Source organism: Thunnus albacares, chromosome 16, assembly GCF_914725855.1.
Source record: "Thunnus albacares chromosome 16, fThuAlb1.1, whole genome shotgun sequence".
Lineage (NCBI taxonomy): Eukaryota > Metazoa > Chordata > Actinopteri > Scombriformes > Scombridae > Thunnus > Thunnus albacares.
Window position 1 is genome coordinate 15,150,426 of NC_058121.1, and position 107,010 is coordinate 15,257,435.

Below are 107,010 nucleotides of genomic sequence, written 5' to 3' on the forward strand. Positions count from 1 at the left end.
AGGGGTGAAGCGGGCATGATCCAATCAATCACACATTGGATATGACCCTGCATGGCAGCTCTGTGGGCACAGTCTAATCACAGTGTTGTTGAGCCTGCAGCGGACTCACCAGCTCTTTGCTCGCACATGCTACCAGAGGGGGGGAAAGTGTCTCTTTCCAGCAAATGCTTAACCCCTTGACTGGTGCTGGAAAAAATGCGGCAGAAAAGGGAGAAAATTCAACATGTTCCTTAGCAACCATGCTAGAGACCTATAGATTCACCTAGATCAATTCTGCCTTTTCCCGGAGGATATGGTGTGTGGAAGTTGCCTATAGCCTCCTCTTATGTCATTTGTATTGCTGAGGTAAAATTACTTGCATGCAGCATCTTCCTTATTTGTTGATAGAAATGACTATTATCTTACGAAAAACATATTAAATTCAGAAATACACTAAACATACCGGATGCTGATAACATGTAAGAGCATTATACACTCATACCAGAGGAGAAACAGACACAAAAAGGACAGCAAGGTCACTATAAACTCTTTATAGAGCAATAAAACACGTTGCAGGATGTTCTTTTCGTCAGTAGGAGCGCTTTAGTTTTGTTCCGCCTCCCTCCTACAAAAAATTACCACACACTGTGTCACTGTGACTGATTCAAGTGTTCAAACAACGGGAATGACTTCCTTTGGTGTCGTGAATAGGCATGTTGCATTACATCATGCAGTCCTCTCCTGCATATTTGGGGGCTTCAAACGAGACACTAGATGGCAACCACGTTGAGAGGGAGAGACAGTGAGTGTTTATGTGTGTGCGTGAGAGAGGGGGAGAGAGAGAGAGACAGACAGACGGAGGGAGGGAGGGAGGGAGAGAGAGAGAAAGAGAGAGAGAGAGAGAGAGAGAGAGAGAGAGAGGAGGGGAGAGGTGGGGGATGAATTACGTCGGTATGGGACAGTGAAGAGACGGTCTGCTCATGGCACTCAGCTTGCAGCTGGAGGAGAGCTGCAGAGAGGGGAAACAACTGAACAGCGGGGAATGAGATTAATGCACAGGTAAAAATTGGTCGACCACAGTTGGATGCACGAGGTTCAAATTAAATTGTTTGAACCTGTAGATTAGATTACTGTTGTGGCCAAGTGAGAATACATCTGCAGTGGGGGGAAACCAAGAAAAGATGTGCTGCGTCTGTGGTGCCAGTGGCGCGCTATCTGGGCACAGAGTGAGCGACGGCGACGCGCTGACACCCCGCTTTTAGATGGCTCCAACATCTGGGGTGCAAAACAGGTGTCAGGGAAGTGTCGTCACGAACCCCGGAAGCCGGAGGAGGTGGGAACATCAGAGGGAAAGATGGCAGCGAAATCCGATGGTCGCGGGGTCGTCACCGGTTTCGCCCAGCTGCACAACCTGGACGAGGTGGTGGGGACGGGAGAGGACGACACTCAGAACGGCAGCTCATTCCACATCTGCCACTGCTGCAACACCTCGTCGTGCTACTGGGGCTGCCGGAGCGCCTGCCTGCATTACCTCCGGGGGAAGGGGAAGGGGAAGGGGAGAGATGCGGCGCGGCCACCGCAGGAGGAGCGCCTCTGGCTGGACTGCCTGTGGATCATCCTGGCACTGCTGGTCTTCTTCTGGGACGTGGGGACCGATCTGTGGCTGGCCATCGACTATTACCACAAGCAGGACTTCCTGTGGTCAGGCCTGACCCTGTTCTTCGTGCTGGTGCCCTCGGTTCTGGTCCAGATCCTGAGCTTCAGGTGGTTTGTGCAGGATTACACTGGGGGCGGACTGGGCACCGTGGAGGGGTTGAGTAGCAGAGCTACAGCCAGTCTGCAAAGAGACAAGTGCTGCCGCTTCTCTGTCTGGCTCTGGCAGACCATCATACACATCTTTCAGATGGGACAAGTGTGGAGGTAAGACAAACTTTGAGTTTAGCCTTTAAAAGAATCCGTTAGACCCCCAAAGCACAGTGTTTCCAGCTCCCCTCACTCTATCCATTCACTCAGCCTTCTAACCTCCTCCTGACTGTCACCTGGTATAACCCGTTGTTGTGTAGGCTACATGACTGGGGTGAAAATCAGCACCGTGGTGATGCCATCACGCTTGCTTCACAGTCTCCACTATTTTGGTATCACAGCCGTTATTTGCATTTTCCATTTATATACATGTAATTGCATTTTAGCCGTTTTGCAAGGAATTTGATGCTCTCAGTCAAATGCGTTGACTGCCACAGATGCACAGAAATTGCCCCGCTGTGATTATTTCATCACAGTGCGCCATTGCGCTTGTGTGGGGAGGGAAGAGGGCTATTTGTTCAAAGAGGGACAGGTAGTAGCCGGAAGCTTGTGTGTGTGTGTGTGTGTGTGTGTGTGTGTGTGTGTGTGTGTGTGTGTGTGTGTGTGTGTGTGTGTGTGTGTGTGTGTCAGGCGCGCCGTTCACATCACAGTGCACACGGTCGCCTCGATTCACCCGCTCTCTCCCTCCCCGCATCAAATACTCCAACTCTGCAACTAGAGGCCAGAGGAGCATCTGTTTTCACAGCTCAAAAACTACATCTTCCCCCCACAGACATGATGTCATCGATTCCTCTGCGACGCTCGACATCTTTGGTCCCCAAATCCGCTTCTTGGCCGTACAAATTGATGCGTCGGGGGACCGCGGGGACACTCAAGGTGTAGGCTACGTCTCTGCGCGTAATCTGTGACATGTAGCGGCTACAGCAGTTGTAAAATGTGACACTGGTGCGCGCAGCTTATCTACTCCAGTCGGAGCTTCTCAGCAGCGAATTGTTTTTGGTGCAGACAGACGCAATGGCTGGCATTTAATGGGGAAAAAAAGTAACGCATGACGGCTGCGCTCTGAGAGGACTGCCAGCGGCTGTACAGATGTAAAACAGCACAGTGTGAGACTCAGTGGACAGGGTCAAAAAAAAATCATCCTGACTTTCAAGGCTTTCATTCGACGCTTGTTGTGTTGTTGTGCATCTGTGCGTTTGGGAGACTGAGATTGACCACTGACTGTGATTGTGTTATAGTGTTTGTGTTAGACAGCTGCCTTTTCTCCCCATGAGTCAAATAGATTTTTAAGCCATGTGTTGTAGACTAATGCGTGAGAACATTTGTGCTACGGGCTAAATTACTCACACGCTGGGACTAAGAGTAAAATCTGAACTGAAACTATCTGACCACAAGCTTTAAATGAGATACCAACAACCTAATCCAGTTTCACCTATTCCCTTTCTCAGTCTACTCTAAAAATAAACCTAATTTCCTTTTCACGTGGCTGGAAAGAACATCTCCACTCTTAGATTCAAGTTAAATTTAGTTCATGCCGGCGCATCCCCTGTCAAGATGGGTTTTCCCAGCATGAGACAGACAATCCACTCTGCGTTCCTCATCAGACTCATTTTGAGCCACACCTGAAGGCTATTTTATATTGATTAGCTGCTGTTGCATTGGCTCAACTGTATTTACTCTAGTGTGGTTCCATTGATCATGTGTTCATATCTGTAGTGAAGAAAAGGACATAGAAAGTGCTGGTGTGCAGTAAAAGACATTGGTGGTTATGGTGGTTGATGCACTCTGGACTGTAATTCCACTCATCGTTCCCCTCGTCATGCATCGCCCACTTCCTCATTCTTCATCCATGTTTCAGATGACAACTCAGGGATTGTGAGTAGTAACCAATGCACATGCTATTTTATTAAGTAGCTTTCACTAGCAAGTGAAACAGCCTCTTTTTTTAGGTCACTAGGCTCCCATACAACGACTCAGGCCTGTATCATTTTGTTTTTGGTTTAAAGGACACTGTTTTACTTTGGTTGCAGAGTGAGTATGTGTGTGTGAGTGTGGGCCCTTAAGTTAGGAGCTTTTGAAGTGGTAAATAAGATCAGAACTGAAATTAAAGGAGCAGATCAACAAAAAATGACTGTAAAACTTTGGAGAAAGGTTTGAATTCAAAAGTGAAAGTTTGTTTTGGTACACTATTTTCATACCTATTTACCATTATTTGCATTGAGAGTTCTCTGTGTGTGTCATATTTACATTTCATCAAGGTGGAGTTGAATTTAAAAAGGGAATAATAGTTTAAAACATAATTCGTAGTTGGATTTAAAATTAGTGACTCATATATTCCTGCTAAGTGGAGGCACTTTCATATATATGTAATTCGTAAAAGCTTTAAAAGCTAGTAATTTCATTTCTGTTACACAGGTTAGCACATTCAGCCACAGGTAAAAGTACCCAGGGCCCCGCCCATAGCACTACAACACCCTTTAGACAGTTTATAACTATATAGCTACATGGGTTGGGTGCTACTTGTGGTCATAAGGAACACAAGGGAACATAATCGGTTGGTGTGTATGTTGTGACAGCCCAAAGCCTGGGGCGAGGGATCGTTGTCAAGCCACTGTCTCCCCTCGGACATGATCCGCCTGGCTGCTGGTTCGGGGTTGAAGGTCAAAAGCTGCTCCTGTCAGCTTAGTGAGAGTTCACAACCCAAGACTTGCAGGGCTAACAGTTGATATGGAGATTAGTAGCCACTGCAAGAGGCCACCCTGCCAATAGGTAGCATAAGTTAGCATATTACAATGTATAATGGGGTGAGAATATATTAAACTATTCAGTAGGTGCTTTCTCGTTTGAACTTTTCAAATCATGTGTTTTGTTATCATATTGGCAGTAAATGATCATTTTCCATGATAGGATTTCAAAGCAACTATCACAGCCATTCTTAGGCATCCATAACAAGACGCTGCAGTATCAGTTTGTGAAATGTTTTGCATTCATTAATATGAGAAAACAAGATGAAGTGCTGACAGGACTCACAAACACTGCCTCATCATGTCTCATTACTCAATTCTATCTTCAATTCTCGATTCAATTAGCTGTTCTCCCTCGTTGCACCTGAGGACCGAGCTGATGACAGAATCGCCAAGCTTGTTTTGCAGTTATCTCCTTGTTAATTGTTGACAGAACGGGGAGGATTCCTCTCCCATCTGTAATCCCACTATGTCATTGGCTCTCCGCGGCTCTTTCATGTCGTCCTCCCTGTGAATCACTAGCGCTGCTGGCGGTGCCTCCTTAAGCTTAGAGATTCCGCTCACATATGCCCAGGCACACAGTGGCTCTCACACATACACAGAGGTCTCCTTGCAGTGCGATGGACAGCTTAATCAGTGTAAACCCAAATTAGCGTCTGACTGAAAAAGAAGTGCATCCATCTTTGCTCCCCCAAGGAAAGCTGAGTATAAGTTTTGGAAGCTCTTTGTTGTTGGGAAATCCCAGCAGAGTTGGGTGGGGTGTTATCCTTTTCTTCCCCTTTAATGTCTTATAGTTGGCTGAAAACACTGTATAATTGGCAATTATAAGAAGTTTCACATAAACTGAACCACATTTCAGGACTTGAATCCAACTGAGCAGTGAGCATCCAGCATCACATCTCTGCTGTAGAAAGGAACATGTGCTGAAGTTTCAAAACAACCTGTAAATATGTGCAGTAATTTCATATTTAAACACTTCAAAATTCCCAAAATATGCATCAGAAAACAATCCTCAAAACATGTAGCCAGTCAAGGATGGCAATACTTTTAAACTCAGCTTCCCCATTTCAGCCTGGACACTTAGAACCATTTAGATATCTTTTAAAAAGTTAATCAGTTCAGAGTAATTTAGTTCAGATACTTAACAGAATATGGTGAATTTTTGTCCAGGTATAGTGTATACAAGAAGATTGAGGAGCTGTCCAGTCCTGAAATCACTGCTCTACTCGTGTCCTCTTTGTGGGAGCTGTCCAGTGCTGAAATTGAAAGAAATAACTTTTAATGCATTTTTAATTTCATGCAATCTATAATTAAACACAATTATTTTTTGTAGGGTGTGTATACATGAGTTTGTATTGATTTGTATATCTCATTTGGTGTCACACAGTGTCCCAGACAAACACAACAGTGCGTTGTGGAGCACCCTAACCACAATAAAGATGATACCCAGGAGACAGATTTCACGTTTTAATATGCTAAGTGATATTAGGTTTAATATTTTATTCAGTGCATATTTGGATTCCTGCTGACTTTATTCTTGACGGTGAATTTGTCAACTGCAGTAAAAGGTGCTGAAATGTTTGTGTGATTTGAGTGATGTTTACCTACAGTAAAACAAATCGATAAGGTAGTAGGGTTTCATTGTGGTTGAAGTGATAAAGTTATACATTATATGTGATTCTTGTTGTTTTTCATGATGATACATTGTGTGCATGATAATCAGAGTGTGTGGGCAGTATAGCTTGCTTGACAATATATGAAAATGTAAAATATTCCAGATCAGTGCCAAAATGCAATGCACTTCAGACTACTAAAATGGAAATATTCCATATGTGTAGGGGTCAAATGGGACCACAGAAACTGCTTAATATGCTGGTAAACATGCAGTGTGTACTCTCAAGTTTTTTATATCTTAGGTCTTGTGTTGTTTGAGTTCATGTTGGCTATCAAGGAATTCTCCAGTTCTGCAGAAGCCAAAGTGGTGGGGGCTCCCCCCCTCCCCCCCCTTTGCAATTGTACAAAATGTTGTAACACCACAGATCTGATGCTTGGATTACACTGTAATCCAGTACAAGAGTGGGCTCACCACTGAGCAACACGAAGAAACCGCCTCATGGTTGACATCTGCTTCTGTTTCCTAGCCTGGTAAATATTAATACAGACTGGGAAGGAGTCGACAAAAGCCTCTCTTGGCTGGCTGGGCTGCTTGTAGTTGCCAAAAAAGGTTTGTACATGCGGCAAAGCGAGACATTGAGATGATACAATACAACCAGCTGCCCTATCAAAGAAAAAAAAAGCTGAGGGGGATGAAAGAGGGAAAAGATGGAGGCTTGGATAAACTGGTGACAAGCCATATGATTATGTATTGAGAGTTTAAAATGGCAAAAGATGGGGACATCTTGTTCCCCCTACAGTGGAAGAATTGGAGTATTTTTTCTTTTTAGTGAAAGAAACAACTGATAGACGGCTGGGTCTTACTGGGCTGCTTATTCTGTTCGCTGGCAGAATAAATAAGTCTGGGAATCTCCTTAAAAATTCAGTTGTTTTCCATTGTTGTAAAGGCAAAAAATATGAATGTCTTGATGTTCATTTTATAAGAATCACATTAAAATACATACTGTTAACCCAAATAGATTTTATTCAATGAAAGATGAAAATGAAAAGAATACAAAGACAGACAGGAAACGCTTATCTGTACAAAGGAACACATCTAATTCTGTTGTGTGTTATTTACAGACAGCACATTAAACTTCCATTGCCACTCTAGTACATGTCAGTGGAGCACTGCTCGTTTTCTCATTAGCACTGATAACGGGGGACAAACCTGTTAAAACCCCCAATTATGTGACAGAGGGGCCTATCAAAACGCAAGAAAAGACAGCTTTCTTGGGAACATATCGCAGCTGGGGGTAAAGAGACAGAAAAACATAAATGGCATAAAAATATGTGGCTCAGTTATTCAAGTGGCGGAGGAAGAGAGAAAGATCTGAAGAGAAAGAAAAGGGGGATTCAGTTGCTGTTTTGGTTCGGTGTCATCAGGAATTGAGTTCAAGCTGGGTTATTGAATTAGAGAATATTGCTGGAAAATGTTTGATTTAAACAGACAGATGCACGATTAAGCAGTGTATCATAGAGATCAAGAAGGTTTTACAGAGCAGGCAAATGTGTTGGCAGCGACCTTACCTCGGTACATCATGGTAAGACCCTAAATAAATGAGTAGCTAACATGTTAGCTGATTTCAAACCCATTTCTTGAGGCGATTACACCTGCTCTTACTGCAGAGAGCTCTTAAGTTCAGTGCAGGGTGAACCTATGATGATGCTTGATTTAACTGCCTCAGGCCTGCCTCCTGAGCAAAACAATATTTTGTAGTAGAAGCCAGAAGGCCCTGATGTTACAGCTTTGCTGCCTCTCAACACTGGTCAACAGACAGAAGCGGGCTGGCGCACATGAGGCATTATTAAGCAAAGGGGCATATGGGTTACCAGACAGACATTTGTATGCAGATCACAAATGTATGTGTGCGGGCCGGGCACATACATACACACATGTACACAAACTACACCACAGGGGAGTAGAGAGTAGCTCTTTTTTGATATACCTCCTTATATGCAGTCTCACATCACAGCCTCTTTCTCGCTAACAGACACGCAGAAACACACACCTTGGCAGAATTATACATTTCCATGTCCTGTTTCTTCAGGCACTTAGATCAGAGAGAGGTGGTGCAGAAAATGGACAATAAACTCCTCCCACCCTCTCCTGGCTCTGTCCTTTTGCAAAAAAAAAATCATCTGCACTCTTCCCCTTGGAGAAAATAGAAATAAGTGAACATAGAAATAAGTATGCCTCTTCTTTTACAAGAAGAAGAACGCGCACTTAGTTACACAAGTGTCCCTTTCATTTACTAACATTAGAAAACAAAGCTGAGTAAGAGAAGGATTCTCTATATATTTTTTTACTGTCAACAAATCCCATGAAAAGACCAAAATCAACAGCGAACTGATCCTACTAACAATTTTAATAATATTTTATGTTTATCCAAAGCTTGATGTAGCTTATTCCTCTGTGCCATAGACCTCCACTGTTACACAGAAATGATAAAAATTCATCAATGCTCCATTATTACAATGAAGCCAGGCACTACAGCTGCAACAATTAGTTGATTAATTGATTAGTCAGTCAACAGAAAATTAATCGCCAACTACTTGACTGATAATCAATTAAACATTTTGAGTCTGTGTTTAATTAAAAATGACCAAATTCTCTGATTCCAGCTTCTCAAATGTGTTTTTTGTTTAATTAGTCTTGTATGATAGTAAACTAAGTGTCTTTGGGTTATGGAAATGGTTGGGTCTTGGTCAAGACAAAGCAAGACATTTGAGGACATCACCTTGGGTTTTGAGAAACAGTGACTGACATTTTTCACCATTTATAGATCAAACGATTTATCAGGAAAAATAATTGACAAATTAATTTATAATGAAAATAATCATTTGGCACAGTTCTAATGGGCGCTGCAGTTTATTTTGTGTCAATCTTGCATATACCATCCTGCTACTGTAAATACTCACAAGAGAGAAACGTGTATTAATCCACTTCTGAAAGTAGTCCCCAAAAATGCACTACTCACTCCTGTTTGAGTAACGTTTGGTAAAAACTACAGTGCCCAGCTGTTTAAGGAAATTGTTTTGCCTTTTAAAAAAAATGAAACTACATATTTGTGACCCATATCAAACTGTTTTATGTCTCAAGTAGGGACCAATAGGCTGTGTAACACAGACAGAGACAGGTTAATGCATTGCTGGTCTTTTCATGGGACTTGTGGATGACACAAAAAATATAAAATAATGCAAACCTTATCCTTTTAATTTGATTAGACCCACACTTGCCGCCATATTTTATATTTGCTTCCGTATATGTTAACATGTTTAGATTTTTCTTTTCTGCTCGCTACATTTGTAACTTGTGTGCTTGTGGAACTTAGCTCATGATGATGTAGGATTTATTGACTTTGAAGTCTGTTGTTTGTTCAGTGTGGTGTGTGTCTAGTACTGTCTGGCAATTATATTGGCTGCATCACTTCAATTCTCAATCCTCCCTAAAGCTATCTATTATTCTCATACTTCTACTACACAAAAATCTAAATCTGCCCTGTGGACACTTTTCCTTTGAGCCCTCACAACAAAGTGATGTGCAGGTTGTATGATGTATATTTTTCCACATTAGTCTGCTGCATATTCTACTCAGAGAAAATCATTACCTGGGCCATGAAATGCTTACACACAAAGGCTATTTTTCATCTGGACTCCCTAGCCTAATAGTTACATTCCTAATATATATTTATGCCTCACTTTCTCCTGAATTAGGTGAGGCTCATACTCCCAGATGTACTATTTGAGACCATTGTGTGTTCTCCTTGTACGCTCGCTCTATCCATTAATGCTCCTCATAAGCTCTATCCACCACATTACCATCTGTCCTCCCTATGAAGTTAACATATGTTTTTATTTTTATCCCGTCCCCACACCTTCCCTATCACTTACACCTATTAATGTTCTTAGGCTCCTCATAAAGCCTTTTATCTCCCTCCATCCATCCTGGAAGGAGACGCCGCACTGTGTGTTCCTCTATCTTGTCTTATCCTCTCCTTATTGTGTACAGTTAAAAACACTGGGCTCTCTACACTGTGAGCTCAAATGCTGTGTCCCTTACCACTAGTTAAAGTCATCATGGTACCTCCCTCCCCTCCATCTTTCTCTTTATATCTATGCCTCTCTCCCTGCCTTCACATAAAGCTGCACTTGACCTCCATTTCTGTCAAGGAAACTGGAGCATCTGGCTCCTGCCCCAGTACAACTCAACACCTCCTCCCTCCCTGGCTCCCTCATCCTGCCATACCACCCGTCTTTTAGTCCCCACAGACCCCATTTTCAGATCTCCTGCACTTGCCCGTCCCTGTAGTTCTTCACTTCTGCTCCCCTTTTCTGACAAAACGTCTTGTTTCTGCAGGAAACCATTACACCTCTGTTCACGAGTCAACCTGTGGCTTAATGGCTCTACTCTCACACACTACATGCCATTCCTTTGGATACACGTCTTTTCACAGACACTTTTTTTTTTTTTTTGCTGCGTTGAAAAGAATGCTCACAATAGAGTCAATCAATACAAAATGCTGCAAAAAGGGAGAAGTTGCAAGTAACATTTGAGGGGTCTTTAAAGGCTGCATTAAATAAAATTTTTATGTTTCCACTATGCAGTGCTGTTCAGCTTTCAGCCACTTTTCAGCTCAAGTCAAAACAGTGTTAGTTCACATACAGCTATACATTGCCACTCTCAATCCAGGAGCTCGTACAGGCTGATTGTACACCACCTGCTCAGTGTGAAGTGGAAGGAAACAAGTGACAGGTGAAGAAAGGCAAACAATTAGGAAACCAAATAGACCCAGATATTTTTCACAAGAGCTGAAAGACTGAATTAGAGTTATCAAATGAAAAAAGAAGGTGACTTTTGTATACTATATACATTTACAAGGTAGAATCAGCAAGCTCAAAGGTGGGCAGTTGTTTTCCTAACACATTAGCACAGAACTTACTATAATAGTTTGGTACAGGATGCAGTTTTTCTGGCCCCTAAAAATCCAAAGTTGCTTTAATTAAGCATCAAAGGAAACATCTTTTTTTGTGTGTTCAGGGGTTTGTGTGCAGTTACCAAAATGCCACGTACACCAGAAGAGACTGTGCAGCCTGGGTGGTGCAGGAGGTAAAAAAAGATAAAAGCACTCATCTACCAAACTATGTTAAACCCCCCGCAGCAGCCTAGTGCTGCTTTGAAAAAGAAGAAAAAGGTGTTTGTGGGTGGGAAGCCAGTGAGGGATCTCATACTTGTGGGGTCTTGGGAGGAAGTTTGGAATGATGCATAATGAAGCTCGTTCCTCCCTGCTGTCAAGAGAAAAGAAGCGACTGGCCTCTCCATTTGTACTGGAGGAAGCAAACGACCTCCACAGACCAGCAATACTGTAGGAGTTAGAAGTGACAAGGGCTGCAGTGTGAGGGTAATTGGATGGCGTAATTGGCTGGCGAGAAAAAGAGAAAAACACAGTATAATCCACATTGTTTTTACTGAGGATGTATATTTGAAGTCCCACCGGGAGAATATAGAGTACATTAGTCCATGGGACCATTATGCCCTCATTAACTTACCAATAAAAATACTGTCAGTCTAAAGCTCAATTCATTGTAGTTAAATAAGATAAATCATGTATTAGCAATATATCATATATCATATATAAAACTTTATTTTAACACTTTATTTCCACTCCTCTATTTCACATCTTCTATGCAGTATATTAGCACTTAATATGTGGTTTATAACACGCTATTTAGTTGTACAATATGGCAGGTGCATAAACGATTAATTATTGAAAATTATATACACTTCTCACAAAATCCTGACCTGATGAGTGTCAATATACGCACACACAAGCACACACACTCTTCCTGGCTCTTTTTGATGCTATCTGTGCTTTATTCATATGTCTGCTGTATCTTGGAAGCTGCATCAGCAGCGCTCAGAGAAGACCACCATTGTTTGAGTCTAATCACGGTGGACGCTCCAGGCGTCAGTTTGATAAACAGACAATCTCTGCTTATAAATAATTGAACAGCCCCGTTAGTTCTCTCGCTCTCACAGTGTCACACTTGCAGGGATTCGCAGTCATCTCTTCTCATTCTCATATTTGCATGGCGATACCCTGCTTAGTGAGCTGTTACACTAACTGAGAAATGAGGAGTGTGAGGATGCGCCGCATGCAAAGTCAGAAGAGCACACTCCTTTCAAAAATTTAAGAGGTGTTGTGCAGAGTGTGCAACAATGTCTCAGTTCACTGAGCGGGGCGTCTTGAATGAGATGAAATTACTGCAAAACCATGCAAACACTGTGACAATGACAGAATTAGGCAAACACAAGGCGTAGGTTTTTCAGAAAGTTCTCAAGATTCAAACATAAATACTGACACTGACTCCAGCAGTAAATATCAAACCCTCAGAACAAAGAACAAAGTCTCTTTATTTAAGCATGTGAAGTTATTTCTTGATCTTTGGTAGCAAAATAATCTACAGGTCCACTTTCTAGCTTTCTGAGCTAGCTGAACTATTTACATTACAGAGAGACTACAGTTGTAAACTTCATTTAAAAAAAACAAATAGTTCAGCATTCGAGAAATACACTTGACCTGAGAGTTAAATGAGAAAATTGATACCACTCTCAAAGCTGTCAAGAGATGGTTAGCTTAGCGTAGCATAAAGACTGGCAATGAAATAGTCTGGCGCATAACCCCCTTAAAAAATGTGATTTGTTGTTTAGACTTTGGTTTTTGTATGGATTAAACAATCTAGATGTAATGTGTTAATTAGTGAGTTTGGGTTTTTTTTAGTTTAAACAGAGCCAGGTTAGCTGTTTCCCAATTTTCAGTCTTTATGCTAAGCTAAGCTATCTGTCTCAGACAGACAGATAGATGCGAAAATGGTATAGATCTTTTCTGCAAGAAAGCAAATTAGTGTATTTCCCTAAATTATTTCTTTAAAAAGGTTACTTTTATTTCCATCTTAGTATATGTAAACTGGCTTGCATCGTCATGCTTTGAATTAATTCCTTTTGGGTTTTCACATTTTGTTTTGTGAGGGGATTTTTATCTGGCCCACATAATGTGAAAGGCCTCCTCATATTTAGGACAGCCCATATTCAGGCCTCGCTCTCAGCAGTCCATCACTGTCCTTCCTGTGTCCTTCCTCTCTTCCTTATGATTGTAGCTGGATGGCTTTTTCCTTTCTTCCGGTGACCGTGGCGAGCCAGGAGAGCTAAATTGGGTTCTTGAGGGGGACCTGAGAGCGTCGTTGCAGAGAGGTCATCAGCTCACAAGTCCGACAGTGATCAGTTAAATGTCACACATCACCACCTCTTCGGGCCTGACAGGGAATGCGATCACACCAAGTGTGCTTCAGATGTTGAAACTCAGACCCATTTCCTTTCCTTCCTAGTTATTTTTTCTTTCTTGTTTCTGACTCTTGTCCCTCCACACGTCCTTCTGCCTGTCTTTCTGTTTCTATTTGTATTTGCTCTTGCACTTTTATTTCCCACTTCTCCTCCCTCCTCGCCTCCATCACTCTTTTTTTTCATTTATTTGTTGTTTTGTTTCCGCTGCATACTCGCTCCCAATATGTTTTCCCTCAGAGTGAATTACATATAATAATAACAACAACAGCAACCTGTGTGCTTCAGGCCCTGCAGGGTATTAAAATACACTGATAGTGTGGTCAGTTTGCTTGTGTGCAGGCAAAAGCAATGAAAGCTCACTGATAACACTCTTCTGCCATCCTCCAACTTATATAGATACATACACATACAAAAAACCCTGTTTTGCTTATAATGTCAGCCACCTGCCTCTTACTCATTCTGTCCATATGTAATGTGTATGTATCTTTGCATATGAATTTGTGACTATGTGTGTGTATGCATAGGAGGTGTCGGTTTTCTTTGCCTTATGCTATGAGTGTTGAGAAGCACTTGACTCATCTCATATGGTACAGTGTGAAACATCTGGTGCGTTGCTGTGAGGTTCAGCTCTGCAGGAAGACACGATGCAACACTTTAACTCTAAATCAAGTCGTTACAGATTCAAATTTTCATTAGCAGAATCCATTTTGAAAAACTTGTATTCCAAGAGCAGGTGAAAGATGTTGAGCTAAACTCCTGAGAGACTTAACCCCCCCACATTTCTCCGTTCTCTGTGTCTCTGTTTAGCATCGTCAGGCAAGGCTAACCCGTTGTTGCCAACTTTGGAGCTAACCCCCTTCACCAACAGATGTGACTTTTCTTTGTCTTGAGAAGCTACAGCATTTGTTAACTGACACACCGTAGTCTGTACAATACATTTACTGCTACTCACACTTGCTCAACTCGCACCAATCACTCGCTACGCACACAATACGCACTGTCGTATTCCTTAAAAGGAGCTACGCTGCCAAGAGTTTCCCAGGCAACGACACAGAGATCAACTCACATTTCGGAACAGCACTGCACAGAAACGTCTCCAAACGCTGAATGGATATTTGGTTATTTTGGCATTAAAAGTTGTTTTTTTGGCCTGGCGGGAGTTCTCACCATACAATTATAGGGGAAACACTGATGTTTAAATGTACACCAGGTAATTAACCGTAGAAATGAGGAATTTAGCAAAATTAACTGGGTTGAAACGCTACGCTACCAATCAGACACACAAACACCGGCAACCGGAAATGAGACAATACGCTTACAGAAGCACATCAGGTTGTTTATGATTGGTTTGTGGAATTTATGGCGTAATTTTCATAATAAATGTCCAAGCATAACCATACACAATTGAAACCCAATATCAGGAGAAAAGTTTCCAAAAAAATCATTAAAATTTGAATACACAACAAGAAAGGTCTAAATATTATGCTCGTATACATACACCCTTGTTTGCTGGCATTTAGTGCAAGTGCCATACATTTCTAAGCACATGCACATATCACATTTATATTGACTGGAATTTCCTCAATGACACTTGATGATACGTAATGTACAGAACTGTTTATATAAACATAGTAACCAAATGGATATCTATATGTAAGGCATATTTACAGTAAGTACAATATGACTAGACAGCATGGGCCCAAGATGTGGATGAACATTGTTCTACTTTATACTTCCTCTGCAGTAGTTTCAGGATGAAATGGAGTCAGTGAGATATTTTCAGCCACCGTGTCTGAGTGGATTAGTGTAGTATTCCTTTAAGGGACATAACAGTTTAAAAATTGCTACTGTGACTCCCTTGCCTCAATATGGATTACAGGTTTTGAACGGAACAACAAAAAGTAGACCATAAATATCTGTCAAACCTAGAGTTGTTGATGCTGGATTTTATTTACTTTATGTAAATTACTTTAACACATTTAGCTATTAGAAATTATGTAAATTACACAAATGGAGTGAGACTATTTGCGATAATGTATTTACTGTATTGTGTAGTCCCTTTTTTCATAGACGCCTCATGGACAAGGACACACAAACAAACAAAGTCAATTACATGAAGTCATTTTTCCACTCGCTCTGTGTCTTTCTCTCACCCACACATGCAGCATTCCTGATTAGCCATATGGGTAATTTACACATTTTTAATCTCAATGAGTAGTGATGGGCAAACATATTTCCTCACGCTTCATGTCTTTATATAGTTGCAATTTTCGACCTGAAAAACCGACGGCATCCCCACTTTCTGTGCTTTCCTCCACTCACATTTTGCAATAAATGGATTTATGCTCTGCAGAGTTTTATGTAAGAAGAGATTAGCGGGATGTTTAATCATGGAGCCTTTTGAAATAAGCTTAACATTTATCCGAGTGCTAGGCCAAAAAAAGAAAAACACAGCGCAGGAATTTTTCTTTTTCGTCTGCACTGAGGAGAAAGGTCCTTGGGAAAACAAAATCAAGCAGCGCCGTCAAAGGTTTGAGTGTCTGTTTATTGATTTATTTGGGAGTTTTTTTGATTTGTGTTTTCTGCGCAGGACTTTGAGGCTTTTCCCAAAGCATTTATGTCCAAGAGAGAGAAGGTTGTTTATTTTTTTTTCTCCTCTCTGGCATTTTTCCTTCACTGCCACAAGAGATCCCAGACTGGTCTTTGTCTTTTTTGGCATGGCCGAGCTCTCCTCTCTCTCACCTCCCCACGGGGCACAAATCTCTGCTCTTTGAAGACAAGTGAATGTAACAAAACGTGGAGCAATATGCAGCACTGTCATGCACCACAGGCTGACAGCAGACATAATATCTGCTGTATAATCAGTATTTGCTTGCATGTGCAGCGGTAAGTGTTTGTACCAGGAGTATTTACGGTCCCAGTACTGAGACTTCTAGGCAGCTTCCTATCAAGGCTTCAGTTCAGGGCATCTTTTAGCACCTACTGAAACAGACACAGGTGTAGTGGGGTTGGTTTAGAGTGTCCATCATCATCCTTACAGGCTGCTCTTACTTGAATCTTTCTACACTCCCTGACTGATGCTTGATCTCTCATATTTGTGTGTTTCCATTATGAATGCATTTAAAGTCACTTGCATCCCTACAGCGTGGACATACTGTAGAAGTCAGTGTAGCTATTGAAGGTGACCTTAAACAATTACAGTCTATTTCTACCACCTTTTGGGTGATTTTAGAAGTATTTGAGGCCATTGAAGTTTTTAGAGACATTAGAGATTTTAAGCTTATTCGCTTATTGCAGATGTATCAAGGCTGTCCTCTTGGCAGACTTCTGCTGGCTCCGAAGGATACGTATACAAACAAAAGTGGTCAGTTTCTCTTCTTTTTCTTGTGGTAAGTGGACAGCCCATGGGACATCCATACAACAACAACCATAGCAACAAAAACTACTTAACGGATGGCCGTAGGCATGCACAAACAATCTGACGTTAGCTCAATGTACAAGTAGAGATAACTTTGCAAACAGAACGTTCAGAGCAGGCTGAAGCCCTGGCTTTTGACTTTCAGGGAGCATTTTTACTTACGTTCACCTCAAGTTTTGGAAATTTGTACATGTTTAACATAGATATCTGACATTTTAACATTATAACAGTATATATGTAAATGACAGAAAATCACAAAAAGCATATGTCCCCTTTAAAGAGTGACAAAGTCTGTACAGGGAGGAGGGAGGGATGGATGGATGGGTCAGCAAAACATTGAACTTTAATCATACCATTTAATGGCAAGCAATGAGGTTTTTTTTTTTCAGTTTTGCCCATTTTAGCCCCCACCATCTGCATAATTGCTCATACCTGTTACATTGATATACCAAGCCCAATGTTTTTAATGCTGTTCAGTCATTTTTAAACTTGAGCTGACTGTGTGTGTAGCTCTGTATCTGTGTTCACACGCTGGCTTGTGTGTTTGTACGTTCCCCTCCTGGATTTGGACAGTTGACAATGATTTGATGTGTCAGGTTTCATTTCCACCTGCCAGAGACACTGTGAAATTAATTGAGCCAAAACATTAATTTGCTTAAGGTTTCTCCAAATGTCCAACTGGTCATTAACATGCCTCGCATCAAAGCACTGTATGCGATAGAGAGGAATTACCAAAGCAAAATATATATGTGTGTGTGTGTGTGTGTGTGTGTGTGTGTGTGTGTGTGTGTGTGTGTGTGATTGAAGGAGAGGGAAAGATAAAGATGGGAGAGAGCATGAAGAGATCATAGGAAAGCGCTGCTGTGTAAGTTGATTATGAGATTGTGAAAATGTGAACGGCTCCGTCTTCTGCTTTTTGAGAGACTTTCCGAACTAATTTGTTCTATAGTGAGAATTATTAAACAGATCATCTGGCAGTACAGTAATAATGCAATTAATTATTCACTGCTGAACTCCCTGTGCAGTTTTAATTAGCTCTTTGCACAACATCTGCCTATCAGAATTACAACAGAAAAGTATCAGATGTGTCAGAATTATTGCGGAATTCATCATAGCGGTATTGGAAAAGCATTTTATCTGTAAATAAACATGTCATGTTTCTGGAATTTTGAGGAATTTCTGGAAAACTTCCATTTGGGATATGTGGTGACTTTTGTATTTTACAAACTTGATACACTCTTCAAATTGTTGTTTCTATACTCAAACATCACTATAATGTGACAAGTCAAAAACAGCTAGAGACTATCTGCAGCTACATGTTTACCCTCTATAGTCAAATCAGTCATGTTAAAATGTCTTCTGTGTAAGAACTCCTTAGTAGGACTTACTTACCCTTTTTGCTTTTGTATACACAATATAATATTTTACCATCTTTCTTCCTTGTGGTGTGGGGCCGAAATGTAGATGTGTGTATTGAGAACTGTTAACGAGGTATTGCCCTGCTGCAAAATGTGACCTAGATTTATACTGGAGTCCTGCCCTGACCAGTTAGACCAATTCTGCTATTCAGTGGCAGTGCTTTGCTTTTATCTGAAACACAGTCCACACTCAGCTCCAGCCATGCACAGAGAAAAATGAAGAACCAAAAGCAATGCCCTTCTCTCCCACTCTCAGTCTCTCCTACTCTCTCTGCCTAATTACACAAGTATGTGTCATCAAAATATACTGTATCATATACTTCATATCATATCATATATAACAAATCTTTTTTTAAACCAAATGCTCCACTTTAACCAGATTAACTAAGCTTTTCTATAGCTGAAAATATTTGATACAGATATTTTAAAACTATCTGTATGGCTGGTTACCTCCATAGATAAGTGATATTTTTTAGATTTTTATTATTTGGGTGAACAGACCCTTTAAAGCAGCATTTACTGATATTTTCTGCCACTTGGGGGCAGTGCAACAAGCTGTAAACACAACACTGATATATTATCTCCTCAACTAATATTTACAGTCATATAGACCCAGACCCAAAGCGACATTAGCATTAATTTGAAGTCATGTTTCTGGTGACCTGATGAATGTAATTCTCTCTTCTTTTAGCTCTGTTTTACTCTCCACCAACTCCAGAAGAAAATTGCTGACTTTGTCTGTTTGCTGTTTGTTGCTGGGCCATCCCTGTCTCCTAGAAATTACGTTTTGTATACCACTAATTTGTAACAGCGATTACATTTTCTGGTAACATAATGGGGAAATGTTGTCAATTTAATTACCTGGCGAGTTGCAAAAATGTTGATACTGCATGTATCAGTAAAATGTGTGTGTGTATATATTTTATCAGTTTTCTGCCAAAATATTCGATCTTGCATTACAATGTCCAATTGTAGCGACTACATCATTATTAAACTTTGTTATAGTTGTAGGCACTCACAATACTTGGTTAGGTTCAGGGAAAGACTGTGGTCTTGGTTTAATACAGAAAAAGATCACAGTGTCTTGAAGCATGAGACACGACATCTTCATTAACATTTAACAATCTTTCACTAACCTTAAACACAGTGCTTTTGTTGGCTAAACCTAACCACATACGGGAGTCAGGACGTGAACCCCTGTCTCTGTTATCAGAGTGCTGCACTTTGTACACCCACCATCCACCCTGACCACCTCACTGCGACTCTTGCATGGTACATAAATATAGTGCCTCAGCCAAATCCTTCTCTGTTTCTCAATATTTTCCATTTACTAACTCCCTACTTTACTGAAAACAGCTGCCTGCACTCAGCCGGAAATGAGGATGATGAGAGCAGTGAGAGTGAACCAAAACAGTGAAGAAAAAAAACAAAAAAACCAAAACCAAAAAAATGAGCTGAAAGACGCTGAAATGCGCTGTAGTGCTGAGGGGAACTGCAGAGTCAGGAGATAATTATCTGTGCGTTCATCCCTTCGGGTGACCCCTCTCACATACATGTTGTCTTTTTAATCCACTGATAACACAAAAATATTGATTAGTGCAGCTTTAAGAAGAGTTAGGAATAAATAGGTTATAGAAAAAATAGCAGCACCTTAAACCTGAAAGAGAAACTGTAAAAAAAAAAAGAAGACATCACAGTACAAAATTTGACTAATGACAAGATCAAATGATACAGTTATGAGGTGAATACTGTATGTACATATTTTTCTACAGCGCACTGTGGCAAGTGCACCCATGTGTACAATGTTGTGTCCAGTGAGGTAGAAAACATTGTCTGCTCACAGCCATCCACCTGACTGACCTGCTGACCGTGATGCAACAGAGTACAGCCTTGTCACAGGATGACCTCGGTGACTCACGGCAGTCTGAGCAGTCTGCCTCTGCAACCCACTCTGCTCTTGCTCACCCACTGACATACGTTCTGTCTCACTATGCTTGTCTGCCATCCTTCTGTTTGCTCTTCACTCTCAGTCCTATGCTTCACATTTTTTTCACTGCTTTCTCTCCTCTAGGGCCTCAATTTATTTTTTTATTTTTTTTAAACCACTTTACCATCTTCTCTCACATTTCTGCTCATACAGTCCTCTTTTCTTCTCTCTCCCTCTCTCGTCTCATCTCTCATTCCTCTGCTTTCTCTCACAGGCCTACCCTGGTGGGCCTTGGTGGGCAGCAGGCGATGACAGTTGTATTAGCAGTCGATTGCGAGGTCACTTTCGCTCAGCCCCACTGAGACTTAACAGGACTGTCTGAGCCACAGTAACAAAGGGAAAGGAAGATGAAGGGGTAGTACAAGAGATAGGAGAGAGGAATATATATGGAGAGAGACGGATAAAAAAAAGTGTAATGAAAAAGAGATATGTGGATGAAAATCTGAAAAAAGAACCTGAGGAAGAATGAGGTGAATACCTAATTTTTAAAAAAAGTTGGAAAAAAAAAATCAAATCCTTTTGGGTTTGAATGATTTTCATGATAAGTGAACTCCACCTACATATGTTTATGTTTATTTGCTGTAGCCCTTTCAGCTTGGATAAGGCAAGTGTGAGACTAAGTGCCTGTGCATGTGGGTGTAAAATCTAATGTAGAGAACCCCGCCATCTCTTGATTGACATTTAATCGCCATGGCAATGAGTGGGCTGAGAGTGATTGCTCCCCTGAGAGCTTTTAGTCACCAGGTTGCAAGAAAGAAAGAGACTGAGGACTTTCTAACTGAGCCTCACCACTGTCGTTTTTCAAAGCTTTTTTCCAAGGAGTCTGTGCCAAAATCGAACCCCCTCTACCCTCAAAACCCACCCCTATGCAGATGTTCAACCCCCTCCCCATCCTCCTCACAACCTCCAACCAGCTGTTGACCCACTATTCCAATGTAGCAGCGAGTCATGATTAAATGTTAGACGACAATCAGCACATGCTTGTTGGAGTCTGGCAGCATGGTTGCTGCAGCGTTTTTGGGTGCTAAACGCCATTGCTAATTGTTTCCTTTCTCAGTTGGACATCGGCTTCCAATGGCATTGTGTTGATTACAAGGTTCTGTGGTAGATTTCAGGTGCAGAGAAACAACATGATGACGGCGACACTCTCTGGCTTCCAGATGGCGTTGTGATCCGGCTCTATACAGTGTTGACTCATCCCACTGTTTCCCAGTGCCTGTACCTCTGCATTCCCCCCATGTCAATGTCTCTCTATTTCTTTCTTCTCTCTGATACACTTGTCTTCTTGCAGGCTTTGCATAAAGTGTGGAATCAGTGTGAACTGTTGAGCAAACAGTGATATGAGCAGTCACTCTAATGTTTGTGCATAGAATCCTGAAGGAGAGGGAGGCAGGAGGGTGGGAGGAGGGGAATCCCTAGCAATCTGAAGTGTAATGCAGTGTTTATTTTATGTATCCACAGTGCTGTGTGCAGACCAGCATCTCTCTCTTTGACAGAGTTTGCCACACACATACTGCCTCTCTCCAGTTCCATTTCATCTCCAGTTATCATTGCATAGAGACGTGCAAAAACTCACAGAAAAGTCAAATGTAGTTACCATAGCATCCCTGTGTAAGCACAAACCCCCCTGCTGAGGTCCAAGAGCGGGGGTGTCTGGAGCCCTCTGCAGATCGTGTCATGCCAACATGCCACCCAGCAGGTGTCCACTCAACTTACTAAAGAGTCATGGTGGGCGGACTCTTGGGTTGGTGTTTTGCACAAGATGTTTTGTCTTAGTCTGCTTATTTTGCAGAGAGATAAGAGGCAGGAGCATCCCACAGCGCTATTTTGTCATCTGCTTGAGGCTACATATCTTCTCTGGGCATGATGTCATAAAGGTTTTTTTGAGCTGAATGCTAACATTAGCATGCTAATGCTTACAATGACAATGTGGACATACTGATGTTAAGATGTTTACCATATTCATCATCTTAGTTTAGCATGTTTGCATGCTAACATTTGATTAGCACAAAACACAAAGTATAGCTGAGGCTGAAGATCGTTAGTTTTGCAGGTATTTGGCCAAAAACTAAAGTTGCCCAATTTAAATTACGACCAATGATGGTGCCAGAAGAAAGGTCAGGGGATCACCAGAGTCAGAGGGATTCTATCTTCACGGACACCATGAATATCAGTACCAAATAGTTGTCAAGGTATTTAATTAAAAGCCAAAAATGTCAACCTTCTGATGATGCTAGGGGAAAAGTCAGGGGATCACCAAAATCAATGGAATTTATCCTCTGGGAACCATGAATCCTTGTGCAGAATTTCATGGCAACCCATCCAATAGTTGTTGAGCTATCGCAGTCGGGACAAAAGTGGTGGACCAACAGAGCACATTGCCAGCTAAAGACATTGCCAAAACCTTGAGCCATGTCGCTAGTATGGCTAGTCATTAAAATAAAACAATCTGAGATGGAAAGATTGTTCACAGATACAATATGTGCAACCTGACAAGGGTTTGCAAATGGACATTGCTTCTTTTTTAAGGGACAATGAACTAAAAGAGTTTGGAACTACTACTTTAAGAGATGACTGCAACTGCAGCCGCATCCCAAATTTTTCATCAGAGAACTGATGTGCATTCATAGGTTTGAAAATGGCAGCACTAACAAGACTAAAAGGATTGTGTCAGTGTTACGGTGAAGGAAAGAATAATTAGCATTAAAATGCCTCTAGAATTAAATATAACATCAAAGATAACCACTTAGTTTTTTGGTCTCCATAGCATTAGGAAAGACTTTAGCATTCAGGTTATCAAATGCTCAAGACTATATGTCAATTCTTGAAACTGAAAGTTATTCCCCCCTTCAGCTTTCACTGAACTGTGGAAGTGTGGGAAGGATAATTTACAGAAAGTCATGCTAGTGCAGTTTGGTTTGGTGTAATTTTGACATTTTAAGTGGAGAAGATGGCCTCTTAATGATGTTCCTCCTCTGGATCAATGCACTAAGGATGACGGGTTGTATTAATGACCTATATAACACATTCCAGTTCAGCCTTAGTTTAGTTTTATTTCCTAGAGTACATTGCAATCAGAGTTAAAGGACGGAGGGTACATGTGAATATCTTGTGACTGGAACACTTACAGTGTTTTTGGCTCCTACCACTGTTACATGCCCTCTCTTTTTCTTTTTGGCTGTCAGGTATCGTTCTGGTTACAGGCAGCTCCTCTGAGAATTGGGTAAAGGAGCTGTGTGTAAGGCCTGAGGCTGTGCCGCTACTGAGCCAGTTCTCTGCTTCTCCCTGGAAATCACAGTTTCTCTCACGCTCACTCACACACAGCCTGGTAGAGATGGAGGAAAATGATGAGGGGCAGAGGGATCTGAGGTTAGAGAGATGATGGTGGACTTAAGACACAAGCTCTGGAACCAGTACATGCATTATTTGAGAGTAAACCCAGCTAAAACATTATGCAGATGTAGTACATTATAGAAGGAATATGTAGTGTAAAATAAACAAGGGAACACATACTACCAGTATAATTCAACTAAATACTTGTATATAATTCTGGTATACATTTTTATATTCATTTCATATCCTCCTATCCACAGGAGCTCATTTTTAGTTTCATTATCTATTAATCTGCTGATTATTTTCTCGATTAATCACATAATGATTTAGTCCATTAACTGTCAGAAAAATGTGAAAAGTGCAGATCACAATATCCCAAAGCCCAAGTTAGTGTCTTCAAATTAGTTGTTTTAGAGGAAGGATATTCAGTTTACTATCACATTAGACAAATAGAAGCTGCAAATTCCTTACTGAATCCTCACATTGAAGTGGCTGAAACCAGAAATTTATTTATTGATTGTAAAATTACCTAAGCGATTGAGTTTTCTGTCAATTGATTAATCATCTAAAGTTAACATCCATAAGCACACATAAAACAAATGCAAAAAATGGGAAACTGTACTTTTATCCTTCCTGCCTCAACTTGACAGTGCCTAGTGACTCACTACTTGCTAATGATGCACCCCTGTTGTCACTATCACTGATTAAGCAGACAATCTGCCATACCATCACAAAACTCCCAAAAAAGAAACATCACAACCCTCCAACAAGCCCTCCAACAAAACATTGTGAAACACAAAACACTCAACTTACACCTGTATTCTTCTACCAGGGCAACTTGACTGATAAATTAACAGAAACATTGGACTGAAATTAGTGATTTAACACAAAAACACTAGCAATGTTGGTAGCCAGGGCCCAGTGAATAGGGAGAGGAGCAACCTTTTCACAGAAACCAACACTTTTACTGAAATTACGGCACTGAGGAGGTAGACATTAGGGGAAATCTGAAATGCTGCTGTGCTGCTGACTGCGTTTAAACTTCTATTAAAAGGTTACACATACAAATGAAGAATTAATAAACAAATCAAGCATCAGCTCCTTGGCTTAACTACAATTAAGTTGAGTAAGACTACAAACACATTGGCTGCAAGCACAATAATATCTATTCTGGCTGCCAAAATTGAGGAGGGATTCAAGCCAATGAAGCCTATTACAGTGGAAAAAAAGGCCTCCGATGTGTGCTATCCAATATGCTCCATCCAATATGATTTTACTAAAGACAAGATCATCCTTATCAGATCCTCTTATGTTCAAAGAGCTATAGAGACACAACTGTGGGGGAGAGTCCTATTGTGCATATAAACTGTAAAATATATGAAAGATGTGAATTCTGTGTTATTCCATGTAACATATGGATTAACTACAGGACACAGAAATGTCCATATATTACGAAACACTACAGAATAGGTCACAAAACTTATCCGTCTTACAGCATGTGATGTTAAATACAAGACAAGAGTGTGCTTACACAGTACATACATTCATAATTCATTTTTTTTTCATAAAAGATTTGAGTAATGGTTAAAGGTTTCAATTGTTATTTAAAATTAATGTTCATAATGAAATGTGCTGTTTATGTTTATTCCTTTATAGAGAAAAAATGATTTGCATGCTCTTACATCACTTTTCCAGCATTAAGAAAACATCAAGGAAAGAAGAGCGGCAAAGCAGTTTGTCATCGCACTGGCAGGGTTTGTGTGGTTCAGCGTCTTTCATAAAAAGAGCCTTGACAATATTGAGTAAAAGGACTAAGAGAGGAAAAAGGAAGAGGAGGGAAAAACATAGATGGTAAAAAAAACAAAGAAAATTGGCTAAGAGGACTGAGAGAGGAAAGCGAAAAAATAAGTAATTGAAGGTAAAAACACAGACGGCCTCAGAAGGGGGTCACAACAAGAGCAGCCATGAAAGAGACTTTCTGAAGCCTCTTTACCCATGCGTTGTGCATAGAGGTTTTGATCTCAGTCTCCAGGCTTCATAAATGCCTACTGATCTCACTGTGAGTTTTCAGTTTTAGATCTTGCTGTCGTATCTTTTTTACAATGTCTACACAGCTTGACTTGACCCGGTTAAAGCTCTTCCTGCCTCGGTTGTAGTATGTAGTATTTTCTTTACGTTTTTATTCAATTTCTGGCCTTAAATTGCACTTGTAAGATAGGAAGGACTTCGCAGGGACAAATCTAGTTTTGCAAGGAAGAAAATATAGCTATGTTAGTTATGAATATGTCAATGCTTTTCACTTGAATGCACATGTTGGCACTATGTTGAGTTTTAAATAACTTAACCTATGGGACATCCATCTGCTTCTCAAAGGTTTAGTTAATTATTTTGGGAAAAACATATATTCACTTTTTTGAAGAAGATTGATACCACTCTCATATTAGTTAAGTACGATCGTACAGCCAGCTAGCTTCACTTTGAAAAAACACACTAATGCTCACCATTTAACATGATATATTTTGTTTGTTTGATCCGTACAAAAAAGTGTAAAAACAATTATTTTACAGGAAGGTTTTGTGAGCAACTATTTCTTGGCGGTGACTTCCTGGTGTTTATGCTAACTGGTTGCTGGCTACAGCATTTTCAACAAACTAATAAAAGTGTGACATCAATTTTCTCACTTAACTCTCAGCAAGGTAGCAAATGAGTGTATTTCCCAAAACAAACTACTAAAAACTATTCAGACTCAGTTGAATTTCAATTTTATTATCTGCTCCGCTCTTTTAAGGAAATTGAATTTACTCCTTGTCATCCAGTTGCAGGCAAAGTTGCACAATTTAGTGTCATTCTTAGAATTTTATTAAATCCCTGTGCTATTTGTAATCAAAGGTTTTTTCCTTGTACAGCCATGTGGAATTTAAGTTTAACCTTCTTTAGTAATTCTATATTGCATTGAAAGTGACTAACCATCACTACAAAATATATACTTAATGAAACAGTTTTTTTGTATAGTCCTTACTTGTTGTCACCACTGATGCTGCATTGCTAAAAGCAGAGTTTAGCCTACAATAAACTGATCCCAAACCTTTTATTTTCATCATTTCAGTAATCCAGTTTAGAATCCAATTCTTCAACTTATCTTCCAAGACATTTCTCAATCTTGTTTGTCCTTTGGATCTGTGAGATGAAGCTATGAACAGGGTAGTAAGCCGGCGGTCCCTGGTCCTACTCTGGGTCAGTGCACGGCCTCACAAGATGAGCGACTGCCATTGAAGCCTCCACTAATGACTTATTGACCGGCTGCCACTGAGCATGCTCCATCCAGGATGCTTCAAAGGTAGAGCTGGCTGGCTGTGGTGTGTTGTTCAATGGGATAAGACTGTTTGAAGTCAACTCTGCATTGTCTTGCACTTTGACACAGACAGACACTCCGCTGAATTCAGTAAAAATAGGAAAAGACAAGAAAATGCAAACCTCTGAAGTTCTACAGAAATCTCTGAGCTGAATGTTCTGTCGCAAGGATTCTCCTTTATAAAAACCCTTATTTTGAGCTACATAAAGATTTGGCCTTAGACTTTGAATGTAGACTTGTTTCTTTTCTTTCAGACTTAGTTCTTTTTTAGAAAAATGTATTTGTGTATATGCCTGTGTTTTTCTATGCTTTATAGTGCTGCATATATCCCGACCTGCTTTAGGAATACAACCCGACCGTAACATATTGAGCCTTTCTGAAGAGATTTCTCTCTTTTGTGTGCTGCCTTTGATGAAAGTGTGTCACAGACATGAGACGCAGCCGTTTGATGTGGTCTGATGTGAATTGGGGAGGTGACCTGGGTGCAAACACACATAAGCACACACACACATACACACTAGTTAATTATCCTCTCCCAGATGTTTAGTTTTGGGATGCTTTGCAACCCCGGCACAGAGGGAATCCATATAAAGGGACATCAGCAACAAAATAAAATCGAAAGCATCAGCTAGTTTATTAACTAAGAGAAAGAGAAACACATACCAGAGATGAGAGGAGGCTGCTGACAGAGAGAAAGAGTAATAACAACTGAAGAGGTGCACAGGGGGAGCACATCGACAATCAGTTAAACTTATTGAGCAGCCTGAATTCTACTTAACAGGATGAGCAACACCTCTAAGTATTGGTCTTTGACTTTCTCAACTGGGGTGCCGTGGCTCCCTGGGGTGCCGTCTGGCTTCGTCAGGGGTGCCGTCAAAAAAGATATTCTGACATTGCTGACATAATAAAATGCATTAATAAAACTGTAGCTACAACTTATCATGAAAACGCAGATTATTAGCCACCCCATATATCATCAAAATTTGTCTCACATGTCCCTTTCCTCATGTCACAATGCCAACATCAGAATCAGTGAATGGCTATGTAAATAGCAAATAGCAAACTGTTTATTTTTTCTTTATCACGTGATGCATGCTGAGTTGGGGTTGAGTGAAGCGGTGCACAAAAAACTAGCATGAAACAGAATCAGATTCTGCATATGCGGAGTTGATTACACATGCGTGATGGTGTGCAAAATCTGTGTCCTTGGCCGACTTTTTTAGGCATCTCAATGAACTAAACGTTAAAATGCAAGGCAAAGAAGAAAATCCTCTCACCTTATCTTGAATTTTGTGGCTTCAGATCTAAGTTCACACTCTGGCACTCCTTTGTGGAACAGGGTAGGCTTGAGATGTTTCCCTTGTGCAGTGAAACAAACAGCAGAATACTTTCTGACCTTATCTCTCAGCATCTGAAAATTCTTGAGGACAGATTTAGCCATTATTTTCCATCAGAGTCTTTTGTGCAGTTTGACTGGGTCTGTGACCCTTGGAGCTCATGTGCACTGGAAAACTTAAAAGACTCGCCAGTGTTGGCACAGGAACAACTGACAGAGATAAGAGAAGATTGCACATTAAAAATTAAATTTCAAGACATGAATTTGGACATGTTTTGGATATCATCGGAGAAGGAATATCCAGTAGATTCAAGTAGCACCATTGCAATTCTGCTACCTTTCTCCATGAAGTATTTGTGTGAGCTTTTCAAGCCTAACTTACATCAAGAACAAGTACAGGGAGCAACTGAAGGCTGTCGACCAGGAGCTCTGTGTCTGCCTCTCATCCATCCCTGCCAGAACAGGGTAGTTGTGTGTATATGTCCCAGGTTCAGGTTTCCCACTGATAGTAACTGACATATACCTCTCTCTGTCTCTCTCTGTCTCTCTTGCTTTCTCTCATAAAACCACTTGTGTGCGTGTGCTGGCCATCAAAGGGATGTAGAGTATTCATTTTTTAATACATTTTAGATGTAGACATGATAGACATGTTATTAAAGGGTGCCATGACTGAAAAAAGGTTGAGAAAAGCTGTCCTAAATTATCTGCTGGGCCGCTCATTACCCCTCATTCCCTCCTGTGTTCGTGCAATGTGTGTATCTTAGTTAGAATACTACCTGCCCCCAGGTTTCCTGTAATATGATTAAAGGATTTTTTTCAAGTCTACCGTAATACTGACATGCCTATATATAAATTAAACGGGTTATAGGTCGCTGAAATTTTGTCTCCTGTCCATGCAGGCCACAAAGTAACCCCTTCTTTTAGAAATTTCAATGTAAGTCATGGGGGACAAAATCCACAGTCCTTGTCATGTGCAAAAACAAATTTTACTGAGTTACTGACTTTTAGTACCGAATTCCCCAGTAGAGTATTGTTTTAAGATTGAACCTATACTTACACTTATTCTACTTACACTAAATTTAGGGGTACAAAACTGAGGGAATGAAGGTCTTAAAACAAACTAGGACAAACCAGTTAACATACAGTAAGCCTGGAGCAGTACCGGTTGGTAATCCAGCTTTACTCCCACCACAACTCCATCCCTTAAAGAGTTGCCCACAGGGGCACCTTCAAATCATCATATAAAACGAAGAAAGTCAGTACAAAATAAGTTTTACAATCTAATATCATAACAATCCACTCTTCACATCATATTCCAAGTTCAACATGTTTGTTAAACCTCTAAGATGCATATTGGTGAGTGACACTGAATGTAAACATAACTTTACCTCCATACAGCACCTTTAACTCTACAAGAAAGACACATTTATGAGCAAATACACTGACTGTTGCAATTGTTTTTGGGTCAAAATTTTGCTGTTACAAACACGGTTCAGTCAGAGATTCATACCTTCTCTGCTGGGAGAACTTGTCCTAACACCCCTTATCAACACATACATGAAAATTAAATCTTAAATTAACAATACAAAACATTTGGCACATACTGTAAGGAGGAGGTGAACAAATGGTGTCGGCATGAGTGTATCAGCAGAGTAAGACAGAGTAAGACAACAGAGTCACGATTGGTCATTTGACCTCATAAAAGTAAAAGACATTTGAAATGTTGCTGCTTCAAAATCTGTGTCTTACTGTATTAGCCCACCACCCGCTCTTGGGGTGTAGAATGTCACCTTACTATGTGTTTGCATTTGGTAATCACTGAATTTTCTCGTGATCATTTTTGCAAAACAAAAACCTTATGAATAAATTAGAGCACATACATAACTCCTTCGGAACACCTGACACATACAAACAGTTGTCTGGGACACAACAGATGGCAAATGATGACACACAAGTGTGTAGATCACACTTGGGCATATCAAACCACTGTTTATATCATGTGGATGGAATGGATCCTCAAAATTCTGCATTATAGTCAAATTGAAAACCTAATGGCTTGAAAACTTTTTGGTCTACCATATTTTAAGCATATTGTGCCAGAAGAGCAAAGAGAGAAGATTTTTTGGAGGATTTCGCTCCCATGGCCTTGACCAACACAAGTATCACCACAGGGTAGCTCTGTTGGTTCAGCTGTCCACTTCAGATATAGATCGACATTCCCTTGTCAGAGACGAGCACGTTATCCCACAGTATGGGAGACAAAGATGTCAATGTGTCCTCCATCCATCTCTCTCTTTCTCTTCTCTGTTTCTCCATCTCTGTCACCGTCTTGTCTGTCTCTCTGTCTCTTTCAGGTTTCATGTGCTTCCAGGGTGCTGATATTGACAGCTTGTTTTTACCGCAAAGTGCTGAGTTTTCGAGAGACTGTCGCTTTCCATTTGCTTTCTGGATGTTGTTGCTACAGGGTCTGCTAGGGATTGGGGCTTCAGTAGCTTGCATGAGAAACAATTCAAAAAGTTTGAATGAAAAAGTACGATGATAATAGCTGGTTCACATATCACTGACTTTTTTTCAAAAAAAATGTCTCTATTTAAAGTAGTGTGAAAATGCAATTCATTTAGCAGCTCTGGGTTTGACAACAAATTGAGTTCCTGTTTCTACGCCTGTCAAACTCTCTTCTTTTATGGCATTTATGCGGTTTATGGTCATAACGGGGGCAGATTTACCACTAGAAATTCTTGTAATTTTTGAAACAACTGGTGCAGTGCCTGTTCAAAAAGTGCTGTACTGTTTGGAATGGGCTGATTGCTTGGTCTCTGGCCGCTGTTTCAACACACAGAAAAAATAATACTGTTGATGTGAATATACACACCAATAACATGAAAGAAACTAACATTCTATTACACACAGATGTCAAGTACTGTAATAGTGATTTGTTTCTAATTTCAAGTATAATGAGGGTTTTGATAAAATAATAAGTGGATCGATCATATTGGGCTTTCTCATATTGGGTTTATTTTCTGTGGCTTTAGTTTGCATCATCTGAATGGGTATATTTGCTCCGAAGATTTGTGCTTATATGAGACATACTGGTTTTGAACTGCCCATGGGAAGTAGCCTAAGAGCCTGTCCATTCTTGATTAAAAGCTGTGTTTTCGGTGTCTACTCTTCTCTACATCAAGTGAAAAAACTTTTCTGTGACTCACTGTACTGCTCTGATTTCTGGCTGTGCTCATGCTTATGGTTTTATTATTATGAAGTACAAAAAATCAGAAACATAAATATTTTTGGTGAAAACAACTCATGCAGGAATTTGAGGGTTTAATGAACGTTCACGCTCAACATTTTCAGTAGTTTTTATTGTCATTTGACTATTACGCACATCATTTAGTCATTTCCAGTTAGGCCCTATATAATTTCCAAATCATCGAATGTTACCCTGAGTAAGAATATCCACTCGCACTAATCCAAATTCATTTCCAGATTCAGAGAAATACTCCACTCCAGCAGTGGAGGACAGTCACCACTTCAACACCGTACTCTTTCCTTACTCCTGGACAGTATATTCTGTGCTCAGACACAGAGCGGAGCAGCTCACTGTTCGCTTTCAAAGTTTATTAATATTAAAACTGTTATATGTCCAAGCACACCATGTGAAAATACTTTTCTCTGACTTGCTGTACCGCTCTGATCTCTGGCTGTGCTCATGACAGGCAGTCGCAGAGCCCTGAAGCCCTGCGCTGCTGCTGCACAGAGCACTGTTCTCTTGTTTATTACAGTTTATTAATATTGAATATGTCATGTGTCCAAATTGCACCAAATGTGACACTGCACTTCCTTAAGTACCCAGCTATACAGCCGCTAAGTGTTATATGTGAAGGACACACATACATACAGACAGACAGAAAGTCCTTGCTTTATAGTTAAATGGGTAATTGATTTCAGAGAGAAGTAGTCAGTTTTAGCCAGTTCCCATTCATGTTGCTGGCTGAAATTACCACTAACACTGGTAGCTAGCTAGTCAAAGCTAACATCAACTCTATGAGTTGGTTGAAAACACTGTCTCTGGCTTACTTTTTCATGTTTCCACCTGACTCATTTTAAAATTACCTGTAGTGTGTAACCCCGCAAAAAAATGTAGTGATGTGCTTCTTTGCCTTGGAACTCACACTTACGTTACTACTGCAGGTGGTAAGCTAGTTTGCCGGACATGCTACTGCTTGCAGTTCACGACAGAGCAGTCAAACACTGTTTAATCCATTTCTTGCACGTTTGCTCTTTTGTTTTTGGTTTTGGAAAGGCTTAAAAAAGACAACACTCTCCAAGTATCACAATGGTTAATTATCACTTTTGGAATAGACAGTGTCCAAATGAGTGAAGTGCGTAGACTTTCAAATCAGTTTCACTTTGATCATTTTCACCTGCAGATCAACTCTCAAAATATCTTTAAGTAAAATGCCAGGAGAAAAAACTGTTTCAACTTCAGATTTTTCCAAAGCTATATGCTGCCTCTAACAGCAGCCAGTGTGATTTAGATTTCCTTACTTGATGTTGAGCATGAGTAGGGTTTTGCCTGCCCTCCCTGAGAGAGCACTGGAGTAATAGCAGCTGTTCAGTCCTGATTAGAGCCACTGTCCTTCTAGAGCCAGGCCCACACATCTCTGTCCTACTTTCTCTTCCTCTTCCTCCCTCCTCCTCTTCCTGCTCTTCTCTCCTGATCACCACCAGCCTTTAAAGTCATGCTCCAAGCTGCTGTATGCTTGTATGTATCACAAAATCACGCTGTTGTTTTTCTAGCCCTGCGCCTTTTTTTTTTTTTTTTGGTTTTACTCCTCTTGGTTGTCCACCCACCCATAACTTGTAATCCTGTGAGAAGATCTGCAGTATTTTTAGCTTGCGAATAAAAAATCCACTCACACATACATGTGCATCCAAGCACGCATATACACATGGCACCATCAGGTTAATCTTAAACCTAGAAACAACAAAAATGTATCAGGATTTGTTTCTAAAACCATAAACCTACGCACACACCCACAGACATGTACATAAACACACAACAGTTATGAGTCATAGCAAATACAGAAACCCAGGCTCTGAATTGGAGGATCCCTACCCTGCAAAAAAACAACCACCTACAGTATATTAAATTTCAGCTGTGTGTTAATACTTTTCATGCTATAGAGTTTGCTGTGACTGTGTCCAGACCTTCAACGCCTTACTGTGGCAGCTGCAAGCTGTAACGTACATTTTTACTGTGTGTATGTATACTGTATGTGACCTACGCTGTGGTTCGGATGCATCTGTGAATGTGTAGGTGTGTGATGAGAATTTCTACTGAGTTCTTGACATTAAGAGCAACGCAAGCTACAAACAATAAATTAATCTCAGAGAAGCGTTCACACTTTCACATGGCTTCAGCATTTTATTCCCTCCATCGTCGTCTTTTCCTCTACTATTTTGCTGGCTCAGTTACAGTATGTCTGAGGCTCTGTGTGTGCTTTGTAAGGTGGAGAGAGGGCTGCACCGAGTTTGGAAGTAGAAGAAAGGTCATCAATGTCTCAACCAAAGTGATGTAAGTTACAGTCTCAGATCATCTTTTACAGACACATCGTTTTGTGTACGCTGTTTTTTTGGAGGGGTTTTCTTGTCAAAATGATGACCAGACAGGCCGAAGCAGCTCCTCTGACTCAAATTACCCCAGGATCAGGGTGAGTTGATCAGCTTCATGTGGGATAGGATGCTTATGAAAAATTTAGAAACACATTTTTCCATTGTGTAGATTCTACTGTAATTTCAGTAGGACACAAAATTGGCACAAATGCCTCAGTAATTTGGTTCAGTTAATTACAGCAATTACACAGCCCAGATAGCAGCACCAACAAGTAAACATGTGCAGCTGATGGTCATTCACAGGGTATAATTTTAATTAATTTTAATTCATTTAATTAAAAACCTAAAAAAAAAAAAAATCCTGCTAAATGTCATATTTCCATGGGTGGATATTTTCTCTTGCTGGGGCTATAGGTGGTTAGTTATTTACTAGTGAGAGTGCTATAGAGTTTGTAGTAAATACATGAATAATCAGGCTAAGTGTGGATGTGTGGCATTTGAAAGTCAATTTCAAATATCGTATACCTACTACAAGCACTTCTGACAATACAAAAGTACTACGCAGTGAAAATAAAAATTGCATTTTTTTTTCTTTAAGTTAAATAATAAGAATCAGCACTTTGATGGGACAGAGGCAGTCAATAAGCATGTCTGTAGGGGTCAGGAAAGGGACACAGCCTCCATGTGCTTAATGTGACAAACAGTACAGTCAGTGAAGTTGAATTTGCCAAAATGAAAGCTATATGACACTGGAATATTTCATGGGAAATTAAATAAAAGTTCTGTATGTAAGAATTGTGAGGCAATTTACATGTATTAATATTTTTATTTCCAATGAGTGAACGGGTTGTAACGCAAGATGAAAACCATAAAATGAGACCTTCCCCGACTTTCCCGGTTGTCTGTAATAGCCCATGGACTGATTTCTATATGAGGGACTCAAGCCAGATTTTTCCGCAAAAATCCAAAGAAAGTGATGTTTTTGAGCACTCCTGAGTACCTTGCCTCTCTCCCGTTAATGTCAAAAAACAACCGGCATAACGACACAACACAACAAAAATGGTGCTATCCAAGTAGAAACACCCTGCAGATAGTAGCTCTCCAGCTAATGAGGGCAGTTTGACTGACTGGGAGTGAGAGATGCTTTGCTGAAACACAGTGCAAAACACAACATTAGAGAACTTTTATGTTTTATAGTCTTATAATAATAATAGTTTTGCGCTGCTGACCGAGCATGCGAGTGAGCATGCAAGATGTTGACTGCAGTTCACTTAACGCCCACAGGTGTCATTAATGAGAAGGAATTTCTGATTCTTTCAAATAGAACCTTTAACTATTGTCTGATCAAAGGAGTATGAGCTATTTTAAAGATCCCCCTCAGACATGTTAATAATTAACAATCATCTGCTTTGAATTTATGGATTGGAGGCTGTGAAGAGTTTCAAAACTCCTCAAGCAAATATAACCCAATCCACATGTGTCAGGTGATTGGTGAACACACATTCAAGAATCTGTAAATAAATGCAAAAAAACTTCTACACAGGAAGATCTCAAAAGCAAATATTATAAGGTTAATGAACTTAAAGTTGAAAATATATGTGTAGAATACTGAAATTTATTCAAGTTGTGTAATATTTATTTGTGGAATAAATACATTACACTTGTTCAAATTGATTGGTATTTGTTGATTGGGAAATGCAATTAGAACACCATAAATTACTCACAAATTGCCATGCGCATTTGTAAATATTGTTTTTATTTATGGATCATGATCACTTGTCACCAGTATTGAGACTATTTTCTCTCCATTCATGAGAGCTGCTTTCTTCCCTTTCTCCCCTGGGCTGAGTAGGAGCAGATTGTTCAGCCTGGGGTTGGACCTCGGGGGTTTTGTGAATGAAATGGGCGCCTTGGCACCGTGCCCGTACATTACACATCTAGGTTTTCTCCTGTCTTCATTCCCATCCCTCCTCTGCTGCCCTCTCTCCTTCCAATTCATCAGGAGATTTCCCAGACTGCAACATGTTGGAGTCCAGTTACCATCACTTAGCAACTCCCAGGAGTCATCTGCTCTCTCTCGCTGTAGCTTTTAAAATATTGTAGTGGTGTTGTCAAAACAGTATACTGTAAAGTATATACTGTAAAACTATAGCTTTATTATCAAATTACAAAAGACCTAAAAGGGTTACGCAAAGGCAAGGTGTCATCAGTTAATTTTTTCCATTTTTGCATATTGGTCCTTTGAGAACCTTCGTATTTGTAAATATTGTAAATTGCTGAAAATAAATTGTATCTTCATCTACTCCTATTTGATTCTTTCAATTTTGGTTGTTGTGTAACTGTCTCTGTTTCCTCTAGTCCTTCCATGCTGACGTAACAATAACATTATGTAGTTTATACAAAACTGTGATGTTGTCTACATACCATGTTACATTTCTCTGAGTATCACTGCAGTGTTTCAGAATCAAAAAATAAAGATACAGTATATTTCAAAGAATATTTTTTTTTATTTCTGTATATGCAGGACAATAAAAAAAAATCAATTCCATTTTAGATGTATCTATTTCACTCTCGCCATTACTTACTGCTTCTTCTCACTCACTTACTCAGCCTCCATTTACAGGCAAACACAGGCGCACACACATACACACACAACTTCATTTAAACTCCTTCAAACAACCACAGAGCCTCTCTTCTTTCTCCCTATCTCTCTCCATCCACCCACTGGACTTAAAGTGCTCTGTAGCGGTAATGGCCAACCTGTGTTTCACCATGTCACATGACATGTGGAACAAGCTTTAATGGAGATAAACATTGCTGCATTTAGGTTTACCAGTGTACTAGTTTTTACTTTCAGGTGTGGGGTATGCATGACTGGAGTAAGTGAAAGTATGATGACTTTAAAAGCATCCGCTGGTAACAACAAAGCGTTGTAGAAATCAAAGTGTTGCAATGAAATAGCTCAACCGAATATTTGGGTCCTTTAAGCTTAGTTGCCACAGTAAAATGAGGTGACTGTGTCCAAGGGGTGGCCAGAGGGGTTCTTTACCATCGTTTAAAAGTGATTTAAAATCCAAGGTGCCACCTTGAAATCCTGGGATTATGATTGGCTTAAACATTAGTCCAGGACATTATCTCAAACAATGATTAGTTGATTAATTGGCAGTTGATCAACAGTAATTAATTGTCAAGAATTTTGATAATCAGTTAAATTTTTTGAGTCATTATTGAATGAAAAACTGTCTGAGTTCTCTGATTCCACCTTTTATAATGTGAATATTTTCTGGTTTCTTTAGTCCTTTGTGATAGTAAACTAAATATCTTTGGGTTATGGACTGTTAGTCGGGACAAAAGAAGACATTTGAGGACGCTACCTTGGTGACCAACATTTTTCACCATTTTTGGACATTTTATAGATCAAACAATCAATTAATCAATAAAAAATAATTGTTATTTTTAATTATTCGTAGCCCTAATCTCAAAGCTAGGTGTCTTAGAGACCAGCCCATCCTCAAAAGAAATTCAGCTGGCAAAAACGACCTATAGTTACGTTTGACTGACGGACACCATCTAACGGCACTAGTATGACCTGGAGAAACGAGGCAGTTCAATGACGTCAATATAAGGTGACAAAATCGGAGGTGCAGGTTGGGTGGGTGGCTAGATAGATGGCAAGAAGTGGAATAAGTGTCCACGTGAGTGTCATGTTTCCAACCGCGAGTTGGGACATTTTCCTAAAAACCGTAACTACGACTGTCATGGTGTTTACTGTTACCACAACGACGAAGGTTGCCTAACTTTAAGGAAGTAGTAACTTTAACCCATACCACCTTTCAAGTGATCATTTTAACCCAAACCATGATCTTTCTCTAACCCTAACCAAGTGGTTTTTGTGCCTAAACCTGACCAGATCTCAACCACAGCGTGTCACACCATAAAACATCAGTATTTTTTAACAGTGATTTGTAACCGTTTTGGAAAGCACCGATAGAGGCGACATACTAGAAAACGCTAGTATGCAGTAGTGGTATGTATGATGGGGTTTTTTCAACACACAGTATATATCTTATCACACATCACAGCCCTTTCCTTTTCACCCTGAGGCACAGACATGGAGATATAGCTGCTATCATACACACACCACTTTTATTGATACAACAGGTACAAGGGATGCACGAGGGATGTTTGCTTCTGCTCAAACAGCCAATCATTTACTCTGTGCAATGATGAAGTCCCCTCAGAAGGTGTCTGGAGAGAGGGGGGGCGGGGGCTTTGCCCTGTCAGCATCCGATCTTTCCTGCATAGATTCATGGAAGAAAAGAAAGGTTCCCAGGATACCTTTATCGATCCGGCCCCATCCCCCCCAATCTCTTTTTCCTTGTATCCTCCGTCTAACCATCCCCCAGTCCAGAAAGGTCTGTGCATGAGTCTGTGCATGTGTATGTATGTGCAGTTTTGTCTGCTACCCAGTGCGTGCTTGTATGTTTGTGTGTGTGCATTTTTAAGAGCTGAAAAAGCTGACACCATGAATCCAGGCTACTGTCTGAGAGGATTTATATCATATTGTGTTACCCAGTGTTTGGGTGATGGGGAGTAGCTGTTTTTGAAGCTGAAAATGCTGGAATGGGCAGGAGAGATATTTTTTTCCACCACAACTGTGTGTGTGTGTGTGTGTGTGTGTTCCTCAAGGAAACTATGATGACTCTTAATTTTTTCCATCATTGTCAGTATCTCTTTCAGTCTGCTGTGCATGTCTACTGCAGTAGTGACTGTCAGGTTGGTGACCTTAAAGTACCCTGCATAGCTAAAATATCTCTGGATTAGTTGCTATGATGGCCACTTAATGTGCCTTCTCTCTCATTCTCTCTCTCTATTTCTGTCTCTCTCTCTCCCTCCCTGCGCCTGCCAGGCTGATATTTTGATCTGTCACAACAGCTTTCATTCAGCGGGTCCTGTCAGTGACTAGCAGTTGGGGGCTCACACATGTGCTTTGTGTCATTGGATCCCCTTAGGTTAGCATGGGGCTCGGGGCTTTCCCATAGTGACACTTTCTAAAGGTCTGATGTAAAAAAAAAAAAAAAAAAAAAAGAGATGGCGTGTGCATACATGTGTGTGTTACAGCTTTTTTTTGTTACTTGAAGGGAAGAGAGGTATGTTTTATGTGTAATGCATCAGTTCTATTCATGATGTGCTTTAAAAGCAGACATGTTGATCAATGCTAAATGTGATGCACCTGTTTAATGTATATGTGTGTGTGTGTGTGTGTGTGTGGGTGGGTGGTTGAGAGAGAGAGAGAGAGAGAGATTGTGCACACTGATACTGTTGTATAAGAGTGAAAAATTGATAAGCTTGATGAAATTGACCCTGCAGTCCGTGTGTCCTTTTGCAGTTGTGTAAGTGTGTGTGTTGTGTGTGTCCCAATAAGACTCAGTAGTGACAGCAGTGACACTTATGATGGATACTGCATGTCAATAATGAGCTAGCTCACTTCCCTCTCATACATTCACACCTTCCTCTTAGAGAAGGGCTCCTATCTTTCAAATTACCATGTTATGTGACTAATCTTCCTCTACAGTCAGTGCGCCTGTGAAAATAGGGCAGTTTTGAGACTGCTGTGTCTGAGACTGCTGTGTGTGGGAGCCTTCTGCATTTTCCCGCGGGTATGTTCCATAAAGAGGAAGATTAATATATCAATGGACTTGATCATAGTCAAACATATACATGTGCTGGTGGATTGTGTGTGTGTGTGTGTGTGTGTGCCTGTGCATATGTTTGTGAGTGAGAGCATGTCTGCAGTTCTAGGGAGCTGCCTCCTTTATTTGCATGTCTGGAGCGAACATCTATCATCATCATTAAGGCGCTGCAAAACAGTGAAGCAGGCAGGCAGGTGCCGCCGACACTCTTGGGAGAGAGACTGAACACACTTTCAAACCTTTGCCGCAGCGATATCAAATGGTTCCTAAATGCCTTCACCTCGGGGGGAAACATACACTGCGCACTCGCATCCACACACACACACACAGATGTAAACAGACAGATGCTGTTTTATTACATTTTTCATTCTTCCTACTGAATGTTGTATTTTCCCATCATTCACCTTGTCGCACACAAACTGCATCGCAAAGGTGTCATACGAGAACACCTGATGAAAACACCACCAAATGATAAAACAATGATTTAAAAAATATACAGGAAACATCTCAATTAAAACTCATTCTTCCTTCATCTACAGCATTTTTAATGCTGATGACCATAGTGGCTCAATCCATTTTTGGGAGCCAGAGGGGATTACTGGACAGTACTAAAGAGGAGAGGGGAGCGCTGAAATGGTATGGCCTGATAGATAGAGGAGCGAGAGACAGTGTGTGTGAGTGGAATAGTAAAAAGAGCCCCCGAGACGTGGAGGGGGGTGCATGGTGGGAGGAAGGGAGCGAGAGCGAAGGAGGGAGGAGTATGGTGGAGTGGAGGCACAGAGCCAGAAAATTGCATTGCGTGCTCGGTGATTAGTTTACCTCCTGGGTCTCATTCTCTCTCACTCCCCTCCTTTCACTCTCCTCTCACTCCCCAGGTCTTTTCTACCTCTTGTAGCTTTTCCTTGTGTCTTTGTCTTGCCACTTTCGCTCCCTCTCGCCTCCTTCCGCTTTCTCTGTCACTACATCACACTGTCACTTCTCTCTATTCTCTCCTCCTCTTGCCTGTTCTCCTCCACTTTCTTGGCGGTTATCTCCTCTGCCTCTCCTCTCTATCTCTGTCTCGCCTCACTCCCCTCCTCCTCCTCCTCCTCCTCCTCCTCCTCCTCTTTTCCTCCTTGTGTGCTGACTTGGCTCTGGCCTCCATTCTTGTGTTATCTTCAGGGCTTGAAAAATGCATAAAGACACCTAACCTGCAACAAGTCCATCAAACCTTGGAAAAAAAAAAAGACGCTGTGACAGAGATGTTGGAAGTAGGAGTACGGGGGGAACGACAACCCCCCTCTATGGATAACTTCCCTCTACTGCACCAAATGTTTTTTTGTTTTTTGATTTTTTTAAAATAAAAAAATGGTGCTTAAATTTGTCTGACTTTCATTTCTGTATTTCATATTTCCTTACAACATGAAGAATATATGCTTTCATAGCCTAGTGATGTAATTGTCAGAAATGATAAGCCTGTCTGCTGCTCAAAGGACTTCATGCGTCTTAAAACAAATAGTCAGGCCAGTGCGGTTTGCATCATCTAGAGCCAAGAAGGGCTCCTTAGCAACCTAGAAAAAGAAACTGTTGACCCATGTTAATAAAGTTTGATACAACATATGCTGTAGCCTATATGTGTACTCATAAAATACTAAATAATGAATGAAAAAGTCTGCAGTCAGTAAATGGCACATACTAATATGCACATATATGCAATGTGGCGTAGTCATGTAGACACAATGAGCAATTTTTGCATGTTAGAACTTTTGATGCGTGTGCATGTTGACCTGGTTAGCTAGCAAGTGGGGTAAAATTAGGCTAGTGGTTCAAGGCAATGTCACAAAAGCGGATATTCGATTTCTTTTCAAAACCTCCCTCTGAGCCAGCTGAGCGCCTAAGAGAGAGAGAGAGAGAGAGAGAGAGAGAGAGAGAGAGAGAGAGAGAGAGAAACGACAGCTGACAGTAAAAGTACAATTCTGAAGTGTAAAGTGTCCAAATGTGCAAGGTTTCATGCACCAGCTGAGCTAACTGCAGGTACCTATTTTTCTATTTTCACCTATTGTCATTTGGCCTCATGTTCTGTTTCACCCAATTTATTTTTGAGATATATGACTATGTGGGATAGCAAGCCTTCATTCAGAAATGGTCTCTCGTTCAAGTAGCCTACACATATTTGTACCTATGATTTGCCTAATTACTTTTGATTTTGCTCTTTTTATTAAACAATTTTATTAAGGTTTCATGACTGATATGAGCATGCATGACATAAGCTATGCCTCTTTGATATGACCCATTAGTTCATAATAAGTCATAATAATAAAGATGATTGGTGAACATCTAGTTTTCTTAATAGCTGTATACTATGAGGGAATTTCTTCAAATTTGGTACAAACGTCCACTTGGACTCAAGGATGAACTGATTCAAGTTTGTAGGTCAAAGGTCACTGTGACCTCACAAAACACATTTTTGGCCATAACTCAAGAATTCATACGCTAATTATGACACAGTTTCACACAAATGTCTAATAAGATAAAATGATGAAGTGATGACATTTTATATCCAAAAGGTCAAAGGTCAACTTCACTGTGACATCATGATGTTCTGCAAAAACACTTTTTCTGGCCATTATTCAACACCATAACTCAGGAACAGAAGAATTATGACCGTATTTCACATTTGGTCGGATACTGAATAGGTGACACTAATCTTGGGTGCCCACCTTGAGACTGTGGTGATTGTATAGATCTTCTGTGCTGCTGGGTTGAAGATGTGTGTGAAGCATCCATGTTTTAGAATTTGTAGCTTCTTTGCATTTTGCCATCTTCTTCACTTCCTCTCCCTGGATGATAACCAGGACAGGGGGCCTCCTGTTACAGTGGTGGTCCAACATAAGCTCATTGGTTTTGCTGATATTGAGCTTCAGGTGATTATCGTTACACCATGTGACAAAGCTCTCTATTGATCCTCTGTACTCCTCTGTAAAAATAGTCTCTAAGTGAAGAGCATGTTTCTCACTGGAAATTATTCACTGGAATCATACATGTCAGTATATTGATAACTTCCATTTCACAATAAAATACACCTTTCAAAGTCTTCACTACAAACCTTATATGAGTCTTGACAGACATGGATGTAAACTTGACTGGTTGGCAGAAGCATACACCCGAGAAGCGGTATTTCTAGGCACAAAAGAGATTTACACAGAGAACTTTCAATCAGTTGGTTAGTCAGGGAAGCGTTTTAACACCATAAGCCAGCCCTGCTAATTATAGTCTTAAGAGCAATAAACATGAGCTTCAAGTGTCTTGCACAGTACAACAGAAGTGCTGACACTGAATGGAAGCCAGCATCCGCACAGCCCTTTTTTGGTGGTGCACTCTTTGAAAAGCAAGTGGGTCAAGCCTTTTCTTCTTAATCCGTACATAATCTGGCCCTTCCCCTTGTTGAGGAGCAGTCACAAAACAGTACAGGAGAGGTGGGGATCCAGAGAGGGAGAGAGAAGGATTTCACCTCAGGCCGTCAGACTATTTCTCTCCAATAGTTTTATTTTAAGATAGCAAAAGGCCACGTAGTAACAAATTTCTGTTACTGTAATAATACTGTAATACTAATATCTAAACTCATATGATCGATTTTTTTTTTCGTGTGTGTGTGACTCAAGTAAAGTTTGATATAAGGAGCTGAGAAACCAGCTGTAATGCGCTGCATGTTTGAAAAGGTAATTCAGAAATATCACTGCGGCAGACACTTTAACCTTTCAAAAACAAACAACAAATCAAAAAGCTATTGCAAGCCATGCCCTTAGAAAACTAAAATCCAAACCAACAAATATGAAGAAGTGAAGCCTATCTCAGTGTGCACTGAGAAATTCTTAAATTGTTTATTTTACATTAAGTTAAATTACCATTTTTGACAAGTGTTCACTTTTACAGTTAATCTGCGTTATCCATTTGATAATACTGTTTGGAGCTGCATTGTGTAGTTTTTATTTTAACTGTTGAATCAAATCAATCATTTCATTAAGTCTGCCCTTCATTTGATTACCCATCTGGATATTGGATAGTGCTGCCCCATATTGCTGCTGATAGCTGTTAATGCCCAGCTGAAGTGATCAATAGCCTTCTGTGTCTGAAACGCAAGGGATCGTCCCTTCTTTTTAGCGCTGATACAGAATCTGCACCTCCTTATCCGTTTCATGCTCTTAGTCCATTATTGGAAAATGACCCCGAATTATCTTAGATCAGCTAGAATCTCTGGCTGTCGTCCATCTGAGGGCAGAGAGGCCTTGGTCATGTGACTTGTGTACCTACTCCTTTCGCTCTTGTAATGTCTGCTCCTCTTCCTTTTAACTTTCTCTTATCCCCTTCTTTCTTTTCCTCTTATTTCCTTTCTCTACCATCTCACCTCTCCCTCCTTTTCCTTGTCTTAGTGATGCCTCTATGTCACGTGATCACAGCTCAATGAGTTGGGGTACCTGAGAACCGTTGCTAATGGTAACAAAGGAGTGGCTGCGCAGGGAGGGAAAGAGAGAAAGTGCAGCAGGGGAGAGGAGAGCTACTATACATGCTGGGGTTCAGTGTCTATGCACACATTGAGATGGGGAAGAAAGCTTTGTAAAAATAAAAAAAATGTATCTCCATAATTTCCGGTGAAGCACTGTAGATTTGTATTTAATTGGTAAGATTCTCACTGATGTTGGTGACATTTGGGGAAAAACAATGTCCATCATAAATCACTTCTTCTAGCAGACCACATGATATGAAATATATGTATGAAGTGTTCTAATTACAGTGATAATATTTAGTCAAGACATCAGAGGTGGTTAACCAGCACACACTCAAAGAATTGACAGGGCGGAGCAGAGTTGACGCAACATCCCTCATCTCAGCTTACGGCTCCCCATCGCCTTCAGCTTGCATCATGTCAGCCCAGTCTCTGTTCAACGTTCCAGCACCTCTCAGTGTAGGAATCGCCCAAAGGCCCTGGTCACATATCGTTGTGTGTTTGTATGTGAGTGTATCTGACTCGCCTGTGGGACACAGATCTCAACTCGGCCAGCCTTTCATTCCAGGGCTATTTGCCGCCATAAGGAGGATAAAGACATATCTGATGTAGGATCAGTGGTACACAGGTAAAGGTGAAACCTGTTGAGCCACATTGAGCCACAAAGTGTTGCTGGAAAGTATAATAATCTCTCCTCTTGATGTACACAAATGCAAGGTTTTTTTTAAAAAAAAAAAAAAAACAGCTACCATGCCATATTTCTGTTTCTATTCTATTTCTCTCAAAGAAGCTGTGAAGTTCAAGAGATGTTTGCAAGAACAGATTTCTTTGGCACTTCACAAATTGGCGAATGATGAATAACATGACATCACTGTTGGGCTCCCGCTGGAGCTGTGATACTTTCATTCACTGTAAAGGGCAGAAGGAGACACATTGGTGACACGACCTGCAGTCCTGCTGAAGTGTCCTTGAGCAAGACGCTGACTCCCTGCCAGTTTTTCATTCGCTGACCCATGCTGCTGACCTCCACATGGTTGAATGAAAGGATGACTTTCTCCTTCCAAGATCAACAGTATTACTAGAAATGGTTTCAGCCGCTCATACATAAACAGCTATGTGTGTGAGTGTGTTCCCACTGCTGCTGTCCCAGTGAGGCGGTAGTTCTTTTTGATAGAAAGCCACAACAGGATTTCTTGCTTTTTGCATGAAAAGGGAATATATTGTGTGTGTTTGACTAGCGAGTATGATTGCTACTTATATTTCTGGCAATTTGGACTAAAAAAGGGAGACTTTAAACTTAGAAAGGCTTATTTAAGGGCACAATATTTGAAACTAAGGAAGGCAATTTGACTGAGTTAAGTATGCTTGAAAAGAACTAGTTTGTACAATGTGTCATCTGAGCATGTCTGAAATCTTTTGAAGAATTTTATATTGCTGTTTCGAATGACCACACTCAAAGGCAGGGCAAAAAGCCTGGGAGATGCAAGATGTGATAATGTGAAATTCCTCACAGACATAGGGTAGTAGTTGTGTGATTTCTGCGTACTTTCTCACCTCCACACACCTGGCACCTGCCTAAAGTGAGGATGCTTGATGGATTGGCGTTCACGGATAGTTACAAAAAACGCAATTTCGGGACACAATACCCCCTCCCACTCCAACACTGGAAAGCTGTTGGTGTATGGGGTTTCATATAGAGTTTATTGATCCAAAAAGCACTTTGTTTAAAGCATACTGACCCCTTCAGGCAAACAGAGGGTATGTGCAGAAGAATAAATAAATAAATACTGTAGCTCTTAGGTTGATTATGTCGTTTTTCCACACTTTACAGTATAACTAACATACTAGCAGCATAAAAAAGGGAATATGAGCACAGTCTAAAAGCAGTGGACAGAAAAACAGTCATTTAAAAACAATCAAATGATGAAATTTCATCTAAAACGGATAAATTCAGGCAGAACTTATATCCAGATATGTCCGGTTTGAAGATATATGTCTTTAAAATACTTACTTTTTGAGGTTTTAAACCCTCTAGTAATTGTAGTAAGTACAACTTATACTTTTGTACAGTGAGTGTTTACTGGCAACTGGTAAGGGATTAATTCTTTTTGTTCAAATGGCGTGAGTGTCATTTTAAAACAAAATTCAGAGACAGACAACAAAAAGAAGGTGTTTTCTAAAATTGCATTCATGATGGATAGAATTGCCATAGCTTAACCGGGCAATGTGGGATAAGAGGTGAAGGGGTGGATACAGGGGAAAGCAGCACAGGAAGAGGGGAAACAGATTTGCTATGATTAGGCAGTACCTGCTGTAACTGCTACCCCCCTCCCACACACATACACCCACACACATCCTCTACCGCTTCCCCCAGAAAAAAAAAAAAAAAAAAAAAAAAAACAGCACTGTAAATGGAGCTAAGTATCCAGACACAGAAATTGAATTCTGTCTTGGAAGGAAGGTGGGGTGTCCGGGAGAGCTATGAAAAGAGAGAAAGACACAGAGAAGTAAAGATGCCGAGGAAATGAGGGAGAGAAATGTAAATCTCTCTGAGAAAATAGGTTTAAACCTCATTGAGAGTCGATGTGCGGCCCCTCAGAGTGACTCAGGGTGTGACTCATTGCGGTCGGCATTGCCTCCACCTTACACACACACACACACACACACACACACACACACACACACACGCACTATTTTATAAACCCTCAGGCCTTGCGTATGTTGTGTGTTCCCCATGCTTAGTGTTCTGCCAGATTCCACCTGTTACAGCTGATGCATAAGCTCTGCTTCATGCTGCTGTAATAGTACTTGTGATCTTCTTATGAATCAGCTTATGACAAGATATGAATTCAGTCTGAGCTCCTGAGCCTTCCCACGAGCATGACTTAGAAGACAGATGCTGTTAAACTTGGCTAGGTGTGTGTGTGTGTGTGTGTGTGATCCTTCTAACCACCCACTCAGGGGATTAGTGTAAGGGTGGTTGGATGACTCATCGGTCAATGACTTTGGAGGAGAGGGAGGAAAAACATGGCCAAGCAGCCGGTCAGCCGAATGGTGTGTGTATCATTGTGTGTGTGTGTGCATGTGTGTGTATCTCTTTGTCATTCCACCTGTCCGTCACTGTAGCTCATGCTCAGACGTCAAGATGTCTAATCATGCAAACCTTGTAATTACAGTTTCATATGTGTATCTGAGGTTTAGAGCAGATATCTACCTTTGGTTAGTCATTTTGGGATGCTATCAAATCTTGTATTTTCTGAAGATGCTTGTGTGTTTGATTGTGCACATGCGTGCAGTGTATGTGTGTGTATGTGGGTGGGTGGGTTAATGGTTGCCTGTGTCTCGACAGCAATGGCAGACGGCTGGGCTTGGAACACGACCCTGGCACAGCATCGAGCTGTTAGGCCATGCGTACGCTGCTTAACGAGCCATGAACGATCGCTATGATCTTGCCACAAATAATTCATGAGGAGCCCTGTAGAGGAGCTATGGAGCTAAAAGGAAAGGAAGGGAGGATGTGGGGGGGGGCGGCGGGGGGGCATCAAGGAGTGGACCACAGCCTAAGTGGAGTGAAGGCGGGAGGCGAGGGGAGGAAGACAGAGAGATCTGACAAATGTGTCTGGAATAGAAAGGAAATCCCCTATTACCTTCAGAGCTGACAAGTATGCTTGTGCGTGCACATGTGTGTTTGTGTGTGTCTGCTTATTTTTAGGGAGCCGTTTGTGTTACTACATCTGAAAAGGCACTGTGGGAGTGTTAACAGTGTGCATCACAATCCTGGGATGTGTGTGAGATTCTTGTGAAGGCATACGCTGAGTGTATTGGAGACGTGATGGAGTGAGTTCAGATTTTTCTGACAGCCGTGAAACCGAAAGTGTTTAACTGTACAGGTTTTTTTTTTTTGCTGAAACCAAAGGAATATGAACTAAACGGAAAGGGTCGGATGTGAATCTGTGCAGTGAGAACTCTCATTTACCTGCTTGAATAGAGAATAAGTTCAGTTTAAAATGAATGATGGGTTATGTATAGTATGACTTTTCCTCTAGTGCTACCATGAGATTGACGTTTTAGGCAGAGTTTTAGTGAAATGTCTCAACAACTATTGGATGGATTCCTATGAAATTTGGTGATCTCTGCAGGTAAAAGTTTTCACTTATCCAGTGAAATATTTCAACATCTACTAGATAGATTTACATGTACTGACATTCATAGTTCCCAGACAATGGGAAAGTGAAATGCTGGTGGTTTGATCGTTGCTCTTCAAAATCCCTGTTAGCGACATGCTATCTGTCCATGACTTGTACTTACAGTATTTTGTTGACTTTGTCTTAAATGAGACATTAAATTTTGCAATTAATCCGCAGTTCATATGCCTGTCGTACCGTGGGGGGTGATCCCTACGGATCATGGATCAACTACAATCAGTTACACCACTAGTTAACACTTGTTATTCGAGTTACATTAAGCTTATTACTCAATATACGGCTCAGCTTAAAACGAACTAAAGAAACTGTCAGAAGCAAGCAGCCAGACCTCCTGCACTCATTCACTAATGATACATCAACAGGTGACTGAACAACCACTCAATTAAAAACGAATGACTGAGTGAGTCCAGACAGCTCACTGTAACTTCAACAAGCAAACTAACGTTACCCACAACACATTATATGATCTCTGCTGCATTCTTGTTAAGGAGATAAAAAACACAAAAAAGCCACACAGAGACATTTAACCATCAGAGATGAAATTAGCGACCAAAGAGACACAGAGAGAGAAGCTGTATCTGACTCACGTTATCTGACGTCTTCTTCTTTCTTTCATGGAGATGAAGTATTCATGTCATAACATCCATTTGTAGCTGTTGGTCATCTTGTTTGTCAGTTAACAGAACTTTATGGCTAATGCTTAACCAGTCTGATATCATTAGCAACAATGACAAACAAGCTAACTCTCCTGGTTGTTTCTCCAGTTGCTTCTCTCTCCAGCCTCCCCAGCAGCGTGCTGCTACTGCTGCACAGCACAATCCAGATAATTTCTCCCATTAGCTTAACAACAGTCCTTAACAGTCCTTCCATGGATGTATAAAGAGTCCTCCAGGCTGTTACAACAAGCCAGCTGTTGCATTGGCTAACGCAAGGAGCTATCTACTGCTGCTACTCTGCCTTACAGTGGAGAGAATTGAAGATGAAATCTGGAAACTATCATTGGACCAACTCGATGTCAATATTGCATTCTGGTTGTTGATTGGTAAGGGAGGAAAAACAATGAAATACATTGTCAATGTAAGAGATCCCGCCCTGCGGAGGTCAGCAGGCACCCGTCCTCCTCTGTCCCCCACTCCACCTCCACCAACTTTTGCCTCTCAAAGGAGGATCAACCTCCTCTGCCTCTATGGACCAGCCTCCACTGATATATATATATATATATATATATATATATATATATATATATATAATGAGCATGCTAGTATGCTGATGTTGGCATTTAGCTCAAAGCACAGCTGTGCCTTTACGTACAGCCTCACAGAGCTGCTAGCCTGGCTGTGATTTTCAAAGCAAGACAGCTACAGAGGCCATGAAGATTACTGTTTCTGACGGAGGCACTACAGACCAGTGAGACGTAGCAGTGGAACACACAGACTAATGGAAATGGTGGGATGGAGACAAAGGGCCTGTGTAGGTCTCTGTGGCATGTCATTAGTGAGGAAGAGGGGTTGACTTGTTCCATCTGACATTTACCAGTCCAACTGAAAATGTCACGGAATGCCAGCCTTTACCTCTGGATATAATGGTGCCTCTCACAGCCCAGAGCTATTGATCCCAAAAAAACTTTTGTCCGCCCCCCACCCCCCTCTTGTTCCCCCTGTCCACTATCCCACGAAAGACCACCATCACTGCGCTCCTACGTTTCCTTGCCCAGCCATACCTTTCTCTATCTTTGATTACTCCATGCATCATAGCAGCCTTGTCTTAGTGGGAATGGGATGCTATGACAGCGCTAACAATAGATTAGCTCCAATTGTGTATTTTTCGTTACCGTCAACCTGAATCCTCCACCTGAATCTTGGTTATTTCACTGTGTATTTGTCAGCAACACCGTCATATGAGATTTTTTCTTTCTGTTTTTGAACTACGGGAACACAACCACTAAAATGTACTTACTGAAATCCCATACCTGGTTTCTCAAATCTCCACACTGATCTTGTAGCTACAGTTGAAGTCTTTGTTCCACTCTTCCACTCTTTATTCAGTTCCCTTTTCTCTTTCTGGGAAAGTGGCTGTCTTTTTAGGTAGCTAATTGACTGACAGACCGGACCATGTAGTGGTTTGCCAGCTTTGTCAGAAAAAGATCCACTTTATTGTTTTAGATGTTTCTTGGTTGTATATTAATTCTTTATAAATGTCACAAATGTAATTTACATGGCCTGGGCTTTTCTTTTTTTTTTTTTGGTGGTGGTAAAATGTGGTTTAATGCCTCATGTAAAGCAAATAAGATCAGAGATCTGGTGATCATAGTTTATACCTGGTAAAGACAGGGGTTTTAGTTAGATTTCCTGAGATTTATTTTATGATGAGTTGCTTGTTTTCTTGACCATGAAACACATGAAAAAAAAACTGTTTTGTGACCTCAACCTACAGTGAATAATACCATAATTATACAAATAATACAGTGCACAAAAAATGAGACACAGTGATCTCTCTGGCCTTCCATATCTATCAGATGTAAAGTATGTTCCCATGTTTTATTACATTCAACTGTGCTGAAGTAAAGGGATTTGTATTGTATGTATGGAGAAAGGGGACTGGCAAATGCTCAAATCAACCAAAACAATAACCAAAGGCAATCAGACCCTAGTAGACCATACATTCTTTACAGTGCATTGCACTCAACCTCATTTCAAATTAAACAGTAATCTCTTCCCCAATAGCTATTGCAGAGGCTAATTATGTTGAAAACCACTCATAAGCATTTTCTTGTTTTGTTTGTTATGTTGCAGTATATTTGTGTCTCACTTTTAGGGGCTGAATGTAGATCCATAGCCTCTCAATTTGTTTTGGGGAGTGCTACTGTCTAGTCTATTTCTGTCCTTGCTACACTATTGTCCGCGGTTGACTGCCTTCACATCAAGTACTGGATTTATTTGGCCACTCTGCCAGCTCAGGCAGACAGACCCTGCAGCTACTATCCAATATGCAATGACTGAAATCACTGTTAAGATAACTATAAACCACTATAACTGTGATAGTGGTCTTGGTGATTGTTTTCTCTACAGCCAGACTTGGGTTAACATGTTTGTGGAGCTTGGGTTTGTTTACAGATTGGGGAGGATAGAAGCCCTCCAGAATGCTGTTTTCTTTCTTTTTGTCATCTTGATTTTCTTTTGTTGGATGGATTGATGTTTTTACCGAGAGTGCGGTGCAATGTTCCTGTCCAAAGCTTCGATCCACTAAATGTTTTCCTCCTCATTGTTTACTCGTCTTCTTCTGCGCACGTTAATTGGCGGCAGCAGCTGCAGCATTACATTTCAAAACAAACCCAAACCCAAAGAAGATTATGATCTTAATTAGCTATATCACAGCCCGGAGCATATTACATTTTGCTCAGCAGCACAGAATGAGCCTCTGTGTCTTGTCCTTTTAAAAAAAAAAAAAGAGGTGGTGTGGCTTTGATTGCAACAGGAGCGTGATTCAATTAGCTGCCACTTCTCTGCTGCATTACCTACCATCTCCCTGGCTTTACCAGAGTCACTTCACCTTTATGAAACCCCATCAGTCATGAAAATAGCCGCTGCAGCAGCGGACAATATGGGTCATGTGGTGCACTTAAGACAATGATTATTGCCTTTCGTACTACAGTATGCTTTCTATAACAAGTTCAATAACCACACCTACAGAGTTCATAGACACCATTGGAGAATGTTTTTAATCAAGTCATGCTAGTGATGTTTTTTCTCATTGCTGCTTTACACAAGGCAGTCATAAAGTAAACTTGCTAAGAGATGCAAGTAGTTACTTTGTACGCAAGGGAAACCCCTCTTGAGATTATTTTTCTCTTTTATTACTGTTTTATCAACTTTATTCATTGCCAGACATCAGCAAATTCCTTTTAACTAATTCAGAAGCCAACGATAAATTCCTCATAAATGCAGATGAATATATTCAACTGTGTATTAAAAAGTGTAGCTAAGTATGCCCTCTAGTGTTGTCAAAAGTCAACCATGTGTAGGTGTGCTTTACAGTGAATTTATGCATTTCTGTAGGTGGCAAAGATGTAATATTGATGTTAATGAGCGCTCTTGTGACTTCTCTATCAATACAGTGAAATATTAATTAAGGGAGTTAGAAGACACCATAAAGTTAGAATTTTTTTTTTCAAAAAACCTGTTCATTCTTCCTCTCTCTGCAGGTATATCCGCACCATGTACCTCGGCATACAAAGTCACCGGCAGAAGGAGAACCAGCGGCGTTTTTACTGGGCTATGATGTATGAGTATGCCGATGTCAACATGCTGCGACTGCTGGAGACCTTCTTAGAAAGTGCCCCTCAGCTGGTGCTGCAGCTCTGCATCATGATCCAGAGCAACAAGGCTGAGTGGCTGCAGTGTAAGGGGTTCCCTAACACTTCTGATGTCTGATGTTGTTTGTGTGTAGTTCAGAAAATTTCTTTTTTTGCATGATATGTCACAGTGCATGTTTATCACATGATGTTGAGATGCATCCATATTTTATACTCATGTTTTATCAATTTTCTTTGAAGTTCACATATCACTTTATTTACTGTGTATGACATTCTACACCATTATATCCAATTTCCAACATTCATCACTCTGGTTATTGAAACCTCTTACAATTCCAGTTTGTCTGTGCAATACAGTTCCCCAAGGAAGGCAATTCAATCATATCAAGTCATACCCTTCTCTGCTGGGGTGTCTATAGAAATGCCATCAATGCATTTGCTGAGATGCACCATGCTGCTGCTCTGCAGATAATCCTCTGTCATTTTTCATGCACCAGGTTACTGCACTGACATATCTGCTGTCTCTACTGTTATACATGTCAGGAAACTGAAATGGTGCACTAAATGGAGACTATGTTGACTGAATGACCCATGATGATCTTGGTAATAATATTCCTTTGAAAACCGTGATGGATTGCTTTGGCTGAAATACAACATACTGTATACAGTAAGTGGAATGGCAGCCAAGTCCAGATAAAACCATAAATCTTTGGGTTATACTTTATGCTTAAAATGAGACTGGATCCTTTTTTTTATATATTTCTAAGGTTTTTAGAAAGACCATCTATCACTATCTGTCGCTATCTTTCATTCTTGCCATTTTTAGTCTCTCTTTCTCTGCTTTTATTCTTTCTCTCTGTGTCTGTCTGTATTTCCAGGTGTTTCTGCTATGTCCTCCCTCCTGTCCCTGGCCTGGGTGCTAGCATCTTACCACAAACTCCTGCGGGATTCACGTGACGACAAGAAGAGCATGAGTTACCGAGGTGCCCTAGTGCATCTGTTCTGGCGCCTTTTTACCATCTCCTCACGGGTGCTCTCCTTTGCCCTATTTGCCTCTGTTTTCCACATCTACTTTGGCATTTTTGTGGTGCTCCATTGGTGTGCCATGGCTTTCTGGGTCATCCATGGCGGCACCGACTTCTGCATGTCCAAATGGGAGGAGGTACTGTTCAACATGGTGGTGGGCGTGGTCTATGTCTTCTGCTGGTTCAATGTACGTGAGGGCCGGACACGGTACAGAATGGTGGCCTATTACACGGTAGTACTGTTAGAGAATGCCATCCTCAGCTCCCTTTGGTATGCGTACCGCGACCCAGCCACCACTGACGCCTATGCCTCTTTTGCCCTCTGTGGCGTCTTCCTGTGCTTTGCCTCAGGTGTGGCCTGTATGGTTCTCTATTATGGGGTTCTACACCCCATGGGCCCCCGGCTGAGGGTGCTGGCCAGCTCCTGCTGTGCCGAGCTGCTGTGGGGCCTTCCCTTACCCCCTGAGGCTGAGCCCATGGCTCCCACACCAGGCCCCCGTGGCTCCCAGGCCACCCCCACACGGGGTGTGGCAGGGGAACATGTGGAGTCAGATGAAACAGCCACGGACACCTGCCTTCCGGTTTTCCAGGTGAGGTCCACAGAGCCTGTGGATGCAGCCGGTAGGCCCATCCAGGCTGAGGGTCCTCTCATCAAGATAGACATGCCCAGAAAACGCTACCCAGCCTGGGATGCACACTTTGTGGATCGGCGCCTGCGCAGGACCATAAATGTGCTGCAGTACATTAGCCCTAATGCGGTGGGCATCAGGTATAGGGACGGTCCGCTTCTTTATGAACTCCTGCAGTACGAATCCTCCTTCTGAAGGCATCCTCTCCCTCAGCTCTTTTACCCCCTCTTACACACAACCATGCACACGCATTCCCTTCCTTCATTCTGCTCTTCTTCCTCTACAGATATTATCTCTTTCTATTTGACACTCAACCCTCTCCGTCTCTATGATCATTCAGTTTTCCTGCAGGAGATGTGTGTTTGGTCAACTGAAAATCTGTCAAGACAGTCTAAACACACAGTCATGGTTTATTTTTGGAAAAAACATAAAGTACAGAGAGAAAATTATAAACCTACAGTATCTTATGTGATAATATATACAGAAGTCTCATATAAATCCCTCTACATTGATAGAGGAGGGTTCTGTATGAGTGTAGATAACATATGAATGTTTCATTATGAAATGTGTTTAATGCATTATACTGTATTGGTGATTCAACCTGTGAATACTTGTGAAGGGCATATTGTATGTCCCTGTGACATGGGACTGGCGCAAAGCCTGATGGGAATGATGGAGGAGAGTCTCAGTGGGCGCAGGTCTTTGCACATCCCAACATTTACTGCCATTCTTTCTGTAAATCATTGAAATGTATGATAATGTTTTCCAAGTCCTTAGACCATAAATTAAAAATCACTCAATTTTCTATCATGATACTGTAGAGTGGACACAATAATAGATGTGTCTAAGAGAAGCAGTTCAAAATGGATTTTCCCTCTGTGAGCTTACGTGGCTCAATTGTATCCTGGCTGTACTATTTTTGTCCAAAATCCTAAATCGTAATCGCATCATGTATGGAAGAAAAAAGAAGCACACTGACCTTCAATCAGTTCCACCCATATATTCAATTTTTACAGTGCAGACTGCCCTCCAGTGGAGGCAAGCTATGATAGCATGCCTTACTTGGTCATTTTTTCCCATAGTTGTGACAGCACAATAAGATAACCACTTGAAGTGAGAAAACACAATGAGAGAAATGTGGAATGTAGTTGAAAAGAGCACAAAGTTTTCTAAATTTGTGGGTAGAAAATCATCGTAAAAACATTCCAAAGATTTTTTTTAAGATTGTAGGTGTAGAAGGGTACAAATGTGTTAACGTGCACATCTTTTTGTAGTGCAAAGACAGCCTTCAATGAATCCTCCACCATTCCCTTCTGAACCCTAGAAAGTACTCCCTTTTTCAACCTCCTTATTTTGTTTTATTATCAACAAATGTTTTAGGTTGATTAATATATGCTTATCGGGTGCAAAGACTTGTAATAACTTCTTGAAAAAAAACATGAAAATTCTGAGAAGATATTTCTATGCTATTATACTTCAGTGCGTATTTGTGTCCACATTTATAGTCATTGACATAATTATATTTTGCCAGAACACACACTTTTTTACATAACAAAACACGTGTTTAAAGGTATACTCTTCAACGTCAGTTTGCCCTCAAAGGGGCTATACTCTTATATGGGTGCACAAGGCGACTGTTCTGGCACCTGCTAGCACAGTTGAAACGAAGCCAAATCGCATCTTACAGTACTGTCTTTCCAATTTATCTACCCCCTTGAACCAGTAGAATGAGTCTGTGCAAAATGTGTGCCATCTATAGGCCTGCTGTGCAGCAATTACACACCAATATACATCTTCCAGCTGAACCTGCGGGAGCTCTCCACTACAAATACCCACGAGAAGACCACTGTATTCACTCATGAAGAAAAAAAAACATGCCTTCTAAGTCAAAGGAGCTTGACGAAAAATTCCAGAGAGGGTTACTGAATAACTCATTGAAAATGAATGCATTTCATACTCCAATTTTATCTATTTACTCAATGATTCATCTGAATATATAATGTGTGTTTTTTACATTGTAGTGTTTGGCATGACTTTAGTATGAGGCATTAGTACAAATGCACCCAACAAGGGATGCCCAAGAGCCCTACACAAAACAGAGATCCCTTTTTCCCGGCTCACTGGCTCTCTGCTTAGCTGTGGCCACTTGTGCCTGCTGACATCGTACTGTAAAAGGCAGATGCCTAGTAAGTCTGGGCTGAAGGCGAGAGGGGGGTTTTGCCAGGGGTGGAAAAGAACATAGAGAACAGATTGTGCGAAAGGGCCTGACTGGAGTGATTTGTTGTGTGTTTGTGTGAGAAGAGTGTTTACCTGTCAGCACATACTGTATGATCTACAGTATGTATTGTTAGGGGAAGTATGCTTGCACGTTGGTAGGTGTGTACACATGTGCTCTGTTTTGTGTATTGTGTGTGTGTGTGTGTGTGTGTGTGTGTGTGTGTGTGTGTGTGTGTCTCCTGAGCCCTTTCCCACGGTTCCGTTCTCTCGCCGATTGTTTGGCTCCATCCTCGGTTGCTGCTCCACCCTCTTACCCATCTCTGAGGTGCTGGGCCTTGGTGCACTCCTGTGAAACACTCTCACACTCTCTGGTAACTGAACAACGGGGTTGAGGCTGAACAACTGGAGATCCTGACATGAGAACATGCAATGAGGTACACTGCCATAACCAAGAGCTTCAACATCCAGGGTCTGCCACCCTTCAGCTTATAAGCGATGTTCAGCCCTGAGTAATTGAGAACTGTTGGGTCAGCTAAGGTGGAGCAAACATCCAACACACCATATGTATAGATATACTGTACATGTGTATGCAAACAACCAACTTGTTCATTGTTTACCATGGTAGCCAGAATAGATCCTCTCCGTTGTAGTGAATGAACAGCCATGTTAATAGTTAGTCAATGAATGAACTAATAAATAATAAATATTGTTAAACTAAAAAAAAAACTAAGCAAAACAGCCAATACAGGGGTTCCTCAGGACCAACAAACAAGACCACTGAACCAGCTGACTCAGGGGTGTCTCAATGCAGTTCTCATCCCCAGGCATGTCCTCAAGGGTCTCCATTTTTTCCTTAACATATTGCATCCTGGACCGCTTCTCGGCTGGGATTGTACCACTTAATTATGGTTTTCACATTTTGTTTATTGGGAATAATTACTCATTTTTACATGAATATAAATTATATTATTGGGGAAGGGATCGTTTTTTGTTTTGTTTTGTTTTGTTTTGTTTGTTTTTTTTTGTTTTTGTGGTAGTTGGCTGCCTGGCATACGGTGCATCCTTACTTAACACTGCTGACCTTTTGCAGACGTGGACACATGTACAAATCAGGTGCAAATACACTGTGATTCATTCAGTTCCAGTTTTTTTGGGTATTGTATAGCATCAAAAACAAGGTTATGTACAACTGGGCTGCATTTCATCTAGTGGTGCTTAATGTCGTATAACGCAGAGTATTTATGCTTGCGTAACTGTGTCATTAGAATAGTAGTAATGACAGTTAATTGAACTCTGAAGTTAAAGTCTATAAAGAGTCTATGTACAAGTCTGGATTTTTATGAAACATGCAGTATATTTTACGTATATTTCTACAGTACAATCATCATTTTGCCACATTATGTATCTAGTAAAAGGATTAGCTAGAAGTCGGATAATAAGTGGGTTTTCATTTTTATATATTTTTCTTGGTTTCTTTAAATTATATGCGGATTTCAAGAGCTAAGCTACACAAGTGTGCAAGCCTTTTCTATACCATACAGTGTAGTATTCAGGCTGCCACGCTTTATACCATAAACAAGGTCACAAAAAGCCCTACAGAGAATTGTTCCTGTCAGGTTACCTGCCCAATTCAACATCCCTTGACAGCCACAACACACAGCAAGAGCGTTTGAACAGCAAGCTTGTTCTTCTCAGTCCTTGTTGTGCCTTGTTTCATTGGGTGCTTCAATCCAGCCATGGCAGCCAGGTCCGCAAACCACAATGCCAATCTCTTTCTTTACTTGTTTCATGTGCCAGCACACTCACCAAGATGACAACACCAAACAATATTTTCCCTGTCTGTCTCCCCAAACTAGATGAAGCCAAGTTCTCAATTCTGTCAGCTTACACCTCAGTCGACAATGTTTTTCAGTCTTACAGTTTCATTCAAGTAGTCATCTGCAGGACTACACAGTTTCCTAGTTACAGTGCTACAACTAAACTTCACAGTGTGACAGAACCAAGTGATGGGTGCTGTGTGAAACCCAATTATTGGTTCTTTCAAAGACATAGGAGAAAAGTAAGGCAATACTGAACATCTTCTCTACTTGAACGTAGGGTTCCTCATCTTATGTTTGAGCGAGCTGAATCACTACAGACCCATTTGATTCAACAAGTTACAGTTAGCAGTTTAGACCAAGCTCAAAAGCATTCGTTTTGGATTGTTTGATGGACAGTCATAACAGATGCCAGCCACGAATTATTTGGTCAATGATTGTTTTGTACTTTTGTCTATGCCTTTACATCTTCTTCTGTCTTGCAACGATGAATGATTTGTAGTGCCAAGTCGTGAACTTTCTGTGTCATTTGTCTCGTGTTGAACAATACATCCTCTAGCCAAAACAATAATGCCTGCGGTTGGAATAACACATGGAAGAAGAGGTCAATGGTGACAAAATGAGCAAAAATCAGTTATGTTGCATTTTCTTACAATGGAACGATGTATCTGAAACAGGCCCGATCACTGATTCACTTTTCGAATAACCTCATTTCCTGGTTTTCCTACCACCTCCCAGCATGCCTTTAGGACTCATTGTGAGGTGACCCTCAGCATTTAGCATGTAAGTGCTCTCGACTGCACAATGACCCTCTGATTTCTGCATTAATGTGTAGCAGCAGGTCATCGTAGTGTTTGACTTGGTTTAAGTCTGTACCTTTGTGTCATGACCATCTGTTTGACCATTGGAGCAGTATGTTCAGATGATAAAACGGTGCATTTTCTTCTTTTACTTTTGTTCCTTCTTTGGTTTTTGTTAATAACCTGGTGCTGAATAAATACATTTAAACGGTGCTACCATTGTGGACAGCAGAGTCCACTTTTTCGGCTTTCTAAAAGCATAGCCTTCCGGTTGACTGAGAGAGCCTGCACCCCGCAAACCTGCAGTCTCAAAATGCTCGAGAGCTAGCACCTCAGATCCACACAGTTTACAGCAGAACTCAACTCTCAATGGTGCCATTTTGATTTTCCAGTCTGCACAAAAAAACAACAGTTACCCTACTGTTCATACAGTGTTTATGATATTGGTTTCAGCATACAGTATGGTTTTTTCTTTTGTTTTATTATGATTCAATCTGCACTAGGATTTTTTTCTTTCTTTCTGAGATGAGAAAATGGCAGGTGACAAAAATGCATCTTTTTGACACACGAGCACAGGAGCACAAATGTGCTTCTGCTGATGGAATTTGGGTAAAAAAAAATATATAGAACGTGATTGCTGTGTTGTAAATTCCTGTCATCTATATGTCCTTTATCTGTGTGTATCTATTTTTGTTGTTCTTGTAGAATTGGCTGTAATATTTTGTTTAAAAATGGATTTGATATTCCAATGAAGCGACTATGGTTGTCATATTAATTGCTGCTGATTTTTGAAATTGTTATCAAAGGTGTTGGGAAATATTGCTTTGTTTATATTCAATCAATTTCTAGATTGTGTTAGCTTGTTGGTGTATTTCACAGATCTGGATACTCCCTAGGCTATATGATTTATCCGGGGTATTCCAAAAGTTGGCACAATGTCAGTAAGCAAATTCGCTACAATCTGTAGCATCTCTATGAAAGTGTACTCATACAACCTACTGTATGTTGTGACTGAGAACATATAAGGAATGATTTCTTTGTTGTTGTTAAATATAAAATGTAAGTAAATTGTTTCATGGAATCCCCGTTCTTTAAAAAAGCAAAACTGATGTCCAGTATTGTACCTACGCCCTATTTTTGGGAACAATATGAATATTATTAATAACATATGGTGCTAAAGTTCTTTTTGTATGTTTTGGTTTTTAGATGAAAAGAGAAATATTATGCTGAAAATGTAATGTTAAGCCTTACTGTAGATTCATATATCAGACTGTTCATCCCAGAAGAGAAAAATAAATATAGTATTTGAAAGTGCAATATTTTAGTACTGTATTTACATGCATGTTTCACATTTCAAATGATGAAAATGGTTGCAGTACAAACAGTGTAGGATGTGATGTATGATGTAACACACTTTAGACTATTTCACTGCTAGAGTAAGAAAGGGGGGGAGGTTCATTGACTGTGTTCTAATATAATGCCTTAGAGTGCATGTCTTAGCTCGAGATTAGCATTAGAATTGAGCGTGTTAAAGTCTCTGCACTCCGACACAGGTGTTTTCACTTATTCTGGCTGATTAGGTTGAAGTTGTGTGGAGTTATGCTGGGCATGAGTGTGCGTGATCTCACCAAACTTATGCTCTAAGGATAACACTGGTGAAAGTGTTCCAACCTAACAGGGGAAATTAATAAACAGGAAAATAATTATCAACCAGAGAAAAGGCTAATCAGGCAAAATAAGTGGAAACACGTGTGTGTTTTTTGTAGGATGTTCCTTTGCACATTAGGAAAATACTTATAATATAGATGGTGACACAAGTGCATAGCACAGGGACAGTGGATATCTGGAGAATGAGTCTGGAGTCAATGAGGAATGTGGAATCATTTTATACTGTATATAAATAAAAGCCAAATAAGACCAAAACACAACATTACAGAAGATCCTACTCATATTACATCATTACCTGCATTGATGGCCCGTTGTAAGTGTATTTTCATGTTTGAGCACAGAGCAAGCACATTGAGAAGCCACCAAAGTGATATTTACTGACCGTCCTAAACACTTGAAACAACTAGCAGCCACAATACCCGTTACCTCTTTACACACAGAAAAATATATAAAAGAGAAGAAAGAAAGAAAAAATACAGACAGATCAATAGGACAGATTTAGAAAGTAAAAAATGCTGATGCATTTACTGTACATGTGTTCAGTGCTGCATTATTCCCCTCACACCATTCTCAGTCATATAGTATCTTTTGTCTACTTAACATGAAACTAATTAAAATACAGCCTTAGGTGTAACAATGAATTATGTACACAATTATCCTTCATCATCTGTGTTTAATGATCACTCAGTGATACAATGTCACTGACTTGTTCAGTGAAAATTAAGAAATTCTGTCCACATAAATTAAAAATCTTTAGGGGTGGCCATGTTGGTCTGATGGTCCAGAACAAAATTGCATATTGCAATAACGATTAATTTGAAATTTGGTGCAGATCCCCAGAGGATAAATCACTGACTTTGGCAATGTGTTTCCTTGAGACTTTCATGCCAACATGCTGATTCCCAATCATGTCATGCTAATGTGCTGCAGGTTACATGCTGAATAGCATGCAAGCATTTTAACATGTTATTGTCAGTAAGTGAGCATATGACCACAAGCTAACGTTCAAAACTGTTAGCCAAATGGTTAAGGTACATAAAACTGCAACATCCCCACTTTGACTCCAGCCAGGGACCTTTTTAGCATGTCACACACTTCTCTCTCTCCCCTCATTTCCTGTCTGCTTGTACACTGCTTTAACTGTCCAATAAAGGGGGAAATGCCTAACAAAAAAACCCTTTACATTGTTAACATTATAGTTTTAGTTTTGATAAACATCTGTATCATTTTTTTAACATATTATTCTTATTTTATGCCTTAACAGTGGCAAGATGACAGGAAGATGGAGAGACAGATGCATAAATGCCCCATTTGAACCAGAACCCGGCCATGATATTTTAACACATCATAGAAGAAAAAGCACAGATGTAATTAAGAACATTAATAACAGCTGAATTACATTTAGGATCAACAGGTGGGTTGATTACTGGGACACTTAAAGGGAAGGAGGCCACCTGTGCTGTTCCTGCTCTGACAAGTAAAAAAGCCTGCAAGTTTTATGCATAATTTAGTGATTTAGAGAATTTGAACAGAAGTATAAACATTTCAAACTATTATAAAAATGTATACATTCTTAAAGCTGTTAAAAGTGGTGGGGGCTGCCAGTTGTCTATTCAAACCATACAGTCTATGATTCAAACAAACAAGCAAACATTAAACAATTAACACAAAGATAGAAGATACTATACTATACTATACTATACTATACTATACTATACTATACTATACTATATAATACTATACTATCCTGTGCTGTACTATACTGTACTAAACTATACTCACCTATATGCAGAAATGAATTCTTGTCAATTGCATTTATGGCTATTATTCATAGGTCATTGAATACACTGATTATTTTTTCAAATACTTGAAAATGACATCACATTATTTTTTCAGGGTTAACCACTTGTCAATGTTGTTGTTGTTGTTATTATTACTATTATTATTATTATTATTATTATTATTATTATTATTATTATTATTATTATTATTATACTACAGTAGCAGCTGCTGTGTGCAAAGCAAAGCATGCTGGACCACAGTTCAACGCCCAAAATGGCGGCACGATTGAAAAGTTTTGACAGTTTTGTCCGAGTTTGTTTTCATTACAGACTATTTCTTTAGCTAGTTTTAGCTGCACTACGGCACACACCATTTTGATATTGGTGGGACGCCGGCGTTTTCTCTGATGGTTGAGGTATAATGCAGAAATGAGGATGGCGTTTTTGCTATCAGCTCAAATTCGGGCATCACTTTATCAATGCTAGGCTAGGCTAGTCAAGGCTAGGCTAAGATAGGCTAGCAGGCTAACTACTTGTCGGATGAGTGCTGGTTAAAAAGCGACGCAAGATATGTCTTGTCTCACTCGGATCTCCACCCAGAAGTGAATATGAAGAAGAGGACCTTTACGTAGAAATGGAGGATGATGTGAAAAAAGTGAAAAAGGCAAGTCGGGTAACTACCATACTTTTCAGTCCACAAGTTGACCAACTGTAGCATGCTAACGTGCTAGCTAGTCAGACCAGGCTAAGTTTAGCCAAATATCAGTTGAAGTAAAGCGGCTGACGGGGGCAAAACACTCACGATAACAGTGACACAGATACTTTCTTTTCTATCAAACAGCGTAACGTTAAATGGGGAACGTGTGATTAAGCCATTGGGAATGGTATCATGGTCAGATTGGGCTTAAAAGAGACAGTGAACTGTTTCAAGTTACACTTTAATTTAACGATAGCATGAGCTTGACTTTGTTTTTATTTGTCATGACTGTCTAAATGCCAGCTTTAGCACACCCTGCTCCGTAGTCCACTGGAATATGTTTAGATGTTGTGAGTGTTGGTAGTGGTAAATGTAGAGGAAATAATTGGGCGTTGTTGTATTATTTAGGGCAGTGTATTATCCGTTTTAAGGCTTTTTACCGCAGTGACAGCATTTTTAAAAACATAATGAAAGCACACGCAGGCTTCCTGGAGTCATAACTCTCATTGTTATGTTCAGGCGTGGGTTGTGGAAGACCAGTGAGCTCAACATCAGCTGTCAAAGGCAGCGGTTATCAGTGTCAGTCATCCTGCCCACTCTCACACATACAGTGCACATACTACCTAATGATTCAGCTTCCAGATCTTCATGTTCAGACACATAGTTGACATTTCCTTTTAGAGACATCCCTTTGTCTTCTATCCCTGTTGTGTCTTGTAACTTGTTAAGCCTCTTGGCACTGGAGGAAACTGAAAGGGCAAGCCCTCAGACTGAGCAGCATAATGAGAAGTGAAGTGTCTTGAGGTCAAAATCTTTGTTATGATTACGCTGTAGTCATACCATCATTTTTCCACGACAAAAACACTTGCTACTTCCCACTTAATTCTTCCTCCTCTTTGTGGGAGGGGAAGTTTTGGGACGGAAATGAAGTGATAGCCTGGTACTCAAGAGGGCTTGTTGTGGCAAGGAAATGTTTTTTTTCTTTTGCCAGTCATATGAACTAATCCAAAATCTACACAAAATCCTCTCAAAACATGTTATCACTAATGATATGTTGCCTAGTTATGGTTCTTGTGGCGACAAATTAAAAATAGATTCATAATGTATGTTTTCAAATGTTTTTTTGAAAAGTCATATATCCTTAGGTGGAGAAAAATTATTTACTTTTTTTCTGTTCATTTCAGGGCTGATCAGTGTTTTCACTGAGTAATATTATAATGACTTCTTTTTGTTAGTCTGTAGGACTGTGTTGGTGCAAGAATGAACTTGTAATGTTGATGTCTTGTTGGCAAGGTTTAAGACTTACTGGTCATTTAGGGATCACTGCCACCAGTGCATACAGTTCTTGTTTGTGCCACTTGGTGGTGATAGTGAATAGTGTTTAACCCAGATGTATTTTTATTTTCACTGTAAGGAGCATTATATTTTTATGTAGGTTCAAGTGAAATCTCTGACTCTCTGATAACATGACGAAGTCTGGTAATTGTCAAAGATATCTGGAGGTTCTGGGGAAATTTACAGCTGATTTACCTGACTGGAATATAGCAGGATGTAGACTGTCTTGACTCACACATACATTACATGTGTTTATTTTCAGCCCAGCTGGAGCGGTAATCTCTCAAAATAGACGAACAGTAGAAGTAAAATCTTTGACGGTGGGGCTTCTATGTCAAACGGCGCCTTTACAAATGCTAACAATTCAACAACAGCGAATAAGAATTTAATGTAATGGAGGTTCTGCAGTGTATTTCTTGAAATGCAAGTCATACAGTTTTACATTGAGGCCACTGTGGGAAACTTGAGCATTGTGTTTGTGTATGAGGCAAAACAGGTTGCTTAATGTATATGAACTTTCAAATTTTGACTGCTTGCTTCACTGTGAATAGCTCTTCATAAACATTCAGGTGTGGTAATGATTTGTAGGATTGAATTTTCATTCTTATACCCAGTTGTTTTACACTAAATTCGGTTAAAACAAAACAACATGAAAGCAGCTGCTTGTACTAGTTGTGTTTTCCTTGTCTCATCATGCTCCACACAACAACACGACTCCTCTCACACTCGGTCTAAGTTTTCCTACATTGTCCTGAGTTGAATAACGTTTGAAAGGCCATATACACTTGTTGTCATTCAGGCCATCACGGCACAAAGAAAGCATAATTTGTTTCGTTGCAAACAGACTTTCACCAAAAAAGGCACCTGTACATCTTAAGGCCATTCACTGGGGTCAGCTACAGTAGCTCATGTCTCACATTTCACTAGTAAAAACCATACAATGTTAATGCACCTGTCTTCTGGAGCTACGTGCTGTTAAATAATGCACTGGTCATAGGTTGTGCAATTCTGTGGGGTCTAAAGTCCGTGGGATCAGATGTCAGCACATCAGGCAGGAAATGAATTGTACGTAGGATGTAAGATTCAAATGCAACTTTCTCACCTCTGCTGCATTTGTGATGTTTTGTCAACATAGGTTTGACTTGCTTCTGGTAAAGATTATTGCAAATGTGAGCTCTGTGGTAAGAATGTACACAATCTTATGTCTGTGGTTTAGCAGTGATGTGTATGAACCTTCAGTGGCAGAGCTGGGTCTTGAGTGAGTGAGTGAGTGAGTTAGTGAGTGAAGGAAACAATCATCAAATCACAATAAAATCAAATGATGTGGTGTGCTGCACAGACGCCCTTTTTGTCTGTGCAGCAATGTTCAAAATAACGAGAAGTCCGCTGCAGCTTTTTTAAGAGTTTCGATATTCAAAGCACCAACGCACGTGTCATCACAGGAAGTCGTGGCTGGTCCCCTTCCTGTTCTTGCACGGGTGTAAAGAGACAGACACCCTTTCCTTCTCTTCCTTTGTGAGGGGTCACACCCCCCACACACACACACACAAACACTTAGCCTTTGTTTGATCCTGTATGTCTCTCACCAGTTGGCAACTGTCACTCTGTGTGAGTGGAGTCAACAGGTGACTAGTTTAGACAGTGTGAGCAGAGCAGCATCCGCAGTCAAGCTGCATGCGTGTTGTCGAATAGACGTGTCTTCTAGCGTGTGGTTTCATGGAGAACGAGGTAGGCTTTCATTTTTTAAAAAGAAATACTTCGGATCTAGAAACATGCTTTTTATTATACTTGCAGAGTTGACATAATGGACAAAATTTCACTGAGCTCTTAAACAGCAACACAATGTTGACATTGTACCACTTGATATAGGAGCTAATTGATGACTTTGATGATTTGAATGCCTTTTTTATTGCTTGCTACTTGCTTGCTACAAAATGCGGTTTCTTTTTGCACATGCTATGCTCGACATTTGAGCAACATGTTTCAGGTAACACAAAGGGCTATACATTTCCACTCTCAAAGAGTCCATCTGCTGTGTTTTACCCTGCAGCTAACAGCATGGTCAGAGAAAGCAGAAATTACTAGGCATGCAAGTAGCACAGTCAGCAGAAGTTTGATATAGCTTCTTGTTTTTTGGGAAGTTTCTTTACTGTGTTGCCAGCCCCTCGCAATTACATCACACATGTGTTGTGGATCTGAAATCCTGTAATCATTCATAATGTTCTGTTGCAGAGAATCAGAGATCAGTGGCTTATAATTTAGAGAGTTTGACATGCTACATATCCACACTCACTAAATTTCATCTTTCAACGACAAAAGCAGAGACCGATTCCTGTTGTGTTACCACAAACACGACAATATTCTAATTTCTCTCTACCCTGCCCTCTTTGTCTTTCTTCACTAGCCTGGCATCGTGTCTCCATTCAAGCGAGTCTTCCTGAAAGGAGAGAAGGGGAGGGACAAGAAGGCCCAGGAGAAGGCCACCGAGCGTAGGGCCCTCCACACCTTCTCACTCTCTCAGCCTGACCACCGCATCGACCCTGACATCCTGCTTAACGACTACATTGAAAAGGAAGTTAAAGTGAGTAGAAGCAGGAGAGTTATAAATCAACTAACTGAACACTGAAAATGTTGTGGTGCTAGTTTGTTAGTAGAAGATAACAGATTCAGCTTTTGTTCTTTGACATATTGGGTTATTTATTTTTGCTTTGTTGGTAATTGGTGATAATTCACAGCTCAGGATTTGTGTTCAGCTCTTTAATTTAGTGCGTGTTCTCCTCTGTTCAGTACTTGGGGCAGCTGACATCAGTTCCAGGATACTTGAACCCATCAAGTCGGACGGAAGTCCTCCAGCTCATTGACAATGCAAGGGTAAGTATCTTTTTCTCTTTCTCTTTCTCTTTCTCTTTTTCTTTCTCTTTCTCTATGTTTTTCAACTGTTTGATATATTTTTCATAACTGACATCAATAATAACATCAAATGAAATTCCCTTGATACTTACAGCTCTGTTTATGCAAACAAAGAGTTGATAAAAGCTTTAATAGATACATTTATTCATGATGAATTGAATATTTGAGTTGTCACATGTGGTATGTATAAATCATGTCGTAACATGTATAATTACCCGCATTGTATGCCTCTCTTTCTCAGAAGTCACATCAGTTGGCAGGCCAGCTGACATCAGAGCAGGACGCAGTGGTGAGCTTGTCGGCGTACAACATCAAGCTCGTGTGGCGCGACGGAGAGGACATCATCCTGAGAGTGCCCATCCATGATATTGCTGCTGTGTCCTACATCAGGGATGACTCGTTGCACCTCGTGGTGATCAAAACAGGTGAGACAAAAACATATACAGGTTCCTGCTAGAGCTGAGATGTTCAAATGATAGGGGTACAAGGATACACAGAGAAGTGGCATTGCCCAAGGACAAGTTAATTAACAGGGACCAATGAGGATCTGATTATGTAAAATCCAATTTAAAACAAATGCTTAACTGACATATTTCCATGAAAGTAAACTGCAATAATGAGAAATTACATACTCAAATAATGTGGCCCAAAACAATTCATATATCAAAAATGTTAAAAATGTTGCCTGCTAAGTTGGCTACAGATGAATAATCAAACTTATTTTTCTGTGTTTTTCAGCCCAGGAGTCAGGAGGCTCTCCCTGCCCCAGCTCGTGTCCCGATCTCAACAAATCTCAGACCCTGAGCTCCTTATCAGAAAGTGGAGCTGTGCTTGTGGAAGTCTGCTGTCTGCTTGTGTTGGCAGTTGATAATAAGGTAGTTGTTTTTTGTGGTTGTTGTTGCTGTTAGGCCGTGTTAACAACAAACAAAGATGTTTTGCAGCAGCTAAATGGAAATCTGCTGAGTTTATTCCTTTAGTTGAGTTTGGTGAAATGGGTGAGAACAACGCCCTGTTAACCACAGTGCTCTCCAAATTGACTTGCTGAGAGTGCTTTAAAATACGAAATGTTGTTGCAGTGCTGAACGTGAATCAACTGCATAAATGATCCTCAAAAATGCAGTTTTGTCTGTACAATGAGACGGATGCTGACTTCTAGTAGACAGCAGTTACTTATTTTTGGAAATTGCTTTCATAATCAGCTGTTTCTTCACGTGTTCTTACTGATATGTTGACCAGAAATTGTCACCGATCTGACATAGGGATTATTTCAAATGATGTTACAGTATTTGAAGATAATGCCAACATGATTGTAAAAAAAAGATCCGTCTGTGCTGTCTTGGTTTTTACTAAAGAGTGCATTATTGGCGCGTCCTGTTTGCCTGCTGGTTGGGACGTGTGCTGCATGGCTGCAGCGTCCGAGGTTCCTTTCCGCTGTCGGACCTGCATATTGTTCCCTGTCTCTCCCTCCCTTTGTTTCTTGTCATTTCTCAACTGTCGCTATCCTATGAAGGCAAAAAAAAAGCCCCAAAAAATGTATAGTAAAAAAAAAAAAAAAAAAAAAAAAGAGTGCATTGTTAATTACTTCTGCTTTCCTTGTCTTGTAGGCAGCAGCAGAGGAGCTGTGTCTTTTGCTCAGCCAGGTCTTTCAGATTGTTTACACAGAATCAACCATCGACTTCTTGGACAGAGCCATTTTTGATGGGGCAACTACACCCACCAGACACCTTTCTCTATACAGCGGTAAGGAAAAGAACCAATCAGCAATCAAACAAAAATACCACAAATGCACGTTTAAAAGATTATTGATATTATTTGTTAAATAAGCATATCAAATAGATTTAGCTAAATTTGATTTGGATAAGTACTGTAGTATAACAGAAAACAGATTTTGGAGTCTTGCCAAGTTACTGAGATTTCAGAGCAGTAGTCTGCTGTGAACCTGTAAATACCCATTACCTTCATTTTGTAGATGACTCTTCAAGCAAAGTGGATGTTAAGGAGGCATTTGAAGCAGACGCCAGCACATTGTAAGTACTCAGTTGAAGAGTGTTATCTCAATGAAAGGTTTGCATTTCAGGCACAGTGATCAAGAACGATTTTGACACCTTCACTGAAAGTGTTGTTTACATTGCTGCTTGTCACTTACAACTTCTTCTTTCAGTCCTTTCCAGGTTTCAATGGAGGCAGACGGGAACTCCCCATCAGCCTCCACCCCAGCTTCACCTCAGACGAAGACCGCGAGTGAAGGAGAGCTCAGTACCACAGCTACAGAGCTGCTTCAGGACTACATGACCACAGTATGACTATCTCACCATGTCTTTCTTTGTCTAACCCTCACTTTGTGAGAGTAACATTAGTAAAAAAGCTCTGCTAAGGCCATTTTTACAAGCTGATATTTGGTTAATTAATTTATTCATTTTTAAATTTAATTTCCTTTCCCCTCCAGCTGCGGACAAAGCTGTCATCCCAGGAGATCCAGCAGTTTGCTACTCTGCTCCATGAATACCGGAACGGTTCCTCCATCCATGAGTTCTGTATTAACCTTCGACAACTCTATGGGGACAGCAGGAAGTTCCTTCTACTCGGTACGACTACTCTTCATTTTCTCACAAGTAAAAGATGCAGTCTCGCATAGGTAGACTTCATTTTGACCGCTTGAGAAATTCAAGCACTAAATCTGGCTTGAATTGTCAAAGTCAAATGGCTGCACAGAGATTTGCGAAAGTCTCATTGATCCATGTTTTGATTTCCAGACTCTTTTTTTAGTTTTATAGGATTGAGGTCATGTTACATGAGATTAGTTTGTTTTTTCATTAACAGTGTGAATCATCTGATCACTGATCTAATGAAAAAAATACCTAGGCATGTAAGACTTGTAAGAAGAGCACTACAGCATACTAAAAAAGAAAAATCCCATCTTGGAACTGTGTTTACTGTGTTAATGGTTGCGTGAAATAGCCAGTCGTACATAAAACAAGTTTTATCAAAACATAACCAGATGTCACGTAGTGATGGTTAACAGATGTGCCTATTAACCTGTTGCTCTGTTCCTTGTCCAGGATATTATATTTGTCTAAATTGTGGTCATGAATACATCTGTGTTTTAAGTGCCACTTTTATCATCCAGTCACACATGGATATAAACTAATATGTCCTACTGCTCCCAAAATGGATTGATTTACTGATCTGGTCAAATTGTGATTCAGATGCTGGTTAAAAGTGTATGTAGCAAATAGTGGACAACAGTCTACGTCAGCAAAGGTTCACTTTTGTCTCTCTGCAAGACACCATAGTGACACATTAGTAACCAATAAGCAATGCTGTCTCCTCACTAATGTGCACCTGCTGCTGATGTTCTGTTACATTAAATGTGACACAAACATGTTTGTATGTGGATGTAGCATTTGAAATCATATTGTAAACAGTTAATGATCATACGCATTAAACCTTCAAAAACAGTAAAAACTTTTTTCCTTATCCCCTGCAGGCCTGCGACCCTTCATACCAGAGAAGGACAGCCAGCACTTTGAGAATTTCCTCGAGACCATCGGCGTCAAAGACGGCCGAGGTATCATCACCGACAGTTTCGGCCGTTACCGACGTACGGCCAGCTCCGCCTCCGATTCCACCACCAACGGCAACGGAGCAGCAGGAGGAAGCGGCGACAGCGCGGCCTCGGACGAGGGCCAGGAGGCCTCCGAGGGTGACGAATGGGACCGTATGATCACCGATATCAGTAATGACATTGAAGCCCTTGGCTGCAGTATGGACCAGGAGGGAGTGACTCCCTGACGTGGTGAACAAAGGGGAGGACGTGAACTGAAAGCCACTCCTCACATTAACGGTTGTGGACATGAGCTGAATGGATCAGATGAAGGTGATCCTTAGCACTGAAATAAGATTTGGTTAATTGTATTTTCCTCTAATTGTCAAGAGGATGCTTCATAGTCCCCTAAGCTCTCAAGGAACCTATTCCCACGAACACATGAAGTCAACAAATGCACTTATGCAGACCTTGTAGATGACATGCAGTCAGTTGGCTATTTTTGCATTTGCCTCTGATTATATTTTTAAGATTTCTTTGGTTTTGTACTCATTTATTGGCAGTATCTGCCACTGCTGTCAGCAATGTAGCGAAAATCTTTGAGACTGTTTTTAGAAGGTTAAGACTGAGGCTGTACTGGTTTTTGCTTTTGTATTATTATTATTAATTATTATTATTATTACAGGTCAATCAGCTTCATCCACCAGGAGAAATTTAGTTTTCTTCATTTATTTCACATTCATGTGTTGCTGTGAGAGTGTAACATTTTGCTATATATAGTTTTGTTTTTCAGTAAGATTTGTGTACCACTTTGTTTTACACTATCATTTATCAGTGTTTACTCATTTATATATATTTTTTTGCCTTATTCAAACTGACCAAGGAAATGCTGTAAAACAAAACAAAAAAAAATTCTCATTCAATTGAAGCGATTGAGTGGGGACTGTATTTGACAAAGCCAGTTAGCTGATGGCTGATGTAACATTGTGATGTTTTGTTTTTTTTTTTGTTCTACTCATGCAGTTCATCTTGTTCTGTCTCGTGACATTACATGTATCTGTCATTGTGCCTTTACACTGCAGTACTGCTGCCAACTGTCTGTCACACACAGACACGGAATTATGAACTGTAACTACAGTTGTCGAGCAAATGGTTATTAAATAACAGCTACTTTACACCGAGTGTCTGTTGTAATCTTTGTTACTTCACAACACCAAGGTGATTATGATCTTTCACACCTGTCTGCAGCATTATCAGTGCTCTCTGGCATGCAGTTTGAAGCGAGACTTCTCATTTAATTCGCTCTTTTCATCGAGCAAAACCTGACAGAAGGGGCTGATTATGATCCTCTCTGACTGGTCATTTGCTTGGATGCACCTAAGCTGCAGTGGAACTTCAGCCTGAGTTTCATCAAAGCAATCATGCTGGATGTTGCTGAATGCCCTCAAAGTTAGGGATTAGTTTTGTGAGTCTGAGGGACGAGAAATTGGCAGGACAACTCGAGTTGAGCACATTCCATTCTATAAAGCCACTCACCAGGTCTTTTGTGATTTTGTGTGTGATTTCCATCAACGATCAACTTTTATAAGATTTTTCTCAAAGTTTACACATATAAAACAAACTGGAATCAAAAGATATTTTTTATGGGAATGGAGCAGGGTTATAAGAGCGCACGTACAGACTGGAACACTACACCTGGGCTCAAAAAGGCTCTTTGGCTTGAGACGCTGTCTGCCTCGAACAAAAGGATGAGATAATCAAGAAGCCTATGATCTCACGGTGCAAATCTGGATTCGTTCTCATCGCACAAGCAGACTTTTGTTGGTTAGTTCTACCCGTGTGTGACAATGTTGCATCATTGTTTTGGTAAAGAGGGAGAGTAAATTATTGTTTTTGACTTGGTCTCAGTGTAATTGAACTGCGTCTGCTTTCTCACACTACTTGAAGGAATCCTAATTGGCTTTCTGTAAATTCTCATCCTAATCCAATTTTAGACAGAACAGAATCACTCCATTGTGCTGTGTTCGAAGCAAGTAATTATTACATAGATCATTTGGTTTAATTAAGTCATTAAAAGATCTCAGGCTGGTTTACAGACTTTGCCAATTATCTTTTTTAATGGCCGTAGCCCCTGTAACGAGTGCCTCCATCACGTTGCATGAACATGCCTCATGAAGAAGCATCAGACTGGTGTTAGCTTGTTGAGCCTTCTTATTGCTTGTTTCACTGAAAAGGTTACTGTAGTCAAGAATGAAAGTGTGTCACTTTAGCCTGTGCTTTGAGCTAAATGCTAATGTCAGCATGCAAACAACTCCACAATAATTTTAACATGCTGATATATTAGGAAGTTTAAAGGATGGGTTCACAGTTTCTCTTTGTCAGAAAACAATAATCAGGTGCCAAAATGAACATTAAAATAGGTTTTTTTTGCCATAATCATAATCAATTTGATGTTAAAAAGATTGGAAATGTGGCAGATATCCACTTGATATGACTAACTCAGACTGCTGAAGCTTCATATAAGCCTCTGATAAACCTTTAAATGCATTTTTCAAAATGACAAATGACTCTTTCAGTGTTAATATGGGCACCTGACTGTTGTTTTACGACACTTCGAAAAATGCGAACCTATCCTTTAATGTTTACCATCTTTACCATCATTTACTGCTGTATCATGCTAACGTTAGCTAATTAGCACTACAGTACAGCTAGTGGGAATATCATTCATTTTTCAGGAATTTAGTCATAAACCAAAGTAAAATATTGGACAAATAAAAAAAGTTTGACTTGATGATGCTACTAGATGAAAAGTTAATAACCCAGGTCATTTGGATTCACCCTCTGGGGAACATGAATGTCTGTACCACTGTAAGTTTCATGCAATCCATCTAATAGTTGTTGAAATATTTCACTCAAAACCAAAAATTTGTACCTCATGGTGGCACTAGAGGAAAAGTCAGAGGATCACTAAAGTCAATAGGATTTATCCTCTGGGGATCATGAATGTATGTACAGAATTTCATGGCCATTCATCCAGTAGTTGCATCCAAAATAAATATATATATATATATATATATATATTGGGAGTCTATTTTTAAGACTTTATTACAGTGACAGTAGAAAGTAGACAGGAAACGATGGGGAGAGAGAGACGGGGTATGACATCCAACAAATGTTATGTGGCATGCGTCTTAACCAGTAGGCTACTGTGCCACGCAATATCCATCATTTCAACATTTCAGTCACTTCAAATGAGTTTCTTAAGAATTAAATTTATGTAGAAACATTTAACTGCTTTTGATTTTCTTTTTTTTTCTTTTGATTTGCTTTGATTGGACAGAACTTAAATCAAAAGGCTTGTGAGCCTTAAACAACCAATTCCAGTGCTGAAAAATAGTTACAAACCACTAACTTTTGATTCACTTAAGAAACCTACTGCCCGCCAACTGAATCTTACACAGCGCATACAGCCCACTCCAAAATGAAAAGGAATCTGCAAGCCAGGGGCTTTTTCCCCAAATTAATATTTCACTGAGAAAGTTATAGGGTTTTCTTATTGCTCCTGGACATGTTTAATATGTGTCCAGGAGCCAGGCCAAACGTTCCCCTGACCTTATAAATCTATTTTCCAACAATTTACAGTCAGAATCAGTGTGTGGACACAGCAGGGGTTTAATTGTGTGGTCAAGCTTGAAGCCTCATGCGTTTGCAATGTGCCTTGTTTCTCCAACAGAAACAGTCCGATTCAGCTCTTATTTCCACACAATTAAAAATGAAGAGTGCTATTACTGGCGAAAAGTTTTCCATAGAGTGGTCAAAAAAAAAAGTTCTAGCTTTGTTAAGAGTCATAAATGAGGGAATAGGAAATTTTGTCATCACAACATCCAAGTCAGTATCCAAAAATAACCAATTTTGATGAATAACCTACCAGTTAAAATACTGCAGTTAAACCCCCATGTCTATTTATTGTGCTCTCCTCTGGGCAGTGGTGCTCTCGTCTTCAAAAATGTTTCACCCTTACTGTTAATCTTTGCTGAGATGGGATGTACTGAGACGCCTCTATACAAATGCTCAGCGTGAGGCACAGTCTGGGATTCTCGCCAGTCTCACCCTGTGGTTCACCTTGATGAGGTTTCTCTCTCTCTGCTGTTCATGCTTGAAATTACAGCTCAGTCACACTGAGAACTGCAACTCTGTGGTGTCACATCTGTTATATTCCTGGAGGTGTCATGAACATCAGATAAAAAAAAAGCCCTAGTTAAACAAGTTGTGTCCTGATTAAGACAAAAAGAAAGATAGGAAAACTGACTACTTATTTTCAGAATAAATAAAAATCCTGATCTTAATTTCCCTTGAAGTAAATGGACAACATTAAGGTATCTTTTATAACTGTGGTCCAAATCACCCTAAAACCAACTAATTATTTAAACTCTCGTGGCCTAATTTTAGCAGAGAGAGATACAGTATCTGGTCTTCATGGTCCAGCAGCAGAGATAGCACTTGATTTTATGCTTGTCGAGTCATTTTGTCATGCAAATGAGATGGTATAAGCATGAAATTCATAAAATGGAAAACTCCAGGGACAGCTGTTGGGCAGAACTGGAGTCGAGTAAACAAGCACAGCCAAAACTATTTCTTGGATTTAAAAATTGCTGTGCAGCACGCAGTGTAATTGCAATATTGCAATTGTAATTGCAATAACTTAAATATAATAAGAAAAAATTAAATTAAACCACTTTGGGGTTACTAGCGGGTCAATAGATTATGTATGTGATGGCCCCTCTGGCAGCCATTCAGTCTAAAGGAGATGCGGTTTTCAGCAGCAATAAGCCCACATAAAGCTGGAGCTCATGCATGAAAATCTCAGGCTCAGCAAAGTTATTCATGACCTGCCACTTCAGGCCCTCCAGATGGAGAGGGACACAAGGATCAGAGAATGGGGTACAGAGTCTCACATGCAAAACTCATGACCCCCATGCTCATGTCTTCACACATAATCAAAGCTGTGGGGGCCCGGGCTTTTCCCAACTGTTTACACAAGCTCTTGTGCAAAAGCATTAGGACAAAAATGACAGAGAGGCTCACTTATGGAAAGAAGGTGAGAGACCCTGGATGTGTCATGTCATTTTTCCAAAGTTTAAGCGTCTGTTATTGTGCGATGTCATCTATCACAAGGAACCCTGAAACAACAGTCATTTAAAAAAGCTGAAAGTAGATATGACCTCCAGATAGCTGATTTTAGGTCTTTAGCTTAGACATACCCTGCCTTCAACTTCCAAGTGATTGCTGCCTCATTCCTAAGATCCGTCCATGGTTCAGTGAACACCTTAATACCTACTGAAGTTAAGTGTGTTGGTGAAAGACTCCCTTCTTATCCTGTGTTTGAGTGGCAGGTCTTACCGCAAGAAAACATACCATTGGTGGTATTATTGAGATGACAGCAAATTAAATGCATCCATGGATCTCTTGGTGGATTATTTATTTCCAGTACATTCGTGAAAACATACTACTAGCACTTACAACGAACCATTTAAGATATCATGTTTTACTGAACCAGTTTTAAAGTATGTTCCATTCGATTAGAGGCTTAGTAACACAAGATCAAGTTGACATACTGTAGCAGTAGCAGTTTTCTTGCCAGGTGGTAAGTGGCATTGTGCCTCACTGCTTTGGGGTGGTCAGGGGAGGGGAGGGGGGGGGGGGGGGGCAAGTATTGTGTTAGTACAGAAACATAATATCATAATGTTGGGACATTAGGAGTGGACAACATTGTTAATCTTGTCATTTCAGTGTCCAGTGTTCACTCCTGTGGTCACCAAATTAGATGTGTATGTCAGTGTGTGAGAGCTTTAAATCTGTGATTTATAGTATATCTGGGCCACAACGAATGGTATCTCAAACCCTGCAACTGCACAATGACTATACTTGGCTCAAATTTCATACTCCCACAGTTCAAATGCAAACCTTCACGACCTCAATTTCTTGTTTGGAGGATGAGTTATAAAAGGTTACTTCCAATTATATATCCCATTATAACTGCCGACATAACAAGATGGCCCGTATCCATGTGATTTGGTACACACAGATATCTAGATGAGTTATAATTCAATGTTTATCCACAAAACTGAGCTGCGTTCTTGTTCCAAACAGACAATGCCCTCTTAAATGGTTACTTCCTGGCTGGAGCTCAACAATTAGAGCATAAAAAAAGGCAAGACTGTTCAAGACATCCTTACTTAAAAGAAGAAAATAGAGGACTGGAAACCATCATACCAACTAGTGCAATTTCACAATCATTACAAATAAAATATAATTTCAACCATATTCTACAAAACCATATTCTACAAAACAGCATTGTTTTCTAAATTTATACTACTACTCGTTAACTAAAATATGCATTGGATTTAAATTGTACATTTTGTATCAATAATAAGGCATCTTTTTAAAAGCACAAAAAATGTTTAGATCAAGATCCAGGACATGGAACCAAGAGATTAAGTTTCTTATCTCCACTGATAGCATCATAGAGAGGACTGTATGCACTAAAAATATATTCAAATAGTTATATGTGCTTGATAAATCTAGGCTTGTAGATAGAAAGCGCTTAAGTCCCAGGAAACAACCAAATCATTGGCTTAGAAGTGGACAGGAATAAACTTGAGATTGCCTTTCTTTAGTTTAAAAACTGCAAATATTCTGTTTCACGTCATGATAGCCTGCAGGTCTAAAATCTGCTGTGGTTTTAAGACAGAGATGTTGCTGTGTACAGTATAGCTGCCGTGTACAGTTTAGTGGCAAAAACACTATATATGTACTTACTAAACTATTCTAGCTAAATAATATACATTACCTAAATCTCTCTCTTTCATTATAGGAACTGTAAAACAGGGTTTATGTCTAGTTTGATCCTCACAACGTTGTGGTCGAGTCCTAAATGCACAAAGGATTTCACCACAATCTGGTGTTTTGCAGCGGAGTAAAGATAGTATAAGACAGGCTGTATTTATCCACAACTCCCTGACTGAAGTTCTATCACTGCCACTAGCAGAGTGAGAATCTGCGAGAGTTAATGTTCATCTTGGTGACGCCGATGAGTCGCAGTGGGGCAGAGAGGCCGAGGCCCGGGGTGACGGGGCATTCACACAGCAGGTCAGACAGCTCGTCCCGCTCCTCAAGGCCAAAGGTGGCGTCATTAAGCATCCGGCGATGCAGGTGACACGTCTGCTCGATCTTCAGCTTGTTGATGTCGCTTCGAAGCCGCATGAGCTGCCTCGCCAACTGCTGGTCCTGTAAGCGCATGTCTGTCTGTGAGAGGAAAGACAAAGATGGACAGTTTAATTAGTCAATTAATCAACTACAACTTTTGTAACTGAATAAGTGTTTAGTCAGGTAAAAATACCAGGAAAAAATACTATTGTTCTTTTGGTTGTAGGTAAATATTTCTTAGAAATCTCGCAACAAAGAAATTCTCAACACAAGGACCAACTTATTTGATATTTTCACAGCTTTCAACCACATCTTGTGGCCTTCTTAAGCGGATTAATCATATATGGTTATAACAGCTAAACCATATCAATGAAAATTTAGTAACTCCATCCACGGAGGAAGACCATGAGATGTGGTTGAGAGCTTCGGAAACAACAAGCAAATTTGACCTTTTACTTACCTGCAAATTTTATGTTCTTGTAAAGCTGCTGTTTCCAAGGTCAAACATAAACTTTCAAGCTCATCTGGTAACTTGTATTGTTTGCTTTTTTTTTTTTTTTTTATAAATAATTCATTTAAAAAATACCTGATAGACTAATCTGCAATTTTTTAAAATATAAAAATATATACTGTACCTATACATTTATATAATAATGAGGAGACTTAGACAAGAAGATCAATACCACTCTTGTGTCTGTGCAATATATGAAACTACAACCAGCAGCCACTTAGCTTAGTTTAGCATAGAGACTGTATACAGGGGGAAACAGCTAGCCTGGCTCTGTCTGAATGTAACCAAACCACCTATTAACACGTCTAAAGCCCAGTAATTAACAATCTTGTTTGTTTAATCCGTACGAGAACTGAAGTGTGAAAACAATGATTTCTGGTTTTACAGGAGGTGTTAATTAGTGACTTACAGAGGCACTACAGTAGTAAGCAGATTTTGTTACCTTTGGACAGAACCAGGCTAGCTGTTCCCAGTCTTAATGCTAAGCCAAGCTAACAGTCTGCTGGCTGTAGCTTCAAATTTACTGTGCAAACATGAGAATGGTGTTGAAAAGAGTGCTTGTTTAATTCCCAAAATGTCCAACTATTGCAATAAACACAATTTTTAATATGTTGAACTGACTTTAGCTCTAAATCTGATATTAACAACAGACTCTACATTGTCTACATGATGCAAATTCACTGGAGGTCTTTGCCTACAGTCCTTACTGTGTGACAAAATCTAAAAAGAAAACTCAGTAGTACATCCACAAACAAGTTTCTCAGCATAAGCTCTCTCGAAATGATCTCTTTCTTGACCACTGTCTATGTGCAAATGTTTGTGCAAAGATCACAATTATCTCTCTTGTCCACTGTCTGTGCAAAATGTTTGTGGCCACATTCTGTGTGAGTCTGCCTCTGCCAATGCCTCTTTGCGTGCTCAGTACAAACTTATGAACCATGGCTGAATGTGCAGCGTAATTGAGCAGAGTAAAAGTGATTACACTTGCAGAAACTGTGTGTAAGAAATGCTATTGCCTGAGTCCCAATCAATCTCACTGACTAATTTGAATGGGATTCTTCTGGCCAGTAATTGGATATTGTTCAATTTAGCCAAGTAGCAAGAAGTTATTTTCTTTCTGGCCTTTAACTGCAACATTATAAAGCTTTTTGGGGTTAAGTACCAAAACAACTTTGAAGTGCCTCACCAGCTCTCTCCTGAGCCAACTGAGAGCCTCGTCGATATTTCCAAATCCCTTCAAAACACCTGATGGCAGCTTGCACCGACTCACATCAGATTTCGCTACAGTCTCTTCGAGTGTGTCTCTTCGCTTCCCTTCAGGCTCTACTTGGATCGGGCTTTTTCTAGTTCCCGACTCTCTGACGCTCTCTGCCTCCAGCTGGGCTTTCCATTCCAGGTAAGAAGGTCTCCTGGTCTCAAGTCTTAATTTCTCTGTCAAGGCCTTCAAGGTCATGAGATGGTCATCTGTAGGCAAATCCACATCTTCTTCACATTCTGCTTCCTCCAGGACACTAGCACTGTCCACCGTGATCTGAGGAGGAGCTGAGCGTGCCTCCATCCCTAACTGCAAAAAGCTCCTCAAAAGTGTGTCAATGTAAAGGAAAATAATGATAAATGTTCTTCATTGGCAGTCTCTTTTGTTGTTACTGATGGACATTGCTTTTTGTCCTTCCTGTGTCTCTGTTCTTGTCAGTGCAGTAAATTTTCAAACTGATTTGATTTGCCCTTTGGTGTTTTGGAAGCAGATACTCCTCAGAGCTGTAGAAGAGAAAAGATGCAAGTTATGAAACATTTGCTGACTGACAACCATCTCCAAATGTCAAGTGAGGAATCTAACACGATGCCTGACAAAAAGACACCTCAACTTTGGCAGGTTTAGCCGTGTAACAGGATAGATTAACGAGTATAATTAAAGTTTGTGTACTTTCTCTGCCCAATTCTGTAAACCGATTTAGATTGAGTGACCGGCTTCTCACATATCAGATAATAGAGGATCAGCAGACTCGGGGGCATACACCTCCAGGACTTTTTCATTTAACGGGAGCAAATCGTTTCCATAGCAACGACACAGGCAGTGTAAATGAATCAGCAATTTTTCCACCTCCTGTCCTCGGATCTCATCGCCTCAACTGAAGTAAAGTGACAGATGACTGGCAGTGGGACCAACTGGCTGACATTCTTGCTCTTTTACGGCCAACATACATTAATTGACATGTTTAAAAAATGACTTTAACAGATCCTGTACATTATGGGCATATTTGAGTACTCCTCAGTAGACATGGTTACGATCAATTACAGCAGCAGTTAAAATACTATCTGTAAGCAATTACCTGACTATGGCATCCAAAAGCACATGTTAGAAACACTAAGCCCTTTGGAAAGACATAAAGACACAAACTAAATCTGTATTACAGCCTCTTACATGATATAGCAAGCAGTCGTACCAAGGGAAGCTCCAGCAAAAGCAGGCTCATGAGCACAGTGTCCTCTTACACAGTCTTCAAACACTCAATAAGTGGTTAGTGCTCAGTTATTCCATAATGGGCACAGCAGACCAGCGGTGAAGTCATTGCCCTTGTATCTAATGATAGGCTTGGCTGTTTTGCAAGGTAAAATAGACCTCTGACTGTGCACAGTAGCTGACTTATGAATGCTTGGGAAAGGATCCTCTCTTTACTCTGTACAGGAATCAGTCAGTCTCTGGAGACCACATTGTTACAGGAGACCATAGAAGGTGGTGAAAAATCCATGCCACATGCATTTTTAAAGGGTTTGTAAAGACCATGTATGTACAGTAAGGAAGTGGTTTAGGTTGTGGTTAAGAACTGCAAAGCTAAGATGTTTAGAAGGAAGGCGGGGGGGGGGGGGGGGGGGGGTATTATGAAATGAGCAGTGATTACGAATTATAAAGAAATACAGATTATAAACCTGTAAAAAACTCATTTCAATTCTCTTCTTGTTGGTTGCTTGATCATTTAAGAGGCACTTTTAATGAACCCAGACACTTTTAATACAGCAAAAGGAGATCTTTAAGTGAGGGGAGCTAAAATTTACATCCTGTATATCAAATGTATCCTGGAGCAAATAACAACATCGATACATCTATGGGGAAAAAAAGACCATTTATCCCCATTATCCAAATGTCTCAACTGGCATCCAAACATCACCCATGCTGTGCATTCCTCTGGTTTCAAGGACTGAATACAGAATTTAACTGCTCAGCAGCATCAAGTTGCACTGTTGCCACACCAGTGAAATTTATTTTGTGGTGTTGGACTAAGAAATGCCAAAATTTGGTCTGGCCAAAGAGCAGGAAGTCTGGCTCTTCTATCTGGAACATGCTTGCGTGTCTATATAACAAACATAACCTCATAGGAACTAATTCGGTTTTATAGTTTATCTTTCCAATCCACAATATGACCTCCATTCAGAGGTGTTGAATTTCAAACAGTAAAGTTAATTTATTATGTGCTGATATAGATATGCGTAAGAATAGAAATCATCAACACGTTCACAGGTTGACCCACAGAACTGACTTTAACACAAAAGCTATTCATGAAGATAAACACCAAATTACCGTGGTGTATTGGATTCCTTTATTATGACATCAGAACTTAATTAAACAGTTTGTAGTTCAAAGTGTGCCACTTTTACAACCTAAACCAGAGACAATAAAGACATATTAGACATCAGTAACAACAGGTGCTCTTTTCTAGGTGCACATAATCAGAAAAGGAGGGATGAATTTAATTCTTTTTTTTTTGAAGATACTTAATCTAAGATACCTTTTTATGATATGTATGTCAAGTGTTCAGTCAAATCACATTTCCTACTGTTAGATTTTGCCACTGTAATACACAAGTACATACAGTGAACAAAGTAAACATTGTTTAACAAATAAAATATATTTTTTCATAAATAACTATTTTATGGTACAAATAAAAAAATAAAAAACGCACAAATTGCTAAAACAACAGAAATACAACTTTAGCTTGTTTTCTTTCCTGGATTAGATTAATTGAATTCATAAAACCTTACTGTAGTTCTAGTCTAGCCAACAAAAGAGAGCATGCTGGGATATAAAAGTTTACTTTCTCATTAACTTTTTTCTCATTTAAGCCCTTAATTGAGAAACTACTTATTTAGCCCAATTATTTTTTCTCAGCATACGACCACTTCAGGAGATTCTAGTTATTTTCTTCAGAAAATATCATTTCTATATTAGAGTCTAAAGCTTAACGCGACATTTAGGGGTTGAAGTTTAACATACTCCAAAACCGTCACGCAAGAATACACCGAGGGATGCTGCGTCCACATTTTCTGCACGTGAGCAGCCAATCATCTCAACCTCCTCGAGCTTTCCAGACACCATGCAGCAAGGTGAGACACTTACTGTAAGACTTACTGCGTGATGGCTGGCTCACCTTATCGGAATTTCCCTGCTGAAGTCCAACTTGTTGTCAGGCACCCTCAGTACAAGCATACACATCAGTGAGGGCCACCTCTGTTGTTATCCCCTCCGCTGCTCCTCGGTCCACTTGTTTTTGAGCAGAGATCTACCGGAGGAGGGGCGGGGAGGTTGCGTCAGGTTCTGGTTGCTTGGAGACATCCCAGGAATGCCTCATCAGACTTCCCGCCGCATGAATATTGCTGAAAGTGCGCCACAGCCCGATGACCACACAACCGCTTTACTCTTACTATTATTTATTTTCATTCAACAGATAAAAGGAAACTTCCTTTCAACAATACAGTTGGGTAATAAGTACAAAATGTGAAAAACTCGAAATACTGACTGATTAACCACAAAGTTTTCATTGGTTACACATTGAATCCCTTTCAGTTACTATATTAAATTCTGCAAGAATAAATACAAAAAGTGTCAAAATGGAGATATCTTGAACAATATACAAATTTTACTGCTTATTGATGCATGGTAGTAATCTCCTTGTGCCATGTTAGGAGTTTGGTGTATGAATCTATAGTGATTTTTCATTATTGAAGTCTATAAGAACATAAATAAATAGAGATAAATATAGAGCATTTTGTCTGTTCACTCCAAAATAGTCCAACAGGCTATAGCCAGGGGTGCTTTATTTTACTGACAAGGTTTAGTGTTGATTGTCTGCAAAAGTGTAGTACTGCCATCACATGAGAAATATCAGTCCAGCTGTGCCAAAAACTCTGAAAGGCACCTGACGAGGGCCTTGGAACTCACCAAGGATTACAGATATTTACTATTTCAGGGGGTCAGAATTTCTACACACTATTAACAGAGGACTACACAAGCTTTCAATGAGTTGAACATCATATTAATTATTTTACATTGTTTCAGTATAGGACATAATGTTTCTATGGGGGTGATGACATTTCCTTCTAGCTGGGACATTTAATCAGTATCACCATCAGCTGTGAACTTCTAACACCCGTTCATTTCATGGAAGGAAAGACAGTTAAGCGCCTTTATCTAAACATTTATGTTGATCTGTATCGACATAATAATGCCATCTTCGGAAAGTTGTATATAAATAACCTATTTTGTCAGTCTTCCAGCAGTCTACACATATTTTGGATTGTCATATCACTCAGTGCTACATTCTTATGGCATGGACTCTAAAAGAGGTCAAAGATTACTGTGCCCAAACTTTGTAGAATTCATTTCGTTCACGTATGATCACAAATCAACAAAGAATAGCAAAGCAAAACATTTATCACCAAAAAATATAGTAGAGCTCAAACCTGAAATGATAATAAATGTGATTGCATCAACAGTTTCAGTGTGACTGTATTGCTTGACTTTTGGTTTGTGTTTATTGGACAACAGCTGGTGGGGATGAGGATCCTATGTGTTGCTGCTCTGCTGACTTTCTATTGGTCAGATTAACTGCCAGTCATATGCTTCCAAGAAAATTGGGATATAAGCAGATGAAACTTCCTCAAATTCAATAAATGCTACAAATACAAGCCACTGTCTTCACCACACTTAATGCAACTAGCACTAAAAGGGTCAAAGATGCCATATGACCAGTTTCAGCTAGAACCGTCATCCATGTGTGTGTATACACACCTGAATTTTTTAAACCTACATTCAATCATAAATGCTTCACTATGTAGAGGATTTAAGACTGTTGCAGCATAGTGACACAGGTTAATATATTAATCATTTATAAGGGTAATTTAGATACCTCACTGGTCAAAAGTTTGGGCACTTTCTCATTCAAGTGAATGGGTAGGTGTGTCCAAAGTTTTGATTGGTACTGTACATCTGTAGAAAGAGGTTTTGTTTACCATCTATGTTTGGTTCTGGTAATGTTAAAATCTTTATTACATTACACAAATCAATAGTTCTAAGACTTGAGTTGAAATTTGAATTCAACTGCCGACCAAAATGAAGTCTACAAAGTGAGCTCTTCTATGTCATCATCAAATGAGGGGATGGCACGGACGGCGGGTCTGCTATCTGCGATGTGTAGAGTGTTAAGGGAGGATGCTGGAGGACTGGAAGACCCTGAGTTGAAGCTGAACAGTCCTTCCCTTCTTGGACGTATCCCATTGGCAGCTGGGGGACTACTGAGGACATCCATTTTATTGGAGTTGCTCACGCTGTTGCCAGCAGGTGTCGCTAGGGTACCAAATAGCTGTTGCATGAGGCTTGATTTCCGGTCCTTCTCCGCTCCTCTTTCTACCTCTTTTTCTTTCTCTGTGTCCACCGCTCTGACACTAAAAACCCCTATTGCTTCTAATGCGGAGTCCCTGTCTTCTTTGGGTGGAGGTGGAGGTGGAGGGAAGCCAGAGGAACATCGGGAGGCTGAATGTCCAAAAGAGGGAGCGTAGCTTCCGAAAGCCAAGTCGTCGCTGGATATTTGGGACCGCACTACTCTCCTCCCCTCTATGCCCGATCTTCTCCTTCCAGCTTCCCTGCTTTCAGCGTGCAAACTTGCTGACGATTCTGATTCTGTGAGGTTAAAAATTGAAGAGTTATGGTTTCTCGGCTCAGGCAGACGAGGAGAAAAATGGTCACTGGTACCCTTGTTGGAGTCAGACGTACTAGACTCAGCAAACATGGGGTCCTGGGCTCCCTGGTTTTGACGGTCTATTTCATGCATCTTGGCCAGCAGCTGTTCTTTTTTGCGATGTGCTTCCCCTGCTGTATGCTGATTGGTCAGAGACTCCTGGTTCCACCTTTCCACCTCTTCTTGGACATAGCCACGCTTCCTGCTGTTCTCTTCCTCCCTCTGGTTTAACAGGGAACTTGTCCTCTTTCTGTCTTCTTCCTCCTTTTCTTTCTCCCAGCCTGTGAAAAAAATGTGTGTTAGCCTTAAGTAAAAGCCTGTACATGAGCCAGAAATATGTGTATGTACTTATTACCCGTCTTACCATCTCTTAGTCTCTTCGCCTTCTCTTCAAGCAGATTCAGCTCTTGGTTGAGTTGCAGCTTCTCCTTCTTCTCCTGCTCCTTCACCATATCCTTCTCCCTATCTCTTTCTTTTTCTCTCATCTTCTGTTGTTCCCAGTTTTGATGTCTGTCATCTGTCTCTGCTTTCCTGTCCACTCTGTCAAGCTCCTGAAGGAATTGATTGAGAGAGAAATGGAAAAGAAGTGAAGGACAGACAGTAACGGTGGACAGATTGAGTACAAAACGGTAAGGTGACACCAGGGGTAGTGGAGACACTTTACCTTGAGTGATAGGTATTCGTCAGGTGCCTGCTCATTGTACTCATTCGCGTCAGTGATGGCGGGAGGGGGCGTGGGGAAATCTGGACTACAAATCCTGTCTTCAGTCTGCACTGCCTTGCTGCTGTTCCTGCTGGGGGCTTGGTGTGAAACAAACACAGTATATATATATATATATATAAAAGTATATATCAGAGTTGATTTAGCTACAATCAGTATCATGGCAAGTAGTCATCATCGCCTATTGTGAACTACTTTTTTTCATATATTCCAGGCATTAAAATGTATTATTTAGACCAGTATGCGTTCAAAAGAGCTTCAGGTTTTATGATAAATACACATATAGACTTTAGATAATTGTCTTACTCTTCCGCTTTGTGCCGCTGTCAATATCTTTTCTTGATAAGGGCTTCCCCATGCGGTTGGCATAAATGTTCTTGGTATCTAGTTCTCTCTCCTTCTCCTGATAAGAAAATAAATTTACCGCATTAAAGTGATCTGCTTTCTATGCATAAAGACAAGTCTGTTTCAGTTGGTTTTTTTTGAGTATATTTTTGTGTGTATGCACCTTGAGTTTATTGGTCAGTCGTTCCAGCTCCTCCTGCAGAGCCCTTATCTCTTCCTGGGCACTGATAGTCTTCTTCTTCTCTGCAGCCAGCTGCCTCTGGTAACTGTTGTTGCTCAGCTCTATGCTACGCTCCAGCTCCTTCAAACACACACATGCACAAAAAATGCAGTTTATAGCTGTGGACTAACAGTAGGAAAACAGAGACTTAGGATAGATGAAATGAGCAAAGAGAAATTACTATTTATTTTATGGATGTCCATACAAATTAGATAAATGTGGAATTGTTACCATGGAGTCAAATCTGCAAGCTACTGTCAAAGATTGTGTGCCTCTTGTTTTTGGTTTAATGTCTTTGTGCCAAAAAGCAACTCCTGCAATCTCAACTGTAACTCAAGTTTCGTAATTTTTATCACAAAACTGTACACAGTACGTGAATGAGTAAATAAATTAACTGTGTAATACCTTAATTTTGCGTTCTGCCTCTTGGGCCCGTGCCCTCTCTTCCTCTAGCCTGCGGCTCAGCTCATCCCTGGCTCCTAGCTCTCGCTGATCGATCAGCTTCTTCATCCGGGCGATGGTCGTCTGACTCCTCTGCAGCTGTTCTTCGCTGTTCTTCAGCCGCCGCTCGGCTGCCCGTTCCCGTTCCTGAGTGCGCCTCAGCCGCTCCCGCAGCACGTGGGTCTCGTTGGAGTGGCGAGACAGCAGTTGGGAAATCTCGCTTTCTGTGTCATCATACTGCTGCAGGGCTTTCTGTTGACGCACCTGAAGCTGCAGCAGAAAGATAAGGTAAAAAATTATGCAATTGTTTTCCTCTGATATTGTTTTGGCTCAATGTCAAAACTCTCTACCTTTCCAAACCCTGTATATTCAAACCTAATCAAACCTACCTGTCTGAGAATTCGATTTTCCTTCTGCAGCTCATCAGTGCGCAGCTGCAGCTCCGCGAGAGCGTTACGCAATTCATTGATCTTCAGCAGGCGAGCCGAAAGCATCCGTTTGGTCACCAGGTCCAGGTCTTTAGGAGGTGTGGACTCCTTGCTTTGTGAATGCGTTCCCCTACGATAATGCTGGGGTTGACCACCTGGACGCTGTGGACGAGAAAAACCCCGCCTTCCCACACAACCTGCGAGGTAGAGAAACATACATTATGGTAATGATTGACATGTTTACAGGCCACGACTGAAACGCATACAAGTGCACCTTGATTGCAGAAGCGAATAAAGACTGATCAAAATCAAATTTGAGTCAAGACGACATGATCAGTGTGTTGGTAAAAGGTTTTATAATATCCACATTGGATTTCACAAATAAAGAATTTGTTGTTATGATTTATAGTCAAAGTACAGGGTGGAAAATGCTCATAAAAATCCTCATCCATGTCTAAAAAGAGGATTTTTGTCCTTCCGCAGAAATCATCAGATGGTTAAAATCTGCCTTATACTGCCATCACCTGGACGGTAAAGCAAATTTAAAATATAAATTAATAAATGTTTGACTTCTATGTACAGTACCAGTTACAAGTTTGGACACACTTCAAGTGAATGGGAAGGTGTGTCCGAACTGTTGACTGGTACTGTATGTAAATTTGCTCTATTCATACATTCATCCGTCCATATTTGATCTGATCAGATCAATAGTCATGTTCTCTTTGCTTCACATACCTGTCTTATAGAGTGGACTGCTAGAAATCCTCTTTGCACGCACCCCTCTTTGTGGAGTAGGGGATGGAGTCCGGGACTGGGAGTACTGCGAGACTGAGCACTCGGAGGGAGACTCGTTCTCGTAGTCCTCCGAGTAAAAGGACTCACTACTTCTCCGTCCCTCTTCATCTGATATCTGGTCCCGATCGGGATCTGACTGCCAGATTCTAGTTTTGGATCTACTCTTGACACTGCCCTCCTTTTCATCCTCATCCTGGATCTTGTCCCGGAAATTCTTGTTGCGTTTCTGTTTTTGGGTGGATGATGCTCGAGAATCTTTCTTTGTACTCCTGAGGGACTGCTGACTGAGATGAATATCCCGATTGTCTTCATACGAGTCGCTTATGTTTTCAGATTCCATTTTTTCACTTCCAGAAGAAATGCTATGTTGAATTTTAACACAAGGATAGGGAAAGAAACAGAGCAGACTTATATTAGGACTTTGTTTTGAGTCACAATTTATCATAAGCAAAGGCCTACTTGTACAGGTTGTACCTTACCTGATTTAACAAGCTTACATCACAAGTCCCCTGATAAACTGACCTCAACATTTGTATTGAGCAAGTGAGATGAAATATCCAAAAATTCATCCAAAACAGTAATAAAGAGCAAGGCCGACTGGCTTCTCTCAGGTTTTCCGTATTGTGTGTCTTGGTCACTAAGCGACAACACACATGAGGTGGAATTTTCCATGAGGCATAATGATGTATGATATCACTACTCCACACCACTGCTGCTACATACAAAATACTAGGCTGCCCCCATCTGCTCTGGTGACTTATTAAATAGGCAGATTATTATTTCTGATTGCAAGAAGATGCACTAATTTTATTTTATTTATATTTAAGATGTTGGTCTTTTATGTATGCCTAATAGGTGGATATCTTTATTTCCCTACATTAGAGAAATCTTATGTTAATCATTTCCCATATATGTGTATCACATATTTTTATACAATTATATATATTTATATATATAAAACTGGCCATGGCTCATAATTGCTCAGTCCAGCACCTTCAAGTTTTTTTGTTTGTAAGAGATCAAACAATCTTACGTAGCTTGAGGAATAACATATAATTCAAAAGTAATATTAAGGAGCAAACAGATTAAACAGACCTAATATTTATGTTAATGACATCTAAAGGTCATGCTGTCATCTGGCTCTTTCAGCACGCCTGACAATAACAGAGCCACTTGATGGGCAAGTATCTATGACAACACTGGTACACAGAAGCATCACCGTGAATAGTAAAGGGGCGGAAAGGTCCTTCACATGAATACAAACCTGTTTTTGGAAACAGTTAATTAAAGCTTTGTTGAGTGATACCTGGTTTATTGCATGAAAACTACAGAGTTTATGAGTAAAAACTGCTCTCTCAATGCTTTTTTTCTCCTCTCCAATAGCACAATATACAGTAAATTAAGAAAAAATAACAATAAAGACAATTAATTCAAACTATTTTAAAATGAAAGATGTTCCAGAGACATTATTGTCAAATGTTTTTTATGATTAAAAGTGCTTGGGTGTGCAGTAGTGTAAATGTATTTCGACACTCACCATATACATCACATCCCCATCATCTCTGTCTTCATCCTCCTTATGCTCATCTTCTGCCTCATTATGTTTATATTGGACTATTTCCAGGCTCCTGGTGATGCTATTACCTGAGAGAATCTATGCAGCCGGGTCACAAGCTCTCTAGTGAAAACAAATATACAAACAGGTGCTTGTCATCATGGGCTTAATCCGGACTAAAGTAGTAGCTATATTAGCCTGCTCTGTGACAGGTAGGATTAAAATAGGCCGTCTGCTCTTGGCAGGTGCGTTGTTGTTAGGCTGCCTGCCGAGCAACAGCAACAAAATACCCAGAGCCAAACACACTCCTCATTGGGCCCTCAGCTTACAAGCATTACTGTCAAATATACGTGAATAAGAGAGAAAAGTGACAAAAAGCATTTCAACGTACTGACATTAGCAAACCTGTAACCTGTAAGGTTGTAGTTAGCTAACGGTGCTGGAGGACTGACAGTAGCTTATCATGCTAGGATAGCAACAAAAACCTGTTAACAGGTGGGATGTGTTGTACCGTTACCTTTCAATGTCTGCTGCCACCAATCTGTCCGTTTCCGACGTTGACTTCTTAAAATCTCGCTGGCGTTGTTTGGTTCCCGTTAAACATTACAGCAATTTAAACCCTCTTTGTTTAGAATCAATAGCCCAGTGTTAGCTTCAACTACTAGCAAGCTAGCATGAACTTTAGCTAACACTGCTGCCGTTTAAATAAGAGAGGGCATAACGTTAATCGTCCTATCGTTTTTTTGGAAACAAAATGTCATGATTATCGTTTTAAAATGCGCTGCCCAGTCATTGTCCACAGTAAGATAGCAACACGAGTTACGCCTTGAGGTTTACTCTGGCTCGACCGCTGACGCTGTACCATGGCAACCGCAGCACTTCCCTGCAATACCACTCTACCACCAGAAGGGCGCTGTAGTCAAATCAGTTTTATTCGTTCAGCCTACTATTACAAGTCACAAATTAGTCCTCGGGGGGCTGATTTTAATACAGTCTGTACAACAACAGCAACATCCTCTGTCCTTAGACCCTCGATTTTAGGAGGGAAAAAACTTTAACGAGGGAAAAAACACTACTTGCGATACAAATAGCCTTATGTTTACCAGTATTAATAATATGGAATAAACCATCAGCTGTCCAACCAAACTTTGCTTTGTGTTTGAGGCTTATGCCATGAATTATATATGTTATCTTTCCATTTGATACGTACCATAGTCGGTAATATGGTTTCTTACTCGTGTTATGCAGAAATAGCTGATTTTATGAGGAAATAAATAAGCTATAAAATACAAAGAATATATATTTCTTCCAGAGCAGCTACTAAATGGATTTTGTGGTGAGATTGTTCTCTGAACCCATGAAGAGAGCCACGGTATGACAATTTTGAGGGGGGAAAAGTCCATTCCGGACACCAAGCAATCGGTAACTGCAATTTCTCTTATCCAAGCTACTGTAGGTGAAATAACCTTGGCCACAGCAAGAGTTATTTTAAGCTCAAATTCAAGTGACTTTATTTTCCATTTGTACAGGTACAGAGTAAGCACATTGGAATTCCTGCATGTTTCCCTCAGTCTTTTAAAAAAGGGAAAGACCAACAAAGGGGGCTCTCAAAATTAAAAAGAAGAGTACAAGGCACACAGAGAGTATAATGTAGAACATCAGTTCTCCCAGGCTCAAATGAAAGCTTGTAGTTTTCTTAGTGTAAATGAGACAAATATTAAAGCTTAGATTTTTCCAGAAAATAATATTGGATTGAAGAAATCAAAAAAGACATGATACAGTGCTGTTTATTTCTGTACTTGTTGCCTTTTTAAATTCATTCTGTGCATTTTCTTTCATTATTAAAGAGCACATGATAGTGCTTACCTCCATCAAGGCTGCATAATCTTCTAATTTTATTTAGAAAACGTTTAGACATTTTTATTCCGCAGTTTAATCTCCATCTGGATAAAATTACACATAGTGATAATCACTGAATACTTCACCAGATTTCAGTTAAGTACAGTAGTTAATAAAAAAGGAGTTATACCTAATGAAATCTGAGATTTGCTGATAAGAAACAAACAAACAAACTAGCCAGAAAAAAAGCTTGCGGCCCAGAATGCTTCCAGAAACTAAAGGAGAACTACATTTCATTCTTTTCCTCGCCCAATGTAGCTACCTGAAACCTGGAGGTTACCTGCATCAAGTTGCCTGACATAACCAGAAACAAAGCAGAAGTAAACAGTTATTTTCAAAATAAACAGGTAAGGTTTGACACTAGCTATGTGTTTGGGCTCTTAACAACAGCAAATGACACAGACGTTTCCTAGAATCTGAACACTAATCGTTAGTTTCACAATTTTTCAAGTCTGTCTTAAAATGTCAGTTAGTTGTCCATATACTGAAAGAGGTTTTCCTCACTATAAACATTCCTCTTGTTCAAACTGGCTATTTAAACATTCCCTTTAAATGCGTTTTCAATGTAAGTGATGGGGATCAAAATCCACAGTGTGTCCACAGTAATTTGGGCAAAAATGCATTAAAAAGTTTATCTGAAGCTTATATGAGGCTACAGCACTCTGAGTTAGTCATATCAAGTGGGTATCTGCCACATTTACAGTCTTTTTAGCATCAAATTCCCTTTTTGTGTTTCCTCGGACAGTGTTTCCCTGTTGAACTACTGTGGTAGCAACAAAAAGAGGGACTTTGGCACTAAAGAGACTGTAACATTGAAAGATATCTACTTGATTTGACTAATGTGGAAGGCTGAAGCTTCATATTGGCTTCAGATAAACGTTTAAATACATTTTTGCACTGAAGGCAGACAGTGGATTTTGGCCCCCTTCACTTACATTGTAAGTAGGCTACATAATGAAGAGATCTTCTGATGGTCAGTATGAACAGGAGGGATGAATACAGCAAGAAAAACCTGTTTCAATGTTCATTCGGTACCCTGACTATTGTTTTAAGACAGACTTGAGAAATTAAAGTGAACCCCCCTGACCGGTTAAAAAGGGGGAAACAAAATTGACTAGATGACATAGAAACACATGCACAAAATTATAGACTCTGGACATCAAATTTAGTCCATACTTTCCTAATATCACAATCTAGTTTAGTTTATTTCATAAGTTTTGTTCTCCAAACATCACGTGACCTCTGGAGCTAATAAAATGTTGTTTGTATTTTTTTTTATTATTGTGAAACTGTTCAGCGGAAGTGTTGTGTGTGCAGTGAGGTCCATAGACAGAGATTTCCATGGAGGACAGAGACTGAGCGGCGCAGTCAGCAGGAGCGCACGCCGCTTTATTATCATGGCTCAGTTTATACAGTAGTGGAGATGCGTGTCTTCTCTCATATAAAACAGTGTGTAGTTAAAGCGTAGTGCTACTTGTGGAAAATAAACGGAATTCAATACTAGAAAACAGTTTGTTTTGTCGACTGTCTGACATTAATTTGGGATTAAAATGGTCATCAAGGTTTACATCGCCTCCTCAACTGGCTCTGTCGCGGTGAGTGTTTGCAAATTCGAGCTTTATGACAGTTTCATAGGCTATAATGAGGGCAGGCATATTAAAAATGCACGTGGAAAAGCGTTATCCTCAACAGCCGAGTATTATAAGCAGTTAAAGTAATCAGCGTCAAGCAGACATGTAAGCAGTCTACTCAATAACTAAGATGCACAGTGTTAATTGACTGGTTTCTTACACGCTCTGCGGTCTGGGTAATGTATGTGTCAATTCAACCTGTTGAATTTGTGTTTTAATGCATTTCACTAAAATAGTTAGTCATCTAGCAGTTTATCTGAAATGATTTTGCAGTCAGTCTGGGCTGCAACCTCACCTGTGCTTTCAAAGTGTTGAGCCTGAGGGAGCAAACGTCTCTCCACTATTGGCAGAACAAAATACTTGTTTGGTGTGCAAACAAGTCATGGGTGGTCAATTTGCAACTCCCTCAAGGATGTACATGAGTGCACCAAATAAGAGGAACACCCATATTAATTATGACCTCAAAAATTACAACAGCATCAATGTAGGCTGTGTCTATTTGACACAGTCTAAACATAAATTAACATATTCAAAAACAGTATACAGCAGTTGTAATGTATTAAACTTTTTAACTTGTTCATCCCTTGATTCATTTTAAGGAGGAGTTCCTAATGAGCTTCTCCTAAATACAGAAGAGTGATTTATGTCAGTGCAGTTGATGAGAAGGGACATTAACAGAGGGTGTCGTAGTGCCCCTCGGCAAACAACAGGCACATGGCAAAGAGTAAGTCCAGCTGATACTGAGTATGAGCAGAAAACCATCAAACAACACTCCGGTGGGAATGCTTAAAGTCTTAGGTAATGGGACAAATGACTAATATATTTATTTTATCTTGCTCCGTCTCTGGTGCGTTTACAAAAGGAGTTATTTTTAACGCTATGACACATACATTCACGCACACACACAAACACACACACTCTCACAAAGCAGGGTCCTTAACGCTTGAATAGGTTCACCATTTGGGTCAGTTATGTGAGTGTGGAGCTCATGTGAATGTAATTCACTCCGAATGCTGTTTGAATTGAGTTACAAGTGATTGAATAGAGAGGAAGGGTGAGACTGGATCCCTTAGCTGATTTAAAGTGAAATAGATGTGTGTATTTAAGGGGGGGGGGGGGGGGGGGGGGGGTGTGAGAGGTTATAGTAGTGTGAGAGAGATGGAGGAAGGCAATAAAACTGTGGGAATGTAACTTTGGAGAACACACAAGCGAAACATGAGCAGGGATATATGAGCAGAAAAGCCACGAAGTAAAACAATCAGAAATAATAATTGAAAAGACTTTTCCCTGCATAAGATGAGCAGTTCACCACTTAACGGCTGCAAATTAGTGGGGCGGAAATCATCAGCAAAGAATGAATTAAATGCAAATTAGGTTAACCCCCCCCTCACACACACACACTCCTCATTGGATGAGTAGCAAGATCAGTCTCCTCACATTTTACATTTGGCCATGTCAAATTTCCTGATAATTATTATGAATGTAGTTTGATAAATCTTCACATCATTTGATCTTTCACGCTCAAGAGAAGGCCTTCTCTTGATGTAGCATGCGCAGTCCAAGTTACAAATACATCTCAGGGGTAATAAGAGGAAAAAAAACGCACTCCCCTGCTCTCAAATCATCCATCTACCCCTTCACCTGTTTTTTAAGAGGAATTGAGGAAGGCGTGATACCACTCAGATCTGTTTCAAATCACAAGATGTCATGATTTGCAGTCTAAAATAGCTCCAAAACTTAAATTTTAGATGTGATATTTTTTCAAAACCTCTGTTTTGTTGCTCAGTATGGGTGCAATTTATTTTTATTTTATTCATTGATAGTATCGTAGGTCCTTAATTTCCCTCTGTCTGTTCGTGACTAAAGGATTAGTTCTGTCTTAACCTCCAGTTAATCCCTACATTTCAGAAAGTGCTCTCAAACAAAGCGTATGTGCTCATGTTCTGCAATAGCAGGAGTGTGTTTAGGATTACTCGTGATGTCATTTGTGTACAAGTCTCACACATAAACAGACACACATATAACATCTGGATACATCCATCCTCTGACACACACATACACACACTCACGCTCACAGGGGGCAGCTCTTTCATTATTTACACCCAGGCTGCCTGCCTTTCAGCTCACAGACCGGATCATTTATACTACAGTACCAGTCAAAAGTTTGGATACACCTTCCCATTTACTTAAATGAGAATGTGTGTCCAAACTTTTGACTTGCACTGTATTTTGGAGGCCACCAATGTGACATATAGACTCAGGCCAGAAACTGACTGATTCTATATGGGGGTTTTTAACCTTTGACCAGAACAAACAGACATTTTTCTCTTTAAAGACAGTCAATATCTTTGTAATTCATTTACTTTATTGTGGGCTTCAAGGCCAGAACGCACAGAGCCTCACTGTTTGAGAGACACAACAGATTATTTGCAGACTTGTTTGGGTGTGTGTCTATAACTGCCTGTACAGAACAAGCCCTTACTGTCTACTGCTTAAGGTAAAACAATAGCTCCATTGTGGTGCCCATTATCCCAAAAATAATGGGTACACATGCATTTATACACACACAGATAACCACATCATTCAATTTTCATTCATCTTATGTTTGTGTTTGATTTTTCACCTTCTCTCTACGGGACAGGATAACATTTAGCCATAAAATAAAATTTCTTGCACCCAGTTTGTTTTGTAGATTCAGTCCTTTGTGATAAATGATGGCAAATGCTCAGGCACACACATCAAGAGCAACAAGAATAGAGGAAATGCTTTAGTTGTCACAATGGATGATAAAACTTCAGGCAAAACAAAATAAATGGATAAACAAAATAGAACTTGTTGCAAATAGGAACCATGAGTGAATGATTATAGAATGCAAGATGCCGAGCCCGGTGCTCTAAACAACTTAATGTGAATGAAAATAAAGTGATACACACACATGACAAAACTGTTGAAAATTGGTTAAAATAAATATTTTTTTCAGCTGATCATACAAATTAGTTTAGTCAGAAATGCTTCTGATTATTGTTCCAATGGTATTTGTTTTTAGTCTTTCAAAACAGAGAGGAGACAGACAATGTTACTCCTACCACCTTGTGAAGCATGGTCACTTTTAGAGCTGAACAATTACTCGATTAATCAATTAGTTGAACTAGAGAAAAACAAACATTTGCTGCTTCCAGCCTCTGAAATGTGAGGATTTGCAACTGTTCTTTGTCATATATGATGGTAAATTTAATATATTTAAGTTTTATACAAGCTGGTTGGACAACACAAGCAACTTTTGACATTTTTATAGATGATGAATTAAATGAAAATAATCATTAGTTGCAGCCCTATAGTCACTTAAGCTAGCTAGAACAGTAACAGGCCCAATACATTTATACTATGTGTCTATTTATGTGTGTTTACAACCTACCATGGGAGTTTTTTGTGTTTTCTGTCTGTGTTTTCTGTTTTTTCTCTGCAGAACACAAACACTGTCATGCAGTCACGCTCAAACACAAACAAACAGAGTGTCCCAGAGCACATAGGACAATACCATGGGGAGCTGTTACATCCGTCCCAAACCACAGCTGGGAAAGTTCACTGCAATAAAAGTGTCCTTCAATTAAGAAAGACTAAACAGCACGCAGGGACAAATGTTCCACATTCTTTGTTTGCTCAGGAAGAGGAGTTATTGCTACAAATAACAACATGAATCATCTTAATCCATTATGTTTCAGATTAGAATAATAACTATAGTTATTGATTCATTCATTGATAGACAATAAATCCTAATTGCAGCCTAAAGCCTCTCTTGAAACGCTATCGATGTAAGTTCAAGGCATAGTGAAGAAAAAGGATGTCAGCTTTCTGATTTCAAACCTAAGCTCCTTCACTAATCAATAATCCTTCTTAATGTCCCCATTACCAACTGAGTCACTGTGCACTCAATACATGCGCCACACTCCTTATCCATTTGTGTGTGTGTGTGTGTGTGTGTGTGTGAGTGATAGAGAAAACCTGCTCTGGTTCAATGGGTGTCCGCTTACCGTTTGTCATTACAGGAGTGTATTAAACATAAAACAGCTTGGCCAAGACCAGCATACAGAGACAAGGGGGATGCCATACACACATACAGTAGTGCTGCACTTTATGCACTCATGTATATACATAAGGGCAACATCAGATCATACTTGTGTGGAACATGTACATTTGTTTGCTTTAGCTCGATATCGGGGAGACTCTGGATGAACTATGACCTGTAAGGAGAGATCATGTGATCGACAGGCATAGCCGAGCTAGCAGCAGGCTAGTTGAGCTTGTTTACTACCAACTGAACGCTGTGCAAGCTGATACTTTATCTTATAGACCACACTAACAATGGGTTAGCCAATGTTGATTTATGAGTTTTTAATTAAAAATGTTACAATGGACACATTTTAGTAGGAATTTATTATTAAAGTTGGTTGTGTATTTATTTACATTGGCATTGAGCTGTGTCCTTTTTTATTATCTGATGTCTCTCTGGACACACATTCTGATCAGAGTTGATGATTTTTTTGCTGGGCAACAGATCAAAGAATTTGAGGGAAAATTCTGCTTTTAGAACTATGATACAGAAACTGGAAAGTAACTTATGCTGAAAATTCTTGTGTGGTTTTCAAAATCTGATGAATTTGACATCTTGTTTGCGTGAATATTCTTCATGAATATGTCTGAATATTTTGGAGGGGGGTCGGCTGCTATGAGTGTTTAGTTTGTTTCTCATCATTTTAACATTTGTCGATGTTTTTTTTTAAATGTTCCAAACACAAATCAAACTAAACGGAGGTGAAAAAATAAAGAAATAAGGCAAGTTGATTAACAGCTTTACTGTGTTTCTCTCTTTGCTGTACAAAGTTTTAGTCATTTTCCAGTAACAGTTGTGTTTTGTTCTTCTTCACCTTTTCTTTACTTGGTCTCTACCTTATGTTACAGTACAACTAGGCAAGCTAGCAAGGCTACTGAAAACTAGCCTACTAACAGCTTTGATTGTCACGTGATCCTCTCAATGCAGGTTGTAGTTGTCCGTCAGGTGGCTCCCCTCATTATTGATGAAGCAAAGTGTTTTAAATGTACATATTTATCTCCCTCACCGCCCATTCTCCACCCTACTTGACCATCTCTACCTCTCCCAAACCAATCCTCCCTCTTTTTATTGATTTCTACAGATAAAAAAGCATCAGCAGGCAGTGGTGGGTTTCCTAGAGGCCAATCGAATCAGTTTCCAGGAAGTAGACATCACTATGCTGGAGGAGCAGCGGCTCTGGATGTACCGTAATATCCCCCGGGACAAGCAGCCAGAGAAAGGCAACCCACTGCCGCCACAGATCTTCAATGAGGATCACTACTGTGGGGTATGATGGATATCAGTTTATAATGTTTATATTGGTATTAGGTTGCACTGCACACTTGGAGACCATGAGGTTTTTTTTGCTCACACTGGTTATGCCAGAAAATAGATCATGTCTATATTGGTTGAGCCACCTATGCTGGTGAATGAGTTTGATCAGTTAGAGCTTGCCAGTTTATATCCTCCACTGAGATTGCACACGCCTCTGTAATCCTGCCATAATCCAGTTTCATGGATGGGGCAGATTATCTGTTCAGGGCTGCTGTCACTCTCACTGGCCAAGGTAATCCAGAATTTCTCTCCAATGACATGAATTACATTAAAAGCAGCAGTGGATGGACTATTTGGAAGGGATGTTTAAAACCATTTTTCAAACTTGCTGAGATTACATAACACTCAACATCCTCATTTTTTCTATTTCCTCCTCAGGACTATGAAGACTTCTTTGACTCGAAGGAGAACAACACTGTGTTTGCATTCCTCGGGCTCAGTTCCAAACCATCAGTGAAAGTAAGGGACTGTACAGTATGTACACATTATATTCTCACGACTCAGCAACACATTGCTGTCTGTGTGGTATAAACCATACAGGAAACATGGTTTGCTCTCAATTGCAACTTGCTGACAGACCAAACACTGCAACATCTCTCCACTTTGCTGGATCAGCAGCTCTAGTTTCTATAAGCAACCTCTAAAATACGTGATTTATCACTCATTGGTATTTCATGCTCATCTACTTTTTTTAATCTGTTTTTGGTAAGGCGTTTTAAAAACATGAAGCCCAACACCTCAACTTTCAGTGGCCTTGTCTCCTTCCCTTAATCTGTTTCACAGATATCAAGATTTATTCTGGGTCTTCCGCCAATCCTCTCAGAATTTTTTGAATTTAAGATAATCATAGTTCCTACATCAACCAATGGACAGAGTTAATCTTAATGCTAAGATGATGAAAAAAAACTAATACCATATATGTTAGAGTATATGTCATCGTCATATTGGAACTGGACTATGTTTGCGCTTTTGAATACTAAATTACTGGGACCATTTGGTGATCCCTTCGTCAGACATCAAAGGAGCTTATTTTCTTTTATCATTTTATTTAATTATTTGATTTTCCTCCAGTCATATCCTTTTCTGCCTCTCTTCTAGAAGCTGATTGGATAACTTGGTTAGAAGAGATCTGATTACGTATAAACCGGCAGGATATTGCAGATACATTCCCTCTGGAGATGCTCTTGAGCTTCCTGTTTTGAAGCTTCATCAACTCCCTAGACTACTGTACTGGACATAGAGAATCATTGTATGAATTGCAGATAATATACTGTAAATGTATAGATAATTAGACAAATGTTCAATCTCTACATGCTCTTTTTTTCCCCGCAATCTCTTCAGGATTCTGAGTCATAAATGAAGCTGCTGGTATGTGACGTCTAGAGAACAAAGAAACATGAGGACAAGAGCTGCACCACACCCTGTGTTACATCGCCTGCTCTTCTCTTCCATGATCTTTTTGCGTGGACGCCAGCATGTTGCCAAACATCACACCACATGGATTTCACCTTATGACCTCTCCTGACTCTTTTAACAACATTCCACCATCAATTGAATCTCTGAGATACATCTGATAAGTCCCGAAGAGGCCACAGACACTTAGTGACAGAAAAAGGGGAGATTAACTTAACACTAATGGACAATGATGGGCATGTTTGTGTTTCCTTTTCATGCTTGATACTCTATGACTGAAAACACTGTTTCAAAATGCAGTAGCAGGAATTCTTTGTGAAGTAGAAGATGAATATGTAGCAGCTTTTGCACCTGCAGAACAATTGGTTTGGGAGAGTCTGCAATGCAGCAGACAAGGGAGAAGTGACACACCTGTATCATGTGTGTGTGTGTGCCTGTCTTAGTGTGTGCTCCTGTGTGTATCTGTCTCAATCAGCAGCTGTTAACGAAGGCTGTGTTAAGTGAGGGGACCTGAGAGGCATCACTTAATGCAACCTGAAACAACCCCACGGCCTAGCCGTTATGTCTAGATCTGGGTGTGTGTCTGTGTCCCAGAGGTGACAGAGGAGATACTGCAGCCTGCCACAAAGTAGATAGGACCAAATGCTAAGAACCCTAATATTAGGGATAAAAAACACCTAATATCATAGGCAGCAGTCATTTTTTAAATTTGTAGTAACTGCCATCAAATAAAACATACCTCTGCCAAACCAGTTCCAGTTCCAATCAAGGCTGCTGTAGAAAGAAAGCCTTGTTGCAATAGAGCCATATGGGCTGTAGGAATACACTGTACAGATTATTGTCTAAGACTTATCTGACAGAGGGTCTAGGAGATAAGAAATGATTGCTCAGGGATAACCGAGTGGCAAAGCTCCCAACCTCTGTGCACCAGACCGCCCTCTATGTTTTACACGTTATGAAATGAACAGTTGACAGATTATGGCCCACTCTTACTCCGTCCTCCAGTCTGTTTTCTATGTTGTTTCTCCCAGACACCAACACTAAGCATTTTCTCTTTATGTCTTCCCAATTAAATTATCATGGATGAGTGGTTGACTGATTCCTTTATGCTTACACATGAAGGACACACAAACAGATGCATTCCCTGTTAGCCATTCTTTGCTAAATGCTGTGCCATGTTGTGAAAGGACATGTAACCTTTACTTCAAATTTCTGTCACTGTTGACACAAACATTCCTAGTTTGCTGACTTATATCCTCATTTATTGTCAAATCGTAATTGTGATTTTTTGTCAATGGTCGCTAACAAATCTGATGGACCACAAACTGACTAAATGTACTAATGTTGCACCACTCTGCCTGTGACTCTGCTGTGTCTATCTATATGTGTATATCACACAACAAAGCACATTTCCATATTTTAAAAATGTTTGCCCTAGTATGTTTCATGTGCAAATTGTTTTAAGTAATATACTAAAGAAAAAACTTTGGCTTCAGAAAGCAGAGTTTGAACAGCAGGTGGAAATGTAAAAGGTGCCACCTTTATTTGGAAAGGATCAATCTGAAGGCGCTTTGTAGTGGTGGTGGGGAGGTCATTTTGTTTTTTGTGATGCAGAAAACCCTGAATTGCCATCTGAACATACATATTTTAAAGGTTCTGTGTGGTTCATGTGGTGTCATGTAGGCATATCATACCTACAGAGCCAGAATGAACTCAGTGGATGGACATCAACACCTATTGGACCAACACACTTGTGCAACAGTTGCGAAAACTGGATAAGGGGGTTGGACTCAAATACAGATAACAGAGACAGGAGTGGGACAAAAAAACCCCTCAGTTTTTACTTTGTTAAAAGGCAGACTCACAGTTAAGCAACATGAAGGAAACCAAGCAAACAAAATCAAATGTCTGAGGCAGACAGAATTAAAAAAACAAAACAAACAGGCAATGTGCCACCAGAGCAAGACTGGAAACATAAGAAATTAAAGACAATCATGCAGAGAGCATATGTATGAGCAGTCCACTATACATTTAGGAGCTAAGTAATGGGGAGCAGCCAGGCTGGTGAAGTGGGAAATGCTGCAGTGGCAGCTACTGGACAGGTGAGGAATAACAGATTAGATGTTGACAAATGCAAAAAGACAAAACAGGGCAAGTAGAGGCAGAGGAAGTAGATAGAGCAAATGAATGACTGTTATGTCTGTGTTTCAGCTGTTAAAGTCTTTAAAGCTCTTCTAATCAAAATTTTAATATTAACAATGGATGAAATGACTATGTGTAATGTGAAATGCCTTTCATATAGTGACTAACCCAAAGTAAGCAGTTCACCTCACCTCTATGGAACTTTTCAGCATATTTCAGCTCACTGTTTTGGTTTTCTGGTCAGGATCTTTATTGTTTGGGTTCAGTCTCACCACTCATATCACTCTGTCCAGCAGCACCACTCAGCAATCTGATAAACCCACTGTACACTACTTGCCAAGTACCAAAAAGCACAGAAAAAATTAGCAACTAACTGATGTGACCTCTCTGTGCTGGATTCCTTGGCCTCTCCCTGCAGGAGTCTGGTGGGTGGTTGGGTTGTCAAGGAGATTCAGCTCACCTGGACTGACTGGCTTCTATATAAGCTGGTGGCAGTCAGCCATTTGCTTGCCGTCTTCTGGCTTTGTTTTCTTGTGGTACTTTCATTTCCCTTTAGTTATGTAAAATAAACCTATTTTTAGTTACAACTTATGTAGAGTTTCCCCTCCCTTCTCTTGCCTTAAGCTGGGTTGTGATAAATGTGGGGCTCATCCAGGATCAAATGAACCGTTTTGGTAAGAAATTCAACCTTTGTGGTAATTTAGGCTGCTTTTATTTTGCTACCTCCTGAGATAACAGGGTTTGTCAATTTGTTTGTAGGCATTTGGTTTTTGGTAAGACTGGACTGAAGAGTTTGCCTATTTGGTTATTTACTAGTTTGGGGAGTATCACGCATGAGTTTTGTCTCTTTTTGGGGAGAGCAAATTTCTAGCCCCCCCCCCCCCCCCCCCCCTTTTTTTTTTGTGTTGGGTTGCGGTTGAAATTTTGTAAGTGCATATCATTTGTGCATTTTGGTTTAAGATGTCCGTTGTTACTGGGGGTTTTCCCACTAGGTTTCGGTAACAAGCTCTAGAAGTGAGTTTGTTGCAGCTTGATCTCTTAAAGTGGCAGTGAAAGTGGGTAGAGCTATATGCTTTCTAGGAGTAACTACATAGCAGTTGCTTACTGGACCCACTGTTTTACAGTGAATAAATACCCATCAGTGGCTGCCTGAAGACTAGGGTTGAGCTTATGTAGTTACTTGTGTTGTACTTGTAACACTGATGAACACAGGAGAGCATTTAGCAGCTAAAGAGCCAGATATCTTTTCTTAGAAGGTAGTGGAGACTAGAGCAACAGTGTAAAAGCTTTTTTCTACAAATGCCACTACATGTGATGCTTTCTGTATCCTCATATCACCCAGCAGGTAAGCTAGTCATACCCAGTTGATGGAGTGCAACAAGGTTCTCTAGAATGCCTTCTTGTTTGTACTCCAAAACACTTTGGCTAAAGGGTGGAGTAACATCACACCAGCTGACTAGGACAAGAGCCAACAACAACATTACCATATAATTTCTGATCTAGCTGTAACGATGAGGCCATTCTCAGTCACAAACATGAAAAGAAAAAGGTTTTGTTTTTCAAGGTCCATTGCTTATGGCCAGTACTCCTGCTACTGCTGGAAGAAGGAAATGTTGACGTTTGTTCATAATAAGTCCCCTTCTGATCTCTTCTGTTCTCAACTTGTCTCTCATTGTTTTTGAATTTGTGACATGTTCATCTTGTTTGTCAGTACCCTTGTTTGGATCTTGTTTGCCTTCTTGCCCCGGATGAGTTGTAATGTCATTTCCCATCAGAAGATGATGCATATCTGTGTCTGACAATGATTTACCCAGACATCAATATGTGCTTAACCTGCTGTCCTTGCCAAAACCTAAAAGGCAGTTCTGTCACTAGCAGAAAATACTGAAAGAAGACGGAGAAGACTGAGGTCAGTGGGTCTGCTACTCTTTTCATACTTCTATATCTGTCATTTTCATGTCAAACTGAATTTTCAAAGAACCACTGTAGCTTTGTTGTTCAAGCTAGATGAAAAGATACAGGAAGAACACACCAAAAACATGATAAAAGCCTCAAAAATGACACAGGAAGAATCAAACAATGAAGTTCCAAGAAGGGCTTTTAATTTAACTTCAAGTGTTAACATTATGATACTGACTGCAGTCTACAGAGTACGAGCAACATAGCTGCTAGTTCATATTGACACACCAGTTTATGTGGAAAGACCTTCATCTTATATTTAAATGAGATTTGCCTTTACTGCCTGTAATTGGATGTGCGTACATGCTAATGGCAACTTTTTATTCTATACAGTAATTATCTGGAACTTGCATATAATATAGACAGGACAGAGTATGAAGTTCTTAAAAAAAAGAATTAAAGCAGATCTAGCCAACCCCTGAATTATTAATAATGAGGTATGAACAATATTGTCTACCTATTTGGCTTGCAATAACTCAAATCTCCTTCCAACCTTGATGAATATTAAAAAGTGATAGGTCTAAATTGTGTAGAATACAAGAGAAAACCAAGGATGAACCAGTTATGTATAATCTGTTTACTAGTTAAATTTAGTGCAACAGTTACTCAGTGTGTGCGAAAAATTATTTGTGTAAGAATGTTCGTGAAATAACATGACAAAGAAATGAAAAAGGGAAGTTTAATATGTGGTGGTTTTATAAGTGCACAGGATGTGCAGCTTTAACCGGATGCAAACTAAGGAAATTCATTGCTTGCAAACAGATGGCCAAAACGCTGACTGGACGCGGTAATTAGGCAATATCACATTCAACTGTCACATCATCAAACTGTATGCTCTTAGGATGGCACTACAGTGACCCTAGGGTGTGGCACACAACATTTCAGGGGGCAACGTATCAAAAGCAAAAGAACAGCACTTCAGAAAAATGAACAAAGGTTAAAAACACATTTTAGAAGACAAATTAGCAAATGTGAATGTGCAACGTGTCAGAAATAATTGAACAAAAAACTTTTCAGTGGGAAAACATTTATTAGAAAAAATAAAAATAAAATAACAAAAAAAGAAAATTCTGGTGATAACTGTGACCAACAGATGAAATCAGATTTAACCCATTTGCCACCAATGGAATTTATTTTACTATCTGAATTTAGAGTTGGCCTAAATGATCCTAGCCGGAATAAAAATAATATAATAAAATAACAATAACAGTATGTAATATAAAATTCATATACACATATTTATTATATAAAACAATAAATATGTGCAAAATTTAAAAAGTACAGTACACACCCACCAATAATTCATGCCACAGTATAACACATGGTAGTTCACTAACAAAGAAAGTAGTTAACAGGTGAAATTAGGGCAAATTATGCTACTTAATATATATTTGATACTGGTGATTCTGCTTCCAGCTATTTCACTATTTTCCTTTGGAACACTTTGAGGACAGGTGGGGACACTTGTAGCATTAACTCCAAATGTCCAGTAGTGATATAAACAAATTCTTGTTTCTCCCAGAATTGGTTTTACAAGGAGACAGTAGGTTATTTTGCATAAAAGGAACTGAATCGGTACAAATCCTGTGGCTTACAGTTTCAGAGGAGGAAGTGTTTACCATTCCCTGTTCCAGTGAGTCCCTAGACAATAAGCTATGGGACAAGAGCTGGTTGTGTGAGGTCAAGAATTTGTGAGAAGGACCACAGTTATTATTCTGAGGAGGAATATTCAGCATCAGTCCATTTTATTAGGTAAGAAAATTGAAGCCAAAGAATCACATCAGGAGTAGAAAATGTCAAAAATATAAACAAGGACTGACTATATTCAATTCATAAGCAATGCAATATTTGACAATTTTAGCATTAGAATATGAAAATGATGTTTGAAAAGTGTCAGGATTATAATAGAAATGAGAATGCAATGGACAAATACTTTTCAGTGTACTCCAAAGTAAAACTTATATTTATAAGATTGGATGTAAAATAGTTTCATTTATTAAGAAAAAGTCTGTTATTAGGTCTTTTCCCACCAAAGTGACCTGTTTATTTATGCTACTTGATAGTATGTCAGTGAATTAAAAAAAAAAAAAAAAAAGAGGTGAAACAAGCTCTGATTATGTACCAATTTAACATAAAATGACTGAATGATAAGCAGAGGAAGGAGGGGACAGGTGGGGTTTAAGTGTTGAGAGTCAATGGTCGAGTGCTTGACATT

At 40.1% G+C, this 107,010-nt stretch overlaps 5 protein-coding genes across 8 annotated transcripts; 3 read left to right on the forward strand and 2 right to left on the reverse strand.

The window, feature by feature from the left end:
• The first annotated feature begins 939 nt into the window (after positions 1-939).
• Positions 940-60,461, forward strand: xkr6b (XK, Kell blood group complex subunit-related family, member 6b). The gene is made up of 3 exons (XM_044330006.1): positions 940-1,899; positions 52,561-52,757; positions 53,550-60,461. Exons 1-3 carry the CDS (start codon positions 1,334-1,336, stop codon positions 54,518-54,520), a joined length of 1,734 nt encoding a protein of 577 aa, XP_044185941.1. The 5' UTR covers positions 940-1,333; the 3' UTR covers positions 54,521-60,461.
• Positions 60,462-62,863: 2,402 nt separating this feature from the next.
• On the forward strand, positions 62,864-72,269 carry ccm2 (CCM2 scaffold protein). 3 transcript variants are annotated; one of them, XM_044329492.1, is made up of 10 exons: positions 62,864-63,281; positions 67,045-67,221; positions 67,428-67,511; positions 67,792-67,975; positions 68,289-68,425; positions 69,155-69,290; positions 69,520-69,577; positions 69,712-69,847; positions 69,997-70,135; positions 71,038-72,269. In XM_044329492.1, the coding sequence occupies exons 1-10, from the start codon at positions 63,243-63,245 to the stop codon at positions 71,340-71,342; spliced, it is 1,395 nt and encodes a 464-aa protein (XP_044185427.1). In that variant the 5' UTR covers positions 62,864-63,242; the 3' UTR covers positions 71,343-72,269. The 3 variants fall into 3 exon arrangements, with proteins under 3 accessions (XP_044185427.1, XP_044185428.1, XP_044185429.1); XM_044329493.1 differs by having other exon boundaries at positions 62,864-63,272; XM_044329494.1 differs by lacking the exon at positions 62,864-63,281 and adding an exon at positions 64,581-66,368.
• Positions 72,270-76,556: 4,287 nt separating this feature from the next.
• Positions 76,557-83,452, reverse strand: fam167ab (family with sequence similarity 167 member Ab). Of its 2 annotated transcripts, none has more exons than XM_044377494.1 (3): positions 83,236-83,452; positions 80,082-80,569; positions 76,557-78,399 (listed from the first exon to the last, which is right to left on the reverse strand). In XM_044377494.1, the coding sequence occupies exons 2-3, from the start codon at positions 80,367-80,369 to the stop codon at positions 78,136-78,138; spliced, it is 552 nt and encodes a 183-aa protein (XP_044233429.1). In that variant the 5' UTR covers positions 80,370-80,569; positions 83,236-83,452; the 3' UTR covers positions 76,557-78,135. The 2 variants fall into 2 exon arrangements, with proteins under 2 accessions (XP_044233429.1, XP_044233428.1); XM_044377493.1 differs by having other exon boundaries at positions 79,998-80,569.
• Positions 83,453-83,498: 46 nt separating this feature from the next.
• Positions 83,499-91,215, reverse strand: lca5 (lebercilin LCA5). Its single transcript, XM_044377492.1, has 10 exons — positions 90,844-91,215; positions 90,309-90,449; positions 88,712-89,133; positions 87,938-88,173; positions 87,513-87,818; positions 87,051-87,188; positions 86,849-86,945; positions 86,486-86,622; positions 86,186-86,372; positions 83,499-86,102 (listed from the first exon to the last, which is right to left on the reverse strand). Exons 3-10 carry the CDS (start codon positions 89,109-89,111, stop codon positions 85,204-85,206), a joined length of 2,400 nt encoding a protein of 799 aa, XP_044233427.1. The 5' UTR covers positions 89,112-89,133; positions 90,309-90,449; positions 90,844-91,215; the 3' UTR covers positions 83,499-85,203.
• Positions 91,216-93,539: 2,324 nt separating this feature from the next.
• sh3bgrl2 (SH3 domain binding glutamate-rich protein like 2) lies at positions 93,540-102,051 on the forward strand. The gene is made up of 4 exons (XM_044329922.1): positions 93,540-93,820; positions 99,049-99,234; positions 99,660-99,740; positions 100,623-102,051. Exons 1-4 carry the CDS (start codon positions 93,776-93,778, stop codon positions 100,635-100,637), a joined length of 327 nt encoding a protein of 108 aa, XP_044185857.1. The 5' UTR covers positions 93,540-93,775; the 3' UTR covers positions 100,638-102,051.
• Positions 102,052-107,010: the final 4,959 nt, after the last annotated feature.

Coding starts and splice junctions, on each gene's coding strand:
- xkr6b (XM_044330006.1), top strand. CDS start 1,334: ATGGCAGCGAAATCCGATGGTCGCGGGGTCGTCACCGGTTTCGCCCAG. Junction 1,900..52,560: donor CAGATGGGACAAGTGTGGAG/GTAAGACAAACT, acceptor CTCTCTCTGCAG/GTATATCCGCACCATGTACC. Junction 52,758..53,549: donor CAAGGCTGAGTGGCTGCAGT/GTAAGGGGTTCC, acceptor CTGTATTTCCAG/GTGTTTCTGCTATGTCCTCC.
- ccm2 (XM_044329492.1), top strand. CDS start 63,243: ATGGAGGATGATGTGAAAAAAGTGAAAAAGGCAAGTCGG. Junction 68,426..69,154: donor TGTTGGCAGTTGATAATAAG/GTAGTTGTTTTT, acceptor CTTGTCTTGTAG/GCAGCAGCAGAGGAGCTGTG. Junction 69,291..69,519: donor ACACCTTTCTCTATACAGCG/GTAAGGAAAAGA, acceptor TTCATTTTGTAG/ATGACTCTTCAAGCAAAGTG.
- fam167ab (XM_044377493.1), bottom strand. CDS start 80,369: ATGGAGGCACGCTCAGCTCCTCCTCAGATCACGGTGGACAGTGCTAGT. Junction 78,400..79,997: donor GTTGGCTCAGGAGAGAGCTG/GTGAGGCACTTC, acceptor TTCCTCTCACAG/ACAGACATGCGCTTACAGGA.
- lca5 (XM_044377492.1), bottom strand. CDS start 89,111: ATGGAATCTGAAAACATAAGCGACTCGTATGAAGACAATCGGGATATT. Junction 87,819..87,937: donor AAAATCGAATTCTCAGACAG/GTAGGTTTGATT, acceptor TTTCTGCTGCAG/CTTCAGGTGCGTCAACAGAA. Junction 86,103..86,185: donor GGCGAAGAGACTAAGAGATG/GTAAGACGGGTA, acceptor TTTTTTTCACAG/GCTGGGAGAAAGAAAAGGAG.
- sh3bgrl2 (XM_044329922.1), top strand. CDS start 93,776: ATGGTCATCAAGGTTTACATCGCCTCCTCAACTGGCTCTGTCGCG. Junction 93,821..99,048: donor CCTCAACTGGCTCTGTCGCG/GTGAGTGTTTGC, acceptor TGATTTCTACAG/ATAAAAAAGCATCAGCAGGC. Junction 99,235..99,659: donor ATGAGGATCACTACTGTGGG/GTATGATGGATA, acceptor TTTCCTCCTCAG/GACTATGAAGACTTCTTTGA.